The following is a 144,179-nucleotide window of genomic DNA, read 5'->3' on the forward strand; positions in this document are numbered from 1 at the left end:
AAATTGTAGATAAAAGATCTAAAAATCAGCATACCTACTGAATGGGAATGCTATTGCTAATGTAATACTTAAAAGAGCAGACTTGATACTTAGGGCTAAATCTTTCCTTTGTTTATATTACTAACTTTTAATCAGCTCTATTTTGTATAGAAACTTAAGTTCTATGTGACTGAACTGTCACATAATTAAAATACGTACAATTAGAAATTTTTAAAGAAAAATGTAATTTACTAATGATTATAATTAAAACCAAATTCTTAAACAATGAACACTGATATAATATTACTCTCACACAGGTGCCTTTAGGCACAGTAGTATCTATATATCTCTTGGGGTTTTGGAAACCAAAAAGAGATTAAAACCATGACAGACATTCTCCATATACATCCTTCTGCCCACTTCTTCAAGTTATTAGAGTTCCTCAGCTTCAGCCCTCAGTGGTCTTCTCTACTACTTGCCTTGAGTGATTTCCTATACATCCATGGTTTTACATTCCCTCTATTTGCTAAAGAAGACTTTTCTCTTTAATATTTATTTTAAGTTTTAAGGAAGATTACTCAAGTACTTACCAACCCATAGGTCCCATTGTTTCAGCTCTCGTTTTCCCACGTTTTGCCTCTTTAAGCAGTTCTTCGATTGCTTTTCTGGTGGGGAAAAAGGAACAAATGTGAGAGGTAGTCACCCCACTAAATTCTGAAAAACAATTTATTCCATGTATGTGATCTTTGGAAAGGAACAGCTCTGAAACATAAAATTTCAAAATTGGGAGAAATTTTTAAAAATGGTTGATAGTTTTAAAAACATAAAAGTAAAAATACTTTTTATATGAAGGGGGAAAACACTGAAAACTAAAGACAAAATGACAAACTATATCCATATTAAAAATGTTCAAATGCATTATTCTTCTGAAAAATACAAATTAACCCAACAATAATGAACCTGGTTTTGCTCATCTGTTAGGGGTAGAGAAATGGATATTCTTTTCTCTACTAATGGGGACTGAAGGTAATATAACATTTCTGGAGGACAATTTGACAACATGATAAAGAGCCTTAAAAATAATGCATACCTGTTGACCTAAAATTTCCACTTTATCCTATGAAATATTCAAGTAAGTATGCAAAACCATATGTATGAAGATACTCATTAAACAACTTGTTAACAACTGATGAAAAATAATAGAAAACTTAAATGTTTACTAAAAAAAGGCTTAGCTAAATAAATCATGGTATATCCACATAGCAGATTAGGTAGTCAATAATGAAGACAAATGAATAGTTGGCACAGAAAGACATTCATAACATATTTAGTATCTAAAACTGGGTACAAAACAATGTACAGGGGTTGGCAAAAGTAGGTTTACAGCTGTATGTAAAACAGTTTATTCTTGTATTATTATTTGTTAATTATTGTATTATTATAAACTGCAAACCTACTTTTGCCAACCCCTGTATATAAGATAATTTTATTTTAAATTTATTTACATGTGTATATTGCATAGGAAAACATTTGGAGAGACGTTATCAATATGGTAAGGTGATTTTTAAGATGATTTCTATTTTTTTTGTTTGCTTCTCTGAATTTTCTATTTTTTCTAGAGTGAATCCATATTATCTGTGTAATTTTTATAAAGAGATTTAAAAACACCCAAGAACTTATTTATCAACCATATTCTGGGACTTACTATGTCTAAGATACTGTGCAAGGTGCTGTGGGTAGTAAAATAGGAAGAGATAATCATCCCTCACTATTATGTCTGATATATAAATAATGAAGTTAAGGAAAAAAGGGGTGCAAGGGTGTAAACAAATATAGTTATAGTCCAAAGATAGAACTAAAAATCTAATCAGAATGTTTTGAAACTGGATAACTATATATTGATTCTATATAAAAACATTTAATTACAATGTTATAATACTACTATAGATACTATTTACATACTTCTCAAATGATATTAACATTGTTAGTTTATAAAAATGCTTTATTTTATATTGATTTTTATTTTATCAAGGCATGCACATGGCTTAAAAAGACAAATATTATTTAAAGACTTGTACTAAAATATAGCAGTTTTCTGTGTCATCCTCCCTATCCACCAAAAAAATCCCTTTTTCAGCTATTTTTTATCTATTTCTCTTGGTATTTACTTACATATTTCTAATAGTATGTTTTCAAACTATTTCACCACTCTCTTAATCTTCAACAGATATATCTGGCTATTTTTCTGTAACGTACACATTTTTAAAATAAACTCTTGTTAATAGTAAGATCTTAAAAAAATGCCTTTTCAGCTAACTCAGCAGCGTGACACTTTCTAATCCATCTTGGGAGGGCTCACTGACAGGGTCAATGAAGAACTGAAACACTGACCAACTGTGCACCTTCTAACCCCCTGACTCACTTGATCAGGTTGTTTCACAGCTCAGCCTGCTGGTATAATGAGTCGATATATGCCTCTGATTACCACACATGCTTCTCCTTCCACCTCTTTAAAATAATAATACATCCTATTGATGTGATCTGAGGACTTCGTTTCATAAAGTATTTCATGAAAAATTTATCCCATCTAACTACAAAACACAGATCCTTTTTCATCCTTACAGATGTAAGTACAAAATATTATAGGGTAAAAATATTCCAAATACATCCCCTTATTCTCATCAATTAGTGTGGTAGTTTCCAAATAAAAACAGGTAATCAATCATATTTGGATTCACCCATGTGCTCCCTCTCCTCCTGACAACAAAAGCAGTTAAAAAATCATCAGGGGAAAACTTGTTTGGACAGTTCCCCAGTATGAACAAAGTATGCATCTATTACAAATAAACCAGAAGGCATTTTCCCATAAAGCTCTGTTAAAATGTTTGGTTAGCTTTCTAGACCAGCCTACAAAAGCCAATTTGTGTCAAAATACAGCTGAAATGCAGGTCAGCAGGAAATAATACTCAGTCTGGAACCTCATAGGGACCCTGAAGGCATATTCTAGGCACCGCTAAGAGCTATGAAGTTTGACACTGATTCTCCTGTAGTTTTGATTTATTTAAGGAGGGGAGGAATGGGGGACATCTGTAATACTCTCAACAATAAAAATTTAAAAAATCCAAACGGGAAAACAAAACAAAAACCAAAAAAACTATCTCCAGCACTGTTATTAACTTTATCCGCTGTGATTAAGGAAACTTTATGATTTACACCTACAATCAAAGGGAAAGAATGTATGAGAAAAACTGCCTGGGGTGAAACGAAGTCACCTGTGTTGAAAGATGGTAAAAGGTGGGGCTCAGACTGGGTGCAGATGGCATTCAGTCATCTAGTCTTCACATGGGTAAAGCCCACAACAAACGTGGGAAGCAGTACCCCATACCTATGGTTGGGGTGAACCCAAATTACAGATTTATAATTGGTTTGATGAGCTTGTTCAAAGTAATATTGCTAATGATCAGAGGAGGAACAAAACAGAAGGACCCATGTGTTTACGGCTACGAATCTCCTGGTCTTTCTATACTTCCTATCTCTTCCACAAACATTTGCACAGCAAGTCCTGGAGAAGACATTTTCTCTTTATCATTAAAAGAGGCAAAAAATAAAATACATGGGGGGAAAAAAAGGTCTAACAGTTGCCACTGCTTCCACACTCATTCAAGGAGAACTGGGTGACATGCTTGCTGATCCTGGAGGGCAGAAGGAATGAAGAACTGCTCACTGCTTTGTCCTAAGAATGTTGAGCATGCTACTTCCCACCCCAAATTCTCCTGTACAAGCTCCTTCTGCAAGGCTTTATTTCCAAGAAGGAAAACAACAATTCCTAGCAATCATGAAGCCTTTTCTTGAAATAACATCATCACCTTCAAAGTTAAGGAGGAAAAACAGAAAGCCAGCTAGTTTTCCTCACTACTGTAGCCTGGAATGTTTGTTAATGAATTTCTGGGTAAGGAAATAGCAAGTCCAGTTTCTATTGCACATTTTCAGAGGCTAAATACTTAAATTATCAAAGATTATAAAACATCAACATCATGAAACAAGATGGCTTTTAATGAGATAATGATGCAACGTGTAAACTAAAATGAAAATACAGGAAAAGCAAACATACGGGAATATATAAGAACTAAGTACATAGAGAACACGAACAATTAAAACATCAGACAAATTTAATTTTAGGTACAGTAATTTTTATATTTACATCCTTTAAGCAGGTTTCTTTGTAAAACAAACTTATTTTATTAGAATATAAAGTTCAATACAAACAAGAAATTCAAGAAAGCTAGGTCATTAAGCAGACAGTGTTCCACGCACAGGAACAAACTACAATCAATTTTCAATGATCCACCCCAGCTCAGCTTCCTCAGGCCTGCCTATTCATTCCATTAGCCAGCTGGTACATGCTCAAGGAATGTACACTAATCATAATAGCAGCTTAAATAAAACCCAAGTGGGAATGAAAATCCAGTGCAAAATCATCTTAAAATCCAAAGTCTAATAAATCAGTTTTGAGTTATCTGGGTCTGTGTCTCTTTTTATCCGTACAAATCAACTGAGAGTTAATTATATTGGGATATAGGAAGGGTAGCAAGAAATTTAAGGCAACTAAAGTGACATAACAAAAACTGAAAGGCAAATGTAATAATGAACAAAAGAGATTTTTAAAGAAATAAAACTGAAAAAGCTAAATATTAAGTAATTGTTCAAAAAGACAGAGACAGAGACTTAGATGGATCTACATATACTTTCTTGAGAAATGAAGGAAAGTGTTATGGGCTGAATCACCTCCAAAATTTACATATTGAAACCCAAACCCCAATGTGATAGTATTAGGGTCTTTGGGATGTTATTAGGACATGAGGGTGGAGCCCTCATGACTGGGATTGTAACCTTATGAAAGACCCCCAGAGTTCCCTGGCCCTTTCTGCTATGTGAATACACAGTGAGAAGATGGCAGTCCATGAACCAGAAAACTCAGAAATAAATGTTTGTTGTTTAAACTATCCAATCTGTGGTATCTGTTCTAGCAGCTTGGACAGACTAAGATAAAGAGTAAGGAAAATAAAACTGAATGAACATTAGCTGCTTTCCACATTTTGTGACTCCCTTAAGTCTTTAAAAAGTCATATTTGATCAGCTAACTGTGAAGTCTAATATCTGTCACATGATGCATGAGGTTCAAGTAAGGCACTCAATTGTCTAAGACTACTCTGAAGGCCTTGATGTGTTCAAACAAGTATGACTCGGTGACCAGCACACAGACTTAGAAAACCAGGAGAACTGAGTGCAGCACCACTGGCTGCTCCTGACTGGGAGGCACCTGACAGGCCCAGCACATCACCAATGCTGAAGGCAACTGGCTTACACCGTTGCCCACATGCACTACCCATCAAAGCACTGGGCAGAATTTAAGAGAAATTTCACTACAGCAATCTAAATTTCCTCCCACAATGGAGTGCTGCTAAGGCTTAAGAGAGAGAAATTGAACAATTTACTTGATCTTCAGTAAGGATTTGCTGTCAGAACACAAAACATTTTGATGAAAAAATATGGACAGGTGATTTGGATCCCTGCTGGTATCTGCAAACAGCTGCCTATAGGCTCCTGATCAGTCAGTAGTATTAGTGGTTGTGGTCATGAGGATAGGCAGAACCTATAGGACAAAATCTGGGCACTGTATTACTTAGTAATTCAGGTATAGATATAGATGAAGAAATTCAGGCCATCCTTATTTAATTTCAGAAAATATCAAACTGCCTGGGGTCACCTATCTATCAGCTGTAAAGAAATGTAAGAAAATTCAAATTGTAGAAAAGGTTTTTGAAGACAGGTAAAACTCACTAGGGACACTAAGGTTATTTGGATAATGAAAAGAATTATTCATAGGTGAAGACGGAGGTAAAAGGAGTTAGTTCTGTAAATTGTTAAATTTAGCCAACTTTTCTATGAAGCACTTGCTCTGTAAGGTACAACTATAATGCGAGTGAGGCCCTTCCCTGAAGAGGTTTACTGCTGGTGACTATATGTCAAATAAAGACTCAGACATGTGCTTTCGAAACAAATATGGGATTACCTAGGGGAATGTGGGGAGTCCCAATATTCATTTATCACATATTAAATAGGGAGAGTTGTAAGAGAAGTTGCTAAACAACTTATGCCAATAAATCACTGGAGGATGATGCAGGAGCATGAATTTGAGTGGAAGACTAACAAGACGTTTTTATTTCATGCCAACATGGACCAAAGAAAAAGAAGAAAGTGATATTTTTAGCAAGGCTGGAGAAATCAAAGATGTGGCTTGCTTTTTACTATGATGATAATAACCTCACAGAATTTTTATGAGGATAAAAATAAGGTATTTATTTAGATCCAAGTGTTCTGAATTTTATCAGAAGCACGAGAAATATGATAGGTATTCTTCACTTGATTTAACTCCTAGAGGTTAGGGAATTTGTCTTTTTCATCTTAGTTTTCCGTATGCCTGTCACACTGTAGGTACTAAATAAAGATCTGAGGAATGAACAGGTTCTGGGTGTAAGTGGGCCATGTAAAAAATGCAATTATTTAAAAATAAAAATACTGTATCTGTATCCAGAAGAGGAGGTGATGGGAGAGACAGAAGAGGAGAGACAAGGAAGGTGAAGACAGGAGAGAAAAAGTAAGAACATGACACTGGGCAAAGAAATGCGATGAAGGAACCGGTGGCTATAGGTTCCTTGTGCAATCTCCTGCAGTGGCCACATTTGAACAGGAGCAATCCCACATGGCCTCAGAAGCATCACATATTATGTCAGTGTGACACTGCAGACACTGACTAAAGGCAGTGAAACAGAATTCTACTTGTCAGGATTGAGGTCTTTAATCCTCTAGGGCTCCTTGAAAATTGCAGCAAGATTTCATATCTAGAAATACTTTTCTCTTAGTAGGCTACCAATAAGAGATGAATGGCCTTTGTTTAGCTTTGAAATACCATTCTTTTGCTTCATTGTGAAAATGGTTAAAAGCCCACTTCATTCACATATGTTAACATTCTCTAAACTCCATTTCTTCGTGAAGATGCTCAGCGTGCTTTGAAATGAAAGTGCTTTAGTGTTGGAGCCCAAGGATGCTAATACAGACGAGTGGAGATGTAGAAGTGGGGACTATTGGCCTGTCTCTGCAAGGCCTCAGCCAGACACTCTATGCCCTTTGGGATTACCACATTCCAGGGCCTTAGCTTGTCTAGTCCAGAAGCCCAGTTTGGCTAGGAAACCCAGCCTGACTGCAGCCCCACAGTTGCCATGCACGCACAGCAGAACTTTGCTTAGGCTACACTCTGCCACATCCTCATTACTGGACAGGGATCAGATGTTCCCTGCTCTGCAAGCCTTTACGGATTGCCTTGTATGCTCCACATCAATGGATGTAACCACTCCTTTCTTTCAGGCCCACCAAGAGGCAAATAAAGTTCCGCACACCATAGTTCTAAGTATGTAAAAGTTATAAAAAGCGCCCGGCTAGCTCAGTCGGTAGAGCATGAGACTCTTAAAAGTTATAAAATAAGCTAAAAAAATATTATACTCCCCCCTCATACCATGACACATATATAACAAAAATAAAAACGTGTAAAGCTATGATTTTTTTTAAATCAGCAAAGTATAAAGGATGACAGAATTAACTAACTACACACATTGGTTATTCTGTTAATGAGTTGGTAATATTTGGATAAATAGAGAAATAAAGACACACATAATTCAGACCTGACTGGTGATTGCCAGAGGGCAGGGGGGTTGGGGGAATGAGTGAAGTGGTGAAGAGATTGAGAAGTATAGATTGATAGTTACAGAATAGTTCCAGGGATGTGAAGTACAGCATAGGGAATATAGTCAATAACTACGTATGGTGCCAGGGGGGTACGTACTGGAAACATCAGGGGGAATACTTTATTAAGTATATGATTATCTGACCACAATGCTGTACACCTGAAACCAATACAAAATAATACTGAAAGTAAACTGTAATTTAAAAAATTAAAAAATAAATTAAAAATGGTTAAAAAAAAGACATAATTCATATCATATATATTGTATATTCCACAAAATGTATTTTCTTACCTTGATTTCAGCAAAATCACCAATTATATTGTTATAATCAAGGCTTTTACATAAATTATGTTCTATGGACTGTAATAATCTAAAGTATTAAAAAAGAAAATGTAACTATATTCACTGTGGACAAAATGTGAATATATTTGTCAAAATCTAAACTACCTTAAATGTAAAAATTTGAAAATCTAAATTTTATGTTTTAAAATTTCCCTGCAAAATAATATTAATCAGTATCAAACTTCATGTAGGTTGTATAAAAACCTACACATATACACATATATGAGTAATATGATTTCACATTGGAAATCTTAGCCTCCAAATATAACTATTCCTAATATTGTACTAAGTCTGTACTAATACTGTACTCGAGAACCATGAACTAAAAACCTAAGACAAGCAAGAAAATGGAAGCTTAGCACTACTGGGAAATAGTATTTTCTTATTGCATTCATGCCAAGATGGTTTCAACAAGTTAATGTGTCTTTTCTCTTCTAAACACTTCTGAGGCTCAAATCCTTCTTGTACTCTAAAACAGCATCTGCTCCAAAGTCAACAGTGGTACAACCCACAAACCTCCATGTATTCAAGTTTCCTTTCATTCAAGGATACAAGTCAAAACATAAGGGGGGTGTTTCCTGGGTTATAAATTGTACTGAGTGCCGGATCCCCAGCGACAGAGAAATCTGTGTTTGTATATATGGGGGCTGCCTTTCTTGCCTAGGTTAAAGGGAATTTTCCTTTGACTATCGATACAATAAGCACTTAATATGCACCACTAGGGATATAATGAAAAATAATAATGGCAACAGTGCCTATGTGCCATGGATCTTATGCTTAATCCTCACAACTCCTCTATGTAACTATTATTTCATAAAGAGATAAGAAGAAAATAAGGGAAAGCTCAGAAACTTACCAAGGCCACAAAAGCGAGTAAGTGATGGGGCTGTGGTGTGAACCCAGACAGTTGACTCTAGGGCCCAGGATCTTAGTTAACCCTTACACTACAGCTGTATTAAAAGCCATGACCCCAACCATTAAGAAGTCCAGTCTAGTGAGAGGGAGGCAAGTAAAGGGATGTACTTATTTGTATTTATGACAAGAACTGCTGTAGTGAAGATAACATTCTAGTCCCTTCACCTAGATTTTGACATTCTCAAATGTCCAAAGCTACGCTTTTCTAGGTGACCTCTAAGGGCGGGCTATTCTTACACAGAGATGGCTTCTTCAGTTAGTAAGTTAATATGTGGGCTGATTCTTAATGTGCCATGGTAAATTTATATGTTATGGAGAAAAGCATCTCTTTCTAAAAACAAATGTTGTGGAGGTGAAATGGGGATGGCAGAGAATAAACTTAGAAATAGTAAACTCTGAATAGAAAAGACCATGAATTGTACCAATACCAGCAACAGCATATCTGTTTGATAGGTCAATTGGTAAGTTTAAATTATATATATATAATATATGTGTGTATATATATGTGTATATATACATACACACACACACACCCTACTGAAATATTAGTTGGGAGAAATAAACCCAAAGAATATAAAGTAAAAATAATTATTGAGCTCTTTTACTCAGTGAAAACATTTTGTCATGTCCTTAAAAGAACAGATACTTTGAAGAACAAAACTGATGGAAAGAAAACTGAAAAAAAAAAAGGATAGGGGAGTGGGTTTAAAGTCTAGGAAGATGAGTGTGGAAGGAAGCCAATATCAGAGCAGAGAAAAGCTAACATGGTGGCTGTTCAAACTTAATAAAGGACAGGAAAATATGACAGAAATGTAAAATAAAATTCCAACTCTCACCAAACAACCATGTAAAAAGGAAAAAAATAGAACTATACAAAAGAAACATTACACTATAAAGCCTCCAAAGTTTGCCTCTATGGCTTTCTTTAATGAGGGTTGAAATTTGTCCTTTGATAAACACATCACATTCCAGGAAAACCACCTCATCAAAACCATGGTCTGTAAACCATTCTCTTAATTCTAAAAGAGCTTTATTTCATACAAATGATCTGCAGTTCTCTGCAGACTGTCCTAAACAATGCTTCAGAGTTCTTGGGTATCAGTCTCAAGAATGGCCTATTCAGCAGAAAGTGTGGTCAGCCCACTGAACCTATTTCCTTCAGTTGTGTCAAGGTTGCAGTAATCTGCTAAAAGACAAGCTGTCTACCCCTTGCACAATCTAAGTCTAAATCATCAAACGATTATAAAATATACTTAGAACAAAGAGCCAAGAAATGAAAAAGATGAAGATAGAAAGTTCCAGACTATGTAGGACTTCCTGATTCATGCTCCTTAAAAAATGTTTTCATTTTAGCCCTGGCAGGTGTGGCTTAGTTGGCTGAGCATCATCCCGTGCACTGCTGGTTCAAATCCTGGTTGGGACATTCCTGGGTGGGTGCGTACGAGGCAACCACTCGATGTTTCTCTCACAGATATTTCTCTCTCTCAGTCCTTCTCCCTTTCTCTCTCTCTCGAAAATCAGTAAAAACGTATTTTTTTTAAAAAGTGTTTTCATTTAAGCACACACATGGAAACTAGTCTCTTAAAGGTGCTACTTCAAGATAAATAATTGACCTGTCATCAACTGAATTAAGCAATTTTTAACCTATGAAGAAAACATATTGATACTTCTAATTTTTTGAAGTCCAGCAATACACAATGAGATGGGAAGGAAGAGAATGCATTCCATAGCCACCAGTACAGCTTCAATTCAAAGGCAGAGCCTGGCCTCAGGAGGCAAGAGATGATGGAGAGCCAGTGAAATAGAAAGTGCAGCCCACTCTGAGCAGGATGCAGCCCTCCTTCCCTGTGGAATGCCAGCACTGGGCCTCTCTGAACTGCTGTTTCCTGTCTTTCATACTCTAGATATCAGAGAGTACTTTGGCAGGGAGAGTTTCTGGAAAAATAGTACATCTACACACAGTATTTCCTACATCAGTAATTAAGAAAAAGAATCTACTTAAAATCAATAAAAAATAATTTATTGAACCCAATAAGTAAATTCTTGACTCTATAAACATTCCAATGTCAAGTTGTTTTTCAGGTGCTAATTTGGTAACAATGAATTTAAGTAGTACAAGGCAATGTCAATCCTATCTTACAATTTCAAAAATCTTAGATAATAGGAAAACAAGTGTTTTGGAAAAAAAACACATACACGCAAACTCTATTTCTTTAATGTAGTAGGTAATGGAATTAAGCAGTTAAATATAAAAGCAAAACTAACTTTGGGAGTAGTGTCCCTTTGGGGAAAATGTTTACAAAAGTTCAAAGTACTAAACTTAGATGGCTCACTGAACAAGTCAGCCCAAACTACACAACTGTGCAAATAAGGTTTTTCATTTATTTGTAAAGACCCCACAGATGCTTCCGTTATGCGCAGAAGTCAGAGCTCTGGTGCAATTCAAACACATTCTTACAGATACTAAATTCAGCAGCACAGGAGGGACCACTAGAAGGCTGCAGAGTAGGAAAGGAACCAGCACATGGGACTAACCACTACAGGAAAAAAGCCCAAAGAATGGAAAATTCCGTGAATGATTAATCCAACCTTTAAGTGTGTACCACACCATACAAACAATATATCAACTGCCAAAAAATAAAAAGAAACCACAGAGAGAAATACAACTGGTGATCTGGGCATCAGAAACCAGATACAAGACAGTGAAGAAACTCTGAAGTAAACTTTGCTATTCAGACTTTTTTCTTTAGGGAAAGAAAAACATCGACTTGTTCCACCAATTTACACATTCATTGCTTGCTTCTTTTGTATGGGCCCTGACCAGGGATCAAACCTGCCACTTTAGCATATCAGGAAGATGCTCTAACTAACTGAGCTACCTGGCCAGGGCCTACTGTTCAGACTTATAAATTACTTACAAGTGATGATATAACCAAGAAGGGAAATATGAAAGAATGCTCTGATGCAAATGTTTCATGATCATTGTTTCGTCACCCAACTACAAATAAGACACCCAACCTCAGTGTGGCACATGCTATAATTGGCTGTGGCACTTTCACTTTTAAAGGAAGAGCGAGATACGGACCAGGTTTTTGTGCCAGTCAGTCACCCAGATCCTTAAACTTAACTATGGTACAGGTGACTTTTCTTAGTTGCTTTAGGATTTAAAATGGAAAGCTTTGTTCCTGCTGTATCCCTGATTTCAAGTGAAATGGAACAGTTCTAGATCGTTTCAGCTGTGTAGGGATAAGCACACACTAAACCCCGAATTTTATGATATTGGTTACTTAGATATGGAGTACGCTGGCTATTGAGAACAAAATTTTGGGTTGAGGAGGATGGTTGAGGCCATTATGAAATGGGAGAATCAGCATTTATACACTGTAAACATAAAAATAACACTTTGTTCTGCCTGCTGTTTGTAAAAGCTCTTTGGGAAGATCTTTTACAAAGACCAATTTTTTAATGTAAGTTATCTACCTAGTATAAGTGTCCTAAGACATGTATGTAAACTTCTAAAACTAGTTTCTCTAATTAGAAAATACACAAGAATCTTTATCAAACTTAAAAATATAAAACTTGTGAGCACTAAAAACAATAACAAACCTTAAACTCCATCTTCTGTCCCTGTATCACTGCTATGCTTTACATTGCTGCACACTTTAGAACCATCTTGCTTACCACTGACATACAACCCATGCTTGCCACCGCAGCTGGATTGGCTAGAGCACTGCCAATGAAGAATTTAGATTGTGCTAAAAATGGAACAGGTACCCAACTGAGACTTCAGGAGAATTCTGAGAGACAGATCATGCTGATTACCCAAACAGCATAATTGGGCCTGCTCCCAAGGTCTTATACTTACAAAAAGGGCATTGTGTTAATATAAATGTTCAGGACCATACTTTCACAACTGATTTGAAATGGCAAAGCCCTAAATTCACAATTCTGCCTCAGCATTTGCTTGATAGAAACTGGGCCATATACTAAACTTGTATATTAATTACTACAAGACCAAGTATTTGCATGATATAATTATCTCACTGACCCTCAGAAGAACCCTTGAAGTCATTATCCCACTTTTGTTAGGCAACTAAGGCTTAGGAAGGCTGACTTGTTCAAGGTCAACCAGTAAGTGGTACACCTGATTCTAACTTGTCACTCCCTATCCAGAGTCCTTTCAACTAAGACAGGCCCTTATTTTAGTCTATTCATGAAGATATTTTCTACATTTTGAGGATGATCAAGTACAGCTTTGGTACAATATAGATTAAAACGTTAAAATGAATGTATTTAAAAATAATGCCAATAGAGTTCACTAGTATGAAAAATGATAATTTTTATGAACCAAGTATTGGTTCGTAACTCATTGACTCTTTTAATGGTTAAAAAGTACCCCTATTTCCAACACGTTTCAACCTGACCTTAGGTGTAAACAAGGATTACTGGTCAACTGTTTGGTCTCTCAAACTGAACTCTTTGGAGCATACATCTGACAAAGCTTTAGTATCTTCATATGTACCTGAGGGAGGTAACATAGGCACACCTTGGACATTAAAAGCTGAGCCTAAGGAGTTAGGCATTCTTGGGTTTGTATTTACTTTTAAGCTGTATAACCTTAAGTTGGTTACTTCTGCAAACCTCAATTTCCTTTTCTATAAATGGGAAAAACATTGTCTACCTTGAAGCAGGATTGAACTGGATTCTCCCATTTGGCAAGGCGAATCAGTCTTCTTACTTTACAGTCACAGCTACGTGTCTGTTAAGCTGTCTGCTTTTGGTTAAGAATAAGCCCAGTTGGCTTCCTCATGCCCTAGCTTGTTCTGAAGCACAGTGCTCTCAGGGTGGGGACCAACTTACTAGAACAAGAAAATAGAAAGGGAACTCTTAGCTTGCTTGCTACAAGTCTGGGCAGCAGGCAGTGCACACCTGTAGGCTGACACTTCTAAAGACAGATATTTTTGGCAGAACAGTTTCTAATCATAAGGCCCTAGAATCCCCAATTTTTCCCATTCACTTAACGGCAAAATGCAATCTTTGCCATGCAAACAAATAAACAAAAGACAGAAAAAAACCCTCTAGAACCAAGTCTGGAAAGCTTACAGTACAAGGTCTGATGCAGAACATAATCCAACTAATTTACTTTGACAAAGAACATGATTGTACTCTTTATTCAGAGAATGAGATGATAATTGATGCTTATATCCCCAATTTTATATTAGTCACTTTGAATAAAAAACCCTGAAGTATTCCAAGCACCAGGATTTACATTTAAGTATGCAGGACAGAGAAGGCAAGCAAACCAGAGTCTGAAATAACTTTAGGTGAGGAATTTCAATGATGTGTGATCCTTAACTTGCAATCTGAGTTCCAATTAAAATTCATTCTGAGATCCCATATAACTTACCAAACATGGCAGTGAGAAATTAAGTTGTGGAAGGAATGAATGTTCAGGAGGATCCAAGAGAAAATGTGGGAGCAACTAGAGCAATAAAGGTCTTTTGTTATGCTAATATGACTTTAGGAAAGCCCCTCGATAACCTAACTATGGGGACTGGTTGCCAGGGAACCAACAAGGTTATTGGAGGGTTGGAACATTCAGTCCCATCCCCTGACCTATGGGGAGGGGAAAAAGGCTGGGGATTGAATTCAGTCACCATGGTCAATGACTTAATCAATCATGCCTATGTAATGGAGCCTCCTTAAAAACCCCAAAGGATGAGGGTCTGAAAGCTTCCGGGTTGGTGAACATGGGGAAGATTCAGGGGGAGAGGGCATAAAAACTCCACACCTTGTCCCACATGCCTTGCTCCGTGTATCTCTTCATTTGGCTGTTCATCTGTACCCTTTATTATAAACTAATCAATCTAAGTAAATGTTTTTCTGAGTTCTGTGAGCTGCACTAGTAATTGAACCTCAAGAGGGATCGTGGGAACCTCCAATTTATAGCCAGTTTGTCAGAAGCACAGGTAACAACCTGGACTTGAAATTGGCCTCTGAAGGGTTGGGAATGCAGGTGGGGGTGGTATTTGGTCTGTAGGACTAAGCCTATAACCTGTGAGATCTGTGCTATCTTCAGGCAGACAGTGTCAGAATTGCTTGGTGGTGGTAGAAAACATGCACTGGAGGCCTTCACCTTCTATCAGGCCATATAAAGACTAGGATTTCTGACAATTTTCTACCAAAGCAAGGGAAAGTACATTTTCAAAGGCAAAATAAAACCTAAGCAAGCATACATTAGTTCACCTTATTAGATTTTATTTTTTGAAATATTATTGACCTGTGAAGCCCCCAATTCTGAAACCATGCAGTAGGTAGAGCAGGTGCTCACAAAACCAACTGTGGGTACCTTAGGGGGCGGGGGGGAGATATACTCACAGCCAAATTTGGCTTTCCAGATCCAAAGTACTGCCTTCTTAGATGTATATACACAACATGCACAACTCTTCTTAGCTCAGGTGACCTCTCTGGACTCATGGACCACCTAGCACATCTGCTAGGTCTGCTGGGTCCCCACTGTACAGGCTACTCCTTTGGCACTCTATCTTTGCCAGCTCTGGTCATGACCATCTTTAGCCTAAAGAACTCCTAGTCAGTCTCCTCCCTGACAGTCCTAGCCTGTTATTTATATGTTGACAGAATATGGAGCTAACCAAAATTTGTGGTTTTTAACTCCAAAGCTTATAGAATAGTTATTTCAGCCATTCAAATTCAAATTCAGCTCTTAGGCTATTCAATGAAAAAATACGATTCATTTATTGATAAGTATTTTTTGAGCATCTACTATGGGTCAGGCACTGTTCCAGGAGTTGTAGATACTGCAAGATGAAGGTGTTGGGAGAGGGGTTACAATTTTAAACAAGGTGGAAGACTTAGAAAAAAATGACACATGTATTCACAGCTCTTTGGTCCAATCTGACTGTAAACTATGAAGGCAGAAACCAAATGAGATTCATCTTTGTATGCCCAGCACCTGGAACACAGCAGTACTTCAAGCAGCTGCTGAAATAAAATGTATATAATTCTACATTTTCCCAAAGCAATGCTACTCATAATAAATAGAATCAATTTATCAAACAGCTGGTCAGGAAATGAATGTATTATTTGGCATTGACAAAACAGCAAACCTTAGACTCAACTCCTTTGAATTCCACCTCATGATCCCCAAAACAATAACCCTACAACTTTTGCCCCACTGGAATTCTGTGGGGGCCAGATCCCAAGGATAATCAGTATCACCATTTCATATTGCTGCTGCTGTAAAACAAAAATGACCTTTTTTCAACTACAAGTGGGAGACATGCTACCTTTTTAGACTAAAAGGAGCAAGGGTAACAAATGTAGCATGGGATTAAGGTCGTAGGGATGGCGATATCAAAGGCTCTTGGGGATAGAGAGATGACATAAATGAAATAAATTCCAAAGTATAACTACCTTTATCGAGGCTCTATGATGCTTATCACCTCACCTTTCCTTCCCATGAAAGCCGCAGGAGAGGCATGCTTCCTTGCCTCACTCAAGATTTTTTTCTTCTCAAAGCTTGTCAACTGTGGTGGCTGAGTATGCAAGTGTTATCTGATGAGTGCACAAACTAATGTCATTACAAACCATCAGCCCTTCTCTGCAGTCCGTCTTCCCTGCTGTGGCAGTCATATCAACACTGATACTCAGTCATTCATGTATTCACTCATTCACTAAAAAATACTGATATCCTGCTCTGGGCCTGGTGGGGTTTTAAGTGCTAGGGATATACAGGCAAACAAGGACGAAACCCTTGCCCACAGGGAGCCATTTAAATGGAATCAGACAACAAACATATAATACATAATATGTCAGTTAATGGTGAGTACTATAAAGGAATGAAGCCAGGTCAGGGATAGAAAATGGTGGAGGTTTGTATGTAGGCACACATGCTGTTTTGGAGAAGGCAATTGTGGTAGGCAGCCTCCAAGATGGTCCTAAGGATCCTTTCCTCCTGGTATTTGCACCCTTCTAAAATCCACCCCCAGTGTGAGCTGAAACTACTGACTGACTTCTGACTAACAGAATACAGCAGAAGTGATGGGATGTCTTCTGAGACTAGGATATAAAAAGACTGTGGCTTCCATCTTTAGCTCTCTCTCTCTTTCTAGATCACTTGACCTGGGGGAAGCCAAATGTTATGGCATGAGGCAGTTCCATGTGAATGAGCTTGGAAGTAAAATATCCCCCATTCGAGTCTTGAAACGATTGCAGTCCAGATGACACCTTGATTACAGCTTGTGAAAGACCCTGAGTCACAATCATCCAGCTAAGCTCCAACCAGATTCCTCACCCATAGAAACTATGAGAAATGTTTTGGTTTTTTTCAGCCACTAAGTTTTAGGACAATTCGTTATACAATAAATAGCTAATAAAGTGGTCAAGGATGGTCTGAGTAAATGGCCAAGGCTCTGAAATGGAACAAGCTAGATATACATAAAAGAAGTGAGAAGGCCAGTATGGCAGCCAGTTACAGGTGATAATATGGACAGACAGAGACCAGTTGGCGCAAGCCAACCTTGAGGACTACCGTGGATAATGAGGCATAATCAGTACTAAGAAGGCTACTATTTCAAACACCACTAATTGGCTTAAACAATAACCAATATAACAACAATAGCAATAGCTAATATTTGAGCATTTAAATATACAGTATTAAGCATTGTGCTAAGTGCTTTATTTCACTTAGTCTGCACAATTACCCTATAAAGTAGATATTATTATTGTCCTAATTTTACAGATAAGGAAACAGGATTATAAAGGTTAAGTCACTCTTCCGCATTCACGAGTTAGGAATATGGAAGACAGGACCTTTGACTTCAGAGGCCTTACCCTTCACCTCTACACAGTACTGTCTTGAAAGGCCCTTACAAAGAAAGCCTCTTTCACCCTTGAAAAAGAAAACAAACAAAACACAAACTGTTGTTTAAGCTAACTGGTTCAGTCTCTGTCTGATTACATGCTCCTGGCAGTTTGATTTTCTTTTTGAGCCTTCTTTTTTAATCCTCACTCAAGGGTATTTTTTTCCATTGCTTTTCAGAGAGTGGAAGGAAGAGAGAGGGAGACAAACATTGATGTAAGAGACACACATTGAGTGGTTGCCTCCCAAACACACCCTGACTGGGGCCTGGGACAGAGCCTGCAACCGAGGTATGTGCCCTTGACTGGAATCGAACCTGAGACCCTCAGTCTGCAGGCCAATGCTCTAACCACTGAGCAAAACCAACTAGGGCTGGAGCCCTTTTAATAGCATTGGTTGAGGCATTATGTACAATTTTTCTGAGGTTTGACTCAGGCCAGCATGGTAAATTTAGAAGATCAAACAGGCAGCTTCTCCTTTTAACATATATTAAGTGCCTTGCATAACAAATATGGAATTTAGTGAGGATTAGTGTGATTATATCAAATATCAATATATTCCATTTTATGCGATTTTATGTTTAGCTGACCTAGCTTGAGTCCTGGCTTCCTACCAATATTCAGATATTTCGGCACCAAACCAGGTATCCATCTGCTATAGAACTTGCTTTTCCTTCCTGCTTAAACTTTGTCTTGTATCTTGGGAAAGATTATAAATATGTTCCATCAGAATCTTAATTTCTTTGCAAAAGAGAAGAAACATAATCCATTTATCTCTGATTTTTATCTATATCCTATTAACAGGAATGCTATTTTAAACTATCTTTCTTAAAAGCAATGGCCTTGGCATACTGATAATGTGCCATCCTGGGGTTCACAAATTTATATTATAGTGCTGCTTGGGCTAGAGACAAAGAAATAACAGAGGTTACTAAAGTTTTTTGTTTTCAAGTTTTCACCTAGAAGAAAATGAGCAAAACCAGCTTGTTCGACACAATTAATGATATAATAACAACAACAGCTAACATTGACTGAGAGCACGCTATATGGGACAGATTAAATATCCTAAGCACTTCGAATATATTATCTAAACTAATAGTTATAGCATCCCTATATGGTATTATTGTTATCCCAATCTTACTGATGAAGAAACTGAGGCACAAAGAGATCAAACAGCTTGCCCAAGGACAGAAAGCTAAAAAGTCTAGAGCCAAGACCCAAGCAGTATGATTTCAATAGTACAACCTCTTAGCTCCTATGCTATACTGCCTCACAGTTATTTAGCCTGAAAAGATGTGCAGGATCCCAAGCCCACCAACTTCTGCTTCTAAGAAAGATATACTTTTCTCATAAATACAATAAAGAAACAAATAAATAAAAATAAGCCCCATTTAAATAAACTCAACTCCCCTAATACATACATATATTAGCCAATCCAAAACTCCTACAATATCCTAGTGCCCCACACAGTAACTCAATATTCTTTTCTATAACTATTAGGTAAAAACATACACATTAAAAATGTGATATAGCCCGGCCGGCATGACTCTGTGGTTGAGCATCTACCTATGATCCAGGAGATCAAGGTTTAATTCTGGGTCAGGGCACATGCCAGGGTTGTGGGCTCGATTCCCAGGAGGAAGCCAATCAATGACTCTCTCACCATTGATGTTTCTATCTCTCTCTCCCTTCCTCCCTCTGAAATCAATAGACATATTTAAAAATAAATAAAAATGTGATATAAATGTAGGTACTAATAAAACCCACACATACACAATGCTGAAAGTTTATTCCTTTAAAAAGGTTCATACTTTTGCTTTTTCTATGGTAAATAATCTAAGTTCATCTTTTAGAAAACTCTGGGCATATTCTCCTTTGCCTTGGTCTGTTTCTTCTGTTCAAATGTCACCTCTTCAGAAAGCCTTCCTTAACTACTCAGTCTCTCAGTGCCTTCTCACCCCCATCATGCTTTTACTTCCCATTTACATCACTATATTAAATTACATTATATATTTATGCATTTCTATCACTGCCATTATAAAATAAACTGCATGTGGGCAACTTGTTCCTTGCTACATCCTTAAATGTGCCTGAATATAGTATGTGCTCAATAATATTTATGGAGTGAATAAGTGAATGAAATGTTCTCTTTGAGAGCAACTTGGTAAAGGCAGAGAGCTGAAAAGCCTGTGAGCTTACTGCCCTGACTGCCTCCCCCCCCCCCCCCCCCCCCGATTTTCACATCTGTAGCCCTGGATTCACATCCTTGTCCAAGGTGTAAATTCTTCTGACATGGGTGAGGGAAGGGTGGTTGCACCCACCGGCTCCCATTAGCAAGAACAGGTTGGGAATGAGATGGTAAATCCTGCCACTCTGTTTTTGGTGAGATGGTGGTAGGAAAACAAAGGGGTCAAAGACATGGGTATGGGACCATTTTCAACACTTCTGTTACCTTTACCCCTCTACAGAATCTGCCTCCAAGTTATTTTAATTCTTTTATAGCTTTCTGGTATTCATCTTTTAACCTCCATTCCTACAACTCTGCCTCCTTATATTATACCTGGACTGTCACAAATGCCCCCTAACTCACTGCTATCTCCCAATGTTTCCGTCCATTATTCATTCTGTACAGGCATGGTGCGAAAAAACAAAACCTTTATAGCATTCCCTAGCTCAAGAATCTTTAATGGCTCATTTACACTGGGGAAGAGTGAACTATTTATCCCAGAACAGTACTAATTTTACAAGTCTGCCTACTTCCATATTCCACAAGTAACTAGAAGGCTGGCTGAGGGCGTACTCATGAAACAATCATTGCTTCAACAGTGTCTCTCACTGATATCATTGTGTTCAGCTAACACTCACTGAACATTAGGGCACTTCATTGTAAATGCAGTTTGTTTTCTTTTTCATGTGTACAACTGTCTTCTCTCTAAAACCACATAATGGTTTTTAGAACAGATTCATTATATTCTCTTATCTCCACCATTTCTCAGTACTGTGCCACGACTATGTACATATTTGTTGTATAGAGATCCAATAATGTAGGTTTGGAAAAAATTTCATTATGGAAAAAAAATACAAAGGACACATTAACCAAACTGGGATAGTCTATAAAGTTTCAAATAGTAAACAAACAAACAAAAAACAAAACAACAGTAAAAACCTGAGCTCAAAAGGGTTAGATTTGGGGTCTTTGTAGGTATTTGAAAGCAGACTAGTGAACTTGGGTCAACTTCCTAGGAGCCCAATTGGAGGGATATTACAAAGATTGTCTTTGACTCTAAAATTATGCTAATCAAAAATTATGACTTTTGTTTAGTGGCCTGGAGACCAGCTACAATCTTTTAAAAATCCTACCCCAGGGATATTTTTTCCATTGATTTTTAGAGTAGAAGGGAGGGAAGGAGGGGGAGAGAGAGAAACATCAATGTGAGACCTTCTACAAGTGCCCCAACCTGGGTGGGGACCCAGGTAGGGAATGAACCTACAGCCCAGGTACATGCCCTTGACCAGGAATTGAACCTGCAACCCTTCAATCTGCTAACAGCTGTGCCAAACCGGCCAGGGTGTAGCTACAGTCTTAATAACATGTTTAAGGGAAACAAAACAGTAGACCATAGGACTTGATCTTTTTTCGTATTTCCTGAAATACAAGGCACTCTTTGGGTCAGAATGGTACCGAATGGAACTTTTATGTAGATACCTTTTTATCTCTAGAGATTTTGTAGGCACCTGTGTTATACCAATAATTAGAGCATTTAGATGTTACAGCTATATGCAATTTATAGTTTGTAAAGTGCTTTGAAAATGGGAAGTGCTAGGTAAGCACTCAAATTATTATATATTATAAGCCTTTGGTATGTAATCACTTAATAATTATCTCTAACTATCACCCTAGGAATGTCTTTGCCCCATGACTTTGATCTTTCCTCATCCCTGCTGCCACTTTAATTTAGTTCTCTGATGTCCTGCAGTATATTTTCTTTACTGAAAAACCCAAACAAAGTCATTCTTCTGTACAACGAGTGTTAATGTCTAGTTGTCTTAGGCACTAAACTAATGCGGCCCACTGCCCAACAACTTCCCTGTTAAATACAGTCAACACTTTTCCTTCCTCATGTTCAATTCATTCAACATCATTCTCCCTGTGGAGAGCCTTGGCTTCCACAATTCTGCTTTCTACAGGTTTTCCCACTACCTCACTGGCTGCTCCTTTTTTAACCCAACTTGAAACACTAAGCATGCCCTGGGTTTGGGCCCACTTCTTCGACACGAGAGCTTTTATGGATTTACATCACCTTTATGGCAAGAACTCACTAAGTGTATCTCTAGCATCATTAGATCTCTTTCACAGCTTCCAACTCACAAGTCTACTATCTACATGTTCAGAATGGAACTTTTGAGTTTAATCACCTTTTCTACCTCCCAACCTATTTTCCTTTTTAAGCTTCCCATTTCACTAATTTGGCCCCAAATCTAGGTAGAAGTCATCTTTCTGTTTCCTCACCTTCCACATCCAATTCCTGAGGTCTACAAATTCTGTACAAATTTGGTTCAAAAACATCTCTTAAATCCACCCTCTTTTCTCAATCATGAGCTTACTGCCCTTCCAGGCCACACCAAAGTTTCTGCTTCTACTCTGGCCTCTCTACAAATCCATTTCCCCACTTTGTAATCAAAGTATTCAGATGTCATTTCCATTGTACTTAAAACCCAACTACTTACCACCCCAGCTCTTCTTCCCATTGAACCCATAGGATAGGCCCTTGTCCTCCTTGCTTACCATGCTACAAATATATAAATCTTTTCCTAATACATTTAATTCCTCAAACCACCAGTTTTCAGCTTCAGGACCTTTACACATACTATTCCCCCAGAATGCATTTTTCTCTCCTTTTTGCACAGCTAGTTCCTTCTCTTTTGTAATTTCTGGAAGAGCTACCCTGACTTCCATATCTAAAGCAGATTCTCCTCTCATGTTTTCTTATTTTTCCCCTCACAAATATGTAAAAACTTTTCACTCCTTTTATAACGTATGCTCCATGAGAATAAGACCTGTGTCTCATCCACTAACATGTCTAACCTAGGGCCTGGTATATGCTAGGTGATCAATAAATACAGAAATACAGCCTAACCCACGTGGCTCAGCTGTTGAGCATTAGCCTATGATCCAGGAGATTGCGGTTCGATTCCCAGTCAGGGCACATGCCCAGGTTTCAGGCTTGATCCCCAGTTGGGGGCATGCAGGAGCCGATCAATGACTCATCACTGATGTTTCTCTCTCTCCCTCTCTTTTCCTCTCTCTGAAATCAATATATATATATATATAATATACAGAAATACATTTATCTAAAGAAGTTGACTACATGTAGGAAATACAGGTTCTGTGGCAGGCCAGTAGAAGAGGCCTGATATGAATGAGTAAAAGGCTACACACTATAACTAGCTACATGGATTCATCTGGTGTTTACTGGTCCACTACCTATCAGGCATTGTGCTACAAGTTGGTGCAATGGTAGACAACATAAGCACTAACAATCACATAGTAAATCCAAGACCAGGAAACAGAGTATAATGAAAGCACAGATAAGTACACACATCTGTACTTGATGGGGAGTCCTACATCAAATTCTTACCTATACTACAGTATGGCAGAAGTAAGAGTCCTCCGGGAAGAGGAAACAAAGCATGGAGCACTGGGGTGTGGGGTGCTCAGGTTCAAAGGTTGAGGCACTTAGGGTGAATTAAGAGTCAAGTTGGAGTAGGATAGATGTAAGAGACAAGGTTGGAGAGAGAAATAGGACAGCTCTTAGCTGTGATTCACTGATAATCTTGTGGTTTGTTTTTTTTTTAATCCTTTTCTCCGAATTTTCTTTCTCCCTGTCCTTACTTTCTTTCAAATACTGCTTCTTTATGTAACCCTGGGCTACACTTAGATATCTACCTAAGGACTGAAAAGGTTATTGATCATCCCAGTAATCTCCCTCTCTAATAAAGTTAAACTCACTTGACCTACTTAGGTTATTTAGGTCAAATTAAAGCAGTAAAATGGTATCTATCCTATAAATACCACAAAGATGGAGCCTGATACTACCTAAAATTCTCATGTGAAACCAGAATTCTCAGTTCTTTCCAATTATTCCCCACCCTTGCCCAATCTACAGATCACAGCAAAGGACGAATTTTCTCTTGAATTACTAAAATACATGTATCAAGAGGCCAATTCCTCTCCCCTCCCCCCCAAAAAACCAATCAGAATCTATCTGGGGTCATGTTCTACTGCATATCTCCCTCTCACCCAATCACAGCCATGATTGCATGTTTTCTCTCATTTCCTCGATAGAAGTCCTTGTCTAGGCCCCTGCTTTTTTCATAGTTTCCTCACTTTCAATGTTGGCTCAATTCATAAAACAAAAACAAAAAAACCCTAAAATAATCAACCTTGAGGGCCAAGGAACAGAAACCACTCAAATTGGTTTAAAGAGAGAATTTATTAGAAGAATACAAAGGTTCTTGCAGGGATTCCCACAGCTGTAATGGGTTAACAGAATCACACCTTTCTGAAGGACAGATCATGTTGTAATCACAAACTTCTATTTCTGGGTTGTGCAAGATCACGAAGAGAGTATCCTAGAGGGTGTTCCTCCCTGTATGTGCACAAGGGACTAGAATGTGGATTCATTTCTGATTGCATTTTGGTCCTTATATTCCTTTATGCTGGCCTCAAACTTGTCAAGCACATGTTGGCAGACATTCATGAGCTCATTCAGGCCTCTCTGAAATGGCTCAACAGCTGGAAGAGCACCTCGAGTCTGAATACGTAAATTAATTTTACTCTCTGAAGGATGGGTTGTAGTGTAACCACAAAATTCCACTTCTGGGTTCTTCATGATCATGTAACGAAGAGAATTTCCTAGGGTATGGTCCTCCTCGTGCAAAACAAATGTCACACAGTGTCTATCTGTTCCAGCTGCCTGGACCATTTCCAGAGCTGTCTTCCTCTCGCCTTCAGCCATTGAGGTCTTCAATCCAGACATTTTTCTACACACATATTTTTTATAAAAATGAGATCATACTGAATATGGCTTTGTAACTAGCTTTTTTTTTTTTCATTTACTATATCACAATTGCAACACATTAATACTCTAATGCACTCCAATTACATAAAACTATTAGCATTAGCCCCTTATTTTCCTGCCTCCACATAGTCTATCAATAAATACCTAACTTATTGCCTCCAGTTTCTCCCTACTTCATTTGGCCACAGGGGAGTTTCCTTAAAACACAAACTAAATGTTTGCTAAAATATTCTCTTGATAGAATCACAAGAAAGGATAGAATAGGGTAGCCCTGCTAAAGGATGAAAAGCGAGTTGGAAGGCGTAGAGAAACACAAACTATTGTAAAATTAAAGACTACAGATGATCAACGTGCAGGCCCAACTATGGCTTCCACTTGGAGGAGGTAAGAAAACTAGAATGGAAAGTCTAAGAAGAGTCAATAAAGCAAGAGGGAGAAAGAGAACTCAGCAAACAGAGGGACTTGGGCTACAGTTACAGGGGGCCTTAGGCCTGGTGTGTGATATTACACGTTAGCTGATTTGCTCTCGCTGTTCTAATTGGGGATAGGCAGTTTGGGGATTTCTCACAACTTCCTTCCTTGGTATCTAGTGTTCTGGGTCTCTATTCAAACACATCCCTGTCTTCTCTCTTTTCCCAGTCGGAGCCCTCTCCCGCCCAGGCGCCTATTTCTCTCTCTTCCCGTGCCTTCCCAGTCAGGCCGGGACGCGGAGGCTGAGGCCCCGGCCGGCCGCGGGCCCGTCTTCGGCCGCTGGCTCCGGTGTAGGGAGCGGCCCGTTCCTCCCGCCCGCTCCCTCCGCCCGCCCGCCTCCTCGGCCGTTACCTCTCCAGCTCCTGATCCTCTTCCATGGCGGGGGCGGCTTCCGGGATCCTCAGGTGGTGCTGGCGGACGGGATGCTCTGCCCCATATCACAAAACGTGCGAGAGAAGCAGGAAGGAAGGAACAACCGACGGAAGGAGCGGAAGACGGAAGGAGGGAGGTGGAGCCGCAGCGGCGCCACACGGCCTGTCCGCTGGGCGGGGCTTGTAGGCCCCGCCCACATACCCCGCCCCCGGCGCGAGGAGGGCAGTGGCTAGGCCCGAGCGGGCCCGCAGAGCTAGCGGGGACAGGTGGGGTCGGCTTCCCGCCCCACTCCCGAAGCCGAGAGCGTCCTGTAGGCGCTAGAGCTCAGCCCTTGGCACCTTACCCCAGGTGTAGGCGAAGGGGGCGGGGCCTACCTGCCTCCCCTAAATCACCTTACTTCTTAAGGCCCAAATCCGGCTTCTTTTTTACTTGCTGCTAGACCTACGGGGGACAGCGTTAACTCGCATGCAGGACCCCAGCCCTTGGGGGGATTTCATGAGACGACAGGCTTAAACTATAGTTGATAAATACATCTTGATAAGTTTCACAATAGAATAGGTTAAGTTTAAGACGGTATTTGTCTCAACGAAGATCTTTGCACATCTAAGCTGGGTCAAAGGAGAAGCGTTTGTCTCGATCTTTTGGGGGAAGGGTGAGAGTTTGGAAGAAAACTTTTCCTCCCATCCTTTCTCTCCTAGGATCTTTTCTATCCCTGGAGTACGTCCTCCCTGACTTTGGACTTCCTTTTTCCTTTACCCTTTCGGTTTCTTCAACCTCCTCACCTTTGTTCTCAGGTTCCCCCGCCTCCGCCTCGGCAACCTTGCAACGAGACTCCATCTCCGTCCCCTTCTTCCCGCGTATCTCTCCTCTCTCCGTCCCCTCAGGTATTCTTCGCTAATAGTCTTCCCTTCCCCGCTCTCCGGCTCCCCTCGCCCTCCTCCACCGGGCCAACCCCTGCTCCTACCACCCTACCCCAGCTGTCCTTTCGCCCAGCTATCTACATTTCTGCTTCCCTGTGCCACCTGTTCTCCCCCGATTCCCCTAGATATTCACTGCCTCCCCTCGTCGTTCCAAGCCTCTCGCGGCCGTCAGCGGGGAGAGCAGAGATACTTCTAGAGCTCGTCTTAAGCGAGGTAACCCAGAGAACCCTGGCCAGAGCCAGTGGGTGGAGGGTAGGCGGCGGGGGCGGAGCGGGCTCACTCTAACCCGGGTGTGACGGCCCAGGCTTGGCCCGCCCCCTGAGCCCTCGGATAGGCGGATCCACTCTCTGTTCCGCCCCCTCCCGCCCTGTTCTGCCACCGATTGGTCCAGGTGCGTGTCGGGTTGGGCGGCTGGGCCATGGCGCTTGCCCCCGGGAAGGCAGCAGGGGCGGTTGAGAAGTAAAGTCTTGGCCAGAGTTTGCTTCTTGCCAGGAAATCTGCGGCGGCGGCGGCAACTCCCGGCCGAGCCGAGGCCGCCCCGCTCCCGGCTCCCTCAGCGGGCCAAGGAGAGCGGAGCTGACTCTGGGCTGCGGCGCCGGGAGCCGGGAGCCGCTGCGCGCCCCGGGCAGCCGCGCTTTCCCAGTGAGTAACTTTGTCTGGACCGTGTCGCTCCGCGCCCTCCCGCCGGTCCTGGCAGCCGCCTCAGGTGCGGGCGTCGGTGGGGTGTTGGGGCAGCGCTGCGCCCGGGAGGCGGCCGGAGCGGCGCCGCAGCGGTCCTCCGCGGCTCTCCTCGCTGGTCCCGGCTGCGGCAACGTGGAGCAGTGTGGGGCTGGCCGCGCTTGTCCAGGGAGGAAGGGACCAGCTGCCCTGCTCCCAGTGCCCGCCGCCGGGCAGGCGCCTGGGAGAGGCGGGCGGCCCCCGGCTGTTACCATTTGGTGGTTCTGGCCTCGGGGTTGCTGATCTTTGCGTCGTTTGGTTTTTTAGGGAGCAGAGAGGTGGGAATGAGTTCCTGTTTCCTGCGTGTATGTTGTTGTAATTGGAACTAGCTGCCTTACATCGGGTCTTGTCCCCCTGAAAAGGAATGGAAGGAGACCCTAACCTCCATCCCAGCCTGTTGCCTGTAAATCTCACCTTACTCTTTAGGCTGGAGAAGGTAGTAGAGAGATTTAACATCTTCGGCGCGGGGAGGAGGGGATTTCAAAATATGGAGCTTAATTTGGAAGCAGTTGCACACAAAGCACCGTTCAGGAAATACATTGCTCACTTTGCAAAGCTTTATGCCATGTTTTAGGCGAAGGACTTTTGACTTATGTGTAGTGTTTCTTTTGATATTTCAGTTTACATATAATGCTATGAATCAAAGACATCTGTATCTGCCAGGAGCTACTGTCCATTCATGCATGGGCTGGGCTTAACTGTATAGATGTTTCTTTTTAAATCACGGAAACCAGAAACGAAGTTGAGTGAAAAGCAGTGATGAGCTCTGATGTATGGGAACTGCCTCCTGCACTTTGAGAATTTCCCATTCTTGCAGAGTAATACTTATTTGTAAATTGGCTTTCATTCCCAGGACAGATGTTGGTTTTTATTTTTTCTTGCATGTACTGTGACACAGCACTGATGAAGTAGGACCTCAGTAGTTCAATTTTATTTACTTTGATTGATTTGATTCCCATCTCCATGCCCTTTTCAAAAATGGACTTTGATCTAGTATCCTTTTGGCCTGTCAAAGCTTTGTTAAGCAATGAATAACAAAGTTTTGCCTTTTTAGTTTGTCCAAGTCACACATGTGAGTTTTCCCATAGGGCTAAAATGTAGGCCAAATCAGAACTGAAGCAGAATAACACTACTTTTAATTTGTTCCACTTGTGTGTTAACATTCCTAATTCTGTATCTTGTTCCTCTCCTTTCCTCATCAAGTTAAATATTTTTCATTATTAATTCAGCAAATGGTAGAGTGCCTACTGCATGCCAGGCTTGGATGGCAGGAGTCAGCTTTTGCCCTAAGTTGCTATACTCTCATTTGGAAGCTGATCCATACCTCTGTTCCACTGGCTGCCTGAAAGTAATTTGAGCAAAGTGCTGTGGGAACTTAAGAGAGGAAGCATTTCTGTCTGGAGTTTGTTAGGGAAGGCCTCACATAGTCAAAATCCCACTTCAGATTGGTGTGGGATTTTGCCAGGTACATTCTGAGCAGAGGGACTAACATGTAGGGTGTTGCATTATAAGATCTGCATATAGTTACTCTGACTCAAGCACACAGTGTCTGGGTAGTAGTCAGGGGATGGTGTATTACTCATTTCAGAGCACTTAGCACTTTGTCTTGCTCACAGTAGGCACTCAAATATTTATTGAACTGACTTGAACAGAAACATGAAGGATTTTGTCTGCCAAATTAAGAAAATTGGACTTTATTTTATCAGGAGAATGTCATGATGACATTTGCATTCCAGAAAGATATCTGCACCAATCTGGAGAATAGTAGGGTCCAGATAGGAGGTAGGGAGACAAAATAGGAGCTGTTACACTATAGGCCATAAGTGCTCAGGGCTTCTCGATTCACATTATCTAGGCTTGAATCTGGCTCAATCACTCACTCTGTAACCTCTTCCCCCCCCCCCCCCTTAGGTTCTTCATTTCATAGGGTTTGGGAGATGAGACTTGGAAAAACATGTATATTACTCAGAATAATGCTTGACACATGGTAAGGACTTGGCAAATTCCAGTTATTCTGTGTGAAGGCAGTGGAAGTACAAATGATGTGCCACTTAGGAGATATAATTGGTTAGATTAAGTAAGTGACTTGATATGATTAACGAGAGAGGGATGATTCCTCGGTATTTTGACTGGAGGCATTGGAGTGTACAGTACTGATTAAGCTTGCTGTGGAATCAGAACAGGGTTTAAATTCCATAACTTACCCTTAGAATTACCATTCTGACTGAGCTTTGGTTTCCTGACTTTCCAGAAATGATCGTAGTACCTGTCTAGTAGGATTTGAGGATCAAATGAAATTATGCATGTAATGCCCTTGGCAGAGTACCTAGCACATTACAAGTGCTCAATAAATATTAGTTGTTCCTTTAGTGATGACGACATTAATCAGCTAATGGAATGTTAGAAGGTATGAGAAGGAGTAGTTAAAAACAGTTGATGATAGAAATGGGGAAAGGAAGATAAATTAGTTTAGATAAATTAGTACCACTGAGGTACTAATGGATGGTTGAGATGTCTGTGATGAAGTTGTTGGATAGATGTGTCCGACAGAAGCTAGGAAAGAATGGAAAGAAAAAAAAAGTTCACCTAAAGCCTTCGTGGGTGTGGTAAGCTTTATGGAAGATTTGGGGAAAGGGGAGACAGAGAAGAGGTTTATGCTATATCAGTGCCAGGAGTGTTGATGTTGAATATTAGGCATCTTTATCTTTAAAATGCATTTGGCCACCATCACAGGAGAACTCCAGGCTCATATAATTTGGTTGGTTCTGTGCCTTTCTCCCTTTCCCCTCTCTCTCCTTTCTGATTGCTCCCCCCAAAATGCAAATCTTTATTTTATTTTATTATGCAGAGACATTTAACTTTTCCCTGCTTCTGGGGTGAAAGTTCACCCCAGGCCCAACTTTCCATATCAAAATCCAACAAGGTTTTTAGAAGAATCAAAAGTCTCATTTTATAGGTTCCACTCTACTTAGGAAACTGTGTTGTTTGAAAAAAAAAAAGTGTGTATATATGTATGATGTATTTGTGCATCTAGATACAAATATATCTTACATGTTCAACTACACATGTGTATATTAGTGTGATAGGGAGGAACAGACTTGTGTAGGAATTCTGCTTCCTACAGTGTTGAACTGACAATAGTTGTGTCATAACTTTGTCCTCTCTTGGGTATTAGCAACACTCCAGAGTGGAGTCTCTGACATCTTGATAAGAAAAGCTGAATCCCTTCCTCTCTCTGCAATCAGCTTTTTTTTAAAAAATTAAAAAGGCGGGGGTTGGGGGCGGAGAAAAGCTTAAAGAAAGGAGCAAAAGTGTTGTGGGCAGAGAGGGTTAAGCATACTTCACACCTTTCTCTTTCCAGGCTTGAGATTTAGGACTGTTACTTCTGACAATCAGAATCCATCAATGGAAAAATTATGTAGTGGAAAAAGGATTTTTTTTTCCTCAGAATTAGACTGGTTAGGAGAAATGAAAAGTAGAAACTAATGCAGAAAATATGCAGTAGACAAGTAAAAGTATAACTATATACAATTATACTGTAGTTTATGTAGTATACATATGTGCTTATATGTATAAGTATACTGGAAACAGTGGTGTCCTTTTAAAAGCATACCACTTTCATATGTAAAACAAATGGAGTTTTAATATTTGTCTTTATTAAAATCGTAATCTTAGAGTTCTTTTAAATAACAAATTGCCCTAAAGTGTGTAATAGGAGCCACTGTAAAAAAAATGTTTATAATCAAGTTATGAGGACCTGTATCTTATGTAAAACAAGATATACTTGGCTATAATAAAGCTTCCAAAGGCTCTATTCGCCATTACTTTGTTTTTAGATGAAAGTAAAGCAAGTCTAGGAAATATTGATACCCCTTCCACCCACCTCCCCCCAAATTGGGATTAGGCCACCAATCCAAAAAATTAATCCTTTATCAGAATTTTTAATACTGTTCAATTAAACTGCATAAATAATTATTGAACAAATCAATTGGAGCCCTTCACTTATATCTTACTTATTTTATTATTTTATTGTGACCATACCTCTTTTCTTCCACATTATTTTAATGTTTGGACTTTGACTTTCAATGTAATTATATTCATGGAATACCTAAATATTCATTATGTGATCAACTCTGGGCTGTGTGGAACACAAAAGATTGTCTCTGCCCTTGTGGAACTTAGGAAAATCTTAAAGACATTCAGTCAAGGAGTTAAGCATTTGCAGTAGGGTGAGTAATACACTTGACTTTTAGTACCTTAGCTCCTCAACTCCAGTGACCTTCACTTCTCCTGTATTTTAACATTCCCCCAAATTTTCCACAATAGAAATCTTAAATTTATACATCCTGTTCTTTGATCACAGCTTCCTATCCTTCCAGCTCCCTAACACCCACACTTTGTATTATAGCACCCTTCTTGACAGAGTCATCTTGCCAGTCCTTTATTCCAATCCATCTCCTATTCCCCGTTGTATTAACGTTTATTGACCTTTAGGTCTTCCCTGTCCATGTTGGAATCCTTTGTTAAGCACTTTCACTGGTACCTTTGCCTCTCTTGAACTTGTTTTTGTGCTGTGCCTGCCAGGAAAATCCCTGATTAACTCTGCTTCTCCTCCTTCTCTCCCTGAGATTCTTTGGTAGGACCATTAAAAGGCCAGACCCTTGCCCTGGCTGGTGTGGCTCAGTTGGTTTAGTCCCATGCACTGAGAGGTCAACTGGTCAGGGCACATGCCCAGGCTTCAGCCTCTATCCCCAGTAGGGGGCTTACAGGAGACAGCTGATCTATGTTTATCTCTCATATCGATGTTTCTCTCTCTTCCCCACTCCCTTCCTCTCTCTCTAAAATCAATAAAAATGTATATATATATTTTTAAAAAGGCCAGACCCTCAGTGTAGATAGTTGTCTCTCAAACAACCATTCCCTCATTCCCCTCAGTCAACTAGTGCTTGGGCACTGAGCTAAGAATACTGGAGTATCCTCATAGAGCTTACAATCTAGAGGAGATAGACATGTATCAAATATTAGCACACATTATAGTTACAAAATATGGTAAGTGTTTTGAAGAAATAGTATGGGGCTGGGTTGTCCAGTACTAGTCACTAGCACATGTGGCTATTGAAATGTGGCTCATCCCAACTGAGATGTGCTGTAAGTGTAAAATACACACCAGATTTTATAACCCCAAAAGATAAAATACCTCAATAATTTTTATATATGAAGTGGTAATAATCTGGATATATTAGATTAAATATAATATCAAAAATCATTCAGTAGTTTTATTTTTTAAATATGATTTTTTTTTTTAAATATATCTTTATTGACTTCAGAGAGAGGAAAGGAGAGGGAGAGAGAGAGAAACATCAATAATGAGAGAGTCATTGATCAAGCCCGCAACCCGGGCATGTGCCCTGACCGGGAATCGAACCCTGATCTCCTGGATCCTAGGTCGACGCTCAACTGCTGAGCCATGCCTGGCTGAGCAAATATGATTTTTTAAATACTAGAACATTTTAAATTACATGTGGCTCACATTCTATTTCTGTTGACAGTGCTGGCATAGGGTATTATCTGGGGAGCAGGGTGTCACTGAAGCTTCCCTGAGGAAGTTGTCTTTGAACAGATATATCTGGCTGAGTAAGTATTGAACAGGTAAACCCTCCTCAGAGGAAGCAATCAGAGGTGGATGGCACTTTGAGGGAGAGTGAGAAGCTGGTCAGAGAGAGCTGGGAGAGAATGGCCAGAGATGAGGCCAGGGAGGTAGACAGAACCAGATCATATAGGCCTTTTGGGCCCTAATAAGGATTTTGTTCTTCATCACTCAGGGATTATTCCAAACTTCATCATTTACAGACCCCTTTATCCAACCCTACTTATTATATAGTCTGCAGATTTGGTCACTTCACGATGATCTGGTTTGATTTCTCAGATTTCTGTCCCTCCCCTCCTCAACTTATCTATGTCAGTCTCACATCTGTTAAAGTCTAGTTTTTCCATGTGCCCTTGATCTCATCCTTCAAAGTCTCTTTCAGGAGAGGCTTCATTAATTAACTCCCTTCTGTATTTAATTCCTTTCTCCCTGCTGGCTTTTTCACACCAATCTATAAATACCGTCTAATCTATTGACTCTGCGTTCCCCTTGAGTTACTGTTCTGAAGCATAACAAAATATTTTTAAATCTAATATTATATATTATTTAAAGTAGTTTATTCAAAATGTATTAACATGTAGTCAATATAAAATTATTAATAAGATTTGACTTTTTCATATTAAGTATTTGAAATCTGGTTGTATTTTATACAACATATCTCAGTGCAGATGCTAAATTTTCAGTGGTTAAAGTAAAAAGAATCTTATCAAAATGATTTAACAGAAAAATATTTTTCACTGTTTCAGGGTTTTTTTGTTGTGGTAAAAAACGTGTGACACAAATTTAACCATCTTAACTATTTTTAAGTGTGCAGTTCAGTAGTGTTAAGTATATTTCACATTGTTGTGCAGCAGATCACCAGAACTTTTTCATCTTGCAAAACTGAAACTGTACCCATTAAACAACAGCTCTCCATTTTCCCTTCCCCTCAGCCCCTGGTAACCATCATTCTACTTTCTGTTTCTATGGAGTTGATTAATCTAGATATCTTATATAACTGAAATCATACAGTATTTGTCTTTTTATGTCTGGCTTATTTCACTTAGAATCATGGCCTCAAGGTTTATCCATGTTGTAGCATGTGACAGGATTTCTTTCCTTTGTAAGGCTCATTAATATTCCATTGTATTTATACATTGGAATATATATTTTGTTTATCCATTCATTCCTCGATGAACATTTGGCTTGCTTCCACCTCATAGCTATTGTGAAGAGTGCTGCTATGAACATAGCTGTGGAAATCTCTTTGGGAACCTGCTTTAAGTTATTTTCATTATATACTGAGAAGTGGGTTTGCTAGATCATGGTAGTTGTTTTTGTAATTTCTTGAGAAACCTCTATACTGTTGTCCATAATAGCCGCACTATTTTACAGTCTCACTAACAGTGCATACAGGTTCCAATTTCTCTACATTCTTACCAACATTTGTTATTTCCTGTTGTTTTCTTTACAGTAGCCATCTAACAGGTATGAGATATCATATCATTGCAGTTTTGATTTGCATTTGTCTGATGATTAGTGATGCTGAGCATCGTCTCATTATGCTTGTGGGCCATTTGTATATCATCTTTGGAGAATGTCTCAGTTATTGGCCTATTTTGAAATTGGGTTATTTGGTTTTTGTTGTTGATTTATATGAGTTCTTTATATATTCTGGATATGAACCCCTTTTCAAATATATTATTTACAAGTATTTTCTCCCATTCCGTAGGATGTCTTTGCACTTTGTTGATTGTGTCCTTTGATGTGAAGTTTTAAGTTTGATATAGTCCCATTTGTCTATTTTTGCTTTTGTTACCTGTGCTTTTGATGTCATATCTTTGCTAAATCCAATGTTATAAAGCTTTCTCTCTATCTTCTAGGAGTTTTGTAGTTTCAGATCTTACATTTAGGTCTTTAATCAATTTTGGGTCAGTTTTTTAACATGGTGTAAGGTAAGAGTACAAACAAAATATTTTGAACATACTTCTGAGACCTTGCAAGAGGAAAAGATCCAAAATAGATAGAATAGTTTTAATTTGGAGGGATTGAGGATAGTGATTAGGCTAGCACACAGTTATCAAATGGTGCTGAACTGTATATTCTAGTGTGAATTTCTCTGTCCTTTTTGTTTCTTATAGTTGTGAGACACCAATATGGAAGCAATCAATAGTCTAGGGCTAGCCAAAGATAAAAAATAATATGGGAAGAAGCCAGGTATTAGAGTGCATGTGATTGCATCCTCTGCCTCTGCTACTAAATATGTAATGCATGTGATCAATAGTTGCCATGCATCCCTTTTAAGACTATTCTGTCAGGGCCATTTAATAAGATTTCAAAAGTATCCATAGCAATTAGAACTTATATGAAATATTTATTAACCTCATTAATTTCCCTTATTTTAGGCCTTGTGCTTTCATTATAGATGAGATATATTAATTAATGCCTCAGTAGACTATTTTCAGAGTTTGTTAAAAATAGATACAGGTTTTCTGGCCCTCTGACCTATTCTTTTTCCAGGTATATAGAGTACATTTGTCATCACATTTGAATTTTCTAACTTTGATGGTATATAATCAATAACATTGAGATACTTTTCAGGATTTATTCTAGTCTGTATTTTTTTATGGTAGCTATTTACAGAAAGGGCTAAAGGATTTTTTAATGAATCCATTTTGCAAGATACAGAAAGATGATAAAGTATGTATTCTTAAACATCAAGTTGACTCAAACAAGTCAACTTGTTTATTTTATTTTAAATAAAACTACTACTACTGTATATTTTATTAACTTTTCCCCCTTGTGTTATAAAGTTGCTTGGTATGATTATAGTCTTTCTAAATATGACAATGTAACTGAATTTTCTTTATCTATAGTTTGGGTTTGCCAGAGGCAGTAAGTCAAACTTGGTGCTGGAAGAAAGTAAAATGGACCATTAAAAGTAGTTCTTCAAATATTTATTTACGATACAGTATTCTTTATGTCTTCGTAAAGAATTACTCCTTTGTAGTTACTTGAACCTTTTGAACAGAAAATTATTCTGTTAATAAAAAACAAAGAATTATTCTCTATGTATACTATGATTTATGGAAGGATAGCTTTCTGGAAGATAAAGCTTAATGTTCTTAAAAATAATAATTTAATTTAAAAATAATTAAATCTCTATTTTAAAGAATATTTTTCTATTTGATAATTCCTAGGAAGCAAGTAACACATCTGTTTGCTTCATTGCATACATTATCAAGCACATGAGGGCATAAGGGTACATGTGGCTTTTTTAATAACATGGTATTTTTTTTAATTATGGAAGTAATACATGCTAAATATAGAAAATTTAGGAAATCCTAAACTATGCAAAGAAAGTAAAAATTACAAATAATCCCACCAGTTGTAATTCTTTTAAAATAATTCACTTATTCAACAAATATTTGACTATCTAGTCTGTTTTAGATATTTGGGATATGATAGGGACTTAGAAGTTCTTGTTCTCATAAACTGAGATGTCAGATTCCAGTTTCTTTACAATTACTATATTTCAATACAAATATGATATTTGAATGATAGAACTTAAGCATAGAGAGTCTTGTGGTAAGGCAAAAGTTTATTATTATTATTATTGTAAATTTTAGGTAAAGAATATTCTCAAGTGAAAAATTTCAGCATTTTTGTGATTGTGCAGGTCATGAGATAGCTAAGTACAGGATTATGTATGTTTTCTCCACTGGATATTTATTGATTGACTGTAATGTGCCAGTCACTGTTTATATGCTAAGAATATAGCAATGAACTAGATGAAAGGGATCCCTGTTCTTAGGGAGTTTGCATGCTGGGGGGCAGGAGGAGAAATAAATAATAAACAAGTAAGCAAATTAATGAAAAGTCTAATGACCAGTGCCTGGAAGAAAATAAGATATGATCAGATCTCAAGTCTGTTATGGTGATTAAATCTACAGCTGGTCACGAGAGTTCCTTTCAGCTATTAATTTGTCTTCTTCACTAGGAAAATTTTTAACTAATACTGCCCAAAAGAAACACCCAGTATCATCTTTGTTTCTTGCCCTTTGTACTTTCTCCTGGAGATTTCTTACTCAATGAAATGGCTAAGTAGCAAAAGTAGGCAGGAATTAAAAGGAACAAGGCATATGGAAAACCATCTTGGCTTTTCATGAAGCTGGGAGTTTGTTTAGTGTGTACCAGCTTGAGTTTGTACCTGTCAGTATCCCCAAAGTACTTACTATTTGTATGTTCTGAATTAAGAAAAATAAAACTCTACCAGATATTAGGAGAGGGAACAAGGGGAAATAATTTTATCAGTGTGTGTGGAATTTGCAGGGGTTTTTAATGGGATTTTTTTTTTTTTTTAAGTTTCTCACATCTCTTAAAAAAATACCATCTATATCACCTTATAAAGAACTCCTGATTTGTAGCTTAGCTTATTCAACAGTCTTTACAATTGATGTGTAAGACTTGTGCCCTGCTTTCTTTAGTACATAAGAATTTGGAGTGTGACCCATGACTCATCAGTTGATGTTGTGGTACATTTTTAGAAACAAAGAATGTGAGAGCAGATTTCCTTTATGCAGCAGTAGTGGAAGCAAGTATAAGAAAACACAAATTTGTCTGTTTCTGTCCTGATGATATTATAGCTGTATGTTAAATTGATTCTTGGAAATATGTTACAACACTGTACATTCCAATGTGTTTGAATAGAATAGGTATAAACTACATGTATTTCTTGCAAAAAGATCCTTATTGTGTAGCATTTCTCCCATTTTTATGGTATGAGGTCACTTTGCAGATAAATATAATATTTAGGCTCCAGTGAAGGGAAAGCAGCTTAGAAGGCACCAGAGACATACAGAGAGAAACTGAATTGTGTGGCTTCAGAGCAAGGGCTGCCATTGTCCCTGTTTTAAGCCTTCCCCAAGAAAGCCTGTAGGGGTAGGTGGGCGCCAAATCTGAATCTTCATTAACCTGCTGAACACTAGTCACCCACACTGGTGACTCCCTGGGACACCATTCCACCCAACTTGACACTGCAATTGGCTCTTTCAGAGGCTGTGCCTCATGGGCAGCCTTGGCCTGGACTGTAAGCTTTCTTAAAAGCTCTCCACCATCTGCAGCTCCTGTGGAGGTGGCAACTTGCTTAGGTGTGCCCTGTGCCTTTTGCTGATTGTCCCCAGGCATGCCGCAGGTGACAGCCAGCCTCTGGTTGCGGTTTGGCCTCTCCAGCGCACCTCCGCCCCCTGCTGTGAACAGTGGATCACTTTGTAGTTCTTACCACCCAGGCCGAGCACAGGCAGCAGATGACCTCAGCCTGCACTGGAGTCCCTCCCAAGAGGCCCCAGAACCAACACACCTGGTAGCCAGTCTCACCACAAAAGAGCACCACCTGATTAGTTCCATGAATGGCACACCCAAAGGATGGTCTTGGTGGGCACCAGAGCCACCTTGGGCTGAATCCTGCTCTGTGGGGTCACCTCATACTGTGGTTGTGGCCAGTCCTCACAGCCAGTTAGCCTGAGGGTCATCCCCACCTACTGATGAGCAAACAGTTATCAAGGCTCAAATACAATAGGAGGGCATACACAGTCCACACAAGAGTTACTCCTGGAGCACCGGGCTCAGGTGACCAAAGAGACTGTTCCACTGGGTCCCACAGGACACCTACAACATAAGGCCACCCTGCCACCAGGAGACATAGGAGATCTACCTAATACATAGAAACAAATACAGAGAGGTAGCCAAAATGACAAGATAGAGAAACATGTCCCAAATAAGAGGAGAAAACTCCAGAAAAAGAGCTAAACAAAATGGAGGCAAACAATCTACCAGATACAGAGTTCAAAATACTGGTTATAAGGATGCTCAAGAAGCGTAGAGAAAGAACTTCAACAAAGAAAAAGTAAGCACAAAAAAGGACATAGAAACCATAAAAAAGAACCATTCAGAAATAAAGAATACACCAGAAGGAATCAAAGTAGAACAGATGAAGCAGAGGATGGAATCAGTGATTTGGAAGACAAGGTAGTGGGAAACACCCAATCAGAACAGCAAAAAAATAAAAATAATTTTTAAAAATGAATAGTTTAAGGGGCCTCTGAGACAACATCAAGCATATCAACATTTGCATATAGGAGTAGCCAAAGGAAAAGAGAAAGCGCAAGGATTTGAAAATCTATTTGATGAAATAATTACTGAAAACTTCCGTAACCTAGTAAAGGAAATAGACACACATCCCAGGAAATGCAGGTTCCCAAACAAGATGAACCCAAAGAGACCCACACCAAGACACAGCATAATTAAAATGCTAAAGGTTAAAGACAAAGAATCTTTTTTTTTTAAATCGTTAACCAAGGATATGTTTTTATTGATTTGAGAAAGAAAGGAAGGGGCAGGAGAAAGAGAGAGAAACATTGATATGAGAGGTGATATGAGAGAGAAACATTGAAGTGAGAGAGAAACATCAATTGGTTGCCTCCTGAATGCACCCCGACCAGGAATTGAACCCTCAACCTAGGTATGTGCCCTGACCAGGATTCAAACCAACATCCTTTTGGTGTATTTGATGATGCTCCAACCAACTGAGCCACCTGCCCAGGGACAAGGAGAAAATCATAAAAGCAGCAAGAGATACCTGGCCAGTGTGGCTCGGTTGAGCACTGTCCCATGCACCAAGGTCGCTGATTGGATTCCTGGTCAAGGCACATACCCAGGTTTTGGGCTCGATTCTCAGTAGGGGTTGTGCAGAAGGCAGCTGATTGATGTTTCTCTCTCTCTCTCTTTCTTTCTCCCTCTCCCTTCCTCTCTCTCTAAAATCAGTAAAAACATTAAAAAAAAAAAAAAGCAGCAAGAGAAAAGCAGTTAGTTACCTACAAGGGAACACCCATAATATGACTGTCAGTTGATTTCTCAACAGGAACTTTGCAGACTATAAGGAATAGACATGAAATATTCAAAGTGATGAAAAGCAAGAGCCTACAACTATGATTACTGTACCCAGCAAGGATTTAAAATTGAAGGAGAGATAAAGAGCTTCCTAGGCAAGAAAAAGGAATTCATCACTACCAAAACAGTATTATAAAAAATGTTAAAGGGAATTCTTTCTTTTAGAAGAAGAAAATATATAAATATGAATAAGAAAGTGACAACCATATACCTATCAATAATCACTTTAAATGTGAATCAATTAAATGTTCCAATCAAAAGACATAGGATGATTGACTGGATAAGAAAACAAGGCCCATACATATGCTGTCTACAAGAGACCCATTTCAGATCAAAAGACACACAGACTGAAAGTAAAGGAATGGGAAAAGATATTTCATGCAATAGAAAAAAAAGCTGGGATAGCAATACTTATATCATACAAAATATAAACTTTATATTTACGTAGTCTTTAAAACAGAGGCTGTAACAAGAGACGTAGAGGGATACTACATTATAATAAAGGAATGAATCCCTTATAAACATTTACATACCCAGCCTAGGAGTACCTAAATTCATAAAGCAAATATTTACGGACTTAAAGGGATATATTGACAGTAATACAGTAATTGTAGGGGACTTTAACATCCTATTGACATCAATGGATAGATCATCCAGACAGATAATCAAGGAAACAGCAGCCTTAAATGATACATTAGACCAGATGTATTTAATTAATATTTTTAGAACATTTCACCCCAAAGCAGCAGAATATATATTCTTTTCAAGTGCACATGGAACATTTTCTAGAATAGACCACAAAACAAGTATCCATAAATTTAAGAAGATTGAAATCATATCAAGCATCTCTTCCAAGCACAGTGGTATGAAACTAGAAATCAGTTACAAGAAGAAAACTGAAAAACACACAAATACTTGGGAGGCTAAATAACATGCTACTAAACAATATATGGGTTAACAGTGAGATCAAGATAGAAATCAATGAGATCAAGGAAGATATAAAAAGAGACAAATAAAAATGAAATACAACCCAAAATCTGTGGGACATACAAAAGCAATTCTAAGAGCGAAATTCATAGCATTACAAGCCTACCTCAAGAAACAAGAAAAATCTCATATAAACGATCTAACATTACACCTAAAGGAACTAGGAAAACAACAACAAACAAAGGCCAAAGTGAGTAGAAGACAGGAAATAGTAAACATCAGAGTGGGAATAAATGAAATAGAGTAAAAAAAACATACAAAAGATCAGTGAAACTAAGAGCTGGTTCTTGGAAAGATAAAATTAATAAGCCTTTAACCAGACTCATCAAGAAAAAAAGAGAAGACACAAATAAAGTCAGAAACTAAAGAGGAGAAGTGAACACTGACAACACAGAAATACAAAGGATTATAAAACAAATACTATGAACAATTATATGCCAACAACTTGGACAATCTGGAAGAAATGGATAAATTCTTGGAAACATACACTCTTCCAAGACTGAATCAAGAAGAAACAGCCCGGCTGGCGTGGCTCAGCAGTTGAGCATCAACCTATGATCCAGGAGATCGAGGTTTGATTCCCAGTCAGGGCACATGCCCAGGTTGCAGGCTCGATCCCCTGTGAGGGGTGTGCAGGAGGCAGCCAGTCAATGACTCTCATCACTGACATTTCTGCCTCTCTCCCTCTGCCTTCCTCTCTCTGAAATCAGTAAAGACATATTAAAAAAGAAGAAACAAACTCTACTTCATTAGCAACTATTACTAATAATTGCGAATGAAGTAGAAAACTCACAGGAAACAAAAGTTCTGGACCAGATGGCTCACAGGTGAATTTTACCAAACATTCAAAGAAGAATTAATACCTGTCCTCAGACTATTTCAGAAAATTCAAGAGGAGGGAAGGCTCCTAAGGTCAGTTGTTTGTTTGTTTTTTAGGTGTATAAACTATTAACATACAATGCCTACAGATTTATTTCTTCTTGGACACACCCACAGTGCAACCCCAGTGGTCCATGGTCTTGGTGTGCTGGCCTTAAACAGGAAGACCACAGAAGTGGGTATAGCCCTATGTGGACCTGAATTTTCTTCAGCTGCTCCAGGTCTTCATGAACCTAGTTGTCCAGACTATTCCTGTCCTTCGTATCCTTCTGTCTGTTCAAGAATTAGTCTGGAATCTGGTACAGGTGTGGATTCTGCATAATGGTTATCACACTTTCCACCTCATCCTCTGTGAGCTTTCTTGCCCTCTTGGTGAGGTTGATGTCTGCTTTCCTCAACAGCACATGAGCATATCGTTGCCTCACACTCTTAATTGCAGTGATGGCAAAGGCTATTTTCCTCTGGCTATCAATATTAACATTGAGTACTCACAAAATGTGCTGGAACTTTTCAGGAATCACTAGAGACATGGCAGAAGCAGCATGTTAGGCCTCCTGTGGAGGAGTACCCTGATTCGAAAACCCAACAAAGACAATACAAAAAAAGAAAATTATAGGCCAGAATCTCTGAACACAGATGCAGATATCCTCAACAAAATATTAGCAAACCCAACGTATAGCAATACATTTAAAATATCATACACCATGATCTAGGGAAATTTATTCCTGGGATGCAAAGTTGGTTTAATATCCACAAATTAATTAAGTTGATACACCACATAAACATAATGGATGAAAATCACACGATCATATCAGTAGATGCAGAAAAAGCATTTGACAGTATCCATTTATGATAAAAACTCTCGGCCAAATGTAATAGAGGGAAGATACCTCAATATAATAAAGGCCATTTATGACAAACCCACATCCTTAAGATCAGAAACAAGACAAGGATATCTACTTTCCCACTTTTATTCAACATAATATTGGAAGTCCTAGCCACAGCCATCAGACAAGTAAAAGATATAAGGGCATCCTAATTGGAAAGGGAGAAGTAAAACTGTCATCATTTGCTGATGACATGATACTGTATTGAGAGAACTCTAAAGGTTCCTCTAAAAAACTACTAGAACTGGTAAATGAATTCCTTACAGTTTCAGAATGCAAAACTAACATGTAGAAATTGGTCACATTTTTATACACCAATAACAAACTATCAGAAAGAGAAATTAAGAAAATAATCCCATATACAATTGCATCCAAAAAAAATACCCAGGAATAAATTTAACCAAGGAGATAAAAGACCTGTACTCAGAAAATTATAAGATATTGAAGAAAGAAATTGAAGAAGATACAAATAAATAGAATCATATACCCTGTTCATGGATAGGAAGAATTACAATTGTTTAAATGTTTATACTGTCCAAAGTAATCAGATTCAGTGCAATCCCTATGAAATACCAATGCATTTTACACAGAACTAAAACAAATAATTCTAAAATTTATGCGGAACCACCAAAGCCTCTAAATAGCTAAAGCAATCTTTAGAAAGAACAAAGTTAGAAGTATCATGCTACATGATATCAAACTATACTATAAGGCTGTAGTACTTAAAATAGTATGAAAACAGATAAATAGATCAATGGAACAGAATAGAGAGCCCAGAAATAAACCCATACCTGAATGGTCAATTAATCCATGACAAAGGAGGCCAGAACATACAGGGATGGGCAAAAGTAGGTAAGAACTCCCACAGTGTGTGTTTGAGTATAGCAAGTAGGCTACAAGAATGTGTCAATAATCAAGGCAGGCAATTTGAGCACTTATGAGATTGTACCTAAGTACACCGTGCCATTGTGCCATTGTTTTGAGTTAATAGAGCTATTGTAATAATTATAACTGCATGTCTTTTTCCATATAAACAACTATAAACCTACTTTAAAAAAAAAAGTGTTTTTATTGATTTCAGAGAGAGAAAGGGAGAGGGTGAGAGAGAGATAGAAACATCAATGAGGAGAGAGTCATTGATCGGCTGCCTCCTGCACGCCCCCCACTAGGAATCGAGCCTACAACCTGGGCATGTGTTCTGACCGGGAATCGAACCTTGGTCTTCTGGATCGTAGGTTGATGCTCAACATCTGAGCTATGCCGGCCAGTCTGTAAACCTACTTTTACCAACCCTGTACAATGGGGTAAAGAAGTCTATTCAATAAATGGTGTTGGGAAAATTGGACAGACACATGCAAAGAAATGAAACTAGACCACCTTCTTACACCACATACAAGAACAAACTCAAAGTGGAACAAAGAATTAAATGTAAGACTTGAAACCATAAAACTCTTAGAAGCATACACAGGCAGTAAACCCTCTGACATTACTCTTAGTAATATTTTTATTCATATATCTCCTTGGACAAGAGAAACAAAAGAAAAAAATAAACAAATGGGACTATATCAAACTAAAATGCTTTTGCACAGCAAAGGAAACCATCAACAAAGCAAAAAGACAACCAATTAATTGGGAGAAAATATTCACCAATGATACATTTGGTAAGGGATTAATAATTCAAATTTGTAAAGAACCTCATACAAGTCAACAAGAAAAAAACATGCCTGAGGACCTGAATAGATATTTCTTCAAAGAGAACATACAAATAGGCAATGGACATATGAAAAGATGCTCAATATCACTAATCATCAGAGAAATGTAAATTAAAACCACAATGAGATATCACCTCACACCTGTCAAAATGGCTATCATTAGTAAATCAACAAACAAGTGTTAGCAGGAATGTAGAAAAATGGGAGTCCTCGTGTATTGTTGGTGGGATTGCAAATTCGTGTAGCCACTATGGAAAACATTTTGGAGGTGTCTCAGAAAATTAAAAATAGAACTGCTTGGGTATTTATTTGAAGAAATCTAGACACTAATTAGAAAAAATATATGCATCTCTATGTTCACTGCAGCATTATTTACAATAGCAAGGTATATGGAAGCAACCTAAGTTCTCATCAGTAAATGACTGGATAAAGAAGTGGTACATATATGCAATGGAATGTTACTTGGCCATAAAAATGTATGAAATCTTACCATCTGCAATAGCATGGATGGACCTAGAAGGTATTGTGCTAAGTAAAATTTAAGTCAGACAGACAAAGACAAATACCATATGATTTTACTTTTATTTGGAATCTAAACAACAATGTAAATGAACAAACAGAACAGAAACAGACCAATAGATATAGAGAACAAACTGTTGGTTGCAAGATGGGAGGAAAGAGGGGGCTGGGTGAAAAATGTGAAGGGAGGAAGAAGTACAATTAGTAGTTACAAAATGGTCACAGGAATTTAGAGCCTAGGGAATATAGGCAATAATATTGGAATAACTATGTATGGTGCCGGCTGGGTACTAGATTTATCAGGGGAATCACTTTGTAAATTATGTAAATGTCTGACCATTTTCTGTACACCTGCGGCTAATATAAAATAATATTGAAGGTCAACTGTAATTGAAAAAGTAAAAATTTAAAAAATGTTTTTAAAAAGTGATTGCTTCTTTGTTACAGAAATGACACCAAAAAATGTATATGTACCTTGACTTTTTAATGGACTGGCAGCAAGGACTTCGATTTTATTTTATTTAAACCTTTTTATAATGATATTTATTTAGTGAGATGTTTACCTGCATGGTTCTCTGTATTTATTTTTATGATGTTTTTCTGACAAGGTAGTATCTCTCGCCCCATTAAAATTTTATAAAAATGGCAATTTAGGAGCAAGCATAAGAAAATGGGTTGCTGTGAAAAAAACTAACATCTTCTTAACTGAAGTATTTTTCATTTTGACCCTATGAGCCTTAGATTTTCCTTTCTTAAAATTTTTTATCTGTGAAATATAGGATTTTCACTTTTTATATTATGAAAATAGTTAGATTGTAGAACACTTGATAATAGCTATTCATTGAAAGCCTGGAAGGACAGACAAGCAGGAGTAATAAAAAATAAAAAATAAAGTGTAATTGCTTCTACCACACAAACCATAGCTCACATCCATAGTTCCTATCCCATTCATAACTGTCAGACAACATCCTAATCTATAGTGAAATTGATAAAGAGTGAAATTGATGATGTGTTTGTTTGGGGGTTTTTTGTTTAAAATATGTATCTTTATTGATTTCAGAGAGAGGAAGAGAGAGAGGGAGAGAGAGAGAGAAACATCAACGATGAGAGAGTCATTGATGGGCTTCCTCCTGCACGCACCTGACTGGGGATCCAGCCCACAACCCGAGCATGTGCTCTGACTGGGAATCGAACCACGATTTTCTGGATCCTAGGTCAATGCTCAACCACTGAGCCAAGCCACCTGGGCGATGATGTGTTTCATATTTTCAGAGGACTTCCTGTAATCCTTCACCCTCTTATTTCTTATTTTATTTTATGTTTTGTTAATCCTCACCTGAGGATTTTTTTTCCCTATTGATTTTTAGAGAGAGTAGAAGGAAGAGAGGGAGAAGGGAGAGAGAGATTGATTGGTTACCTCCTGCATGATCCCCCATAGAGGCCAGAGATGGAACCTGGATCCCAGATGCGTGCCCTTGACTGGGAATCAAACCAGTGAACCTTTGTTGCGAAGGCCAATGCTCTAACCATTGAGTCAGGCTCGACAAGGCCTCTTGTTTGTTATTTTTTATACCCTGTCTCCTTGAAGGTGCCTCAGCTTACAGATCAAAGCTTTCATTTAAAGTTTGGGAGCTACGTCTCCTTTGTTTTCAGCACTATGGCATGAACAGCTTCTGTAGTCTTATTGATTAAACTGCCTACATCACAAAATAAAGGGCAGAAAGAGTGACCAATGTTGAGAAAAACAATTCATTTTGCAGAACACATTCAGTTTAGCGTGGGTCTAGAGAGCATGATTTTAGTGTTTGCCACTGACTGCCCAGTGTGTGGTTCCACTGGCCATGTTTACTCTCCATGAGGGGGCATCACAGTGCACAGCATGTGGAAAATCGGTGCTAACTATGGTTTTTTTAAAGATGTAAATACGTATTTTTTTTTTTTAGTAAATCAAAAAAACATAAGAAAAACAAATTGTGCTTTGGAGAATGGTACTTATAAGATGTGCATTAAAATCTCTATGAGGCATCTACTTTTTGGCGGTAGGGGGGTACATTAGTTGCAGTCATCTTCTTTCACTGAATTAAAGTTTATCACTGTATAGTGTAGTGACATTAGGCTAATAAACAAGAAGCATTTCTTAAGAATTTGTGTCCCAATCCTCGCATTTGTGTACAAAGACAACTTAAAATAGCTATTTAGGCACTGGCTGCCTCTTGGTATATATAAACAGGTAAGGGACAGTGCACAAGAAGAGAGATCTGGCTGGTTTTGAAGCTTTTCTCCTGTTCAAGCACTGCTGGTGTCTTCTGGAAGCCTCTATGGTTAATATTTTTTCTTTGTCATCAGCAGATAGATGGCAGTTTACTAATTTGGAAAATCACCTGCTTAATTCTGTAATTCATTGATGACATTAGGCATACCCTATTGGAAATGGGCATAATATATTCAAGCAGTGATTTACTCTTTTTTCTAGGATAGTTGTGCTGCTTTTACAAGCTAATTCAGATGTTGTAATTGTACCGAGGTGTATTAATGCTCTATATTTTATGTAACTCAGTTATTGTGCTTTAATAACCTTCTTATAAACAGTTGTTAACTTATAAGTAATTAAAATGTTAAGTGATTACGTATAACATAATGGCTGAAATTTAAAAGACTGACAACATTAAATGTTGGCAAGGGTATAGAGCGACCAGAACTCATATATTCTTAGTGGGAACATAAAATGGTACAACCACTTTGGGAAAGGTCTGGCAGACTTTTACAAAATTAATTAAGCATATACCTAACCCGTGGTGCAAACTTTCCACTCTTAGGTATTTACTTAAGAGAAATGATAACATATGTTTATTGAAAGGCTTGTAGAACAATGTTTCTATAAGCTTTTATTCATAATCTCCAAAAGCTGAAAACAGCCAAGTTGTCCATCAATAAGAAGCACGATACAATGAGATGATGCTGAGCAATGGAAAGAAACAGACTGCTTGTATATATTACATGTAGATGAATCTTAAAACATGTTAATTAAAAGAAGCCCTACACAAAAGAGTACATACTCTTTGTTTTCATTTATATGATATTCTAGAATAGGCAAAACTAATCTATGATGGAAAAAAATTGAAATAGTGGTTAGAGGGGATGTGAGGGAACTTTCTGGAGTGATGATTATGTTCTCTATCTTAATAGAGATATATAGGTGTATGCATTTGTCAAAAACTCAATATACATGTAAGATTTATGCATTTTTTGTATTTGAATTTTACCTCAAAAGAAAAATGTAAACAAATATTGAACTTCAGTTAATGCTATGTATGCTGTAATATTTAAAGGGAAGTGTACTGACTTGTGCAATATATGAATATACATACTTTGAAATGCCTGAAAAGACAAAATGGAGGGAAGAATGGGTAGATATGTGATAAAGTAAGTATATAAAATGTTAATGATAGACTTGTAAGATACAAGCATTCACTGTAAAATGCTAAGCTTTGAAAAAGTAAAATTATTGGAAAAATATTAATTTATAATAGAACTGTTTATGCAAGGTTCATTGTCTTATAAACTCTTTTGTTTTTGCTGCAATGATTTTTTTCCTGATTTCATATGTGTACTTGTAGCTGTCTGATAATTTTTGAGAATTTATCTTTACTGTTAATTATACTAAATGTTAGCCTTATTTGAGGAGTCAGATTACAGAAAAATTTCATTCTAGCTCATTAGTACAATTGTCTTTCTTTGGGGCTATCATTACAGTTTTACTTTTTTTTTTTTTTTTTTTTTTAAGAATAGGACTGAATAGCAGTGCCTTCAGAAAAATTGTTAAAAGTCATGTGGTTTTTCTGGGATTGTATTGCATGTTGCTTATAATAATGTCTTTTTTTTCTTTATTGATGGGGAAGAGGAAGGGAATGGTAGAATTTTACCAATTTCAGGTACCACCTAGCATGGACTTTGAAAATAGATGGGCCAGGGTTGTAAAACAATTAGTGTCATAATGTCTGGCTGCCACATACAGCCTGAGCATGAGCCCAATCCAGAAGAAGCAGAGTTGGGTAAAAGAATCTTGAGTCCAGTCATACCCATCTTTTTCACTTAAGCCAGTTTTAGTCAGGCTTCCTATCATTTGCAGGAAGGATACTCCACAAAGGTGCTCACCTGTATGTATCTATCAGTAGCATTGCTTAACAGCTTCTTTATTTCCTGAGTGATTCTATGGACTGGCTGGTATGTCTCTGTATCACACATACTTTGCTTGTATAATTGTTGTTGTATCTGCTGATTAGATTGTAAGTTCTTTGAGGGGAGAGACTGTCTTACTGATGTTAAATATACTTTTTCTCCCCATATAGATACAGGAATAAATACCCATATCTGTGCTGTTCAGTAGCCACTGGTCTTTTGTGGTTTTGGGGAATTTGACATGTGGCTCGTCCCAACTGAGATGTTTTGTAAGTATAAAATACACACTGATTTAAGACTTAAATCAGAATATGAGATACCCTATTAATAATTTTAAAATGTTGATTGCATGATAGTATGATCACATGATTATATGATAATAATTTTGGATATATTTGATTAAATAAAATATTATTAAAATTAATATTACCTGTTTATTTTTTCTTTTCTTAATGTGGTTTCTAGATCCTGCACATTATATTTCCATTGGACAGTGCTGATCTAGACCCTTGATTCCTCCTTTTTTTCTCCCCTGTCAACCAGACCCCTCCTGTCTCAACCTAGGTCTTGTGAACTCAAGGCTTGGAGATAGAGACCCAGCCTAAATTCTTTCTCTCCCAGATATGCTGAGTACTTTATTAGTAATTTAAAATTAAGGATTTACTTAAAACTATTATCGATCATCCCCTACATGCTAGGTAGTATGCTTAGTGCTAAGGCTATAATGTTGAACAGAGCACAGGCCCAGCACTCACAGAAATTCCAATCTAGTGGGGAAGACAGATATTAAGTGATCATGTAAGTAAATAATTATTGTGATAAGTACTAAGAAGGAAACACATAGGTGTTATAAGACCATATAACATGGGATCTGTCCTAGTCTTGGGTGCTCTTATGGAAGGTTTTTGTTTTGTTTTGTTTTTTGAAGAAATCAGAATTTGAAAGATGAGAAAAAGTTACCTAGGAGAAGATAGTGGGAAAGAATATTCCAGGCAGATGGAATATTTGCAAAGGTATTGAGTCAGAAGAGAGCATGGCCCTTTCAAGGAACCAATAGAAATCTGTGGAGTGGGAAAGTGAAATCATGAGGACTGTGGTTAGAAAAAAAAGTTGGAGAGTTAAGTCTGAACAAAATTGTGCAGAGTAAAATTGGTAGGACTTTGTAAGGGATTAGATATGGAAGGTGAGCCAGCGGGCAGTATCAACGATTACTTGAGTTTCTAGTTTATGTGCCTATATGGGGAGTGCTAATGATCCCATTCACTACAGGAGGACCACGTTTTAGTGGAAATGATATTGGGTTTGATTTTGGAAGTGTTACGGTATCTTTGAAACAATCACTATGTATTGTTTTATTGTGCTATGAAGGAGGACCCCCTCACCCCAAATAGTTTTACATTTGTGGCTCTATATATATATTTTTAAAATACATCTTCATTGATTTCAGAAAGAGGAAGGGAGAGAGAGAGAAATATCAATGATGAGAGAGTCATTGATCGGCTGCCTCCTGCACGCCCCTCACTGGGGATCGAGCCTGCAACCTGGGCATGTGCCCTGACCAGGAATCGAACTGCGATCTCCTGGATCATAGTTGGATGCTGAACCGCTGAGCCATGCCGGCCGGGCTTATGGCTCTGTATTATCTCAATCTTGTAAGTATAATTTAGGAATCTCTTTGGCCTTAATCTGCATGATAATCATTCTGATCCTGTTTCTTTGGCAAAAGATTTAGGTTGGCAAGTTTAAGATCAAGATGAATTGTATTATATGTTACTCTTGCTGTATTTAAAAATCCACATTGAATGTTTATTGTTACAAAAATACAGTTCAGAACCTGAAATGGATAAGCATTGATGTTTACTGGTCCTTGTCCCTTTTCTCACTCTATGCTATCTCCCTAGATGACCCCATACCTACTTCTCATATCCTCGATTGCCTTCTTATACTAATAGCTCCCAGACATATATTCCTAGTCCAGCCCTGTCCTCTCATCACCAGACTTGGATACCCCTTTTTAGATAAATGTCTCTGACAGGCACATCATATTCAATATGTCCAAACTCCAGTTCTTGATTCCTCTTGCACCAATCCCTAGTGAAGGGCACTATTGATTATTTTATAAGCGAAGAGCCTGGGGAGTCTTTCTTTCTCACCCTCACTTTCCCACAATATCTAATTCATCTATTTAGCCTTTGAAATCTCTCTCAAATCCCTCCCTGCACACTGCCACTGTCCTAGTTCAAGTTATCTTTTTCTCTTGGACTACTCTAATGGCTTTTTCACTGAACTTCCCCCATTCATTCAAATTTCTCTTAATTCTTGTTTTATAATATATCCAGAATAAGTTTTGAAATATAGAGCTTATCTTGTCATTCTCATTAAAATCCTCTAACAGCTTTTTAAAATTTATAGAATAAAGACCCAAATCCTTAACATTGTCCGTGGCGCTTTGTAAATTAATCTTTTTTCCCCCCTTTTTTAAAAATTGAATTTATTGGGGTGACATTGGTTTCCAAAAACATACAGGTTTCAAGTGTACAACTCAATAAAACATCAACTGCACACTGCATCGTGTGCCCACTGCCCTAAGCAAAGTCTCTTTCTGTCCCCATTTGCCCACCTCCACCTACTCCCACCCCTCTTTCTCTCTGGCTATAACCACACTGTTGTCGGTGTCTTTGTGTTTTGTATATATATGTTCTTTTGCTTAATCCCTTCAACTTCTTTCATCCAGCCCCCAAACTTCCTTCCCCTCTAACAGCTGTCAGTCTGTTCCATGTATCTCTACCTCTGATTCTATTTTGTTCATCACTTTATTTTGTTCATTAGATTCCACATATGAGTGAGATCATATGGTATTTGTCTCTCTCTGACTGGCTTATTTCACTTAGCATAATAATTTCCAAGTCTATCCATGCTGTCACGAAAGGTAAGATTGCTTTTTTTTTCTTTTTCTTAAAAAAATATATCTTTATTGATTTCAGAGAGAGGAAGGGAGAGGGAGAGAGAGAGAGAGAGAAACATCAATGAGGATGGAGCCCGCTGAGGATGGAGCCTGCTGAGGATGGAGCCCGCAACCCCTGGCTTGTGCCCTGACCAGGAATCAAACCCAGATCTCCTGGATCATAGGCCAGTGCTCAACTGCTGAGCTATGCCCAGCCTGGATACCTTTTTTTTCTTTAATAGCCGAGTAGTATTCTATGGTGTAAATGTGCCACAGCTTTTTTTATCCACTCATCTACTAATGGGCACTTGGGCTGTTTCCAGATCTTGGCTATTGTATATAATGCTGCAATGAACATAGGTGTGCATATATTCTTTTGCATTAGTGTTTTGGATTTCTTCGGATATATTCCCAGAAGTGGGATCACAGTTTCATTTTTAATTTTTTGAGGAAACTCCATACTGTTTTCCACAGTGGCTGCACCAGTCTGCATTCCCATCAACAGTGCACAAGGATTCCCTTTTCTCCATATCTTCTCCAGCACTTGCTTGTTGATCTGTTGATGATAGCCATTCTGACAGGCATGAGGTGATATCTCATTGTGGTTTCAATTTTCATCTCTTTGATCATTAGTGATGTTGAACATTTTTTCATATGACTATTGACCTATATGTCCTCTTGGAGAAGTGTCTATTTAGTTCCTTTGCCCATTTTTTAATTGGGTTGTTTATCTTCTTGGCGTTGAGTAGTATAAGTTCTTTATATATTTTGGAAATTAACCCCTTATCAGATGTATCATTAGCAAATATGTTCTCCCATTCAGTGGGTTCCCTTTTCATTTTGTTGATGGTTTCTTTTGCTGTGCAGAAGCTTTTTTTGCTGGATGTAGTCCCATTTGTTTATTTTTTCCTTTGTTTCCCTTGCCGAAGGAGATATATCTGCAAAAATATTACTACGAGAAATGCCTGAAATTTTAACTGCGTATGTTTTCTTCTAGGATTTTTATGGTTTCAAGACTTACATTTAAGTCTTTAATCCATTTTGAGTTTACTCTTGTGCATGGTGTAAGTTGATGGCCTAGTTTCATTTTTTTGCATGGATCTGTCTAATTTTCCCAACACCATTTATTGAAGAGACTGTCGTTACCCCATTGTATTTTCTTGCCTCCTTTGTCAAATATTAATTGACAATTAATTCTGTTCCATTGATCTGTATGTCTGTTCCTGTGCCAAAACCGTGCTGTTTTGATTACTGTGGCCGTGTAGTATAGTTTGATATCAGGTAGTGTGATACCTCCAACTTTGTTTTTCTTTCTCAACATTGCTGAGGCTATTCAGGGTCTTTTGTGGTTCCATATAAATTTTTGGAATATTTGTTCTAGATCTGTGAAATATGCCATTGGTATTATAATAGGAATTGCAATGAATCTATTTATTGCTTTGGGTAGTATGGACATTTTAATGATGTTAAATTTTTTTATCTGTGAACACTGTATATGTGTCCACTTTTTTGTACCTTTCTCTTCAGTATCTTATAATTTTTCATGTACAAGTCTTTTACCTCCTTGGTTAAATTTATTTCTTGGTACCTTATTATTTTTTTGTTACGATAGAAAATAGGACTGTGAATTAATCTTATCCCTGTAGACTTCCCAGCTTTTCCTTGTTCTCTGATGAGCTTTCATTGTTTCCTTGACCTTCCTCAAATCTCAGCTAAAACATCACATTCTCAGGAAGGTTTACTTTAACCCTTCTTGTTATGCTTTTCTAATAATGTACTATGTAGTACTACTGTTTTATGTATATTTGTGTCATTGGCTAATATCTCTGCATAGACTAAGCTCTTTGAGGGCAGGGGCTGTCTGTTCACCTCTCCAGAGTAACCCTGCTCCTAGCACAGTGCCTGGCATATAGTATGTGATCAACAAAAATGTTTTGAATGAATTGTGAATTTTCTGGTGTTTAATTTATATAGCTGTTATGTGCCATGTTAATTGACTGGGGAAAAGATAATGTTTTTTTGTTTTTAAAAAAATACATTATGGCCCGGCCGGGCGTGGCTCAGCGGTTGAGTGTCGACCTAGGATCCAGGCGATCGGGTTTCGATTCTCGGTCAGGGCACATGCCCGGGTTGTGGACTTGATCCCCAGTCGGAGGCATGCAGGAGGCGGCCAATCAGTGACTCTCTCATCATTGATGTTTCTCTCTCTCTCTCCCTCTCCCTTCCTCTCTCTGAAATCAATAAAGATATATTTTTAAAAAACATGTGTGTGTGTGTATATATATATGTTATGTTTTACTGTTAGGTTTTCTTCATTTAGACTATTTCCATGGAAATGGTAACCAAGAGATTGTCAGAGTTATTGTAGTACTCCCTGGGTGATATTTGTTGCCACTGTTAACAAAGACCCAGAAATGTAAATATTTAGATACATGTTTCTTGAGTTTGAGATCCTAAGTGTGAAAATTTAATTTGAGGAAACGTTAAATATTCACTTGTTTCCAGTACTCAAATCTTCCTTTCCATTGAAATAGTTTCACGGAGAGCAAAAGAGTTACTGAAGCATGGGTGCTGGTCTCTTTCTACCTTTGTTGTTTGTTTTCATCTGTATTGCTTGTCACTTATTTATTTTCTTTCCTAATGAGTGCTTTCTTAATAAATGTTACTAATTGACCTTCACATTGCTGGAACATAATTATGTTGTCTATAACATAAGTGAACTTCTCTTACTAGTAATCACAAGTTCAGATTGCACTGAGGATGCTAGAAGAGAATAGAGGCAGTTATATCCAAAATGATTTATATAACCCAGAGTTATTGGCAAGAAAAAACAGGCGGGATTTCAGGTGTCAAGACATTAATTTACAGGGTAGTAGTAGCTGACCTTGGATGGTGGAGTTGTTGTGATGAAGAAACATATAAAGGCTTCTTTGTACCTTAAAAACCTAGGAAGAAAGCCTTAAGCACAGTTAAACATTTCTTTATATGTATACACATTTAGATATGAAGTTTACATTCAGAGCTTTATAAAAATGTGATGCCCCATGGCAAACATAGCGAATGTTTCCATGAGGTTTTTAGAGAGCGTGATGGACAGCTCAAAAATTGCAGTGCTGTGTTATGTTCATTAAAATTGATTTTGATATCCGAATGGAGAAGCAGAAAGTTATTTGAATTTTGTGGCTATAAAAAGGAATGTCGATTTCAAAGGCTTCATTTTATCACAGTAAAAATAAAAATGAAAATACAAATTTTGGGAAATTGCTGTGAGACTAAGAAACGAGGTCCGTCTAGCATTTTGGCCTGTATATAAATAGCAGTATGTGTTTTCATATGGAAATTAGCCTCCCTAATTCTAAAAAGAGAAGATAAATAATTTCCTTGTGTCTATCCATTTATTTATGTGAACATATATGTGTGTGTATACATGCATGTTGTATGTGTATAAACCTGTATATGTATATATATGTATATGGGTATGTACATATTTTGACTCCTGTGTAACCTCTACATATTTACTTTATGTACATAAGTACAACATGTATTTTTAAAAGTATAGCTCTAGAATCAGACTGCCTGATTTGAATCATGGTTCTGTTAATTACTAGCTTTGGGGTCTTGGTCAAGTTACTTAATGTTCTTTTAGTTTCCTCATCTGAAAAATGGAGATGGTGATAATTTCAAACTCAGGATTATCATGAGTAAATCTGTTAATTCTCCATCTTAGTTAATATTTTTCCTGACATATAATAAGATTACTCAATAAATAAATATTAGCTAATATAATTATCTCCTCTAATCCATTCCCTTTAGATGTCAACATTTTCCTTGTTATAAATCCCTGTTCAGTTGTGACTAGTGTTTATCTCTTTTTGACATCAATCCTATCCCTTTTTGTCTAACAAAAATCCTAATATTCTGTCCTTGCCCCATGTGCTTGTTCTTTTCACTTGCTCTCGTTTTTAGTTGCCTACCTCTCAGTCTTTTTCTGACTACACTGTGTATTTATGTTATTGGGCATTGTCTTTTTATTTTAAATAGTGGTGAGACTCCCCTCCTCCATCGCCCCTCCAGCCCACTTTGCTGGAATGTTTTAGCTAGAAGAAGCTTCACGGGCTGTCTAGCCCAATTAGCCCAGTGCCCTAGTTGTTCAAAGTGGAAGGTTAGGGCCTGAGACTACAACTCCTCCTAATGATGGACATTTTTTTGTAAATCTTGAAAGGCATTTTATTTCTTGACAGAGCACAATATTAAATGGACTATTAAATTTTGGCATTTGGGAGATATCAGGAAATTCTTATGTTTATAATGGAGAAACTAATCTTGAATTATAGGGAATATAGGTGCATTTTTGTGTCATCAGTTGTTTTTATTATAGGTGCATTTTTGATGGGAAATATGAGGAAAGCTCACTTAAATAGTTCTTTTTTCTTTGCTATGCTCATGTCTGTTTCGGTATGCTAACCTTTGCTCTTACCATTTGCTTCTTTTTTAAAAATTTCTATATCCTAAAATGGTTCTCAAATCTATCCCTCCTTTGACTATTCCTAGTCATTACTTTAGCTGAAGTTCTCATTGCCATTCCTCTTGACCATTGCAGTGACTTCCTGCTTTGCCCTCCTTCATTATTGCCATACCTTACCTATGCTAAACCTCCTGTCAGAGTGATCTCCCCCGACGCACAGACACACGCACATCATTTCTTGACTCAGAACTCTTTAGTGGCTTAGCCAGTCTGCTAGCCTCCTGTCTGTGCCACAGTCCATCCCTCAGACCCTCTCTCTGTTTGTCCACCCCATGCATGCACTCATATGCGGTGCTTCAGTTCTCCTCAGAACACTCTTTTCACCCATTTTGAGCTCTTCATTGGGATGAGGAGGGTCAAAATAGTATCCTTCAGTCTTAGGGACTTCTTCACGAGTAGAATTCCACAGGCTGGTGAGTCCCTTTCATGTAATACAACTGAGTGGACTTTTTTCCACTTAGGTGTCTGGCCTAATTCTGTACCTCCGCAGTTGTTTATCCTGTGGAGGCATGGAAGGATAGATAGGTCCTGGTCAAATTCACATGCTTGCTGCTTTGGGGTGGTGTTCTCCGAGTGTGTGACTTCTGGACAAATCATTTATGGAGATAGGGAGTTTCCTGTAATAGGAATTTCTGTTTTCTTTGATTCCCTTCCTCTAGAATCTTCTTGGTCTAATCAATCCCCTTTTAACATTTCATGGGCTATGTTACAGAAATCTTTCACTTTTGAGAAAGTTTAATATAGATACTTTTGATTTGGCATATGAAAGAAATGTTAACGCCAAGAGATCACGACGATCTTTATTCTCCACCCACATCATGCTGCCACCATTGAACTGCAGGAGCCCTGCCAGCATGTGCGAACAAGTGATTGCGAACCACAGCCATGAGGGCGTACGGCCTGTAATGATAAATGGCGGTGTAAGGTGCGGACTGAGTAATTATGTTTGGGTTGATCAGGAGGCTGTTCATAGCAGAGGGTTTGCTTGAGCTGACCATTAAATGGATGGGAGTTCGTCAGATCAATAAGGTAGGAAAGGACATTCCAGGCGGAAGGAATAGCATACTGAGGTCAGGAAGCTATAAGTAGTTTGGTGGAGCCAAAGCATGGAATGTGTAGAACTGTGACAATAAATGAAACTAAAGGAGCCAGTTTTGAAGGTTTAAGTGCCAGGTTGAGGAATTTGGTTTTCATTTTGTAGAATCAATTGGAAGCTACAGAAAAGTGTGTATCAGTGGGTTTTAGATGCTAGTGCTGTGAAGGACAGAGAGGAGAGGAACAAGAATGGAAACCTTTGCGTGACTGCCAAACGAGCAAGTCCAACAGGCCTAATCTGAGCATAGTGGTGGGGATGGAGGAGGAGGCATAGGAAACATACTCTGGAGGAGGATCAATAGGGATTTAGTGACTGCGTGTGGGGAACGAGGCAGAAGGTGAGAAAAACAGAAACAAGATTCTCTGGTTCTAGTGATAGGACACTGGAGTAGTATAGAAGTGCCGTTGGAAGTGCAGTAATAGGGCCATTGAGAGGGAAATGATGACATAGCTTTTGAACATAGTGTGAGTCAGATATACTGAAACTAGGACAATTATTTAAGTACTGGGAGAATAAAGTTAAATCTATTCTCATACTGCATGCCAATCAGAATAGAGTGATAATCATTTTTTTAAAAACTACACAAATGAAGAAAATAGAGGCAAATCTTAATCTTTTTTTTATGGAGGAGGGGATACAAGTAGAGGAAGAATTTTTAAATGGGAACATGGATGTATGGGAACATGAAAATTGACGACTTCTTTATGCTAGTAGGCAAACAGGAGGCTTGGGAATAGTATTATAGTAGTATGATAAAGGGCTGTTATCTTAATATATTAAGTTCATATCAATTAAGAAAAACTATAATTCAATAGAAAAAAAAAATGGGACCAAGGATATAGAAGCACTTTATAAGAGAAATAAGGATAATAATTATTTATTTAATTTAGCTATAATCAACAATTCAAATTAAAGAAAAATGAGATGTTCCTTTTGTATTTTCAACTGTCAGACTTATAAATATTGAAAAGAATAAAATTAACCAGGATTAGAACAATTTGGGGAAAGTTAGCATACTTAGACATTACTAGTATGAGTCAAAATTGTGTTCACCATTTGGAGGGCAGTTTAGTATAGTAGTAAATCAAAAGCCTTCCTTTCACTTTGGCCCAACAATTTAACTTTTTCAGAATTTTCCTAAAGGAAATAATTGACAGTTATCATAAGAGTGGTAATATGAGAACGAGAAGAGAGTGGTATAATGTAAGCCAAGAAATGAGAGTTTAAAGGAGAGACGCCAGTGATACTGCAGAGGTAAAATAGCATTTGGAACTGAGAAGTGACTATTGGACTTGACAGTTAGACACTTATGACCACAATAGAACCAGTCTCAGTGGCTGATGGAGATTTCTAACCCTTAGAAATTGAGACTGCAAGCATTGTTTTCTGTTTCAAAAATATTGGAGGTGAAATGGAAGTGGAAGAAATGGTAATAACTGTAGAAGGCTATTTTGTTTTCATTTTTAAAACTGTTGAGACATGAACTTTTTTATGTGTAGGGAAAAATTAGGGAGAGGTTGAAGAAAGATGAAATAAATGACAAAAGTTGCCAAAGGGCTTGGATATTGAGCCCTGATGGAGGAAAAATTAACCTTTAGACAGGAGAGGGAGAGATCTGGTGGAAGAAGAAAGGAATTAAGGATGTGTATATATAGAAATAATAAACTTGTACAGATGGAGGTGAAAAGTGTTTTGTTAAATGGGTGAGGAGGGCTATCATTGCTGATAGTCTCAGTTCCCCTCAGAATACAAATTTCCTCCTTTCTATGTAGCATAATTTCACAAGAATTGTCTTTGCTTTAATTCCTCTCTTCCAGTTCTTTTTTTTTTTTTTTTAATCTTCACTTGAGGATATTTTTTTCCATTGCTTTTCAGAGAGAGTGAAAGGGAGGGAGGGAGGGAAGGAGGAAGAGAGAGAGAGAGAGAGAGAGAAACATTGAAGGGAGAGAGACACATCAATTGGTTGCCTCCTGCACACACCCCGTCCAGGGCCGAGAATTGAGCCTGCAACAGAGGTAGGTGCCCTTGGCCAGAATCAAACCCGAGACCTTTCAGTTTGCGGGCCTATGCTCTAACCACTGAGCCAAACCGTCTAGGGCTCCAGTTCTCTTTTGAACTCTTTCCAGAAAGATTTTGTTCTCACCATTCAACCAAAACTATGTATTAAGGTCACTGGTGAATTCCATGTTGCTAAATCCATGGTTTAATTCTTAGTCCTAATCTTATTTTCCTTGCCTGCAGGATTTGACACAGTTAATCATCCCCTCCTGCTTAAAACACTTTATTTGGTTTCTCCACAACATACTCTTCTAAATTTCTCCCTACCACAATGACCACACCTCCTCAGTTTGGCTCTTCCCTATCCCTCAGACATGGTAATGTTGAAATGTCCCAAGGCTCAGTCTTCAGACCCCTTCTCTTTTCTACTTATACTCATACACTCTCCTTTGGTGATCTAAATGGCTTTCCATACTATCTATACGCTGATGCTTCCTAAATTTGTATCAGCCAGTCCTCTCCCTTGACCTGCACTTGCATATTTAATGCCTATTCGGTGTCTCTGCATGGAGTCTAATAGACATTTCAAATTTAACATGTTCAAACTTGAGTATGATCATTCAACCTACTCTCTTACAGACTTTTGCATCTCGATTATGTTAATTTTATCTTTCCAGTTGAGACCGAAAACCTTGGAGTCATAACTGACTTCTTCCCCCACCATCAACCGATGCACACCTTTTATTTGTCAGCAAATCATAGTGGTCTGCCTTCAAAATATATCCAGAATTGAGTCACTTGTTACTGTCACAGCTATGTTCACCCTGGTTCAATCTACCACCATCACCTCTTGCTCAAAATATTTCAGTAGGCTCCTAATTGCTTCTACTTTTGTCCCCTTCAGATTAATCTTAACATAGCAGCCAGAATAATCCTATTAAGATTCTTACTCGGAGTAAAAGCCTAAGTTCTATGAAGCCCAACAAGATTTAGTTAGCCTCAGTTACCATTCTGATCTGTCCTTTCCACTATGTTTATTTCATCAACACTAGCCTCTTACTACTGATTGAATACACCAGTCATATTTTTACCTCAGGGCCTTTATACTTATTTCATTTGTCTGTAACGAACATTTTTACATCAGATACCTGTGCGGCTTTCTAGTTACTTCCTTTTGGTTTTAACTCAAGTGCCACCTTCACAGTCAGTTTTTCTCTAATCACCCTATTTAAAAAGCTATCCTTCTGCCAGTACTCTGTCTTCCCTTTCTTGCTTTCTCTTCCTTTGTAGCACATCTCACCATCTAAACTACTACCTATTTCATTTTGTTTTCTTGTATATTATCTATCGTCTGGAGGCTCCGACCCACACGAGGGCAGGGATTTTTATCTTTGTTCAGTGCTGAACTCCTAGCTCTAGAACAGTGTCTGGCACATAGGAGATTCTCAACAGTCTGCATGGATGGATGGATGGATGGATGGATGGATGGATGGATGGATGGATGGATGGATGGATGGACGGACAGGAGGGAGGATTAGAGGATGAATAGGAGATCAGGTTTGAAGGTTAGGAAGAATAATAGTTTGATTTTGAATATATTTTGTTTGTAAAAGTTTCCTAGTGGAGATGTCAAAAAGGCAGGTTGTAACTACGTAACATATAAAACCTGGGATTTTGTTTGAATCAATCAGTTTCTGCAATATGGGAAACTAATAAAATTTGGAGTGTATTGTTAACCATCCTAATGATTTAGTAGTACAGCCTCTTTATATTTCTGACTTTCGGTACAGAATTTTATTTCCAATTATGTAACACTAGGCATTTATATTTTGAAGGGCTATTTTATTTGTGTTACCTGAATCTGGGTGATGAGTTACAGTATAGTGAGGATTTTCTTTTAATTTTTACCCAGTATTAGAACTATATGTAACTCAAACAGCTCATTTTAATAAATTAGAAGGACCTCTGGCAACACATGAGAATCATTCTGGATAAATACCAAGGCTTCCAAGGCTGTGGTTCCTTCCCATGATGCTAATATCTGTTTAGACTAATCTTGAGAAAGCAGAGTTATGGCCCACTCATTGATGATCTTTTTGAAGCCTGGCCCAAAGTCATTCTTGATCTGGTAATTTTTATGTATACTAAGCTACAACTGGAACAAACTGAGCATCTTAATACATGTTGTTTTAATTATTGATATCACTGATTAGCTTGGAAAGCTGCAGCATTTAAATTTCCTATATCTTGCCCAAAGTTAAGATAATGAAGTCTGTGAAATCTTAATTATTAGCAATACCACCACCATAAAGCCATCCTGACTGTAGGTTCTACCCTATTTATTTTATTGCATAGGTTTGATCACAGAATAGCAATGTCCTGCTGATATCTTTGCATTTATTGAGGGAAATAAGATTGGAAAGTTTGTTCTTTTTCTGTAGCTTTAGGGTTTTTATGGAAAAATATAAGATCGACTCTGAAGAAAAATCTGCCATCGAAAACCATCTATTTATACTACTAACAATTACTGTGCTTTCCTCAAAGAAAGAAAAAGCAAACCAGCTAACTGTATTAGTCCTTTAGAATGAGGTGTCAGCATCTTCTAAATAGCATCTTATCTGGGAACCAGGAAAGTTATTTTTGTCACAGCTTTGTAATATCTTACGTCATACTACCGTAATAAAAATTCAGAAATGTTCAGTTTTATATCTAGCACTATTCTCTTCTACATACACTTGTCTGCGAAAATAGAAAATTTCAGGTCAGGATATTTAGAGTATCCAGTACTTTGGAGATCAAACAAACAAAAACAAAAAAGATGCTCCCAAAAATCCCTCCTGATAAGCTTTGGATTTAGATCATTTTTATAGTAATCACAATACTGGATAATAGTAAAGGAAAAATGTTCTGGTTTTGGCGGGGAAGAATCACAGAATTTGGGATCTGTAAGTAACTTTAGAGTTGATCTAATTTGCTCCACTAATATATGGGTTAAGACAGTGGAAGACTAGAGAGGTGAAGTGCTGGGCTGCGTGGCCGGGCTGTTAGTCTCAGAGCTGAGAATCTCACCCAGGCCTCCCGAGAGCAGTCTAGAGGGAGGAGCTTGGGCCCTCCCACTTGTCTGTCCGTATCTCCATCATCCTTTACAAGCATGAATCTAGTCATGAGTTTATATTATGAGGCTTTGTGGCTTGTAAAAGGTTTCTCTGGCAGTGTAACATTTTTAGCTTCACAGTAATCCATTTCTCGTTTGCACAGGAGTAAGTTGAGGTTTATAGGCCACATTATGATGTAAGGTTGTTAGTGAGTGGCAGAGGCAGATTTTGAACCTAGGTTTCTAGCTACTCAGTGCTTTTTGATTCCCTTTACTCCCTGGGATAATTAAGAGTTAGTAGAGGAATTGTGACCCACAATTGCAGAAATTGGAGATTGAAAATAAGAATTTATCAATCACTGTAAAACAGGTGTTTTCTAAACTTACTGTGCAAGAGGTTAAACAGCCCAGCCGCGCGTGGCTCAGCGGTCGAGCATCGACCTAGGATCTAGGAGATCAAAGTTCGATTCCCGGTCAGGGCACATGCCTGACTGGGCTCAGTCCCCAGTGCCAGGCATGCAGGAGGCAGCCGATCAACGACGACTCTCATCATTGATGTTTCTCTCTCTCTCCCTCTCCCTTCCTTTCTCTGAAATCAATAAAGATATATTTTTTTAAAAAAGTTAAACATTCAAAAGACTTCATCCTTTAGACATGATAGATTCTTTAATGAATTAAAACAGAACCCTTGTCTTTGAATGTAATATAAAGAAGTATTTAAATTATATCCAGCAGATAAATATCACATGCAATAAAACCAAACCAATGAAAATTATAGTTCCCCTCACCACTCATGTTGCATCTTTCACGTATTGTGCAACACATATGAATATGTAACATTCTCTAAGATCTTAAAATTACCCCAACTAAGGTAGCTGGTGAGGAATGCTGCCGAGAGGAGCCCTCATGCTGTAGGAATGTCTTTCCTGAAATAAGGTTGTTTCAACAGAGGTCTTTTCTTGGCAGAAGTACGGCTGAATAGTTAGCCAAATAGAAATGTTTAGCATTCCATACGGTATATTTCCTTTTTGAAATAGTTTTATATCAGCTCTGTTTTTAAATTACTCCTAATTAACAATGTAATATAACTTTAAAAAATGTAACGCCAGTATAATTATCTCAGCCTGCAGGAATTGGGCAGTTTAGTCTTTGCCTTTATCTTTCTGTGTTAAAAAAAGTTTTTCATCATAGTTTTGTGGTTCAAAGTTAGAAAAACTAAAGGTAGAAGGACATTTGAAATTTGTAAATTCTCTACTAGCCACAATTTAACCTCCTTTTTAATATAATATTTAAGAAATTATTAAAGTTATCAAAAAGAATACCTAACAGATGTTGGGACTAACAGGTAACTATGAAACAGCAGTATTTTATTGTATATAAAAATATAGAGTTATAAGTATTGTAGAGCTAGATTTAAACTGTATGTGTCTGTGGGGGGGGGGGGTCAATTACTATTTAAGCACAGCTGATAGTTTATAGGCAGATAGCTAAGGCACCAGAATATATATAACATACTAGCACGTAGTAGCCAGTGGGTAAACATGTGGTGAATGAAAGAATGGGTTCTGTAGCCACCTAGTTACCCAGCTAGTATAGAACTTGGAGCCTTAGTCTCAGTTTCTAGCCTTTTTTGCTTAACTTACCAGTTTCCTAGGTTATTTTCCCCCCTAGGTTATTAAGTAGGGTATATCTAACTACAAGTAGCATCTTAAGAATTTTAAAATGGCTTTCAAATATTTTCACTTGCTAAAATGGGGCAGGAGATAAATAGCTAAGTGTGCTCAAGTATAATTTTATGTAGAGAATTATAAATTATAAATATGGAATTACTGGAAACTGATATTTGATAGTTTTCCTAGTGATATGTAATAGGAAAAAGTTTTGATTAATTTAAGAACAGAATTTCTATAAGGCTCTCTATTATAAGGTAAATATTTCTCTACAACTAAATATCCAGACATGCTTCTTCCAGTAGGAAAAGACTCTGAGGGGAGAACTTTATTCCAGGAAAGACAAACTCCTCTAGTGTGGTCTCATCTCAACCGTTGCCTTTTTCAGTTTTGTCTCTTTTAAAGTAGTGGTGGTGATTTCGTTATTTCTTTGTGCTCTGTACCAGTTGCTCTCGAAGGGTGACTCAGGACCCCCATTCTCCTTCATTGGGTCCACAAGGTCCAAACTGTTTTCCTAAGGTGTTGTCTGCCCTTTTTACTCTCATTCTCTCATGAGTAGAGTTTTTTAGAAGATACCTGACATGTGATCTCAAAACTAATTGAAAAGGAAAACAGATTTGAGAGCTCAGATTTGCAAATGTAAAACAATGCCTCTCTTCTCACTATATTTTTTATTTTGAAAAATAGTTATTTTTCATAAAAATGTGAACATGGGTTTATTGTTTATTAACAAATGAATATTTAAACATTTCACTAATTAAATAAATTGCTTTGTCATTTCAAAGATGTAATGGACTAATTCAGCATGCAACCTTTTATTTTTTTTAAATTTATCTTTATTGTTGAAAGTATTACAGATGTCCCTTTTTTTCCCCTCCATTGATCCCATGTCCACCCCATCTCCAGGCCTTCCCCATACTATTGTCTGTGTCCATGGGTTATTCATTTATGCATATAAGTTCTTTGATTAATCTCTCCCCACCCCCTTCCCCACCCCCACCCTCCCTCGGAGATCCCTCAGTCTGTTCCATGCTTCTATGTCTCTGGATCTATTTTGTTCGTCAGTTTATTTTGTTCATTGTATTTCCCATATGAGTGGGATCGTGTGATACTTGTCTTTCTCTGACTGGCTTATTTCCCTTAGCGTATGCAACCTTTTAGAACTGGCTTTTTCACTCAGCATAATTCTCTGGAGAGTCATTCATGCAGGTTTTTATGTGTATCCATAGTTTGTTCCTTTTTATTGCTGAGTAGTATTCCACAGTATGGATGTATCATAGTTTTTAAAAACATTTCACCTGTTGAAGGACATCTGAGTTGTTTTGAGTTTTGTCATTACAAATATAGCTGTACAGGTTTTAGACCATAAATTTTCATTTCTCTGGGATAAATACTCAGGAATTTGGTTGCTGAATTGTGTTGTAGTTGCATGTTAGTTTTTTTAAGAAACTGCCAAGCTTGTCCAGAGTAGATAAAGGAATCCTTAGATGTAAAGTTTGACAGCCACTGCTTTATGCAAAGGCAGCTATCAAAGCTGATATGAACATAATGTGATACAATTTTCTTGTGCTGATTTCATCAAATATTTTTTTCTCAGACTTTTGAAGATTAAAGGGAGTCATATGTTATTCTTTGTAATCATAGGCAGGGTCCAATATGTTGACTGCTTTGCAGTGCCACAAATAAATGTGCTTCGTTTTCTCTTGTATATTTATACAGGGTGGCTTATATATTTATACAGGGTGGGACAAAAGTAGGTTTACAGTCATTTGTATGGAAAATGAACCTGAGAACAATTTTTTTTAGTGCATAATATGTGCCAAGAACTGGGAATAGAATAGATAAGATAGACACTGTTATCTTTACCCTAAAAGAGATGAAAAGATAGTAAGGAAGCATGCAAATGTTGTAGTTGCTGAAATGCAGGTATGTGTAAAGACCAGCAGGAGACTAAGATAAGAGAGGTGGACCCAAGAGTAGGAAGGAGGCAGATAGTGTTAGACAGAAGAGGTAGAAATTGTACTAAGACTTAAGGAGTGAGTAGGAATTTATCAGGAAGAGCACAAGAGGAGAGGGTATTCTTAGACTCTTGGCATTGAGAAATCAAAGGATGTTTCCCATCTAACCATACTTTGGTAGCAATAATTTGCTAATCTTTTTTCCTGAGCCAGATCTCCTAAGTTAGGGCCAGTGAGGACTCTTTCAATCTGAATCAAACATGACATCAAGAGAAATAATCGAATAATATATAGTTTTGGAGTGGGCAAATTAATTGTGAAAACCATAATTCTTTCTGAGAGCCTTTATGATGTACTCAGGTATTCTTACACCATACTCCAGGAAGAGCAAGCATGTTAATCATAACTGGAGTTAGGTAGTAAATCATGTCTTATAACTCCCTTTCCATTGCACTGGCTTTATTTCAAGATATTATTTAAAATGTATTGTAATGTTCCCAGCCAATTTATTAGTTTCCATGTCTTTACTATTCCTGGGATATTAGCTAAACAGATAATGTAGTTTGTAAAGATACATATTGTGCTACATTTTATATTTTGGAAACTGTTTAAGACTATTATTTACTTGTATTTTAATATTTCTAATTGTGTGCATAGAATATCTGAAATCAAAATTAAATAAACATGGGCATATCCTTCTATTTACACAGATGTATTTCTGGTCACTTAAACTTACCAAGAGTGAGCAAGCATATTGTCACCCACTTGGTCATTCAACATTTATTGAACTTCTCCCCTGTGGCATGTCCAGCTCTTAAAGAGGGACTCAAGTGGAGGACTACACAGTGTGAGAAATAGTGTAAGGTGTTATGACTTGCACACAAAGTGGAAATAAAGTCATCTGCCTGGATGGGGAATAGGATGTGGGACTGAGGATTGGAAAACCAGGGACAGGCTACTTTTGTCCTTAACAAAACTCACACTCCAAGGCTTTCATGGAATACCTTACCTCATTCCTATAATTACATAATTTACTATTCTGCTATTTTGAAGCAAGAAAGGACTGGATTTATCTTCCTTTTCTCTTACCAAGTAATTATAAGTTGTATTGCTTGGGGCAAATCAAAATCTGTCTAAACTTTTGTTTCTTTATAGTAACAGTAATAATAGCTAACACTTATATAGCACCTATTATATGTCAGGCACGGTACGCACACACACACATTTATTATTACTCCTATTTCACAGATGAGAAGGAAACAAATTAAGTAAGGTCACAAAGCTAGTAAGTGACAGAGGGAGGATTTGAATCCTTGCAGACTGACTGAGCCACTAGGATATGCTCTTAACTATTTATGCTATATGGTCTTGCAAGTCCTCAATCCATATTTATATGCACATGTTAGTGATCTACCCATGATAATTTTTCATTTAATGTTTGTTTTGGAGTAACAGGCATTTCAGGGCTGGAGATCATGCAGTTGTCATTTGGTATTTTAAATGGGAACATGTTCTTTTTCCTCTTGGAAAGATTTTGTGATAAAATGAAAATAATCAAAGAACTAAGTTATTTAGAGATTTAGAAAACAGCTAAAACATAATAGTCTTAAGAGAAATACTTTCTTAGTTATTATGTGGAGGCTAGAATTGCAGTATATTTTCTTGAGGAAAAGAAAAATTAGAATAACCACTGTCACAAACAAAGAAGAGCAAAGGATATATGACTTTTCTTGCTAATTGAGTAGAAAGCAAGCGTCTGTAAACTTCTGTGTTAAATACCTGGGTTGAAGCAGCAGTCTGCCTGAGATAAATGATATTTCTGTCCTTAATCTCACATACCTTGCACTGATGTTTGAAAAGTTAACAATACTCAGACAGTAAGGAAGAATCCCCATGAGTTACAAAATACAAGGAGTGTCTGCTCTCTTAATGTTGGCACTGGTAGGAGTCTAGATCACAGGCTGCTCTTATTGTCATTATATTAAGTAGTTTTTTAAAACACACAATTTATCTGACGTCAGCAATCCCATCTGAATCCTGTCCCATCCCATCATAATTCACGGTAGTTCTTGCTAAATCTGTTAAAATATTAATGTTGTTTTTCTAGTAAATATGCCAAGTAAATAAAATAGAAAATACATGTGATTGGAGGAGAATTTTAATATTGAAACAAGTGCTAGTGGCATGACCATGGTGTCCTATTTTTCTGTCCTTGGTTCAGGGACACTGAATCAGAATTACTCTGCCCCAAGTACATTTTCTTTGCCTTGGAGGTCGTAGGTCGTGATCTGCTCCATGTTCCCTGGATATACTTGCACTCTCATTCGCCTGTGACTTAGCATTGAGGTGCCTTTGTCCATTTTTCTCTCGGGTTAATCCTTCCTGTCACAACTCAGCAGTCCATATTTTTTCCCCTTTTGAAAGTATTTCCGGCCACAAAGCCAAACTGAGTTAGGTGCCAGTTCTCCTCCCCTTTCTCTGTATCCCCATAGCATCCTGTACATAACTTTCTCAGAGTACTTATTACATTGCATTTTAATAATGGGTTTGCTTAACTATCCTGTCCCTACTTCCCTACCCTTGTTCAGTGTTTGGCACATACTAGACACTGTAAATATTTACAGAAGAGTGAACAGAGACAGCTGCTGCCTTTAGAGTTTACTTTTTAACCCCCAGTGCTGCAGCAGCAGGAATCTGGAAACCCATATCTGAGGGGAGCATTCCTCGCTAGGCCTGCACTAAACTAGGGTAGGCTGTTTTAAGAGTCTTGTGTTGGAAAGGATACGTGTGTGTGCGCGCACACACTCTGCTGCTGCTCTGAGCAAGCCGAACAAATGGAAGCGTGGAATAATATGAGATGGAATTGAGATTTATAACATGTCTGTTTAATTGAATTACAGAAGGTTTTTTTCTTTTAAAGCAGTTAAATAGTGTCATATTTTATGAAGTTTGCACAGACGTTTATATATGCTATGCAGATTTATTTTTGTATAATTTGTGTTACATATAGAGAGAATATTCAAATCATACATATTTTGAAATTCATTTCTCCCCAAACATAGTGTAGAGCAAAGATCATTTTTTAAACATATACTGAATTATCCTGGAAACTACATTTTCAAAGATGCAATCTTTGGTTTAGCCTTATAAATGCATAAAATCAGTCAGAAGCAAAGAACCATGACCGGGATTGCCAGTGCAAATGTATTATATAGTATACCTCAAATTACATTATCAGCATACTGTGTATATTAATTGGCTTTAAAGCAATCATTGAACAGTAAAGTATTTGAAGATTTCAGTTAGTAAAACAAATTGATTGTTTCTTATGTCACATCATATATTATATGACATCTTTGCTTTTTTTTTAATCCTCACCTGAGGATATTTTTTCCGTTGCTTTTCAGAGAGAGAGAAACATTGATGTGAGAGAGACACATCGATTGGTTGCCTCCCGCACATGCCCCCACCAGGGCCGGATCGAGCCTGCAGCTGAGGTACGTGCCCTTGGTCAGAATCGAACCTGGGACCCTGTAGTCTGTGGGCCAACGCTCTGACCACTGAGCCAAACCAACTAGGGCTGGCATCTTTGCTTTTAATCATAATTTCTTTTCCACTGAGAACTTGGCAGTGTAACTTATTCTTAGCCAACTAGCAAATTAATTTCATTTTTATGTTTTATGACTAATTTGTTACCTGTTCTAAATTTTGTGATTTCTTTTTTAATTTTTAAATTCTTTTACTATTTTTGAAATTTTATTTTATAATATTTTTTAATTACAGTTGACATTCTACTTTGCCATCTTTTCTATAAGTCCAACATGACCTAAATAGTTTACTAAAAAAGAAGTTAACTGGTAATATTATATTAATACTTTTAGCTTCTCTTGATGGATATTAATTTTTTTTTTTTGGTTTGGTTTGTTTATCTAGAAACCCTTGGTTTTAGTCAAATACATCACGTCTATTAAAGGAAACCATACCTGAAGTGGAAGTGGAAATCTAATGTATGAAGATATAAAAACTGCTTTAGTTGATTCAAAATGGGAACGACAAGTGATGAGATGGTATCTGTGGAACACACCTCCTCCTCCTCCTTCAATCCTCTGTGTTTTGAATGTGGTCAGCAGCACTGGACAAGAGAAAATCACTTGTATAATTACCAGAATGAAGTGGATGACGACCTGGTCTGCCATATTTGCCTTCAGCCCCTATTGCAGCCACTAGATACCCCCTGTGGACACACATTCTGCTGCAAGTGCCTCAGAAATTTCTTACAAGAGAAAGATTTCTGTCCATTGGACCGCAAAAGACTTCACTTTAAGTTGTGTAAGAAGTCTAGTATTCTAGTTCATAAACTTCTGGACAAATTATTAGTATTCTGTCCATTTTCTTCAGTGTGCCAAGATGTAATGCAGCGCTGTGATCTGGAGGCACATCTTAAAAACAGGTAAGTAAAAAATATGAAAGAAAGAGAACTGACTCTAAGTTTTATAGAAAGGTTGTTGAAACAAAAACTTGACTAAAAAATACCAAGGCATCAATAAGTAAATGGACAAATAGAATACAAGAGACACAATAAATAAACAAGTTGTGTGGAACAGTATGTAACATTAGTACTTATCAAAAACATGAATATAAAAACTACAGTGAGGAGGTACCATTTTATACCTATTAATATTTTTGCTGGTGAAATATGAGACTCTTAAAAAGCTTACAATTTAACAGTATAGTAAAAAAGTATGTACAGCCCGGGCGGGCGTGGCTCAGCGGTTGAGCGTCTACCTGGGATCCAGGCAATCGAGGTTCGATTCCCGGTCAGGGCACATGCCCAGGTTGCGGGCTCGATCAATGACTCTCTCATCATTGATGTTTCTATCTCTCCCTGTCCCTCTCCTTTCCTCTCTCTGAAATCAATAAAGATATATTAAAAAAAAAAAAAAAAAGTGTGTACAATATAGAAAAAATCTTTAAAGAAGTCTTTTTCTATGCTGAGACCTTTCCTAGGCCATCGAATGGTGGTGTGTGTTTGTTTTTTGTTATCCTCACTCGAGGATATTTGTCCATTGATTTTTAGAGAGAGTAGAAGGGAGGAAGGGATGGGGGCGGCAGAGAGAAAAAAAGATACATGGATGTGAGAGAGACACATTGATTGGTTGCCTCCTGCACATGCTCTGACTGGGGCCAGGGATGAACCTGCAACCCAGGTACGTGTCCTTGACTGGGAATCGAACTCGAGACCCTTCAGAGCACAGACCAACACTCTATCCACTAAGCCATACCAGCCAGGGCTCATCGAATGGTTTTGAAGCCTTTACGGGTCAGGGTAGGCTGAGGCAAGATTGCTTTTTTAAATTCACGTTTTAGCTTGGAGGAAAGTTTGAGTCTGGCACATTTTTACCAGCATTATTTTCTCATATATAATGTAAAAAGAAGATATACGTATTTGCAAATCATGTATCTGATAAGAGTCTAGTATTCAGAATATATACAGAATTCTTAAATTAATAAAAAGCCAAGTCATTCAATTTTTAGGTGGTTGTTGTTTTTTTTGTTAATCCTCAGATGAGGATATTTTTTCAATTGATTTTTAGAGAGTATAAAGGTGGGGGAGGGGGGAGAGAGAGAGCAAAAAGCATCGATGTGAGAAAGACACATTGATTGGTTGCCTCCTGCATGTACCCTGACCTGGGCTGAGACTTGAATCTGCAACCCAGTTACATGCCCTTGACTGGGAATTGAACCCATGACCCTTAGGTGCTTGGGCCAACACTCTAACCACTGAGCAACACCAGCCAGGGCTCAAGTCATTCACTTTTAAGTGGGCAAAGGATTTGAATAGGTATTTCTCCAAAGATGATATTTGAATGTCCAAGAAGCACATGAACAGATGCGCAAAATTATTAGTCCATTTTTATAATGCATTGTTGTGTTTTTGTCAGTTGTAAGCATTCTATGTATATTCTTGTTATAGACCCTTATTACATACATGATTTGCAAATATTTTCTCTCATTCTGTCTATTGTCTTTTCACTCTCCTATGCCCTTTTAAGGACAAACAAGTTTAATTTTTATGAAGTTCAACGTATTTTTTTCTTTGTTTGCTTTTGTTTTTGGTGGCACATCTAAGAAACCATTGCCTACTCCAAAGTCACGAAGATTTACACCTGTGTTTTTTTCTATGACTTTTATAGTTTTAGCTCTTACATTTTGGTCTTTGATACATTTTTAATTAATTGTGACTGGAGAACATGCTATGTATGACTCAGTTCTTTCCATTTTATTATGGCCTAGCACATGGTCTGCCCTGGAAAATGATTCATGTATGCTACAGAAGAATGTGGATTCCACTCTTGATGGGTGGAGTATTCTATAGATGTCTATTACATCTATTGATTTATAATGTTATTAAAGTCTATTCTTGTTTTTATACCTACTTGTTGTATCCATTATTAAAAGCAGGGTATTGAAGTCTTAGACTACTGTTGTTGAATTGTTTATTTTTCCCTTTAATTCTGTAATTTTGCTTCATCTACTTTGAGGGTATGTTGTGGTTATGTTTTTAGTTGTCATAACTTCTTGATAAATTGAACCTTTCATCATTGTAAAATGTTCTTGTCGCTAGAAATAACTTTTGTCTTAAAGTCTATTGTGTCTGAAATTAGTATGCCCACCTACTCTTTTTAACAAAAAGAAAAAAGATTAGTTGCATGGTGTATCTTTGTTTTTCCTTTTAATTTTCACCTATTTGTGTCTTTGAGTCTGAAATGTGTCTCTCGTAGACAGCATATTGTTGGTCATGTTTTCTTTTTAATCTGTTCTGCCAATCACTGACTTTTGATGGGAGTGTTTGTTTATATTTGATGTAATTACTGATAAGGTAAGATTTATGTCTGCCACTTTGCTCTTTGTTTCTATATCTCATTTCTATGTTTCTCTATTCTTCCATTTTTCCCCTCTTTTGTGTTAAATAGATATTTTCTAGTATGCCATTTCAATTCCTTTGTCATTTCTGTTCATATATATACATTTTTTAAAATTGATTCCAGAGAGAAGGAGAGAGAGAGAAAGAGAAACAACAATGTGCAAGGGAAACATCAGTTGGTTGCCTCCCACACCTGCCCTCACTGGGAGTTAAACCCGCCACCTTTTGGTGTACGGGACAATGCTCCAACTGAGCCATAGCAGCCAGGGCCATATATATTTTTTTGAATTGTTTTCTTAGTGGTTGTGCTGGGGATTACAATTAACTTCGTAATTTATGACAATCTAATTCAGATTAATACCAATTTAATTTTACTGGTATACAAAAGCTCATATATAGCTCCATTCCTTCCCCCCCTCTTTTGTGCTGTTACACAAATTACATTTGTATGCATTACATACCTATCAAAACAGAATTATAATTATTACGTTGTGTGGTTGTCTTTTAAACCAAATAGGACAAAAAAAGGGAGCTATAAACAAACAAACAAAAAAAACACTTTTATGCTGTTTTTTATATTTATGTAGTGACCTTTATCAGTGCTCTTTATTTCTTCATATGGATTGAGCTACTGTCTAAAGCCTTTTCGTATCAGCCTGAAAGACTTTAGTATTTCTTGTACAGCAGATCTGATAGCAGCAATCTCTTTGTTTTTTGTTTATCTGGGAATGTCTTCAGTTCTGTTTTTTGAAAGATAGTTTTGCTGGATATAGACTTTATGGTTGAGAGTCTTGTGGGTTCTCCCCACCACCCCCCCCCCAGCAGTTTGAAGATGTCATCCACGGCCTTCTGCTTCTATGGTTTCTGAAGAGAAATCAGCTGTCAATCTTATTAAGGATCACTTCTATGTAATGAAATACTTCTCTCGTGCTTTCAGAATTCTCGTATTTGGGAAGATTTGTGTCATTTTGTGTTCAAATATTCTTTCTGCCCCTTTCTCTCTGACTCCTTGTGGGACTCCCATTATACATATGTAATATTTTTTATAGTGTCCCACAGGTTCTTGAAGCTCTATCCATTTTTTTTTATTCTTTTCTTTCTGTTCCTCAGACTGATAATCTCAATTGACCTAACTTCAAGTTCACCAATTCTTTCTTCTGCCTGTTCAAATCTACTGTGAGTTCTTCATTTTATTTATTGTGTTTTTTGAATACAGAATTTCTATTTGGTTTTTTATTGTAACTTATATTTCTTTATTGATATTTTTATTTGGTAAAACGTTTTCATGTTTTCCTTTAGTTGTTTTAGACAGGGTTTCTTTGTTCTTTGAACGCTTTTATAATATTTGATTTAAGTCATTGTCTGGTGGTAAGGCCAATGTCTGGGCTTCCTTGGGGACAGTTTCTCTTGACTGCCAATTTTCTGTGTATGGGCCATACTTAATTGTTTCTTTGCATGGTTTTTAACTTTTTATTGACCACTGGACATTTTAAATAATGTAGTGTAGAAACTCTGGAAATCAGATTCTTCTTCCTTTTCAGGATTTGTTTTTGCTATTTGTTTGTTTGGTTGTTCAATGAATTTCTAAACATTCTGCAAAATCTTTGCTCAGCTTACTGGTCAGCTAATGGTTGGACAGAGAATTCCTTAAATGCCTGTAACCAATAAATTTCATAGTCTTCCTGAGGGACTCTGTGTTTATGGTGGAGCACACCTTCAACACTCAGGCAATAGACATTTCCTCCTTAGCCTTCATATCCAGTTTTCACAGAATGTCATTATTAGCCAGAAGTGAGAGCTTAGTGTCTTCTCAGTTTCCTATGCATGCACACAGCCTGGACATATCAGAACCCCTATGGACATTTCTTTCCCTAGCTTTTATATATATATATATATATATATATAAACTTTTTGATTAGCTTTTTGTTTGCCCACCTCAGGCAGCCACAACCTTAAACAACTGCTTCTGATTTTACTTTTCCTACCAAATGCTCCTAGTGTAAAGGTTGATTGTATTGAGTGAGCTCCAAGTCAGGCTAAAGACATCCTTGCAAGTGGGGTCTTCCAGGGAACCAACAGGTCAATTAATGACAATTTTCTAGAAATGGGGCTTTGAAAGTATGCCCGTCTACCCTTCCAAGAGCAGCCAAACTCTTTTTTCAATTGTGATTGTGGGCGATTGCCTTTCCAGGTTTCTGTGGAGCTGGGGAGATGGGGATGGGAACAGGGGAAGTTTAAATGCCATAGAGCTCACTGTTTTTACTGAGATTCAGCCATTTTTCTTGAATAAATGCAATCTGGAATTGCTACAGAACTTTGGCTAATTTCAAGAGCTCAGATGTAGTTGGGTCTGACAATTTTTGCCAGTGTTCGCATTGCTTTTTGAAGGAGAGGCTTTTCAGATACCCTTAATCTACCATTTCCACTGGTCACTTGAATTGATTTTTGCATATTTTAATCTATAACTTTTAATCATTTTGCTTGTTTCTAAGATGCTCATATTCTTTTAGTTTCATTAAGTACTTGTCATGTCATTGTGCTGACATTTACTATGCATCATGTTTTATTTTACTTCTAACCATGCATCATTTTATTTTACTTCTGCTGCCCCACCACTGACACTAATACTAATCTGCTGCTAATAGGAGAGTGTATTCTGTTACACTCACTGTATGCTTCCTAATGTGAATCATTGTTATATCAGGGATGATGCCACTATATCATAAGTTTTATGTAATTTTTTCTCCATAAGGAGAGCCAGACTAATGGGAATGGAAGTATAACCTTCAGCAGGAAAGGGAAAGTCCCTCAGTTTGGCTCTGCTTGCTGCAAGAGCCTTTTGGTTTTATTTAAGAAAATTAAAAAACATGGCTGCAATAGAGCTCCCTCCCTAGGAAGGTACAGCCTAGCCTGTGGCAGTTCACACTGCCTCCGTTGCCCTTTTTAAGTGCAACCCATTATCTCAGAGCTCCACTTCCATCTGCATTGTATGAGCACATGTCTACCTTGATCTAATTAAATGTAGCATGCATTTCTTTTCTATTGTTTTTATTCATTTGTAATATCCTCTACACCAGCCTCCTGCTACACTGTTACCTACTTGAATAATCCGAGTTATGTCCCCCAATGCCAATTGCTGTTTCTGCTATTATTGTTAAGTACTGCATTTAAGAAGATGCATGGGTTTTGTTGTTATTTGTGATTTTGGTTTGTTTTTTAATGATCATTAAGGCCCTTTCTTATTCTTACATTCTGTAATTGTGTTTCTGGGTACAAGTTTCTGGAACAAATTCAATTTATTTTTCCCTAAGGCCTAGAAAAAGAACTCCATAAGAATGAATTTAGTATGACACAGTGGAAAGAGGAAACGTCTTTGAAATCAGATTTGAGTGTGTTTGGACTTTGGCTCTGCAAATTAACAACTATGTGATGTTGCCTTAGTTGAGTTTCAAGTTTCCCATTTGTAAAATGGGGATAATAGAGTGAGTGTGAGAATTTAATAAAATATTGTATATAACGGGTTTTACACATTGACTGGCACAAATTAGACATGCAACAAGTGTTGGGGTTTTCCCTTTTTCTTTCAGGTTCAGGTGTTTGCAAATTTTAGGAATAAGGACTCTGAGCCGGCTGTCTGGTCATGAGCTTTTCTCTGCCTACACCTGCTCATCCCTATAGTCTTTTTTAAAAAAAAGGCTTTATTGAAATATAGTTCACCTACCATAAAATTCACATATTGGTTTTTAGTATTTTCACAGAAGTATTCAGCCATCATCACAACCTAATTTCAGAACATTTTCAACGCCCCCAAAAGAAACCTCATCCCCATTAGCAGCCATTCCCATTCCCAAGCACATGAGTTTTGAATGATCTTTCCCAGTCCTCTTACTCACTTAAGCCCTGTAATTCTTAGTGTGCAGTTTTTGTAGATGCTTGTATTGCAGTAGCAGAAATGCTGTATTATAGTTTGGGTTTTTGCCCTCATCACCAAAAGTGTTCCTTCTATGGTCACTATGACTTTTTCATTGCTTAATCAAATGAATGCTTTTTGGTCTTTATCTTCTTTGTCCTTTGAGTGATATTTGCGTTATTGACCACTTTTTCTTTGGTGACACTCTTGTCTCCCTTGATAACTTTGAAGTTTTTCTCTCATTGTCTCCTCTTGTCTAGTTGTTCTACCACAGTCTACTCATCTGGTCCATCTTGTTTAAATATGGGTATTCCCAATGGTTCTCTCTGTAACCTTCTTCCAGTGCTGACTAAGATCATTCTTTCATATTTTCACATGATATTTTAAAGTATCATTTTTTAGTTCCTATTAGCAATTTGCTATCCCATTGGGAATTTAAGTATACTTGTTTCTTTACCTCTCTGACAACTTTATGTTTTCTTTTTAAAATTTATTTTTGCCATGTTTAACAACTATAAGATAGACTTTGTAATTATTTAGTTTGTAGGATGTTTTTGTTTTTAGCTAGGCTAATTCCCAGTGTTCACATTCTGTTTGTATTTCCCTCTCCTAGTCCATGTTTTCCATTAAAGACTAGCTATTTCCCATGTATATATTTGTGTATGATACACATTTTGAGAATTAAATCTTTACCTATTTAGTCACAAATATTTTTTATAATCCAGTTTTTGTCTCAGATTTTTTAGTGAATAAAATATTTTAAAAATGCATTTCTAATTAAATCTACTTACAAAAATAATTTTTTCAGTGATATAATTTTCAAAATTGTGTGTCAGGTCCTTGTAGGAATATTCCCTGGAGTGCTGCACAGTGATGCAGTAAGGAAAATCTGTTGTCTCTTTCTTAACAAGGGGAGGAGAAAATAAGCAGTGAGAGAAAGCTGACTAAAGAAACTTCCTAATGATCCTCTTCAAGAACTTGAAATCTAGGACTTAAATCTTCAATTTATGAAGGAAAATTTATTGCTATTATACTTAAGGGATAGCTTTCCATTTTAATTGAATTTAATCCTATATTTAATTTTTATTGAAATGTTACATTTTTTAAAAATATTGTCATTGAATGAAGATCTATGAACCTAGACATAAAACTGTTGCCTTTCTGTACTTCTTACCCCAACATGGAAGTACGTGGTGTCTGAGTTGTGTTGGGCTCTAGGAATGTGTGCCTAGCTCTCCTTCACTAATCCCCTTTCACACTGGGCATTAGTCATGTTGTCCAGTCAAGGGGTCATATGGAAAAAACATTTCTAATATGTGTGTGAAACATTATTGAAATGTTTAAACAAGCACCTATATGCCCTTTTGTCTGCTTAAATAAATAAAAATAAGCAAGTTAATAGTTCCTATTTCTTGGTGCTTACGTAAGTTTCCCAAGTACTTGGAATATGTGTGTGTGTGTACATATACGTATATATTAAATATTTTTATTATAGATTATATATTTCATATATATAAGTAATATATATATATATTAAATGTTTTGGTTTTTTTATTTTAGAGAGAGAGGAAGGGAGAGAGAGATAGAAACATCGACTGCCTTCTGCACACCCCGTACTGGGGATCTCGCCCACAACCCAGGCATGTGCCCTGACTGGGAATTGAACTGGTGACCTCCTGGTGCATGGGTGATGCTCAACCAACTGAGCCTCACTGGAATATATTTTAAACTTACATAGAATGTCTGTAATTCCACTATTGCAGTTCTAATTTTACAAACTAGGAGATATGTTTTCTTTATTTCCTTCCATGTCTATTATAAAGTTATTTGGGCCTTTGCTATGCTTTCCTACAAGTAGTAAAGCTTCAAATATATTGATATTCATTAATGAGTGAATGTGTAACATTGGCCGTGAGAATGTAGAGGCGTATTGGCACTGAAGGTCTAAGACCTTAAGGGCTTGATGAGGAAGAAGAATGCTGATTTCCACTTCTGTGGCTAAGCCGTTTAACCTGTAGAAAAGGGTTGTACTCAGGATTTCAGAATAATTCCTGCAATATAGACACAAGTTTCTGGTACTAGTGTATACCTGAATACATTTTTTATTGACGTATTCTTTGAGATATATACCAAACCATTATTTATGCCGATGCCTTGTTTTAAATTTGCTGCATGGGGTGGTAAGAACTTAATTCGAGTGAAATTATGTACTGTTGTGGGTACCTCTAGGTGCTTTGTGCATAGAAGCCACTGCCATTCTTTTGTTGTGGTACAAGCCATTAATCACTTTTTCCCCCTTTCAAATAATCTGGAAATCACCTGATGTTCTTTCTAGATGCCCTGGAGCTTCTCATCGGAGAGTTGTCCTAGAGAGAAGGAAAACCAGTAAAACTCAGACAGAGATTGAGAATGAAAATGGAACCACTATACTAGATCCCCCAGGTGCCCCATCACCCGAAACGGACTGCTCAGCGACAGGCGCAGTGCCCGCTGAGCAGAACTTGGCCTCAGCCTCTCTTCCTGCCTGGACTGAGGAGCCTGGCCTGGACAACCCTGCCTTCGAGGAGAGCGCCACTGCCGATAGTATGTGCTAGTCACCTCTTCCTTTTTCTGTTTTTTTATGTTTTCAAATCAGACATTTGCTTCTTTCCTGCTACTCCTTCCGGTTTTCCCAACATGCATTTTTCTTCTTTATTTTATTTTTTTAAAATATATCTTTATTGATTTCAGAGAGAGGAAGGGAGAGGGAGAGAGAGAGAGTAACATCAATGATGAGAGAGTCATTGATCAGCTGCCTCCTGCACGCCCCTGACTGGGGATCGAGCCCGCAACCCAGGCATGTACCTTGATCAGGAATCGGGCCATGATTTGGATCCTAGGTTGATGCTCAACTGCTGAGCCACACCTAGCCGGGCTGCATTTTTCCTCTTTAAAAAAATAATTTTATTGAGATATAATTCACATACCACAAAAATCACCCTTTTAAGTCTGTAAGTCAAACAGCTGGCATTTTAGAAACAGAGCATGAGCCTTACCCCGGGGGAAGGTGCTCCTCCCACCCCTCTTCTGTTTTAGTTTGTGAATTCACTAGTCATTAACATGCTGCTGCTTGTTTGCTCCTGTGTTCAGAAGTTTGTTGCTTCTTGACTAAAAAATCAATAACATCAAGAATGACAAAAACAATACCTCAGATTAAGTACTTACTCTGTGTCAGGCTCTGTGCCAAGCACTTTACATAAATTAACTGATGAATAATGCTTGTAACAATTTTAGGAGATTTTTTTTTAATGGTGAAAAAACTGAGCCTTGAGAGATTAATCAGGCTCACACTGCCAAGAAATGGCTGGATGTTTATCTGTCTCTGAGGCCACACTTGTGACTACTGCAATCCTCTGCTCTCAGCCACTAATCTGACTGTATAACCCACCAGGAGTGAACAGAAAGCCTCTAGTCCTAGATCTTGGGAATACTTCGTAGTTGGCCCTAGGCATTTACTTTTAAATATGATTTTCTCTTACAGATTCCAAATTTTACTAAACATTTCAAATTTTCCCTGCCAGAGCTGTAACTTTTCCCATTTCCTAAGGCTCCAGACCCACCTCTTCTTAGAGCTGATATGATGACTCTCAACATCTGTGGTGATTACATACCACAGAGTTAATTAGTCTTTTCCTTAAACTGCCTTGCATGTTTACACTTGTTTAATAATTCAGACTTTCTCTTATCAGTTAGGACAAGATGACCTTTTAATATTTCTTTATCACATCATTGTGTCTTCCCTAGTGATCTGATATATAGTAGCTATTTGTTGGTTATATACTGATCGCCTTTGGAAGAGGAAATGTTTAGATAATCTTAACATATCGATATTTTTAATCATCTATTAACATAAGATGATTTATTTACCCGAAGAACATCAAAATATAAAATACTCATTTTCTTTCCATCTGTTTTCCTCTCTCATTTTTAACTCAGCAGCCACACAACAGCCACCTAGTTTACCAGAAGGCGAAATCACCACGATTGAAATTCACCGATCTAATCCTTATATTCAGTTAGGAATTAGCATTGTGGGTGGCAACGAAACACCACTGATTAACATCGTTATCCAGGAAGTCTATCGGGATGGGATAATTGCCAGGGACGGAAGACTCCTTGCTGGAGACCAGATTCTTCAGGTATCAGTTTTATTTCTGTTGATTTGCACTCCATTGTTCTTATTCATAAATTTAAAACTGGGAAAATTGTGGCAGTGTGGAACCTGAATTATATAAAGGTAAGTTTTGCTGTTTTTATATGTAAAACATTAGAATTTAGTAATTTCTCCTGTTTCCCCATATACATAGAGTGTATTTTTTTCTTCCTACCTTTATTTCAATCCCACACTTGTAACACATTTTACACCTGAGGAAACACAAACAAGTTCTATAATTGCCGAGGTTATCCAGCTAGTACACAGCAGAACCAAGGATGCTAATTCAAGACTGTCAAAACCCTGTGATCCTAACTACTATTCTCTACCTAGTGCTAATAATTGTAAGTTAACTTTAGGAACTCTGTACTTTGTCTTTAGAGTGGATTTCTTTGTAAATAATGATTGTATATCATTTTCACAATGTTAGTTTCCTTGGGAAATGTTATTTGGGGGGAAAAGATGTTCACACTTTGGTCAGAATTCTTTTTTTTTTTTTTTTTTTTTTTAGGTCAACAACTATGATATTAGCAATGTGTCCCACAACTATGCCAGAGCTGTCCTTTCGCAGCCCTGCAGTACCCTGCAGCTCACTGTGCTTCGAGAGAGACGCTTTGGTAACCGAGCGCATAGTCTTTCTGATGGGAACTGTCTCCGAGAAGAGATTTTCCATGTGGTTCTTCATAAACGAGACTCTGGTGAACAGCTTGGCATCAAACTTGTACGAAGGACAGATGAGCCAGGAGTTTTCATTCTTGACCTGTTGGAAGGGGGGCTTGCTGCACAGGATGGGAGGCTCAGCAGCAATGATCGCGTGCTTGCCATCAATGGGCATGACCTCAAGCATGGGACTCCTGAGCTTGCCGCCCAGATCATTCAGGTACACTTGAGACATGCATTCCAGATGCTTGGCCTTTGTTACCATATTTGTTTTCATTGGCCAATAACATAAAAGTCTAGGGCACATTTCATATTTCATTGGAAAAATCAAGCATAGCTATTTAAATTCTTCAAAATCCATAGAGGTATAACTTCATTATAGATAGAATATTTTTCTAAGCACTGTGTTCCATGAACTTTAGGCTGGCTATTTATAGAGTGAAGTCTCTAAAGATTCACATGCATTTCTTGTTTGCTCCCTTGGCTCCATCTAGTACCAGACATAACAGATGGTGTTGTGCACATTTAACACATGAGAAAGGTAAGGCTCCAAGGAGCCGTGATTACCAAGGTTGTGACTTAACCTCATCTTTTAACTTTCCTTTTCCACTTCAGGATCCATAAAAATAGAGGGAAAGTTGTTTTTTATTAAGAATAACTCTTATGTCTATAATGCTTTTTTTTCCTTTAAGGAATTTAAAGCATTTCAAACACATCATCACATTTCTCCTCACAGTATCCCTGTGGAGAAAGTAAGGATAGTTATTATCATAGGAAAACCATGTTTTCAGTAAGAGCAGTAAACCAGATAAATTAGAAAATTTCCCAGAGAAGATTTCAGGTTCTGTAGCATGCCGTGGCATTAACCCCAATATGGGTATCTCCTACAGAGATCAGGGTAAAACAAAAATGCCATTTTTTTTTTTTAAAGTAAGCACAACAAAACACTCTAAAGGGAACCAATCATTAGTATAGTTGAGCATCAGGAATTAAGGTAGGTTGATAGTCACTAAAAACGTGTGCACAGAATCAAATAACAATAAATATCTAAGACTATGAGAAAACCCAAGTCTCAGTCCTCTATAACTTACTCCTTTTTTTTTAACTTTTTGGTTCAGTGTAGCCTTATGGAAACACACACATAGCCATATTGCATTGAGGGGAGACTCAGTTATTGGTCTCAGTTCATAGACTTGAGATTTAAAGAAATTGGGTACCTCAACATTTCTTGAAATCAGAGGCAGCATTTGGACTTTTACCTGTGGATACCAGCCAGCAGCTGCACCAGTAAGGATTAGTTCATCATGTAAGGGCCAGGGTTGGTGGGAGGAGAAGGGGGAGAAAAAAGAAAAAAGTTAATCCAGTCATGGGATTTGTTAAAGAAACAGGAGAGCTGAGTGGATGATCAGTAAGATGCAAAGAAATAGATTAACTAGGTATATTTCAGGCAATGTTAAAATACTCTAATTCCTAAGTAGATGGTCCTCACTAAATTTCTAACCAAAATGTGAAAAATGTACATACACAGGTAGAAAATGCATTAAAATTTTTCACAATAATGTATTGTGTTTTTGGATTTTTATAATCCAGATAGTTATGATATGTTTCATCATATTTTCCCCAAAGTATAGAAAACTGAAGTTGGTCAATTTAAGTTACTTTGGTTACTTTGTGGGAGGAAAAAGTCATATTTTTTTGGGGGGGGTCTATAAAAATATGTACTCAGTGTCTCAGAAAGAGAATCATAAAGACAAAATAAAGAAAGAAGTTAAAATCACACTCAATCTAAATGCCTCAAGATGTCAACGTTAATGTTTTGGAGAACATCATTACAAACACTTTTTACATGTTTGTCCACAGATAGATAGATAGATACATATTTACACAAATACTTAACATATGCACACATCTTGTAAATTCTGAGTTTGCAACTTTTTTTTACATCAACAGTATGTTGTGGATTTCTTAACATGATAATAAGTATAGACACTCACATCATGATTTTTAATAGCTCTGTAGTAGGCATGTTGTGTTCTATAACTTTTGTTTTGTTTTAAAATTTAAGACATTTTGCTAAATTTCCTTCTGGAAAGATCAGACCGTACTAATTTACATACCCGGCAACAAGGCATGCTACTTATTTATGAATCTTGGGTATTGTGATTTGAGCATCCTGCATTTTAAAAAATCTTGACTTTAACACAACTCTTTTGCTGTGTTTGAAACCCTGGAATATTAAATGTGCAGTCTGTTTAAAGTTAGCCTAAATGCAAATGTTGGTTCATCATTTAAAACCTAAATGCTCACTTCCATCACATGCAAAGAATTTTGTCTTTTAAGCAATTTAGGAAGGTCACTGATTTGTTTCTGTTTAAGGTTTGCGTAAACTGGGGTTGTCCATAAAGTTGAAATACTGTGTGAAGTATTTGGTAGTTATCAGATGTTAAGCAGGATGAAGATGATCCTGTACATTGAAGTCACAGAGGGAGTGTCTCACCACTTCACACTGTGATCTAATAATCTGAAGTGTCAGAATTATAAATACCAGGATTCTAAACATTCTACTTTGTTATTTATCCTTTAGGTCAAGTCCCCAGACTCTGTTTTGGAAGTTTGGCTATATATTAACTGTTCTTTCAGTTATTTTAAAGAACTTTTCTGAAGCTATTTTAGTGTAATAAAATGCTTGAATAAGAAGATGATTTTCACTGGTGCCTTAAAGTTGGTTATCACTTATTTTCCAATTTAAGAACTAAAAATAGAGTAATTTCTTAACATTATTGACTATAGTTATGAAGGAGTTTCCCTCTTTCTACCACAATTCCTTGAAAGTAGGGTATCCTATTTTCCCATAGGAATAATAATAAAATTGGGAATTGTGGTCCTGACCAAGAGTCAGCATCAAATAAATTAGGCCTGTACATTAAAAGCAAAGATAAAATAACTTATTAAGTTACAAAGTATTTTTAAAATATACTAGATGTGAATCTATGTTTAAAATAATAGATCTATAGATAATAGACCTCTAAATTTAAAATAATCATAAACCTCTAAAGTAATTTGCCATAATAACACGTAAGGACATGTGTGTGTCAAACACATGCGGGGTGTGTGTGTGTATTTGAAGACTTGTTGCACAGGATCTCTGTAATCATTCTTTTCAGGACTGTTTAAGCTGATGTCCTATTTTGACTCAAACCTGTTGCAAGCAGAAACAAAGCTGTGCATAGTTCCATTGATTATTACTTCCAGAGTAGCCACCATCAAATTTATTTCAAGTCACAATGGAATTTAATTAAGTTTTGAACGAGTTCTTACTTTCTATCCTTTTTCCTTTGCTGTCTCCCTCTCAGTGCCAAGGCCATTACTGAAAGGGCAAAGAAATTTGTTTTTTTTAATTGTAAAATGTTTATTTTTAATTTGATAAATTCTGCCAAATTGTCTTTGGAAAATGTCTTACCAATTTACACACCCATTAACAAAATATAAAGGGATTTATCTTTCTGTCCTCTTAAAAGCATTTTTTAAAAGATACCCTTCAAGAAATCAAGGGGAGATGAGAACACAGGCAGTTTTCCTGCTTTGCCATGGTTATTTTGGAGGTGGGGTTGGGGAGGGCATATCCAAGAGCTATGTGTATGTGATTCACCTGCAGAAGTTTTAAAATATTAACTCATGAAATGAGCCCCCTTCCTCCCCACCACCAGGTGCTGACAGTCACGACCCAGGCAAGGCTCTGCTATAATGATAAGTGCGTTGGAAATTATGCTGCCTGTAATTTTTACAGTGGGAAGTATCATTAATGACTGGCGGTAATGTGTGTGTTTTCTCAGGCTAGTGGAGAAAGGGTGAATTTAACAATTGGTAGACCAGGGAAACCCCAGCCTGGTAACACTATCCGAGAAGCAGGAACTCAGAGCAGCAGCCAGCAGCAAGCGCAGCCGCTGTATTACAGCAGACCCAGCTCACATAAGGTGAGGTGTTTTGTTTGTGCGTTTTAATTTATCCACCCTCAAAGGATCACTGTTACAAGCCGGTAAAATTTAAATGAAGGCTGTTATTCTGTTGGAGAAGGTGAACATGGGTGTTGAGGATGTGAAATGTGCATGTTTTGCTGCCTTGGAGAGGGACTCTGTTGTCTCAGTTCCTCAGACAGCGGGCACGGTTTCTTAGTGAAGAAGGTCTCTCTGCCAGGTGACTAATGGGAAGTGTTTGATCTTCCAGAAAAAAGTTTCTGTTTGTTTAGCCCTGCTTGAAAGTCTCATTTGATTCTTTGCTTGAATCAACTTCTGGTTGGCCAGGATATTTTCAACAATGACATTCACCCAACTATGTGAAAATATAAGCTAAATGTGAGCTTTCAAAGTCACTTTCCTTAAGTAAAATTAAATTGCTTTACCAAACAAAAACTTATTCATTGGTCTGCTTCAAAACCATAGAAGTTTCCTATGCACTAAAATGGCTTCTTATGTAAGTACAGTATTTGAGAAAGTAATTACCTTTGGAATGTCACTGGTACATAAGAAAGCATTGCTTGAAGACATGAGTATTTTTGTCCCATCAGGTTTATCTGGTTTTCTGAGCTTAAGTCCAGACTTGTCACTGGTCTTTGGTTTAGTTAATACTTATATAAAATTATAACCACATACTTTGTTCTCATTTCTGAACAAAAAACCAAAATAGATGAGGGAAACCTATAATTTTGCCTTTATAATGATGGCTGTGTAAAAGGGTTTAGTGTTTTGAACAGGAATTTTTAATAGGAATTGTTTCAGATAGCTTGTCCTTGTTTAAAGAATTGTAGCGTAAGCCAAAAGTTGATTATTGAATCTTTTATGTCATTGAATCCTATAATAATTTGAGATGTGGGTATCTGACAACATTATAAATTTAAGACATAAGACAATTTTTAAAACTGTATTTAATTATTTGCACGTTCATCTAGATAACTCTGCTTACTTCATTTCGTTTGTTTAGGGCACATATATTTTTCTCTTTTAACTCTGCTAATTCTCTTTAATTTTATGGGACAATGTTTTACATAGCAGAGCACTGTAAATAAATTCAGCAGAATTTATTCTTATTCTAGGTACTCTGCAAACCTTGTTAGTTGGAACAACCACATGAAATGTACTTTTAAGTGTTAATTTAGCTGTTTACTCTTGCATTTGTTATATCAAATCTGATTTAGAATAATAAAGGTCTCTAGGGAAAGCCAGTACACAAATTCACCAAAACAACCTGTTCAGGTGGTTATGATTGTTAAAAATTAAAATATATATATTAGTCTACTGCTAAGCTTCTAAGTAGCTGCTTAGATAAACATTCATATGGTGTTAAACCCTGAGAAGTTTCCTTGAAGCTTACCCAGTATAATCACTGAAGTTAGGTTTGTTTCCTGAGGAAAAAAATGCATACATCTCAGCCAGCAGAAGAATAAAATCCCTGCCCTTCAAGGATGAAATACCTGAGAGCTGAGACGCTGAAGAAAATATACTCAAGGTTGAGTTTGCATGACTTGTCTTCATAACAAAATGGTTTTGCTCCATTTTGAAGGATACTAACATAGATTTCATACCTTTAGATAGGAGACTGCCTTAAGACATTTACAAGTTTTCGACTAGGTCATAACATTTGCTAGAAATGCTTTGCTGTTATTATAGATAGTTCCCTTGATAAAATTTCAGGCGTACAGGGATTCCAGGACCAGGGAAGGGCACATGGCTTGGAATTCCAGGACCTGGTTAACAGATATGTCCATGTCAACTCTTTGAATTTATGCCACTAAAGGAAATGTTATAATTCTGTAAATATAATTCACATATTTCCATTGTTGATATTGTTAGTAACATTAATATAATTATCTTGTACTACTCTGTCTACTTTTCTTTTGAAGAATTAGGGGAGAAAGATGGAAGAAAATGTAATTGGCTCACATTCAGACTCTTAAAAACTCAAATGCATTATTTACGTTTATAGAATTGATCATATCTTGGCTTTTAAGGTAACTGTACGATTGATGTGCATATTTAACTTTAACCTCGCATGTCAACAGTCCCGAATTGTTTCAGTTCCATAAGCCACATGAAAATACGGTAGTCCAAAGTTTGACATTGATTCCATAGTGATCAGTGTAGTGTTTGTACATATGATGAGCTGTGTATTACTTTCAGTTCTATAGTAAGTGATTAGAAAAATGACTTACAGTTGCTGCATAAGCTTTTACATTAGTTTAAGTTGTATATTATTCATTCCAACAAATATATTCAATAAATTTTTCCTCTCATGATTTAGGATCTTACCCAGTGTGTTACATGCCAAGAAAAGCACATTACTGTAAAGAAGGAACCCCACGAATCCCTTGGAATGACCGTGGCTGGGGGCAGAGGAAGTAAGAGTGGTGAACTGCCCATCTTTGTGACCAGTGTGCCACCTCATGGCTGCCTCGCGCGCGATGGCAGAATCAAGAGAGGTAAGATAGGCTCTTCAACAATTTCACCACATCTTCTCCCTGAATTCAACTTTGTACGTAAGAAATATGTTCAGAGTTGTCTTTTAAACTTTTTGCATTCTGAAATGTCCCTTGCATATGTAAGCATAAAGCCTCTTTATAAGGTTAGAAAAATGCCTACTGTAAAGGGAAATTGCATTTTCTAACAGTTATTGAGACTGTTGGACTATTTTATGTTGAAAAAGGCTCTCTAAGAAGTTTTTGTTTCCCACATTATGGCAAGGTAGATTCTCTGAAGGACCATCTCCAAAATACAAATGTTGCTTAAACTAAAGTGGGAGGGGCTCACAGAAGAGGTGGAGCAGAACACAAAGTTTAAAAGATAGTGGGTTTAGGGATTAGCACATTTAGAAGTTCACGTTCTGCATCAACACTGTATAATTTGTATACGTGGGGGTGGAAATGGTAAAACAGCATTCTTCATACACTTGGTTTGTTCATATAGAAAAGTGAGTCTTAAAAGCTATTTTTCCAAGAGTGAAGTTAGATTCCTACCTCAAACCACATACCAGAATTAACTTATTATGGATCCAATACCTAAGTATAAGATCTACAACGTTCAGAGGAAAACCAGTGTAAATATTCATGACCTTGGATTAGGCAAGGGTTTTCTTAGATCCGACACCAAAAACACAAGCAACAACGATGAAATGGATAAACTGGACTTCATCAAAATTACAGATTTGATGAAGGACACACACCACCAAGAAAGTAAGAAGATAACCCACAGAATAGGAGAAAATATTTGTAAATCATATATCTGATGAAAGACTTATACCTAGAGTACATAAAGAACTCTTACTACTCAATAAGTAAAAAGATAAATGACCCAATTGAAAAATGGGCAAAGGATATGAATAGACATTCTTCCAAAGGAGATATACAGATGGCCAATAATCCCAGGAAAAGATGTTCAGTGTCCTTGGTTATTAGAGAAACGCGAATCAAAACCACTTCACACTCACTAGGATGAATATAATAATAAAGACAGGCAATAACAAACATTGGCAAGGATGTAGAGAAATTGGAACCTTCATACATTGCCAGCAGGAATGTAAAATGGTACAACTGTTTTGGAAAACAGTTTAGCAGTTCCTCAAAAAAGCTAAACATAGTGTTACCATATGATCTAACAATTCTGTTCCTGAAGAAATGGAAACATGTGGCCACACAAAAACTTGTACATGAAGCTTCATAGCAGTATTTTTCATAATAACCAGAAAGTGTAAACAACCCAAATATCTGTCAGCTAATGAATGGATTAACATAATGTGGTATATCCATACAATGGAAAATTATTTGGCTCTAAAAAGGAATGAAATATTGACACAAGCTACAATATAGGTGAACCTTGAAAACATTATGACTATGGAAAGAAGACAGTCACAAAAGACCAAGTGTGGTACCATTTACATGATATGCCCAGATGGGCAGATCTATAGTAATAGAAAGTATATTAATGATTACTTAGGGCTGGAGGAAGAAAAATGACTGCTAATGGGTACATGTTTTTTGGGGATTGATCTTAAAATGATGGGTGATGATTGTATAACTTTGTGACTATACTGAAAATCATAAAATTGTAACTTTGAATGAATGAATTGAATGTTACGTGAATATCTTAATAAGGCTGCTACTTTTAAAGTTACTTGTCCAATTATAGAATTGGGGGTAATTTTATTTCCTTATTATTTATAATGTTTTCTGAATTTTCTACAATGAAAATGGTTTGCTTTAACAATCTGAATAATAAATGATGATTTGGAAGAGGAGGTTTTTCTGTAGGCTTTCATGGTACAAAATGTCTATGCTTCCTACAGAAGTAAACCTTTCCTTCTAACCTTTTATTTAATCCTCATTGCCCTTTTTATTATATTACGTGACAGAGGAACAAATACTTTTTTCTCCCTCAAGGAAGAGGAGATGTCCAAATCACATTTCATTTCTTTGTGTACGCCCAAGAATATCCTCTCTGCATATTCTGGTATGTTTGCACTGAGTGAACTATGTAGGGCTGTCTTTATGTATAAAACTGTGTAAACACAAAATAGAATATAAGAATTCATTTCCAAGTGCAATGTGTCAAATAATTTTTGAAATGGAAAGAACAGTAGAAATCATTGAAGCTCGAAGAAGAGAACTGAATGTGCCAGGGCCCGTACCCAGCTAAACCTATGACATGCCAGGACCAAGGATTTCAACTTCCAGTGGAATCATGGTGTTTCAAGCCACACTTTTACATATATAATATATGAACTTATTTTAAATTTTTGAATTGTTTTGGGTTGTTTTTCATAAATTGAGTTTTTTCTCAGTATTATAAAAGTTATAAAAAAGTAAAAATGATCTTTTACCTTACCTCACCTGAGTCATTAAAACTAACTTTTGTCTATTAGTTTACCAGTAAAAAAATTTACAGAGAAATAATCACTTGGTAGCTCGGCTCATTTTTTTTTTTGGTCTCGTTATTTGAACAGGTGATGTATTGTTGAATATCAATGGCATTGATTTGACCAATTTAAGTCACAGTGAGGCTGTTGCTATGCTAAAAGCCAGTGCTGCATCCCCCGCTGTTGCCCTTAAAGCCCTTGAGGTCCAGGTTGTTGAGGAGGCTGCCCAGGCCACGGATGAGCAGCCAAGCGCTTTCAGTGACAACGAGTATGATGCCAGTTGGTCCCCATCGTGGATCATGTGGCTTGGGCTTCCCAGGTACTAACAGTTTCTTTGTTGTTTTATGAAATAATCATAATTATAACCTTTATTAGTGTGTAACCCTGTAAATTCACTCACTGATGGAAAAAAGGCTTTGGTTAGATAAAAGTAGCAGCATCAAATCAAGTTACAGAAGAAATGGTAATTTTTCTAGGTTATTATATTTAAACGGTAAATTTAATAATAAGAACTAAGCTAAAAAGATATATCTGTTTATAAAAATGAATAAAGCCATCTGTCCATTTCTGTTAAGGTTCATAAGTGGACAAGCCATGCAAGGGGGCATTCAGGCCCTTGCTCAGGAAAGCTGTCATTGTCACTGTTCATCCTGATACATGCTTAGCCTTCATGTGCATGGGGTCAAAGTACAGGGCCTTGTCCTATCCCAGAAGGCTTTCTAAAAGCCCTTTGTTCTTAATGCTTTTAACTCTCCTAAAATGGCTGGGTATAAAAGTCGGTTTTTATTGGACATAAGTCTTAAGCCAAAGGATTGGTGTTCAAGAATAGGTTCTCCTATCGTATATCCATTCATGACTGACCAGCCAAGGCATTCTGAATTTGGTCAGCGTCTGGTCATACAAACACTTGGAACCTCCAGGTGATTGTTGCATAATTTGATATTGAGGTAGGAAGAATGTGTTATTATCTTTGTTTCCAAATCAGCTTAGATTCTTAACATATAAGAGAATCCTAAAACTGAACTATGATGAAACATTTTGATTCTTAACAAAGTTACTCATTGAAAATAAAAATAAATGATAAGAATGTGCCAATTTCTGGGCTATCTAGCTTCATTTGGTATAAATTTGTAATAACTAGAATTTCAGTAGTGCTCTATGGTTTATAAAGTACTTTTGCAGAAAGAACAACAAAGAAGCAAGGATATTATTGGATTATCAGGTTATTTATTTATACTCTAATTTGCTGACTGGTCTTGGTTAAAAAAACAACAATAAAGAGACCTAAAATTGTAGTAGAATTCATGTCTCAGGAACCTGTAGGGACCTTGTATATGGACCTTGTGGAGAGAGATTTTTTTATGACAAAGATGATTTAGCTACTTCCTATCTGTTTATTCTGTGCATCAAAATTGAAATAGGAAATTTTTGTTACTATTTTCCAGATTGAGTTCCCTATTTTGTCTATTAGAGTCTCTCGTAAAATGAAAGCACTTTAAGTGAAGGGGGAAAAAACTAATTTTAACTCCTTATGGAGATTAAAAAGAGGGATAGTGATGTTACATTTTGGGGGAATCTGCTCTACTGTTCATTTTCTTTCATCTGAGTGCTGAAGTCAGCAGTATTAGACCCATCATACCACTTTTTGTTGTTGTTTTGTTTTTGTTAATCCTCACTTGAGGATATTTTTTCCATTGGTTTTTTAGAGAGAGTGGAAGGGAGGGTGTGAGGGGAAGAGAAAGGAGACACAGAGAGAGAGGGAGAAACATCAATTGGTTACCTCCCAAACTCTCCCCTACCTGGGCTGGGGATCGAACCTGCAACCCAAGTACATGCGCTTGACCAGGAATTGAACCTGTGACCCTTTGGTCCACGGACCAATGCTCTAACCATTGAGCCACACCAGCCAGGGCATTCCACCTTTTAGAAGATGCAAATTTTAAAGGTACAATTTTGAAGATACCAATGGATATCAGAATGGAGGACCTGTTGGAAGTTCAGTGAGTACCCTAGCCGATTTTGCTCAATGGTTGGAGCGTCGGCCCACAGACTGAAGGGTCCTGGTTCAATTCCCCCCGAGGACACATACCTCGGTTGCAGGCTCCATCCCCGGCCCTGGTCAGGGTGGGTGCAGGAGGCAACCAATCAATGTGTCTCTCTCATGTCGATGTTTCTCTCCCTTTCTCCCCCTCTCCTTGTCCCAATCTCAATGGAAAAAAGATCGAGTGAGGATTTAAAAAAAGAAAGAAAGTGCAATGAGCAAATATTAGGCTCAGAACCATTTTATACAAATTTCTGAGGTGTAACTTATACCCAAGTTTATTTAAACTGGGGTGTGTGTGTGTGTGTGTCTTACTCACTTAGGAAAAGAAGACTGAAAAAAGTGAAAAGAAATCCAAACCTGTCTAGGACTACATCTGTGCTCGAAATGGGTGGTCAAAATAATACATTCAGAAGAAAATAAAGTAGCCCTTTTTCTTCTCCCAGTGGTGGAAAGCACAACATAGTGTGCAGTTATGACAAAGATGAACAGGCTGTAATCATCTCCATTGTTTCCTGATATTTGTGTTTGTTTATAGTTCCCTTCACAGCTGCCATGATATAGTTTTACGAAGAAGCTACTTGGGAAGTTGGGGCTTTAGTATTGTTGGTGGATATGAAGAGAACCACACCAATCAGCCTTTCTTCATTAAAACCATTGTCTTGGGAACTCCTGCTTATTATGATGGAAGATTAAAGTGAGTTTTGTTATTTATTGATGTGATCCATATTTGTTGTGATGGACACAATCTAGACCAGAAGTCAGCTCCAAATGTAGCTTGTAAATAAAGTTTTATAGGAACATGGCCACTCTCACTTGTTTACATGTTGTCTGTCACTGCTTCTGAGCTACTGAAGCAGAGCTGAGTCATTGTGACACAGACCAAAGCCTAAAATATTTATTTACCATCTGGCCCTTTATAGAAAAATATTGCCAACCCTGATCTAGACGAAACATTACCTTTACCGTTTTGCCATTCATAGTTCTATTTTGCTAATCTGATGACAGGACTGAACCAGAGTCATTGCACTGCACATACTGTGATGTGACTAGCTTGGAGCAGTTCTGCCACGCAGCCCACTCAGGTCCAGTCCTGTCATTAGATGCCTCTGCTTTATTTTTCTCCACAGCACTTATGTCTACCTATCAATATATTTATGCAAGCTCCATGCAAGGAGAAGGCAGTTTTGTTACATTTGTTGTTAACATCCCTGGCAGCCAGAGCAGTGCCTTGCGTATGTAGTAAAGTCTCAGTAATTTTTTTTAAAATTGATTTCAGAGAGAGGAAGGGAGAGGGAGAGAGAGATAGGAACATCTATGAGAGAGTCATTGATTGGCTGCCTCCTGCACGCCCCCTGCTTGGGATCAAGCCTGCAACCCGGGCATGTACTCTAACCAGGAATTGAACCGTGATCTCTCCTGGATCAGAGGCTGAGCCACGCCAGCTAGGCAGTCTCAGTAAATATTTGATGAACAAGTGTGTGATATTTGACTGTCCCAGGCACAGTGCCAGGTGCTTGTGATTGATTGTATTGATTTTATTATTGATTGATTGATTGTATTATTGAATCCTGTTAACCCTAAGAGAGGGTGACCGAGGGGTATTCTTCATTGGCCATGGAAAACCAACATAGGCTTAAAAAATCACCCCAGATGTTTCTCACAGTAGGTAATACACCCTAATCATTGACTGTTAATGGTTAAGTGAAACTGATTTTCATGCTAAACAAATCTCAAGGTTTCTCTCTCTCCCTTCCTCTCTCAAACCAATAAAATATATAGTTTTTAAAAAGATAATGGTTTTAATACCATGAAAATCATGACAGTCTGTTTCTGTTTCTGTCTGTCTTTGTCCAGATGTGGAGATATGATCGTGGCGGTGAACGGTCTGTCAACTGTGGGCATGAGCCATTCTGCATTAGTTCCCATGCTGAAGGAGCAGAGGAACAAAGTCACTCTGACGGTTATTTGCTGGCCTGGCAGCCTGGTGTAGATTTTGAAATTGGTTTTGAGTCAAACATCTTTCTTTTTTAGGTTTTGGAAAGAAAACCCTTTTGCTTTATTGTATTTCTGGTTGTTAGGAACTACTGACACAGCTGGTATATGCAGGGCCCCAAACCACTAAGATTGTCCTTTTGCTGTTATTTACATGGTTTTCCTCAAGTTAGCCACTTTTTTTTCCTCTTGGAAACAGTCTTCCACTAACCCTGTGAGTTCGTATTTTCAGAACGAGACCTATAATAATGAATGAAGTCTCCCCAAACTGTGACCCAGCCAGCTAGGTTCAAGGACTTGTGGTGGCTCTGTGTTTTCATTGACTGAATCCGATGATGAGTTACGCATGCCCAAGGCTGGTATCAGTGACGACAGGAGCAATAGCACTTGCTATCGCTGTTGCTACCAACCAACGCCATGGATGGCTGGATTTTAAATTTGGATAGTAACCGTTCCCATTTCCCATAGGTGCCAACATTTCAAAACTTCATAATGTTTATAAGGTGATCTTTCTGGCTTATTTTTTCTTTAATCTCTCAGTGATCATAGATGATGAAGATACAAGTTTGACACCACAAAAGAGACTTATTAAAAAAAACAAAAAACAACAACAAAAACACACCTTTATTAGAATAGTAGAGAGTAAAAGATAACATTATCCAGTGACACAGGAATATGAGAGGTAATTATAGTTTAGTGCTGGAGATGGTAAAAGCTGCATCTTTTTGAACAGTCCAAAAGTGTTAAAGATTCATTTCCAAAGGAATGTTTTACACGGGAAATTTTTGAAGCAGTTTTTGCTAAAAATTATTTTCTAGAGTTTATATTATCCTTCTGTCAGCACACTTGGCTGGAAATATTTTTGTGATTTATGCAATTAGATGACAAAGATAAAACCATTCAATACACACATACCCATCACAGCAAAGTAGGAGAAGCTAGACCTTTTTTATTTTATTCTGGTAAAATTCTTGAGTGTTTTAGAAACCCTTATTTTTTCCCCATTATTCCTTTACTTAGGAACTTAATTATTTTTTTAAAAAGTGAAAAGTTCTGTCTTAGTTTTTTTATCTGAAATAGTAGGTTTTAGATGTGAATATCTTTCAATCAGTTTTTGGTCACTAGACTATTTCATATTTTTTGAGATTTCTTGAAAGCTCTGACCGGCCTGTTATGTTTGTCCTTTACTCAATAAGGTTGTCGTTTGGAAGAGCACATCAAGGAGTGAAAAGAGAAAATATCCTTACCTTATTAATATTATGCATACTTGAAAAAAGTTCACTAGAAACCTAGCTCAGATTATGAGCTAATTTACAAGTGACCTCTGTAATAGATGGTATTGATGATCAGAGAATGTATTTCAAAATACTACAGTGTATTATGAAGCATGACCACTTTGTTTTCAAACTTAGCAATTGCATTGCTGGGATTCATTGTATTCTAGCATGTCACTGATTATTCCAGTTAGTTTTATAATGATTTTTTAAAATATATCTCTTTTGAATAAATAAGAAATGGAATAATTGTTACTAACTTGTTCAACCCTGTAGCCACACTGTAGGCACAGATAACCAAGATACAGTGGAATGCCCCATGCAGTATATTACTGTTACAACATGATTGGCTTTGGAAGCAGTTTGATATTGAAATGCTTTGATATTCTAATTGACATCGAACAAGTTTTATTCCTGCTCCCCAAGAAGAATTTTGTAACCCACTTTGCTATTTTTTTAAACATTTTGTAAGAAAAAGTCATTTCTTGGGGAGTGGCCATCCATCAACAAATATCTTGCTACTTTGTTATATATAAAATAGTTTCATTGAACCCAGTGGTATAATGAGTATTCTGAAAGAAGAAATGTTTTTCAATATTATTTTTATCATGGAAATGTTGAAATCAGCTTAAGCTAATTTGGTTTTATTACAAAAGACTATAGCTTTTGGTCAGAATGGTATTTGGTGATGGAAACTTGTTCACAATTTGCTGTTACTGTTGAAATATTTGAATTTTGTCATTTGAAGCTTAAATAGTTAAATATTTTGATTTGTTCTGTGCCTTCAGTTTAAATTATTTCGGGATTTTTCAGATATGTTTAAATAATTCTTGATGGAAATAAAAATCATCATTTCCGTAATAGTGACATTGTATCTTTTCTGGAACAGCAGATGCTAACTCTGTGTGATCCTTATTTTCGTTTGAGCACCACTGTCGTCATTACAGTATCCCAAGCTTGAACCTCAGGATCACCAATCCATCTTCCAGTTCTCATTCCTGTGGGTAGAATACATACGATCCCTACTGACTCTTGGAAGTCTTGCCTGTGCACTACCTCTAGATGTGTGGCTACTGAGTACCTGAAATGCAACCAGTGCCACATGTTGAAATGATAATACCTTGGATGTATTGGATTATATAAAATATATTATTAATATTAATCACTCATTTATTTTTGCATTTAAAAAAAAATGTGGTTACCAGAAAATTTTGAATTACATGCGTAGCTCACCTTGTATTTCTATTGGATGGCATCTGTGGTCTCCTCGCCTTTTCATTGTCACAGCACTTACCAGGCCAGGCTGTCCTGATGTGCTTTCTATTCTGGAGCTTTGATCATTCCCTGTATTTAAAAAATTTTTTTAATTAAAAGAGAAAGTTGTTCTCTGGGTTTCTAGCAAATTAAGTTTAAGCCAAGGCCACTGTGCCTGACCCCTAACCTGGTTTTTCAGACAGCTCTGCAGTCCCGTTGACCCCTCGATACTCCAGCAGGCTCCTCCACCCTCAGTGCCACCCTCATTCACGCTCCTGCAGAGGTCCCTCTACTGCTTCCGTGCAGTGCTCTCCTTTCTGCATCTCGCAGGGCCCTGTATTTGGAGGCGTAGCTTGAACACAGCCCCGTCTTGCTTCCTCTTACCTCTACTTCCACTTTCAAGAGAATTATCCTCCTTGTGATGAAACCTCAGCCAGCCTTCATATTTGTATGTATTATGGCTCTGACCACTTTCTACCTAATGTCTGTCACAGTTTTAAGGACCGCCTTTGATAGCCACCTTGTAATTTTGAATACCGTTGATGCCCTAAGTCTAGCTCCCACAGTCCGTAGTCTGAATATTCTATTGCTTTAAGGTATGCTGTTTCAGTCCCCCAAACTAAAATGGTCTTCCTCCCTCCCTCCCTCCCTCCTCCCCCCTTCCCTCCCTTCCTCCCTTCCCCCTCCCCTCCCCTCCCCTCCCTCCCTCCCTTCCTTCCTTCCTTCCTTCTTCTCCTCACCCAAGGATATGCTTATTGACTTTAGAGACAGAGGAATGGAGGGAGAGAAACATCAGCTGGTTGCCTCCTGCATGCACCTGCACCGGGGATCTAACCCACAACCTTTTTTGGTGCACAGGACAATGCTCCAACCAACTGAGCCACCCAGCCGTCTTTCAATCTGAACTCTTATCAGAATAACTTTTCTAAACACTAACTTCGATCATCGTTCTCATCATATCCTTGCCCTGTTTAAAATTTGTCAGTGGTCCGCTGTGCGGGAGGAGGTCAGAGGGCGTGGCGTGGCTTAAGTCTCCTCTTGTGCCCCTGCCTCTTCTTTAATTGCCTCCCACCCTTCCTTGCCTCAGATCTAAACCACCGCTCACATCCTCACGTCCCTGCTCTCCTGTATCCAGAGGGCCTGACGTGGCTCATGTGGCATCGCCTCTTTTGGGAAATCTTTACCAACCTCTTGGGGCAAGCATTTTTTCTCTCTTAAAAGGTTTTATTAATTTATATTATTATAGTCGTGGATGTGCACTATGGGGAAGAAAAAAACTTGTCCGGTAGGTGCTTGATGGCCACTCTCTGTAGCAGTTTTTATAAGACTAAATATCAGAGATTCTGTACCTCCCGAGGAGCCCAGGGTATTTCAGAGGAAGAATCTAGGCCTGGTATCTATCTTCTGTTCCAGGATCCCATCTAGGACACCACGTTACATCTAATTGTCATGTGTCCCCAGGCTCCCCTTGACTGTGCCATTTTGTCATCCTTCTCTTGTTTGTGAGGATCTGGACCGTGTCACTGGTCAGGGATGTTGTCCGAGGCCCTCTACTGGAATTTGTCTGTTTTTTCTCATGATTAGACGAGTTACTGGTTTAGGGAAGGAAGATCAGAGTAAAGTGCCATTTCCCTTACATCGTAGCGAGTGTATGTACTGTCGACGTGATTTATGACTTGGTTTGATGTTGACCTTGGTCACCTCTCCGAAGTTGTGTTTGTCATTTCTCCACAGTAAAGTTACTCTTCCCTCTGCCCTCCACCCCCGCCCCCAGAAGTCACTATGTACAGCCCAATTCAAGGACTCAAGGAGGGGGAGTTCTGCTCTCCCTTTATTTATTTTTGAGCTGTCAGGGAAATGCGGGGCCTCTGGTGCTGTGAAGGGAAGGCCTTGTCTGTGGGTGGAAGCAAGGAAGCAGGATGTTTGGCTAAGAATATCAGGAGCATGCCCTAGCCGGTTTGGCTCAGTGGTTAGAGCGTTGGCCCACAGACTGAAGGGTCCCAGGTTCGATTCCAGCCAAGGTCACATACCTCAGTTGCAGGCTGGGTCCCCGGCTCTAGTGGGGATGTGTGCAGGAGGCAGCCAATCGATGTATCTCATATCAATGTTTCTCTTTCTTCCCTTCTACTCTCTCTGAAAAACAATGGAAAAAATGTCCTCAGATGAGCATTTAAAAAAAAGAATATCAGGAGCATATTTCTTTCCTAAAAATCCTCCCTCAACTCTGCTATTTCGTAGTAAAATTCTGAGGAGAATTGTCTTCATTTTGTGCTTTTTCACTCTTTAAATTTATAACAGTTTTTCCAACACACAAAGTTGTGAAAATGACAATGAACACTTGTGTATCCCCTGCCCAGCTAAGTGAAACAGCTGCTGCTGTTGAAGGTCCTTCCCCATTTGGATCCGCTTTCCTTCTGGTGTACCCATGTGTCTCTTCATAGTTATATGACATTTCGCCTTCAAATATGGTTTTGTTGTGCATGCTTTTATAGAAGTGATGCCGTGCTTGTGTGGTGTTCGGCAGCTAACTGCTTTTACTTCAGCGGGATCCGTTCATGTTTGTTGTATGTAGTTCAAGTTCATTTTCATGGCTACATATCCAATGACAATTTTATACCTGTTCTTTAGTTGATGAACAATTATTTCCTTTTTTTTTTTCCATCACCTTGTGCACCCAGGTGAGTTTCTCTAGGGCAGTTGTTATTCAACACTATCTCCACAGAAGAATCAATCAGAATGAAGGGGGTGAAATGGTATCTCAATGTAGTTTCAATTCACATTTTCCTAGTGAAATCTAGTATTTTCTCACATGTTTACCAGCCATTCCAGTACCCCCTTTGGTGAATAACTTGTTTGACCATTTCTAATACGCTGTTTGCATATTTCTTATTTATAGAAATTTTTTAATTCAGGATATTAATACTGAATGGATTATCTGCGGTGCAGATATCTTCCCCTGATTTGTGACTTCTCTTTTCAACTTTGTAACAATGTGATAAACTGCAGTTTATCATTATAATGTAGATAAATGTACATATAACCGGTTCTCTTTTTATATGCTTTTGGAATTTCTTCTGCTAGTTTCTTCTTTTGTCCATTTACATTATTATTTTTTTCCTTCTTACATTGTGCTTTCAACTTACTTTGCTTTCTATGCTTTATGTTCTCTTCCACGGAATTACAAGTCTGTTTCTGCTCATTTAGTGGTTACCCTTCCATTTTTCTTTGTATTTAACACAAAGTCTTAAGTTGGTCAGTAGCTTTGCCCTCCCTGTGCACCATACAGGGGAACTTCGACGCGTCACCCTGCAGTCTAACATGTTAGCTAGTACTGTATTATACTTCCTCCTTGTTTTTTTCTCCAACTAGTTATTATCATTTTTTAATAATCAAGATTTGTTTGGATTTTGTTTCTGAACTATGTAAAATACAGAAAAACTGACATAAGCACAGCTCGTGATAGTTCTTAACATTGCAGTAATATCCAGCAAAGAACGTGTAGTAAACAGAAGGCCAGAGGGAATTAAAGGCAGCACGTTGACCTGGACGATGAAGTTGGAGTCCAGGTATAAGTGAAGATTTCATAAAAGCTTGGGCTGTAGCAACACCATCACCATGATGTTGCCAGTTTCCAAGCTGTTTGGGTCACTAAAGCGATTTCTCGTTTAGGGGGCTGAGGGGTGGAGAGAAAAGGCAGTCCAGCAAAGATTCCTGCTACCAACTTTTCTAGAGCAAATGAAGCTCATGTTATAAATCCAGGAACATGTTCTTTTGTTGTTGGATTTTTTTGTTTGTTTATGCTTTAATTTATCTTTATTGTTGAAAGTATTACAAATGTCCCCTTTTCCCCCCATTGATCCCCTCCACTGCATCCCCCCACCTTCCAGGCCTTCACCCCACTATTGTCTGTGTCCATGGGTTATGCACATATGCATATAAGTTCTTAGGTTAATCTCTCCCCACACACCCACACACCCTTGAGTTCCCCCTGAGTTTCAACAGTCTCTTCCATGTTTCTGTGTCTCTGGATCTATGTTGTTTATCGATTTATTTTGTTCATTAGATTCCACGTATGAGTAACATTATGTGATACTTGTCTTTCTCAGATGGCTTATTTCACTTAGCATAATACTCTCCAGGCCCCACCATGCTGTCTCAGAGGGTAAGAGATCCTTCGTTTTTACAGCTGCATAGTATTCCATGGTGTAAGTGTCTGAGAAGATGCTTGATATGATTTCAGTCTTCTTGAAATTGTAAAGACTTGTTTTGTGTCCTAACATGTGGTCTGTCTTTGAGAATGTCCCACGTGCACTTGAGAATGTATGTTCTGCAGCTTTGAGGTGAAATGTTCTGTAAATGTCAATTAAATCCAGCTGACATAGCGTGTCATTTAGAGTCACTGTTTCCTTGTTGATTTTTTGCCTGGAAGATCTATCCAGTAAAGCCAATGGGGTGTTAAAGTCTCCTACTGTGACTGTGTTGCTATTGATCTCTCCCTTAAAGTCCTCCAGAAGTTTTTTTGTTTGTTTTTCAACCTGTGTGAGTCTTTTGTTCTGAGGTAGGTTCCTTGTAGACAACATATATTTGGATCATGTTTTCTTATCCATTCAGCTACCCTCCGTCTTTTGATTAGAGCACTTAATCCATTTATATTTAAGATTATTATTGATAGGTACTGATCTTTGCCATTTTATTTCTTTATGCCTATGTTCCTCATTCTCTATTTCTACTTCTTATTACAGCAATCTAACATTTCTTGTAATGCTGGTTTGGTGGTGATAAACTCCTTTTCTCTGGGAAGCTCTTTATTTCACCATCTATTTTGAATGATAGCCTTGATGGATAGAGTAGTCTTGGTTTCAGATCCTTGCTTTCATTACCTTGAATACTTTGTGCCATTCCCTTCTAGCCTGTAGAGTTTCTGATGAGAAATCAGCTGACAGCCTTATGGGAGCTCCTTTGTAGGTAACAGATTGCTTTTCTCTTGCTGCCCTTAAGATGCTCTCTTTGTCTTGAGTTTTTCACATTTTAATTATGATGTTTCTGGGTGTGGGCCTCTTTGGGTTCTTCTTGCTTGGGATTCTTTGTGCCTCCTGAACTTGTGTGACTTTCTCCTTGACCAGGTTAGGGAAGTTTTCTGCCATTATTTCTTCAAACAAGTTCTCCAACCCTTACTTTCTACATCTTCAGGCATTCCTGTGATGCAAATATTGTTACATTTCATGTCGTCCCACAGCTCCCTTAAACTGTCCTCCTGTTTCTAATTGTTTTTTGTTTTTGGTTCTCTGAGTGATTTTTTTCTACCTTGTCTTCTATTTGCTAATCTGATCCTCAGCTTCCCCTAATCTGCTGTTTATTCCTTCCCTTTTTTTTTTTTTTGTTTCCCCATTTTGGCTGCCTGTTTGGATTTGTTTCTATATATTAGATAGCTCTACTAGGACTTCTAGTCTTTTGGATGGTCTCTGGTGCAGGCCAGTGTCAGAAGCTGTTTGTGACTGGCCTTGAGTACCCTGTTTGAAGCTTTCAGCACTCCACAGGTTGTGGTTCCCTCTGCTGGGGATGGATGCCTTTGGAAAGAACCAAGATGCACACCAAGGTCTGCTTTTCCAAGCAAGCTCTGGGTCCAGGAGCAAATCAGGCAAAGACTCAAAGTACTTAGAGGCTGTTATTTAGTCTCTTAATGAGCCTCAGGCTGTAGAAACTCCACAGGGTGGGGCAAGAGGTTTTCCAACAGTGTGGGGCAATTACTCTCCTAACCGCCCCCCCCCCCCGCTCCCACCCCCACCTCCACCCCCCCTAAAAGCTGCTTGGATGATAAATTTCTGCCTGAAAAAGATGTCCTCTGCTGTATGGGGGAATGACTCAGCACAGGGGTCCAGAGGAGTGCCCTCTGAGCTCTATGCCCAGAGCCAGCAGCCCTGGATTCATCTCACACAGCTCCAGTGCACTCTGCCCTCCCTCTACTGGAGCCCAAGGTGAGTGGCTGAACACGAAACTTTGTGTGTTGGCCCTTTAAGAAGGTGCCTACATTTCCAGCCATTTCTTCCTGGCAGACAGAAACCCTGCTGCTTTTCACAGCCAGATATTATGTGGGCACCTTTCTCAGTTCTGGTGCTCTTGGCTGGGAAGCTCAGCTTGGGGTTCAGACCCCATAGTTCTCAGTGGGAACCCCCCACAGCTGAGCTATCCACCTGGACCTTCAGCTGCTGCCTGTGAGAGCCCAGCCAGCCCTCTCATGCCTCTGCACTTCCTACCAGTCTCTGCAGTCTCCACTTCACATCCATGGTTATGAGGGTGCTCTCCAATTAGTCTTCTGTTGATTATCCAGGATGGTTTTTCTGTATTTTAGTTATGATCCCAGTTTGGTCCTGGGAGGGTGTCAGTGTAGCTTCCACTCAATCCACCACCATCCTGGGATCTTCAGAGACATGTTTTGTAGGACAAGTTGGACGGCAGATTTAGAGGATTTGTTTTCTCATGATGATGCTGCATGGTTCCTGCAGACTGTCAGACAGCAGGGTCTCTTGCTCCCTCTTCACTACTGTGCTCTTCTTGCTGAAAGACCATGGAATCTGCAAATTCCATTTTTGTAACTTCCAAACTTGATTTCCACTCTTTGTGTATTAAAGTGGGCTGTTGCTTTTTGGAGGCTATAGTCAGATAAATGGATGGTTAAAATTACATTTTAAGTTAACAAACCTTAATTTCAGCTTCAAAGGGTTGTCACCCAGTTCGTCATGCCTGAAGTTCCCATGTTACAGTATATCAAAGCCCCATTAATTCAGACTCATCTCACCGGGAATTTGAGTGCTTAGGCAGAGCAGAATTAATTTGGCACTTTATGTAAAGAATTCACAAATGGATATTGAAGCTACACGCTGAAGTGTGCTGTCTTCAGATTCCCCTAAACACTTGAAGGATACCCTTGCACGTTCAACTGATTGATATGTTTTTTCTTTCCCACGTAGTCATTTAAGCAAGAATTTATTCAGCACCAACTGTGCGCACAGTGCATTGATGGGCTCTATATCACTTCTTTTTTTTAAATCATTTTTTTATTTTTCAATTACAATTGCCATACAATATTATGTTAGTTTCAGGTGTATACCCCAGTGATTAGACATTATATAATTTACTAAGTGATCATCCCAATAAATCTTGCACCCATCTGACAATATCCATAGTCATTAGAATAATATTGTCTATATTTCCTATGCTGTACTTTACATCCCCATGACTGTTCTGTAACAACCAACTTGTACTTCTTAATCCTTTCACCTTTTTCACCTATCCCTCTACCCCCCTCCCATCTGGCAATCATCATAATGTTTCTGGGTCACTTCTTTAAAACACTGAACTTTATTTATCCTTCATAATTCAAACTTTATTCCATTTGTCCACGTTTGACAATAAACCGTATAGGTTACACCGGCCTGGTAAGCTGTTGCCCAGTCACTGGCTAGGAATTCACTGAGCTTTCCCTCTTCATTTTCTCTTCTCTGCTACTGAAGGGCTTCAACTCCTCAGGTTCCTTATCAAAAAGCTCTTTTGCCATTTTACAGTGCAAATCAATTCCATTTAACTAAGCTACCAATTAATTTCTATGGCAACACAAAAGCTCTTTAGAAGTAAAGTTGTACATGTAAGCACAGTGCCTACTGGCAGTAAAGTGCCTAAGGCGGAAGACGCTGAAATGTAATCACACACAGGAGTGGGAGACGGGCCTTGGAGGCTGGCGGCACCTGGCACCGGGCAGAGCACATGCCTCCCACAGGAGAAGCCGCTCAGCCCCAGGGCTGCATGCCAGACTGAAGATTTACATCTGAGCTGTTCACTCACCGGCAAGCAACACTTTGAAGTTGGGCTCTTTCGCAAACTCTCACTACTCGCCTTGTTTCCTCAATAGTTTACAGTTTCAGGTAAACCCAACCACAATCCTTCCTTGGATTGCCTGCAGCCTTGACCTCAAGAGAGGTCAAGTTAGAAAGATCTATTGCTTAGGATCTGATGGATGAGAAACAGCAAGTGGCCGGTGTCAAGGCTCTGACGGCGGGAGGAAATATCCTTGGGTTAGGATTAAAAACATACATAATTTTTCTTTACTTTGCCTAGATTTTATTAAGAAGTTTTCTTTCACCAACAACTCTAGAACCAATCTAAGTGTCTTAGGTCCTGGGATGTGTTGAGCACATACCCATGACTGTGAACCTGTCCCACCAACTGACCTCCCTCTGTGCCTCGGGCCTTCACGGTGAGATCCCGGCTCCTCGCCTGGCTCTTGACCCTGTGGGCTAGACTCCTGCCCGGGGTCCCAGCCTGTGCTGAGGTAGGTGGACCTATGGAGACTGGTGGGTGCTCACAGCAGCAAAGCTTACCCTGTGGGTATTAGTAAATGTTTAAGGAAAATGAGTTATTGTCTCCTCTCATTCATAAGTCATCCCAAAGGACATGATGTCCTTGTGTCATCCAAGTCCCCATGCCCTGTATAGTCTTTCCAGCATTGGCCTGAAGTCATAGAACCTTAGAACTGGAAGGTCCTTATCCATGTTCCTGGCATAAGAATCTTTTCTGTAACATGATCAGGAAGCTCCTGCTCGAATGCGTCCATGGCAGGGGCCTCCTACTTCACCTCAGACTTTTCTACTATTAGAAAAATCTCACTGTGAGTGACTGCTTTTCCAGAAAGAGCTTGTCCCTGTCCCTCTTTCCAACTGGAGCATGGAAACTAAACGGAAAAATATCTCTTCATTGTTTTAATAGTTAAATGAGTATTAGGCAAGCACAATACACAAACACTGATTAATCTTTTCCTTTTACCCCACAAATATTTAGCATCTACCATGTGCCAGATACTGTTCTAGGTGCTCCGAATCCATCAGTAACCAAGAACAAGTTGTTGGCTCTCTCTGACCTGACAATCTAAAGAGGGAAATAACAAACAATAAAATAAGTCATAAAATTTTAGGTGGTGATAAATGCTATGGAGAAAAAATGAAGACAGGTGGATGGAGAAAGTGTGATGGAAATGAATGTGAGACAGGTGGTCGGGGAAGGCCTCTAAGGAGGCATGACAGGGTCACTATTGTGAGTTAGGCTGTGCATGGTTGTTTAATGGCTATCGAGGCTTCTGTCCCACTCAGAGGCACTCACTCTAGGACAGCTGTGTCCATGCGATGGGCTCTGGGCTCATGGCACTGTAACTGCAAAGCCAGCTCAAACTGGCCCTATCCTGTTTTTTACAAGATACTGATTTGTTTTTCAGAGACAACAGAACAAAACTGCAAGTTATGCAGCCAAAGCATGTGCAGAGGAGAAAACATTGCAAATTACACCTGGAACCAGTTCTTCCCCCACAGACCCCGAGGACTGGGGCACGGCCACAGCCTGAGTGGCAGAACCTTTTCAGAAGCGAAGGGTCTGCTGCTCGGGAACATGTGCTGGGAAACCCTGGATGGAGGAGACAGATCTGAGCCTGTCTTTTTGCTGGTTGATTTCTCAAGAAAGCGTTTTCCTTTTCTCCAAAGCCTGTGTCACAGTATTGGCTTCTATGCACGTCGGGCAGTGAGCCCTTGTCGGCAGCATCACACGAGCTGGACCCCACTCCTTTTTTCCTTCTGCTCTGTAGCAAAAGCACTGATAGCTGCTGGTACACACACGACACTGTGATAGATGGAGGTCAGCTGTGTGGCACAGTGGATAGAAATGGGCAGGCCTAGATCTGCTCCTGCTCATTACTAGCTTTAAAGACCTGGACTACACTTACTCATCCCTGGGATTGTAAAGAATTATGCTACACGTGAGTTATCTACCTTTGTAAGCTTCCTCTGAACTCTGAACTTTTGTTTGCTCCCTGTATTCTGAATGTTCTAAACCCCACACACTAATCAGCAGGTTCTCCCACTCACCTTAGTCACAGGGGAATGTCTGGGGAAGTAAGTCACCTTCCCCAGACATGGCCCTGAACTCTGTGCCTGCTGGACTTCTGCTCATGCTGTTCCACCCCTCACTCCCCCCCCCCCCCCCGCCCCCGCAGGAATGTCTAATCCCAGCCTTCCAAGCCCAGTTCCAATGCCATCTGCAGCCAGGCTTCCCAGCACTGTTCCTCCAAGTTCTTCCCTCCCGTACCACAGCCCTTCCTCTGAGTGTGCATTCTGTCCCAACATGAATGTACCCTCAATGGCCGTGAGCTCCTCCAAGGTCTGGGTATGTAGCCCCCACATACCTAACAGTGTCTGGCACGTGGTATCTGTGCAGTGTTCGCTGATTTAAATTCAACAGTCAGAAGTTTCAGAGAAACTGAGGATGGAAATTGAGAAATGGTCTCTAGATTACATCCTTGGTGACTTTTAAGAGAATAGATTGCACAGCAAGGTCAAGCTGGGAAGAGCTGTGGCGAAGGGTTAAGGAGTGGAGGCCAAGGTGTTCTCAGGCTGCTGTTGCAAGAAGTTGGGCAGAACGTGCCAGTGTTTGCTGATGAAATAACATGTACCTGGGATCTGCTTTCAAACACTCCAGCAAACCAAGAAGGAAAAAAATGGGATAAGGGAATAGAAGGAATAAGGGAATGTTTGAAATTTTCTATCATAGAAATAGCACAATAGCAATAAACCAACAAAAATGTTTGTAAGTGAGAAAAATGACCGTCATTAGCCAGACCCCTGTAGTTTGGAATTGGTACAATGATTCTACTATAAACACAGCAAAGTGATTTATTTTTGCTGACCTATTTAACTTTATTTTAAGGCAGGTTTGCTAGTGTTTATCTTCTCTACATGTTCAAGAGGTACAAGTGACAAATATCTGTCATAATGACCCTGCATATGTCCAGCATTTAATACAGTAAACAGTTCACTTTCACACTTTTCATTCATTACAAATTTTTTGTTTGATTCTCATAATAACTTTATGATGTACATTTGGCATAGACAGTCCCATTTGAAGGTAGTCCCAAATGAAGAAAACAGGTTAAGTGACTTATTTGCACATAACTGGCAAATGAAAAAAACCACCAGAAACCAGAACCCCCACCTACCCCTTCCCTCGCTGCTGCCCATAGTGAGACTTTACCTCACTGCACTTCACCGGTATCCTGGTCACACTGCACATCCCGAAAACAAAAGAAAGAAATGACTTCTACTTCCTCTCACATCTGCCTTCCCCATGACGAGTGCAGTTAACGTGCCTTCAACAAATGTGAAAATGAGTAGGAAACCCTGCCATTTGGGACATTTATAATGCAAGTAGACAAGTCAGATGAAGATTAATAATATTATTGTACTCTGCCAGACCTTTGGAGTTCAAGTTCTACTGAGTAGGAATTTTACAATGTTGCAAACTGAGCTAAACCTATCTTCTGATTGACTCTCATCCTTGACTTTGAAAAAGATTGGCATTCTTGGTTCATAGTGTCAAACCAGCTAATTTCAGCCCATCCTTTCTATTGGAGCTGTTTACCCTCCAATTTTTCATTTTAATTTCTAAACAGGGGAACTTCATGGGAGGTCTTCTCAGTTCCTGCTCTTGACTCTGACATTGCGTATCTTTGCAGAAATTCTCAAGGGCACCTTGGGATTCAGAGACTGCATACATTGAAAACTTGACATTGAATTCAATAAAAGATTTGGGAAACTCCAGAAATGCCACATCTCAACCTGAAAAAATAATTTTTATGTGGTTTCTGTGGTTAACGGAAATTACAACTACTAACAGCTACTGAAAGTTTAATAAATACTAAGCACTGTTCACATGCATCTATCCATTCGCCCCTCATAAGCTCCCAAGGTAAATACTGCAATTATCCCAAACATACAGGCAGAGAAAACTGAGGCACATGGAGATTAGCTCCTGGGGCTTGGAATCCACTGTGCTACATTCTGTCCCACTTTCACAAGAGGGCCAGACAAGATCCCACACCAGCTAAGGGCTCCATCCCTTTGACTTTGCATGTGAGCACTGACTGGGATCAGAAATCTACATTCTAACCTGCTTTTGCCTTTGTCTTCCTGTCTGACATTTGCCTCCCTATGGTCACAATTACCTTGTCACCTTCTGACAGGGCTAGGCAGCACTGGGGAAGGTGGAAGCAGTGCCCCAGTGGGCCAGCCCCTGAGGCTGAATCAGCCCATTCCTAGCCGGTTCCTGCTACCTGCACAGAATTTATGATCTGCCCCCGCTCTAATTTGCTCTCTGCTGCTTCATGATAAGAACAATAGTCAATGCAGAGTTGTTTTCACATGATTTTATAGACGGGGTTTCCTTTAATGAAGAAGTTAATATGAGAAAGGGCTTCTTAGAAGTATCAGGTGTCCTTGACAAAATGCCCATTCTCCCAAAGCACAGCCAGGGGCCCCGCCCTTCCCAGGTCAGGTTACATTGGCCTGGGGCTGCGGGGCTCCTTCCCCCCCCCCCCCCCCACGGGCTTTCTGAGGCAGGGGTGGGGTTATCTGACCAGAAGCAGTAGACCTCCTGCTGAGCCCTCTCCAGTAAACACCACAAGGTCCGGGTCAGGGTCCTGCTGCACCCACAGGCTTTGCACAGGGCAGGTTTTGGATGAATGAGGGAGTGGCTGACACAGGTCAGTCTAAATAAAACCCCCAGGTTGTGCAAGAGCCCTCAGCCCGGGCTCCCTGCCTGCTCTCCTCCCCGCCCGCCTCGCCCACTGTGATCTCCCCACCGCTGTTCCGTGCCTGTGCCTCGGTTCCTCCGCTCTCCTCCTTGCCTTCTTTTGCTCTGCCTTTTCCTTTCACAGGCCAGATACACTGCTTTTAACCACACTTCTTTGTATCTTTTCTCTCTTTCCCACAGCTCTTTGCTGTTGCATTCTGACTGGCTTTTCAAGGTGTTTGTGGCTGAATTTCAAGTGTCCAATTGTTCAGCACCCCAGGGTCATGGTTCCAGAAGGCCGAGCCTTCATTTCCATTTTTTCTCTTCAATTTGTTCTCATATATGATCCCTTGGCCTCAGCCACGCCAGCCAAGTACTTTCTGCTCCTCTTACAGCCCCCACACCCCTAGCCAGCTCTCAGGCTCCTCAGAGGCCCCTCCCCACAGGGCATCTCATGACCTGAACTTCGCTGTGTGCCTCTCCAGGGTTCCACTTTCTTTTCTTTTTTTATCATACTGCACCTTCTCACGTGTGGAAGCCTCACCTTGGCAAAAGTACTCTAAGTGCCTTCAAGACAGGCACCAGGGCTTTACTGTTTCTTTCGGGCCCCAAAGTGCTGCCACAGAGAAGGTACCAAATCAAGGCCCACCCTTTGCAGGCAATGTGCCAGGTGAACATGGCTTGTGGTCCAGGTCCGAGTTACAGCCTAGGGCCTCCCTACCCTACCCAACAGCCCCTTCAGCTCTCTGTCTTGTGCTGAATCGAGGGGATGGTAACAATTGTTACCATCCCACGTTGTCCTGTGTCCCACTAGGCTTCATGGCTTTTCCCAGCCCATCTGTTTCCAGAACAGCCTTCATTCTACAGGGTCCAGAGTTCCCCTCCTGCTGAGGGCCTTGCTCACTTACTCCAGGCAGCACCCAAGATTCTACACAAAGAAGGAACAAAGGAGAGTCATGGGGACAGGGGGGTGTCTGCATAGCACTTCTCAAGTGCTATCTGCACTGGGGGTCAGGCAGGAGTGCCCGAAGGGGTGCACAGAAATGATACAAACTATGTTGTTCATCCAAGCAGGTTTCTTCAGACTTTTAGGATTGTGTGCCTCCTTGGTAAAGAATTATGAGCACTCACTCCCTCCAGCTCTAAAATACATAAATATTAATTATCAATTATATATGACTCTACTAATACACAAGCTCATTATAAAACAAAATATGAAAATGAGAAAGATGAAATAAATATTTCAGTGGTTTTAGTTTATTGAAAGTGTAAAAAAATCTTTATTAATAACATTTAGTTAAAGCAATTTGACCAGCATCATTCTTATTTTTATTTGTTAAATAATAGTTTATTGATTTTTAGAGAGAGAGGAAGGAAGAAAGAGAAGCATCGATGTGAGAGCACAATATTGGTCAGCTGCCTCCTGCACGACCCCACCGGGGATTGAGTCCTCAATCCAGGCATGTGCCCTGACTGGGAATGGAGCCAGCAACCTCCTGGTGCACAGGACGATGCCCAAGCAACTGAGCCACACCGGCCAAGGCACATCATTCTTTTTTTAAACCTGAATTTTGCATTTTGTGATACAGAATCTGAAAGGACTGGTTGTAGAATTTGGTTTACCTTGGTCCTTGGCTGTCACAGACAAATAAGATACATTTTGGAGACTGGTCGATCCCCATGGAAGAAGTGCATTTTGGGCTAGGCTTACACGCTCACATCTGCTAGCAAATTTTCATCTTTTCTGATGTCAGTTCATTTTTGCATGCTAATCAAAAGGTCTCACAATTTTGCATTTTGGACAAATGGTGTTGAAATACTATAAGGAGATTTGGTAGATTTTCATATAATTAGAAAATTCTGTTTCAATTTTGGGTGCATATATAAGCATTTTCCAAATCTTCCGTTTTCAAAATGCTCTCCCAATAGCATACATTTCCTCTGGGGGATGGAAATTATATTCTCACTTATTGTTAAAGGATTTTTTTTCTTGAAATGATGAGCTTGCTGTCAGCTCTGATTAGACCTTCACTATTCTTTCTTGTGATGTGGATGATGAAGGGTTCGGTCTTTCTAGGAGGAGCAGGGGTCTCAGTTCAGCCATTCTCTCTGTGTTCACTTGTGCCTTCATTACTAATATTGTCAATCTGCCATTTCTTTGCTTTAATCTTTTTTAAAACTCTTGCCTATTTTCAAGGTTTAACTTAGTTAATGCTAAATAATAAAACCCTTAAACCCATTTAATGGGATGCATACAAAATACACAAGTCACAATATGTTGAAAACAAATGGAGATATAAGATTCCCTCTGATACCCCTTTTTGAGGACCACCTCTTTTTAATGGCTTATCTTACCTACCACATAATGTGTGCCTTTGACATTCAGAGTGAGGATGCCAGCATTGATCTATATTTTAACTATTTTTAAAGTTTAATTTTTTTAGTTTTTTGGGGAAAAATAGAATTCTAATATTTTCGTCCCACCATCCAAAGACACTGAGGAGGATGCCCCACACCCCCAGGGACCACGTGGGAGGAGGGAGCACAGGTGGGGTGTATGTTTGCTTCATTTTCTCCTCAGCCCCACGGTGGTAAAACTGTCCCCTCTGACCCATCTAACTGCGGTGACAGCAAAGGCCTAGGGGGGCCAGGTAACCTGCACACGTTGCTCGCCAGCTCTCAGACCGCTGCTGGTTCCTCGTGGCCGCGGAATGGAGTCCGGATTCCTTTGCCTGACTTGTGTGTACGGGGGACCCATCACCTGGCCCCAGTCTGCCTTTGGGGCTTCACCCCACCCGCCAGCTCCGCCTGGGGCTTGCCCCTGTTCCTGGTGCATTTGCTCCAGGTGCCCCCTCTGTGTCCCTCCTCCACCGCGAACCTCTTACCTGGCAAAGCCAGCGCACTGCTCACGGCCTCCCTGCAGCCTGCCCCCTACTGAATGAGCGACCCCCTCAGCTCTGCCCCGCAGGCCGGGGGGTCGGTGCCGAACCGGGGCGAGGCCGGCGGGCCTGCGGCGGGGGCCTCACTGCGCCCGCCTTCCCCGCGCCGAGGCTGGCGGCCCGCGCGGCCGCGAAAGGGCCCGCGGCGCCAAGGAAGCGGGCGCGCTCCCTCCCGCACGTGGTTCCGCGCCACCCGCGGGGCTCCCGCCCGAGTCGCGGGGCTGACGGGCACCTGGGCCGGCCGGCGCCTCACCGAGGCTGCTCGGGGCCCGCCGCCCCCCGCCCCCGTCCCGCCCGTGCTCCTTCGAGGCGCTGTCCTCATGGAATCGCGACCGCGAACGCCAGCCCTGACCCAGCGCTTGAGGCTCAGGAGGAGCACGGGAGACGGCGGCGATGGAGGGGCTGGTTCGTGTTTTTTTCTGGGCCACTGAGGCGGCGGGGGCTGCAGAAGCCGGGAGCCGCCGCCGCCCGAGAGAGCTCGCGGCGGGACGTGGGAACTGGGCGCGTTCTCGCGCCCCCTGGTGGCCGGAGGGCGTGCACCCGCCCGGGCTCCCAGCCTTAGCCGCAGGCCCTGCGCCGAAGCCGTGCGAATGAGGCTCGGGGGCGTCAGGCCCTCGGAGGCTACAAAACTTCTACATGTACGAGGGGAGTGGGTATGTGCCCTCCCGCGTATGAAGAGCTCACATCGTTGGCATAAAATAGAAAAGCAAGGTTTGCAAACATTGCCCACCTTCCCGTGGGCATTTCTCCTTTCCGAGTAACTAAGGCAGCAATTTGTCTGGTTCACTACATGCGAGTTTAGCATCTGTGGTATAGAGCTCTTTGAATGTCAATGTTATTGAGGTTTTCATAATTATGTACCTTCAAAAGATGTTCAATGTAATTCCGATCATACTTCTCTAAAAATGCCTCAGATTAAAAGCTTTTGCAGGCTCTTTAGACCATGGGCCTGCAATTATAGAAAATGAACTGCATTTTAGCTTTCCATTGAAATTAATAACAACGGTTCCCCAGTTGACTCTGTGAATAGTTAATGGAACAAACAAGATACTTCAGTACAATATGGGTGGGAAAGCCATTTGAGGGAGATTCTGGGTTTCAAATGGGAAAATAATTCGTACAATGCAAACCTTCCTCCTGCGCACTCTATGCAGTAGGTGCTTCTTCAGAATAAAAACTGAGCTATTTAACAAATGACTAACCAAACCTCAGTCTGCGTGTTACTCTGACGAAAACTGAACTCAGCAAATTACCCAGCACCTGGTATTCGGCCCTTCAAGAGAACTTAGAGGACATATAGATGGGCCTCCTTATTGACAATGAAGAAACTCAAGTTCAGAGAGGTGGAGCATCTTCTATAGACACTAGCTGGGAAGGGACAGAGATAAAAGCAGAATCTGGTTTACTGACCCAGAGCAAAGAGAACCCTGCAAGGTGAGTATCATCATTTCCATTTTATAGAGGTAGAAATTAAGTAAAGTCTCTTGAACAGTGTACCTCCTTGGCCCCTCTTGGTTAGAGACATCTGGAGTGGAACTTACCTGCTCACCAGTTGGCACCTCTCACCCCTGCTCCCAAGTCCCTGGGAGGGGACTTTAGGAAGCTTTGGGTCAGGATGTTCCATTTTCATTCCTTCCCCACCAAATCCAAATCACCTGCTTTTGGGGGATTTCATCTTTATAGGGTGTAGGCATCAGGGAGAAATTTCAAAATTAAGTTAGGCAAGTGCTGGTGGTTAAAAGAAACCTAAGAGGGATAAAGATGAAAAGAGTTCAGGTAATGTTAAGACGGCAGCATAAGAGGAGAAAACTCTCCCAGCCTCCTCTCATTTAAAAGCTCAATTGTGTCAGGTTCCTTCCTGGTGACATTTGCGGCGACATCATTTCACATGCACCCACCCCTTATTTCACTTACTCATGTACACTAGAGAGAGGGTGAGTGACATAGGAACATGACACCAAGACCACAGTAGAAGATTCTGGAGAAGCTACTGAAGGCTGTTATGGACTTCCCAAGGTTGTTTTTGTTTTTTGTTTTGTTTTGTTTTTTTTAATCCTTACCTAAGGATATTTTTTCCATTGCTTTGTGAAGAGAGTGGAAGGGAAAGAGAGAGAAGCATCGATGTGAGAGCGACACATCGATTGGTTGCCTCCCTCACGTGCCCCAGGGCCGGGATCGAGCCTGCAACTGAGGTACGTGCCCTTGACTGGAATCGAACCCGAAACCCTTTAATCCACTGGCTGACGCTCCAACCACTGAGCAAAACTGGTGAGGGTGACTCCCCAAAGTTTGACTAGCAGGCAATTGGCTCAGTGCAGACACTTTAGTAAGAATAACAGTCCTTACAGATGGCCAACAGGTACCTGAAAAGCTGCCCAGCATCACTAGTGATCAGAGCGATGCAAATCCAAACGACAATGAGCTGTCACCTCGCACCTGTCAGAGTGGCTGCCAGCAAAGAGACAGGAAATATCAAGTGCTGGCGAAGATGCGGAGAAAGGGCAACCTTTGTGCACTGTTGGTGGGAATGTAAATTGTTACAGCCACTAAGGAAAACAGTGTGGAGGTTCCATGAAAACACTAACTTGAAAAGATATATGTGCCCCATGTTCACTGCAGCATTATTTACAATAGCTAAAATATAGAAAGAGCCTAAGTGTCCATCGATGGATGAATGGATAAAGAAGATGTATACACACAGTCACACACACAAAATGGAATACTGAGTACTATTCAGCCATAAAAAAGAATGAAATCTTGCCCTGGCTGGGTGGCTCAGTTGGTTGGAGTGTCATCCTGTACACCGAAAGGTTGTTAGTTCAATTCCTGATCAGGGCACATACCCAGGTTGCAGGTTCAGTCCCCGGTCCAGGCGAGTACTGGAGGCAACTGATAGATGTTTCTCTCTCACATCAATGTGGTTTTTTTCTCTCTCTCTTCCCTGTCCTGTCTCTAAAATCAATTTAAAAATATATCCTCAGGTAGGGATTAAAGAGGAAAAAATAAAATAAAATCCTGCCATTTGCAATAACATGGATGCACCTTCAGGGTTTTATGCTAATTACACCAGGTGAAATAAGTCAGAGAAAGAAAAATACCATATGATCTCACTTATATGTGGAATCTAAAATTTTGAGAAAGCCCATAGGTACAGAGAACAGATTGGTGGTTGCCAGAGGCGGAGTGGGGGGCAGGCAAAATGGGTGAAGGGGGTCAAAAAGGTACAAATTTTCAGTTATAAAATAAATAAGTCCTAGGGTTGTAATGTACAGCAAGGTAGCTATAGTTAATAATAATAACTATTGTATATTTCAAAGTTGCTAAAAAAGTAGATCTTGCCTTCATTACAAGAAAAAAATAGTGTAAGTATGTATGAGGATGGATGTTAACTGGACTTATGGTGGTCATTTCCCAATATATACAAATATCAAATCATTACATTGTATAACCTGAAACTAATATGATGTTAATTATACCACCACCAACAACGAAAAGAAACTCCTGGCCTGCCTGAACTGGGGAGAAAATGACCTGAAAGCACAATCTCCATGGTGAAAATGACACTTTTTAAAAAGATTTCTGAGATAAGAATGGTTGTTATTATATTCAGAGCTATTAAGATATGGTTAAAAATGATATTAACTAACTTTCAATGCTTCAAAGGTAACTGAGAAGGGACTAATGTCACAAGTTAGAGTTCTGTCCTTTGGGTTCTCCTAAGTGACTTTTTACCTCAAAATGGCACAAAGCTAGGCAGGAGAGCTAAAAGGTTAGATGACCAAATATCAGGATTAAAAAAGATCTTAATAAGCTGAAACTAAAATGATGGGCTTTTCAAAGGTCAAGTGTCTCATTTAGGTTCAAATAATTAATTGCGTAAGTACAAGATGGGGGGAAAGTCAGAAATTCTTGACAGCCCCAAACTCAGTATGAATTAACATGTAACCTGGCTGCTGGTACAGTTCCCAATTATATTAACAGTTGGAGCTTAGTGTCTACAGGAAGGGAGGGAGTGGCCCCATTGTCCTTTGTTCTCAGCATGTCACGTCCAGTCCTTATGGGCATTCCCAGAGGTGGACAAGAGGCTGTGCATTGTGTCCAGAAGGGAGCTCTGGAGTCCTTGTCATGTGCAGATGATTGAGGAAGTGCGGATGTTTCCCCTGGAATGACCGGTACACACCTGCTGTCCTCATTCGTTTGCTCGGCGTCCTGGGGAAGAGCACCCACATCTCCACAGAGGGCAGAGCTGGCGCTGAGCAGGGAGGTGTAGGGGCGGATCCGGGCTCAGAGCGAGGAGGCGCTTCTTGACAATCCCAGGCATGTCGGCACGCAGCCAGGTCTCTAAAAGTTTTCGTTTAGAGATCCTTGGGGGGCAAAGCTATGCCCCTCCCATCTCTCCCCCCCCCCCATCTCACCCATCTAACACACACACACACACCCCCGGGGCCCAAGAGCACCAGTGACTGGAGCACTCACCATTCCTGGAATAGGTTTGGTGGGAGGCTGAATAGCACTTCACATAACCAACCCATCCACCGTGCCCTCTCCATAAAGTGACTAAGACCAGCAGTCTTTTCTACATTCTGAGCATAAATTCCAGCTGAAAAGACATGTGGATGCTTCCATTGTCTCTTGAAGACTTTAAAAGATTCCATTTTCCTCTAGAAACACTAGAGTGAAAAAAACCCCAAAAAACCCACACACACATACACAAAAAAAACCCCTCTCATCATAAATTTTGGAAACATGGGTGTACTGCCCATTCCTTGTTTTTTTCACACCTACCTTTAATTTTTTTTAACTCTATAACATTTAATAGATAAAAAATAATTCATATGATAAGGCATAACAACAAAACAAACACCATGAACCCACCCCTGACCTGAAAAAAAGGATGTCACCAAAGTCACTAAAAGCAGTTGAGTGTCCCTCCTTGAATCCATCCCCCTGCCTCATCCTCAACCATGGGGCAACCGCTATCCTAAATTTTCTGTTTATCAACTCCTTGTTTTTTCAGTTATAGTTTTATAATATAAAGTTGAATTTTGTTTGATTTTGAACTTCATAAAATATTATGCTATATGTTGGCTTTTCTGAGACTTTTCTGACTCAACATTGTTCCTAAGATTCCTCCTTACTCTTGCACATTACTGACAGTCACCCATTTTCACTGCTGTATAATATTCCACTGTGTGATCACACCATGATTTCCTTATCCATTTTCCTATTGATGGACATTTCGGTCATTTCCAATGTTTGTTTTTTATGAGCAGTGTTGCTTCAGATATTTATCTAGATGCCTCTTGGTGCCCAGGTGCAAGAGCAACAGCAACTTTTAGGGCATATACTAGAAAAGGAATTGCTCGGCCTCCAAATTGTCTCCTGAGTGGCTATCCCATTTTACATTCTGACCAGCAGTTCATAAGAGGGTTGATGTTGCATTAATTTATAGTTATCTGCTTATCAAGGTGAGATTGTCATTTTGCTTTAAGTACATTTGCCATTAACTTCTCCTCTTCTGAAAAATATCTGTTCATGACTTTGGCTCATTTTTTTGGATACCATGACTTTTTCTTATTGATATTTTGTAGTTTTTTTAAATCAATACTTTATTGATTACATATATTATAAAAATTGATTCCCAGATTGTAAATAAATTTTTTACTTTGGAATAATTTTAGATTTACTGGAGAGCTGCAAAGGCAGTACAGAAAATTTCCTCTACTACTCACCCAACTTCTCCTTATGTTCACATTGCCAACATGCTTTTACCAAAACAAAGAAACCAACATTGGTATATGACTATTAACTAAACCCTAAACTTTATTTAAATGTCACCGGCTTTTCCAGCAATGTCATTTTGCTGTTTTAAGAGCCAATCCAGGATACCACTGTGCATTGTCTTTTAATTCCCTTTATGTTGTCTTTGATGAGTGGGGCTCTCAATTTTAATGTAGTTGCATTTACCAACCTTTTCATTCATAACTAGTACTGTGTGGAACTTGTTTAAGAAATTCTTTCTTATTGAAGTTATACCAAGCATATTCTCCGACCACAGTGCTTTGAAATTAGAAATCAACTGCAAAAAGGAAGCCCCCCCCCCACACACAAATATATGGAGATTAAATAACATGTTATTAAAAAATGACTGGGTCAAAGAAAAAATAAAAGGTGAGATCGAAAGATATATAGAGACAAGTGAGAATGACAGTATGACATATCAAAACTTTTGGGATGAAGTGAAAGCAGTAATAAGAGGGAAGTTTATATCATTACAGGCCTGTCCCAGGAAAGAAGAAAAATCCCAAGTAAACAACCTCACATTACATCTCAAAGAACTAAAAAAAAAAAAAAAAAAAAAAAAAAAAAAAGCAGCCTAAAATCAGCAGAAGAAAGGAAATAATAAAAATTTGGGCAGAATGAAATGAAATAGAGAAAAAAAGACTTTACAAAAAATCAATACAACAAAGAGCTCATTCTCTGAAAAGATTAATAACATTGACAAACCCCTGGCTAGACTCACTGAGGAAAAAAGTGAAAGTACTCAAATAAACAAAATCAGAAATGAAAGAGAAGTTACCACAGACATCACAGAAATATCCAGGTTCATATAAAAATACTATGAAAGACTATCTGCCACCAAATTCAATAACCTAGAAGAAATAGATAAGTTCCTAAAAATATATAACCTTCCTAGACTGAATCATGAAGAATTGGAAAATCTAAATAGACTGATCAGCAGTGAGGAAGTTGAAACCATCAAAAACCTCCCAAAGAGTAAAAGACCAGGACCAGATGGCTTCACTAGTGAATTCTACCAAACATTCAAAGATTTGATACCTGTTCTCAAACTTTTCCAAAACATCAAAGAAGAAGCAATACTTCCCAGCACATTTTATGAGACCAACACAACCCTGATACCAACACCTGACAAGGATAACAAACAAAAAAAAGAAAACTATAGACCAATATCTCTGATGCATACAGATGAAAAAACACTAAACAAAATACTAGCAAATCGAATCCAGCAGTACATCAAAAAATAATACATCACAATCAAGTGGGGTTCATTCCAGGGGCACAAAGATGGTTCAACATGGGCAAATCGATCAGTGTGATACACCACATTAACAAAACAAAGGATAAAAGTCATATGATCACACCAATAAATGTGGGAAAAATGTCTGATCAGACACAACATCCATTTATTATGAAAACACTCAGTAAAATGCGTATGAAAATACCTCAACATAACAGAGGCCGTATATGACAAACCCTCAGCTAATATTATACCCAGTGGTGAACACTGAAAGCTTTTCCTCTAAGATTAGGACCAAGACAAGAATGTCCACTCTCACCACTCTTATTCAACATAGTTCTAGAAGTCCTAGCCAGAGTAATAAGGCAAGAGAAAGAAATAAAAAGCAACCAAATAGGGAAGAAAGAAGTAAAGCTGTCGCTTTTTGCAGATGACATGATTCTTTATATAGAAAGCCCCAAAGACTCCACCAAAATACTATTAGAAACAATAAATACAGTAAAGTGGCAGGATACAAAATCAATGTACAAAAATCCACTGCTTTCCTATGTACTAACAATGAAATTTCAGGAAAAAAATGAAAAAAACAATTCTTTTTGCAATTGCGACAAAAAGAATAAAATACCTAAGAATAAACTCAACAAAGGATGTGAAGGACCTAGATACTGAAAACTACAAGGCATCATTAAAAGAGGCTGAAAAAAAACCCCACAACAAAATGGAAAAATATTCCATGTTCATGGATTGGAAGAATCAACTTAGTTAAAATGTTCGTATTACCCAAAGCAATATGTAGATTTCATGCAATCCTCATCAAACTCCCAATAACATTAAAAAAAAAAAAGAAAAGAATAAAAAATCATCAGATTTGTATGAAACCACAAAAAACCCTGAATAGTGAAGACAGACCTGGAAAAGAAAAAAGAACGAAGCTGGAGGTATCACACTCCCTGACTTCAAATTATACTACACAGCAACAATAATAAAAAAAACCACATTGTAGCCCTGGCCAGGGTGGCTCAGTTGGTTGAGCATCCATCCCATGCACCAAAAGGTCACTGGTTTGATTCCCAGTCAGAACACATGCTCAGACTGAAGGCTCAATCCCCAGAAGTGAACGAGCAGGAGACAGCAGATCAATGTTTTTCTCTCACACATCAGTATTTCTCTCTCTCTCCCTCTCCCTTCCTCTCTCTCTAAAATCAATAAAAATGAATAAATAAATAAATAAATAAATAAATAAATAAATAAATAAATAAATAAAAAAGAAGTAAATTAAAACAGCATTGTATTGGCCGAAAAACAGACACACAGACCAATGGAACAGAATTGAGAGCCCAGAAATAAACCCACATGTATATGGGCAAATAATTTTTGTTAAAGGAGTCAAAAACATACAATGGAAAAAAGAAAGCCTCTTCAGTAAATGGTACTGCCAAAATTGGAAAGCCAAGTGCAAAAGAATAAAACTAGACTATTATTTGTGCCCATGTACAAAAATTAACTCAAATGGATCAAAGACCTAAATATAAGACCTGAAACCTAAATAAATTACATGGAAGAAAGCAGGTACTAAACTTGTGGACCTCGGTCTTAGAGAGGTTTTATGAATTTGACCCCAAAGGCAAGTGAAGTAAAGGCAAAAATAAATAAATGGGACTATATCAAACTAAAAATCTTCTGCACAGCAAAAGAAACTGCCAACAGAACAAAAGGGCAGCCAACTGAATGGGAGAAGATATTTGCAAACAACAGCTCCAGCAAAGGGTTAATATTCAAAATATATAAAAAACTCAAACAAATCAGCACCAAACAAACAATCCATTTAAAAAATGGGCAGAGAACCTGGTCAGACACTTCTCCCAAGAAGACATAAAAATGGCCAACAGATGTACAAAAAGATGTTCGACCTCACTAGCTATTAGGAAAGTGCAAATCAAAACTACAATGAGATCCCACCTCCCGCCTGTTAGAGTGGCTGTTATCAACAAGACAGGTAATAACAAGTGCTGGAGAGGTTGTGGAGAAATGGGAACCCTCACTCCTGCTGGTGGGAATGGAGACTGGTACAGCCACTATGGAAAACAGTATGGAGGCTCCTTAGAAAATTAGGAATAGAGCTGCCATGTGACCCAGCAACCCCTCTTCTGGGTATCTATCCCAAAAATTTGAAAACATTTATTCAAAAAAATATATGCACCCCTATGTTCATTGCAGCATTATTCACTGTGGCCAAGACGTAGACAACCAAAGTGTCGTTCACTAGGCGATTGGATAGCAAACGTGGTACATATATACTATGGAATACTACTCAGCCATAAGAAAAGATGAAATACTGATGTGACAACATGGATGGATCTTGAGGATATCATGCCAAGTGAGATAAGCTGACAGAAAAAGTTAAGAACTGTGTGATTTCACTCATATGCGGGATATAAAACTGAAAGCAACAAATGAACAAACAAGAAAAATAAACAAACAAAAACTCATAGACACAGACAAGAGTATGGTGGTTACCAGAGGGAAAGGGTTTGGGGGTAGTAAAGGGTAAAAGGGTTCAAATAAATGGTAACGTAAGAAGATTTAACTTTGGGTGGTGGGCACACAATGCAATATACAAATGATATATCATAGAATTGTCTACTTGAAACCTCTATAATTTTTTTTTTTTTTTAGAGAGAGGAAGAGGAGAGAGAGAAACATCAATGTGCAAGGAAAACATTGATCGGTTACCTCCTGAACATGCCCTGACTAGGTATTGAACCCACGGCCTGGTTTTGTGCCCTGACTGGTAATCGAACCCGTGAACTTTTGGTGTATGGGATGATGCTCTAACCAACTGAGCCACATCAGCCAAGGCAAAATCTATATAATCTTATTAACCAATGTCACCGCAATAAATTTAACTTTAAAAAAAAAGAAAATTTTCCTTATGCCTATGTCATTATGATACTCTCCTATATTTAGATTTTACCTTTCACATTTAAGTCTTTCTTCCATCAAAATTGGGCTTTATGCATGGTGTTAAACATGGATCCAATTTTATTTTCTTTCCAATGGTAACAGCTGTATAATAAGGTTTTGTTGTTGTTGTTGTTGTTGAGTCTCATCCGAGGATATTCTTTTCCACTGCTTTTTAGAGTAAGTGAAAGGAGGAAGGGAGGGAGGGAAAGAGAGAGAGAGAGAAATATCTATGTGAGAGAGACACATCGATTGGTTGCCCCTGGAATATTCCCTGACCAGGGCCAGGGATCAAACCTGCAACCCAGGTATGTGCCCTTGACCTGGAATCGAACCCTCTACCCTTTGGTGGGCAGGCCGATGCTCTAACCACTGAGCCACACTGGCCAGGGCAAGACTTTATATTTGATATGAAAGTCCCTCTGCTTTTTACTTCTTCAGGTATTCTTTGTCTGTTCTTGGTTCTTTACTCTTACATAAATATTAGATTCAGTTTGCTAAGTTCCTTGAAAAAGCCCGTTGGCATTTTGATTGGAATTGCATTGAGATCACTCAGAAAGAACTGACGTATTTACCATATCAACATTTTCTATCCCTGAACTTCATTTTTTTACATTTTCGTGGGGCCTTTTCAGTATGTTTTCCCTTTTGTGGCCGCAGCTGAAACAGTAGCAGCCAAAATGAAATTGAATCCCTTTGTGACTTCTGACAGGAGCAAGAACCATAAAAGGCTCTTTAGTGCCCCTTGCCAAAATCACGAGATGATCAAGTCTTCTGTTTCCAAAGAACTCAGACAGAAGTATGAGTTTCTATCCATGCCCGCACAAATGGGTGATGGAGTTCAGGGTGGTCGAGGACACTACAAAGGTCAGCACACTGGCAATGTCATCCAGGTTTATAGGAAGAATGATGCCATTTACCCTGAGTGAGCAGCAGGAGGCTATGGCACAAGTGTCCAAGCAGCATTCACCCCAGCAAGTCGGTTATCACTAAATTAATACTAGACAAAGACTGCAAAGGATCCTTGAGCCCAAAGCCAACTCTTGTCAAGAGAAAATAAAGAGGGAAAACAGAGGGAAAAAAACAATTGAGAAAATGCAGAAATAAAGTAATCTTATATACACCTTTAATGAAAAACTGCTAAAATGAAAAAATAAAATGTTTCAATGCCTTTTAATTTTTCTCTAAAAACTGTTTTTGTTAGATTTATTCCTACATATTTTATGCTTTTGGTGATATTATAAACAATGTATTTTTACATTTTCTAAATTTATCACTGTTGCATAGAAATTCAATTGCTTTTTAATTCTTTAAATTGAGAAAATTTACAGATCATAAAATCACCCTCTTAAAGTGTTCAATTCAGTATATTCACAAAGTTCTGAATCCACTACCACTATCTAATTCCAGAGTACTTTCATCACCCCTCCAAAAAACCGATAGCCATTGGTAGTCAATCTCTAATCCTCCCTCCCCTGGCAACAACTAATTTACTTTCTATCTCTATAGATTTGTCAATTCAGGACATGTCATATAGATAGGATTATACACTATGTAGCCTCTTATGACTGGCTTCTTGGACTTAGCATTATATTTTTAAGTTTCACCTATGTTGTAGCATGTATCAGTACATCATTCCTTTTTATGGCTGAATAATATTCCATTGTATGACTATCTCATTTTGTTTACTCATCAGTTGATGCACCTTTGGGTTGTTTCTACTTTTTAGCTATTATGAACCTTCATGTACTAATTTCTGTATGGATATATGTTTTCAATGCTCCTGGGTATACACCTAAGAGTGCAATTTCTGAGTCATGTGTAACTCCCTGTGTACCTTTTTTTTTAAAATATATCTTTATTGATTTCAGAGAGAGGAAAGGAGAGGGAGAGATAGAAACATCAATGATGAGAGAAGTATTGATCGGCTGCCTCAAGCCTGCCCTGACCAGGAATCGAATCCCGATTGCCTGGATCCTAGGTCAATGCTCAACCACTGAGCCACGCCCGGCCGGGCTCCCTGTGTAACTTTTTGAGGGAACTGTCAAAGTGTTTTCCAAAACAGTCACACCATTTTACCCTCCCACTAGCAACATATGAGGGTTCCATTTTCTTTTCTTTTCTTTTTGTTTTTGTTTTGTTTTAAATTTATCTTTATTTTTGAAAGTATTACAGATATCCCTGTTTTTTTCCCCATTGATCCCCTCCACCTCACATCTGCACCCCGCAGGCTTTCACCGCACTATTGTCTGTGCCCATGGGTTATGCATACATGCATGTAAGTTCTTTGATTAATCTCTTCCCACCCACCCCCCGACCCCAGCCTTCTCACTGAGATTCATCAGTCTGTTCCATGCTTCTATGTCTCTGGATCTACTTGGTTCCCCAGTCTATTTTGTTTATTAGATTCCACATATGAGTGAGACCATGTAAAACTGAATCAGGAAGAATCAGAAAACCTGAATAAGCCAATAACAACTGATGAAATCGAAGCAGTAATAAAAAAACCTCCCAGCAAACAAAAGCACTGGTCCCGACAGCTTCATAGGGGAGCTTTCTAATTCTTTAAGTTGTAGAGTTAGACAGTTTACTAAAAATTTTTCTTGGTTTTTGAGGTAGGCCTGTAGTACTATAAACTTTCCTCTTAGGACTGCTTTTGCTGTGTCCCATAGATTTGGGGTTGTTGTGTGTTCATTTTCATTTGTTTCCAGGAAGTTTTTGATTTCTTTCTTGATCTCATTGGTAACCCATTCATTGTTTAATAACTTGTTATTTAGCCTCCATGTGTTTGAGTGTTTTTTAGTGTTTTTACTGTAGTTGATTTCTAATTTCATGCCATTGTGATCTGAGATGCTTGATATGATTTCAATCTTCTTGAACGTGTAGAGACTTGTTTTGTGTGTTAACATGTGGTCTATCTTTGAGAATGACCCATGTGTACTTGAGAGGAATGTATATTCTGCAGCTTTGGGGTGAAATGTTCTGTAAATATCAATTAAATCCATCTAATCTAGTGTGCCATTTAGAGTCACTGTTTCTGTGTTGACTTTTTGTCTGGAAGATATACCCAGTGAAGTTAGTGAGGTGTTCAAGTCCACGACTATGACTGTATTGCTATTGATCTCTCCCTTAAAGTCCTTAAGGTTATTATCGATAAGTCCTTATTTATTGCCATTTTAATTCTTCATGACTATGTTTCTCTCTCTATTTCGTTGTATTATTACAGCAGTCCCTTTAACATTTCTTGCAATGTTTCTATTTCTACTTCTAATTACAGCAGCCCCTTTAACATTTCCTGTAATGCCGGTTTGGTGGTGATAAACTACTTTAGCCTTTTTCTGTCTGGGAAGCTCTTTATTTCACCATCTATTTTGAATGATAGCCTTGCTGGATAGAGTAGTCTTGGTTTCAGACCCTTGCTTTGCATTACCTTGAATACTTCATGCCATTCCTTTCTGGCCTGTAAAGTTTCTGATGAGAAGTCAGTTGACAGCTTCATGGGAGCTCCTTTGTAGGTAACAGATAGCTTTTCTCTTGCTGCCTTTAAGATTGTTTGTTTTGAATTTTAGGCATTTTAATTATGATGTGTCTGGGTGTGGGCCTCTTTGGGTCCTTCTTGCTTGGGAATCTCTGTGCCTCTTGAACTTGTGTGGCTTTTTCCTTCACCAGGTTACGGAAGTTTTCTGCCATTATTTCTTCAAACATGTTCTCTAACCCTTGCTTACTTTCGACCTCATCTGGCACTCCTATGATGCAAATATTGTGACATTTCAGGTTGTTCCACAGCTCTCTTAGACTGCCCTCCCATTTTTAAATTGTTTTTTCTTTTTGGATCTCTGATTGAGTGATTTTTTTCCTACCTTGTCTTCTAATTTGCTGATCTGATCCTCAGTTTCCTCTAATGTGCTGCTTATTCCTTCCAATGTATTCTTTATTTCTGCTATGTCATTCCTCATTTCTGACTGGTCATTTTTCAGTTTCCATATCTTCTTTCATGCCCTTGAGCATCCATACAATCAGTATTCTGAACTCTATATCTGATAAATTGCTTATCTCCATTTCACTTAGCTCTTTTTCTGGAGACTTCTCTTGTTCTTTCATTTGGGGCTTGTTTTTTTGGCTGCCTACTTGGGTTTGTTTCTATGTATTAGGTAGGCCTGCTAGGCCTCTCAGGCTTTTTGAAAGGTCTCTGGTGCAGATCTATGTCAGACACTGTTTGTGACTGGCTTTGAGTACCCTGTTTGGACCTATCAACAACCCACTGCCTGAGGTAGCCTCTGTTGGGGCTGGGTGCATTTGGACAGGACCAAGATGCACACCAAAGCCTGCTTTTCCAAGGCCAGGGTCCAGAAGCAGATCAGGCAGAGACTCAAAGCACTCTGAGATCTGCCTCTGCCTGCAGGCTAATTAATCTGAATCTCTTAATGAGCCTCAGGCTGTAGAAACTCCATGGGGTAGGGTGAGAGGTTTTCCAGCAGAGTGGGGCAATTGCTTCTCCCTCAGGCAAAAGCTGCTGGAAGGTAAATGTCTGCCTGCGAAAAATGTCCTCTGCAGTATAGGGGAATGACTCAGCACAGTGCCCTCTGAGCTCTATCTCCAGAGCCCACCACCCTAGATTCTCCTCACACAGCTCCAGTCCACTCTGCCCTCCCTCTTCTGGAGCCCAAGGTGAGTGGCTGCACACAAAACTTTGTGCATTAGCTCTTTAAGAGGGTTCCTGCATTTCTAGCCATTTCTCCTTGGTAGACAGAAACTCTGCTGCTTTTCACTGCCAGATGTTATGTGGGCACCTTTCTCAGTTCTGGTGCTCTTGGCTAGGAAGCCAACCCTGGGGGTTAGGCCCCAGAGTCCTCAGTGGGAACCCCTCACAGCTGAGATATCCCTCGGGACATTCAGCTGCTGCCTCTGGGAGCCCAACCAGCCCTCTTGCGCCTCCACACTTCCTACCAGTCTCTATGCAGTCTCAGTTTTTCCTCCTTGGTTATGAGGGTGCTCTCCAGCTCATCTTCAGTTGTAGTTGATTATTCACGATGGTTTTTCTATATTTCAGTTGTAATTCCAGTTTGGTCCTGGGAGAGTGTCAGTGTAGCTTCCACTCAGTCCACTGCCATCTTTAATCCTTTTGAGGGTTCCATTTTCCCACATCCCTGCCAACATTTGTTGTTGTCTGTCTTATTATAGCTGTCTTAGTGGGTGTGATATGGATCTCATTGAAGTTTTGACTTGCATTACTTTAATGACTAATGATGTCAGGCATCTTTTCTTGGGTTTATTGGCCATTTGTAGGTCTTTCAGAGCAATGTGTATTTGAACCCTTTGGATTTTATTTTTCTTGTCAAGTGGTAAGAGTTCTTTATATTATCTGGATATAAGTTCCTTATAAATGTATGATGTGCAAATATTTGTCCCCTTTTCTATGGGTGCCTTTTTACTTTCTTAAAAATGAAGCACAAAGGTTTTTAACTGTGATAAAGTTCAATTCATCTATTTTTCTTTCCTTTTGCCACTTGTGCTTTTAAATGGTGATCAGTCAGATGCATTTTCCTTAAAATCAGGTACAAGACATGGGTGTTTGTTTGATTTAAGAGCCCCATCTCTCACTGGGCCAATTATAGTACTTATCTCCCTTGACCACAGTGATGGCGTCAGGAAAGGACATCTGACCCAAGCCAGGCCTATCAGTCTTCTTAGATGGAATCTGTCAAATTGAAAATGGGAGCGAATAACCCATTCTCTCTTCTTTAATTGGAAATCTGTAAGAATTCACTAAGAAATAATAACATCCCAGGTACCCTTCAAAGTGAAGAAGCCTATTTTCAGGAACAGCAAAATATACCATTGCTCACCCCCCCCCCGGCCCGCCCCTCCCTAACCTCAGTTTTCTTGCTGAAAATATTGGAATAATTCTGACCTCATGGGTTGCTATGAATATTAAGTAAAATAATGGTTACAGCCCAACTGGTGTGGCTCAGCGGTTGAGCATCGGCCCAAGAGGTCACCGATTCTATTCTCAGTCAAGGCACTTGCCTAGGTTTCGAGCTCAATCCCCAGTAGGGGGCATGCAGGAAGCAGGCAATTGATGTTTCTCTCTCGAGGTTTCTCTCTCTCTCTCCCTTCTTCCTCTCCCTTTCCCTCTCTCTAAAAAAAAAATCAATAAAAATATATTTAAATAATGATTACAGAATTTTTATCACAAAATCTCTCTAAATACCACCTGCTGATTTTGTGGTTACTGTTATAAACAAGATTATACTACATTTGCAGCTTTGTGCCCTCCTTTCACTCACACCCATCCCCACCGCACTGCAGATCGTAGAAGAACTGACTTTCCCTCCAACTTACTAACTTAAGAAAGGAGAAAATATGATTCCCTTTATTACATATCAGGAGATATAAAATGTGCATAATTAAACATTTTTTTCGTGGCTTTGAACACTACATTTTTTGATACATAGCATCATGGATTTGCATGTGGAGACTGTCCATACACACCCAGCCAGAACCTTCCCTGTTGTACCAGGACCTCCTTCTGTGAGAGCCAAACAAAACCTGCTACCTGAGGGCCCCTGTACCGGGCAGACCTGAGTTTGAGCCCTGCCATGTCATTAGTTACAGCCATCGAGTTAGAGCAAATACCAGAGCCTTCTAAAGTCTCACTCCCTATGAAATAGGCCAACATGACCTAATTCAAATATGTTTCATGAATAAAAGCTACGCGGACTTGTTTGAACTTCCAGTAAATAGTGAGGGACATAACCAGAACATGAATATGTAGAGTTCACAGGACACTCGGAGGCACTGTCTCTCACTTAATCCTCAGAACCCTGTGAGCTGGCTCTTATCTCCTCCATGAAGGCGGAGAAAACCCGGGCTTAAAGAGATGCAGTGACTCATCCAAGGTCACCCAGCTAATAAGAGGCCAAGACCAAGGCCAGGTGATTTTGCCTTTCCCTCTACACGTTGTCATATCTTTAATAAATTTTTTTTTTCCTTTTAGCAATCGTTTTCAGAATAAAGCTAGATGATGTTGAATTAAAACAGACATTTACATGTTTATGCAGGTTTACTGCCCACAAATGTCCCTGGACTCTGCAGGCAGCCCAGGCACACTGAGGGTGCCTTTCACAGTGCCTAGAAACAGTCCTCTCTTCCCTCATGATGTGCTCCCAGGATACAGAAGCTCCTTGAGGCAGGATCTTGTGTCTCATCTTGGTATTGCTATCATTTAGCATAGCCTGGCCCATTGAAGCTGCTCAAAAAATGCTTATTGAGTCCAGAATGCATTCTGGGTATTTTTAAAATGACCCAGAGACTTGTTTTCGTCTCATAATGGATCTGTAGGAGTTTGCACCTCTTCTCCTAATCCTGTCTTGTCCAAGGCCGTCAGGTTGTTCTGTGTAATATTGGCAAAAGCAGTGGGGCCACCTTTGTATGCAATTTGTCTTCTCTCATTTCTCATTGAATTTAGTAAAAGTCACAGTTTCTTTGTTCATTAATCAGATATGGTTGAGCAGCCCCTGGTTGCCAGACACTGTGCTGAGTGATGGAGATGTGGCCCCCAAAGGGTGGCTGAGCACGGTTGTGTAGGCTGAATACTGCACAAGCCCAGGGTGCACCATTCACAATACAGCCTTTTCCCAAGGCATCTCTGAGTGCTCCAAGCTTGGGGCCAGAGGAGCAGATCAGACTGCCCCCATTCCAGGGAAATGCTCAGTTTCATCAAATCTGGTGCCTGGAAGACTTGCTTACATGCAGGTAGAGGGTAGAGCTCAAGTCCCTCTAGCATTGTGGCTCCTAAGTCACCCAACATTGGCCTTGAGTACCAGGACACCCCTGGGGAGATTCTTTCACCTTAGTTCCCCAATAAGCACTAACTTCCAGCACCAGCCAAATTTTCCCCAATGGATCTCTAACCATTGAAATGGAGGTTTCTAATGGAAGTTCCTGCACCCTTTACTTAGAGCCGTGCTGGTGGGCACTACTCTAATTATTCAATTGCCTAATTCCATTTATCTTTCATGATCCATTATGCGCCTCTGACAGGCTGCATCTTCCTAGCAGATACATAACCTAGTCTAATGGACTCTCGGTGAAACCAATCACATTGACTAAGGGATTTAGCTGGTACCTAATTCCCCTAAACTATTATTTTATAAATGAACAAGGCAGGTAGCCACATTTTCTGCTTTAGGATAAATATTTTATGAATTGCCCCTCTGATGCATCACATTATTAGTACATTATCTTTCATCCCTCCCCAGGGTTTGAAGGGCCCGGGCATACACTCGAGAGTACATTTGGGTGATCTTATTGAACAGGCTGCTTTTAAAATCTGTTTGTATCAGTGGAAAAAAGAAATCATTTTGTCTCATGAACAGAAAAAGTCATTTAAATGATTATTTGCTATTTCAGTGTGAAAGTCATCATTTGGAGACTTTTGGTTTGACAGAAATGTCCAGGGTCTCGTTAAAAAAATCTAGTGCCTCCTCCTTCCTCTGCAGCCCAGTGGGACCCAGGATGGGTTCTGTAGTTATGGAAAGGAGTTTTGCCCTCATCTTGAGAACAAAGCATCATTAGAAAGTCAATCTTTTTTGTTAAGTTTACTTTTTCAAAAGACACAGTTTATAATATAAAAGCCTATTTCTCACCAATTATGTTTATGTTTTCACTGCACCCCAGAGGGGCACTTTAACCTGTGGTGACAGTGGTCATGGGCTGGCTTGTGGCTCTCAGGCTCAGAATTTGGGTCTGTAAGCACTGACCTTTCAGCCTCCATTCTGCCCAAGTTGATTAAAAAAAAAAGGCTTTGAGTCCCAGGGTCCTGTCCCTTGTCCAGGATAATAGCTGCACACATTTTTTCATGTTTGTTAGCCAAAACACGCACGTTATTAAAATGATAAAAAGCTCTAATCAGCCTGCTTATTACTTGGTGGCCTTCACATCATGACATGAAAAAAGAGATGTACTTAGAAAATGCTGAGAGAGGGGAGCACCTGATGCTGTGGTCTTCCCCAGCCTTTCCAGACACAGGTTTGGAGCTGAGAGTGACAAACTCAGTTCTAGGAGTTTTTCTGGTAATAGTCTTCACGCTTGTTCCAGATATTATGTCAACATATCTGCGCACACAAATGAAACCACTCACCACATTTTTCAGGGATTAATTAGAATGGGATGGATGGGGAATGATGCCCCCTTGCCTTCGATGAAATGCCACGTGATGCTGAAGCGGGATCCACATGGAAGGGGCCTGAGTGTAGCTGAAGCCTCATGCCTTCTTTGACTCTCCGCTGAGTATGTTTTACCTTTGCCATAAAATGAAAAACATTTAAATTTCTTTAAAATTACCTCTGGCTTAATTATACCCAGGCCCTGATACCAGGAAGCCCCCCGTTTCTCCTGTTTTTCTGTCCTCACCAGCGACCAGGCTCATCATTTCACAAGGAGCTGTTTCTGTGGGAGGCTCGCTATGTGCAGAATGTTAATAGCCGGCTGAATATGAACAGGCTCTGTGGCTCCACTTGAAATATAGAAAAATGGTCCAGACATTAAAAAAGATAAAAGGGAAAAGGGCAGTAATGAATTTAGAGGAAAATGAACATTAATGGCACTAGCATTACTCATGCTCCACATAACAAATTATTGGAAATCTGTCAAGCACACCAAATTATCTACTCATCGGCTGCGGCAGGGCCCTCTGCAGCCATCCAAAACCAGCAAAAGCAAGACAATTTAAGCTAATTTTACTATTTATAACAATAGAACAGGCCATTAAGATAAATTAATGTCATTATCAAGTTTCTATGAAAATGACAAATACCACTATTTCGAGCAGCTTAGAGGCTGTTGACGATAATGAAATCCGCTGCGCAGGTACTAAAGAGAGACACTCCAAGTAATTATTTTCTAGTAGCCTGTTTGTTTCCTGACCATTCATTTGCTTTCACCACAATTAGTTTTGTACACAATATGGTGGTAACTAAACAGTCAACACTGCACAGCATTAGGACTAATTGAGCCATTAGGACACAGTTTCCAGCCTTTTCCTCCCTAAAGAGAGCTGAGAGTAAACAGACCAGAGGCGACAATGAGAGTACCATGCTGGCAGGGATGGTCTTCACTTAAAGGAGCTTCAAACAAGATAATGCCACCAAAGGTGAACAGCTTCTGCAGAGAACACCCTCATACCTGCTGGACTATCACCAACTGGACGGCGCTGGAGTGTGCCCCAGTCCCCGCCCCGGGGGGGCCATGCTGGGGAAACCTTCTTCAGCACCATTGGGCTTGGAGAGGCGCCATCCAGAGGTGTTCAGACTACCTTGTGGGTCTGAACCTGGGAATTTGTCCACCACTTGGGTCCATGACTTCTGAGTTGTTCAAAGCCACCCATGGAGAGCCCCATCTCCCTAACAGGGCTTGCCATTGATTGCTTCTGGGTCATTGCTTTAGGACCAAATTAGTCAGAGACTGTCCATAGCAGAGGTCTACTCTCCCTAATCAGGCATCAATGAAAGAATTGTCCCTGACCATGCAGTGAGTGACTTCTTAAGAAGAAATAGTCACACCTTATGCTCTCTCGAGCTCCTCATTACATGAGGTAGGTTGAAAATGTTGCATCAGGCAGCAGCCTGGTCAGGAGCTGTGTATGCGGAGTTAACAACAAGGTGGAGGTGATTCATGACGCCTCTTGGGGTAGCACGCAGGGCTCCCAAGGCCACATTGCCTTCCAAAGCAGGGCATGTGAGCAGACCGCCGGTAGCCCAGGCCCATCAGCTTCCCCCTGTAAGTGCTGGTTTCAGTTCTGCCTCAGGAAACCCCGGGATTCTCTGTAGGTAGCAGACACCAGCACAACTGTCATCTCTCCAAAGGACTCGGAGCCTGTAAGGAGTTCAGGCAACAACAGAGCTACTAAGAAGAGGCAAAAAAGAGGACCCAAAGGGGAACAGGTGCAGTATGCATAGCAATTCTGGAAGCACCTCAGTTTTCACATCACGCATGGCCTTCTATTTGCACCAGCTTCATAACATGGTATCTGCAAGGTGCACAGACTATGAAATCAGCCAGAAGGGACCTTGGGGGCGAAATCTTCCCATGGCCAGCTGAGAAGCAGGGTCCAAATGGCAGAGGCGAGAGCCTATCACTGGTGTCTTGGGTCCCTCACATGTGTCCTTTGCGCAGGACCATTTTGCCCCCCTGCACCAGTGCAGGGACCCACACGGTGTGCGCGCACATGTGAAGTTCCCACTCATCTCTTTGTGAGCATCCCCTGCTCTGCTACATCTGCCAGCTGCAAACCACAGTCATTGGTATACCAGTTAGGTGTTGTGACTGCAAAATGGGGGCTCCTCTAAAAAAAAGGCATGCTTCCTGCTTCATGGGGCCACGGAGACCCTGAAAGAAGGCAAGTAGACTTCAGCGACCCCCTCAAATCTATGCCACAGTCACCACAGTTCCCCTCCCTCTCCCATCCCTCCTGTTCCTGCATCTCCCCTCTCAGATGGCCTGCTGCTTCCTCCTCTGCAGCCAAAGCCGTAATGGACTCTGGGTGGCAGAGAAGGATAATCTCCTTTCTGTCTTCCACAGTACCTAGAGCAGTTAGCATTTGCCTGAGCCTCAGCTTCCCCACCCATAAAATGGGGCTCGTGGGGACCCCATCTGATGACTATTAAGGTAAAGTAGTTGACGTTCCATACCAGTCCCAGAGCCTTGCTCCCCTTCCTGCCCTGCACCCAGCCCTTCTTTGACCCCGCCTGGTTATTTCAGGGCCTCTGGGCTTCCTGAGTTGATGGCTGGCTGCACCAACCTCACTCTGCACAAATCACACTGGCTTTTACAGGTCTTTATGGGAAGGAAATAGGCTAATGCACTGTTTTCCCATGTATGTCAGGAGCCCAATCTCTCTCTAATGGGCTCAGATTGCACTTTTAAAACTAAACTATGAACCTAAACTCTCCTACAGACGTGCACAGGACAGGTGTCCTCACTTCTTCTGCTTCCAGTGAGAAGACAGAGAAAAACATATGGTCTCATCGTCCTCGGAACAGCAGGGCTCAGAAACAGGAGTGAATGTGACCTGGATTGAGCGTGTGCTGCCTGAAGGTGAGTGAGGGGAAAAAGTTAGGAAAGCTTTCTGATTTCTGAGCATATAACAGCTTCCAACACAGGAGTGTCTTTCGATGCCCCATGCACTCCCCATCTCTCTGTCTCAGGAAATGCAACAGGGCCTTAGCTGCAGGCCTGGGGGCAGGGGCCACAGCCAGTGCCTGCGGACCTCCCTGCCAGGGACTAGCCTTACTTTTTGAACTCTGCTACCATGTTCCTGTGTCAGACACCCAGGCCTTCTCTGCTGCTTAAATTATTGTTATTGTTAATCTAATAAACTGAATTGCCCTCAACAAACTGAATTTCTGGCCAAGAACTCGTGGCCAGCCAACAGTTTTCATGGGGGCTGTACCCCTTACACTCACTGCAGGCCCACAGCAGCCTTGCAAGGAGGACTGATACCCAGTTCCACAGCTGAGGAGAAAGGCCCAGGCAAGCTCATTGTACTTGCCCAAAGTCACACAACTGGTGAGTTACAGACAGGACAGCAATCTCAGCATTCTGACTCCATAAGATCTCTCTGCTAACCATAGCCTGCGCCCTTGCTGGGTTCCTGGTCCTGGCCTCAGCTAGACCCACCTGTCCCAATGGCACCCAACACATCACTCCTCCACCCCCATAACAAAGCTCTGGGTGTGTTGACTAGATAAGGCAAAGGGGACCTAGTTACTTGGTTGATCTGCTGTGGCGATTATCATTTTACTTGCTCTCCGCTGCTACCCTGAGCGCTCTATGCAAACAGGACCTGCGTCCACTCTCCTCACTATCTCAGCCCCAGCACTAGTACCTGGTGAGAAAAAGGTGGTGAATTAAAGATCTGCTAAGTAAATGAATGAATCACTTAAGAGATGAAAATCACCAGTTGGGCACACCCAGTGGAGGGTGTACAGGGTCTATGAAATTCCTCTGGTATTTTTAACTGCCCTGGGAGCAGTTCAGGAAGTGGTTTCCACCTCAATGCCATGTGGGCAAAAGGGCTTTTCAGAGCAGGCCATGAAGCGCACGAAATAGCCCCTCCGCAGAGGCCGATTGTCAATGGTCCTTGCTGGCTTGTAGCAGAGAAGATAGGCTCCCCTGGCTTCAGTTGGGGCCTCTGACCGGGGTCCAGAGAGGTTGTGCTTCTGGCCCTTGACACATTCTTTCTTCTAACTCTTAGCAGGAATTTTCCAAGCACTTTTTTTTTTTATCATCCAATTCCCAGTAACTAATATTATGGGAGGGAATCAAGCCTGCATTTCTCTTCTTAGCTCGCTTATAAAATGAGACACGGCTCACTGCTCCTGCCTTCCCAGGATCCATGAATTAGGAGGGCGGCTCCAGCAGACACATAAGTTACATCTGGTGGAGCTGCTGTGTGTGCTGACGTGGCCATGCTGGCTTCACTTTGCTAAATCTGTTGCACTTGTCTAAATTTAACAGTCTACTTACTCCCAAGACTAGAATCCAGCCAAGCCCACAGTGATGATGGCCCTGCTCCAGAGCGTGCACACTGGGGGGCTGGCAAGAAACAAGCAACAGGCAAATTGTGACTTCCCTGTGGCTCATGGAGAACGCTCTCTGTAGGTGGGGACCTGTGTCTGGTTTATCCAGCTGCTTTGAGCAGCTCCCCCAACCCCTTCTCATCTATGAAGACTTGATAGCCCAAATTCCATCCTGGATCTTAGTAAAACCCTGTGATTCTGGGACCATACAGGTTCTGTGACTGCACCGGACTTTTGTGCTAGATTCAGAATCTATCAGATTGTAACATCTAATTAACTTAGTTTGCTACTCATTATGTATTGAAGGGAAAAAATATTCCACTTCACGTACATAAAAGTGTCCCTTGAATGTGGCACTTTACCTCCCCTTCAGGTTTGTCAGACAAAGACAAGCCAGTTGGGCCTGTTCTGATGCACTTGCAGGCCCTCTGTGATCTCCTGAACAGCGAGCAGGTGTGTGGGGTGCCCGAAGGTGACTGGGGGTCTTTAGGGAGCATGGGAAACGCCCAGTGAAGGAGGAGCCTGCTCCAGGCACAAATAGGTGGCCTTGCCCTTCACCTCCTTTTCCAAAGCACTAGCAGCAAGCAGGAGCATGTTCCCATTTTGATTCTTAAAATACCAGATCACAGGCTAAGGCATTTCCATTTAACTGAATTTTGCAATTAGTTTGAGTCTAGCTAATAGAGAATTTGTTAAACTGAGATTTTAGTGTCAAGATAAGGGTTATTATGGATTTTGACTTAATGTAATTTTTCAGGTTCATTGATCCAGATCAGTTTGATTGCACTGTAGCTGTATTGTTGTGTCTTCCTAATAGATGCAGGCAAGAAAGTGCCTAATCCATTGGAGAGAGCAGCTCCGAAGGCCTGGAAATCCCAGTTCAAATCAGAGCCCAGGGACCCCTGTGACTAGGAAGACAAACCTGACCCACAGGGTTGATTAAAAGAAGACAGGAAATTCACTTCTCTTAGCTCCCTGCCATCACTGGTGTTTTTAAATGTCTATAGCCAACTGCTAGCAAATTACAGGTATTTCTTAAACAAACCACGACTGTGGAGTGTCCTATTTCCTGGAAGGAACCTTCTCTAAAACAGTGCCAGTGATCTCACTTGGACCACATTTTGGCCCTTCAGGGTTTTCAGAGAGAGAAGATAAAGACCCCTGCTGGCCTTGGGAATAGAAACTGCAAGAGAAAGCTCACAGAGGGGGGAGCCCAGTCCCCCACCCCCAGGAGGGAGAGAGGTTCTTACCATTTAGGACACTGTAGGGGGTGGGGATGGGTTCTCGGATGTGAGATGAATAATACATTGGAAAGCAAACATAAGCATTATTTCTCTTCTAATCAGGATCATGGAGCATTTTACAAATTAACCACTTTTCTCAGACACTTACAATATTGAGTGGCTCTAGGTGGAGCCATCAGGGCGGACTCGGCCATCTGCATTTAGAAAATTGCTTATACATTTATTAAAGTGAAATTCACCCATTAATTATTGCTGTTCTCCCTGAAGACTCTCATTAGCACATTGAGCTAATTATTGAAACCACAGGCCCAAGGGTTGGGTTGGGTTTTTTTCTCGTACAGCAAAAGTTGCTCCTGCTTTACCTTTATAGGATTTAAAACGAGAAAATGGCAGATTCAGAATAACCGTTGGATGCAAGAACTGAATAAAGTTTCAGGCCACTTTTCATGCTGGCTGCCTTTTCCTCCTCGGTGGGAGGCCTATGCAGCTGCATTTCAGCAAGAAATACTTGGCGTATAAGAGAGGCCCAAGCAGCCAGCCAGCAACTCTAGCCTTCAAATGGCTCAGCTGCTGGGCTGGGCTGAGTTCGGAAATAAATTTACAGTAATACACAGGCTAGGGTCTGCTCGGCGTTCCTTCTAATGCAGTTATTTCCTCTTCTCTTCCTCACCACCCATGTGGCTCCTACATGTCTTTTTCATCCAGCAGAAAGCAAAGGGGTTACAAATGATACAAAAGAGTTAGACACATTTCTTTTTAAAAAAATTTTTTTATTTCTCAATTACAGTTGACATATAATATTATATTAGTTTCAGGTGTACAACATAGTGATTAGACATTTATATGATTTACAAAGTGATCCCCTCCCCAACAAATCTAATACCCATCTGATACCACACATAGTTATTACAATATTATTGACTATATCCCTATGCTGTACTTTATATCCCCATTTTTATAATTGGCAATTTGGGCTTCCTAACCCTTTTTGCCTTTCTCATTCATCCCCCCAACCCTCTTCCATCTGGAAACCATCAGTTTGTTCTCTGTATCTATAAGTTTGTTTTTATTTTGTTTGTTCATTTATTTTGTTTTTTAGATTCCACATATAAGTGAAATCATATGGTATTTATCTTTCTCTGTCTGATTTATTCCACTTAGCATAATACCTTCTAGGTCTATTCAAATTGTCACAAATGGCAAGATTTCATTCTTTTGATGTCTGGGTACTATCCCATTGTATGTATGTACCACATCTTCTTTATTCAATTGTCTATTGATGGACACCTAGGTTACTTCCATATCTTGGCTATTGTAAATAATGCTGCAATAAACATAGGGATGCATATGTTTTTAAATTAGTATTTTGGATTTCTTTGGGTAAATACTCAGAAGTGAAATTATTGGGTCAATGGCAGCTCCGTTTTTAATTTTTTAAGGAAGCTCCACACTGTCTTTTATAGTGGTTGCACCAGTCTGCATTTCCACCAGCAGTGCAGAGGGTTTCCTTTTCTCCACATCCTTGCCAACACTTGTTGTTTGTTGATTTACTAATGATAGCCATTCTGACAAGTGTGAGGTGATATCTCATTGTGGTTTTAATTTGCATTCTCTGATGATTAGTAATGTTGATATCTTTTCATATGCCTATTGGCCATCTGTATGTCCTCTTTGGAGAAATTAGATATATTTATAAAGCTTTCAATTTAAAGCATCTTAAACTGTCCAGGGAGCACGATGTCAGGGGACTGAGGCTGGGGCCCTAATGTTGACTTTAGGGGAGGAATGGTGATAGAGGTCCTGCCAAGGACACTGGAGTGCAGTCCTTTTGCACTCTGTTAATCTCAGTGGTGTTTTACAGAACTCTCTTGCCTTCTTTACATTAAAAATAACTTAAAATAGGTTCTCAGTTATAGTTACAAATACTTTAAAATATATGTTAAGTGAAAAAAGCAGCATAGAAAATTGTATTCATCCGATAGAGACTTTTCCAAAAAGGACATACAGATGGCCAAGAGACATATGAAAAAATGCTCAAAGTCACTAATCATCAGAGAGATACAAATTAAAACCACAGTGAGGTTTCATTTCACACCTGTCGGAATGGCTGCCATCAACCAATCAACAAACAACAAGTGCTGGCGAGGGTGTGGAGAAAGGGGGACCCTGGTGCACTGCTGGTGGGAATGCAGACTGGTGCAGCCACTATGGAAACAGTATGGAGTTTCCTCAAAAAATTAAAAATGGAACTGCCATTTGACTCAGTAATCCCACTTCTAGGAATATAGCCTTAGAAACCTGAAACACCAATGAGAAAGAAGTTATTCACCCCCATGTTCATAGCAGTGCAATGTACAATAGCTAAGATCTGGAAACAGCCCGTGGATAAAAAAGCTGTGGTACATTTACACCATGGAATACTATGCAGCTGTAAAAAAGAAGGATCTCTTATCCTTTGGGACAGCATGGAGGGAACTTCAGAGTATTATGCTAAGCGAAATAAGCCAGACAGAGAAAGACAAGTATCACATGATCTCACTCATATGTGGAATATAATAAACAAAATAAACTGATGAACAAAAGAGATCCAGAGACATAGAAACATGGATCTGACTGAGGGATCTCAGAGGGAAGGTGGGGGTGGGGGAGTGGGTGGGGAGAGATTAGTCAAAGAACTTATATGTTTATAAGCATATGTTTATAATCAAAGAACTTATATGTTTATAGGGACACAGACATTGGTATGGGGAAGGCCTGGGGGTGGGGTGGATGACGGATGGAGGAGGTCAATGGAGGGGAAAAGGGAACATCTGTAATACTTTCAGCAATAAAGATAAATTTTTTTAAAAAAGAACCAAATTATGAGCCAAAAAGGATAAAAGAAAAAAAGAAAAAAATAAAGAAAGAAAATTGTATTCATCCGATACTACAATTACACAAAAGCTTGTCTGCATTGAGCCAAGGACAGGAGGGAAAACAGGAAAAAGTCAAAGGTGCTGATTTGTTCAAGTGGCAGTAGATGGCTTGTCTCTTTTATACTTTTAATATTTTGGAATTTACATTTCCAAGTGAATTATTTACTTAGTCTGTTGACCATGCCCCTGGGCCCAGATCCTTGGGTGGATGCTGGGTGGCGTCAGCTGAAGGTGTCTACCGCCTGATCCCCAAAACCTGCAATAGTTACCTCACACAGCAAAAACGACTTTGCAGATACGACTAAGGTGAAGATCTTGAGATGGGAAGGTTACCCTGAATTATCCAAGTGGACCCTAAATATAATCATAAGTATCCTATGAGGGAGACAAGAAGGTCACAATCAGCAAGAGGTGGAATGGTGGGGAAAGGGGCCTCCAGAAGCTGGAAAGGCAAGGAAACAGATTCTCCCCTACAGCTTCCAGAAGGAATTTAGCTCAGCACCTTGATTTTTGCCCAAGGAAACTGATTTCTGGATTCTGACCTCTAGAATTATAACAGAAAAAAATTTTTATTGTCTTAAACCACTCAGTTTGTGTTAAGTTGTTACAGCATCTATAGGCCATGAATCCACTGGGTGTCCCTTCACGAGTGGACAGTGACAGAGCCATGCATAGGCCATTGGCATGCATGGAAGACACTCGCAGAGCTTGGCTTTCTGGCCTCTTACAGGCTGGGGGATGGGATTTTTGGCCTCACAGTAATAGCTGCAGTGTAGCGATAACTAAGCTTGGGGACAAAAAGAACTTTATTACCTCAACAGCGCTGAGGGCTTTGATCCTGCGGCACTCAATATTAGGAGTCATAAGTGAGTTAGTACACTTTATAATCTCCAAGCAGAACCACACAGGGAAGAACCATACTGCAAATCTCTGTTTTCCCTCCATAAAAGAAAATATCGATGTCATTCTCACTTACAAAATCTGTGAGAGTAAAATGAGACGATGTACATCAAGCCTCTAGTACATAGCAAGCACATGGTGAACATTCAGTAAGCAAAGGGTCCTGCCTCCATCTGTTGGAGAGCTCCCTTGACTTGGGACAAGCCTCCGTGGCTCCTGCGTGAGGCCGGGCACAGCCAGCAACAGCTGGGCTTCTGCTGGGCCTAGGAGCACCTGCAGACCCCGCCTGCAAGCCACACTCGGCGTCTCGCTGGCAGACATCAGGGTGTCCATTTGACACTCAACATGAGCTACTTAGATTGCAACCTAAGTAAAAACAAATACTGCTTCTAGACAAGGCCTTCAAGCCCTTTTCTGGAGAGAAATTCTGAAACCACCCTCAGTGATGAGAAGTACAGGGGACCAAGGAAGCACTTTTTTCAGGGAGGCAATGTTCCCTGCTGTGATTAGAAGCAGGCTTCTAACCTTTGTAGCTGATCTGGAAACTTTGCCACGCAGGAGAAATTCTCAAGAAATCCAAAAAGTTTTGTAGCTTTGTATGGTGATGGATGGTAATTATGCTTGTTGTGGTGATCATTTAGCAGTGTATACAAATATCGAGTGGTTATTTTGTACACCTGAATACAATGTTACATGTGGATTATACCTCAATAAAAAAGTTCAGTTAACAATTAAATCTCTGGAGCAGAATTCATTTATAAATTGGGTTCTGCCTACAATACACGTTCTGTTTGAAACGTTTACAGCCTACTACGACAGTAATTTACTGGCTAGACTCTTCTGTTAATGTATTCATTCGCAAACACTGAGCGAGGGTCCATTCTCAACGGGGGCTTTCTGTTACCTCAGGAGGGACCCTGGGACCTCAACAGCACTGAGGGCTTTGACCCTGTGTCACTGGGTCTTAGGGATCTCAGGGTGGCCACTGGCCCTGGGCACGTGGTTCTGCAGCAAATAGCATTGGCCGTGCCCCTATCTGCTACACAGTATCATCTTCTCTGGGTAACAGGCATGAAAACGTTTGGGGAGCCCTGCTCTGAAGGCTGTAAATGCTAAAAATGCTCCACCGTCACCTGCCTTGGCAGCTGGGGGCAGCCCCGTGACAGCTCTGGCCGAGGAGCCAGAGCCCTCGCTCCTGCTTCCTGAAGCGTGCGGCGGGCGGGGGCGGGCAGGCTGTGGCCTGCGGGCAAATTCCACCTGCTGCCCCTTCTTGTAAATCAGCTTTTATTGGAACACAGCTATGCCCGTTCAGTTACATGTCTGTATCTTACATGTCTGTATCTGCTTTTGTGAGAAGATGGCGGAGTGAAGCAGCTGCAACAAAGACCTCTGGGCCGCATGCCACCCTCTGGCCCCAAGTTAGAAAAAGTTTGCTGACCCTGATGTAGAAGATGCAGAAGGCGCCTTATGACATTGAGGACAAAGCCACACATTAAGGGCAACAGAGAGGGTGAGTCGTTAATAAAAGCACCGTCCCCCCCTTCGTCTGCCCACCTCATAACTACCTGGAACTTGGCAAATGTTTCTCATGTTTAAGACCCTGTAATCAGGTTTCCCCCAACACTGAATTCTCCAGAAAAATCTCTGTATTGATTAGGGTTATTAGCTGCAAACCACATGTTTAAGCAGAAACGACATTTATTAAAGGGGGGGGGGGTGGAGCTGGAGGTCTGGGCAGGGCTGGAGCTCCAAGCTCTGGCCCTAGGGACCAGGAGCAGCCCCGACCACAGCGCAGGCGCTATTTTAACAGCACCGCCACCTCCGCTTCCTCCTGATGACCTTCAGAACCAGGCACCAGAACCTTCCCCACTGCCGGCTCCGAGGAACCCGGGGCCTCTGCCGCACTTCGGGGATTAGTCAGCTCAGGCTGCCGGGCAACACAGACTGGGGCCTCAATCAGCAGAGTTCATTCCTCACATTTCGGGGCACCTAAGATCATGGTGTCAGCAGGGCTGGTTTCTCTTGGCCTCTCCCCTTGGCCTGCAGATAGCTTCCTTCTCCCTGTGTCCTCACGTGGCCTCTTCTCTGTGCTCAGACATCCCTGGTGTCTCTTCCTTTTCTTATAAGGACAACCGTCCTATTGGATTAAGATCCCACTTTATGACCTCATTTAACCTTAATTGCCTCCCTAAAGTCCCTATTTCCAAACTAATCACATTTCGGGTTAGGGCTTCAACCGGTGAATTTGAGGGGACATAACACCTTGCTCACTACCAAGTCCACACCCTCACAGGGACTCATCTGACTGGCATGGATGAGGAGTGTGCCTGGAGCCTAGCTTCAG

The 144,179-nt window shown here is 39.5% G+C and overlaps 3 protein-coding genes and 2 pseudogenes across 7 annotated transcripts in view; 2 read left to right on the forward strand and 3 right to left on the reverse strand.

Moving 5' to 3' along the window:
- LOC148093762 (protein POLR1D-like) overlaps window positions 1–640 on the reverse strand; it is a 15,590-nt gene extending 14,950 nt beyond the window's left edge. Inside the window, exon 1 of the mRNA XM_087814435.1 lies at window positions 570–640. Within this exon, the coding sequence (XP_087670561.1) occupies window positions 570–586 (17 nt within the window). The 5' untranslated portion in view covers window positions 587–640. The remainder of the gene's footprint in view (window positions 1–569) is intronic.
- Window positions 641–24,393: 23,753 nt separating this feature from the next.
- LOC107546461 (RNA polymerase I and III subunit D) lies at window positions 24,394–26,539 on the reverse strand. The gene is made up of 2 exons (XM_016224879.2): window positions 25,823–26,539; window positions 24,394–24,962 (listed from the first exon to the last, which is right to left on the reverse strand). The coding sequence occupies exons 1-2, from the start codon at window positions 25,846–25,848 to the stop codon at window positions 24,587–24,589; spliced, it is 402 nt and encodes a 133-aa protein (XP_016080365.1). The 5' UTR covers window positions 25,849–26,539; the 3' UTR covers window positions 24,394–24,586.
- A 772-nt stretch (window positions 26,540–27,311) lies between these two features.
- Window positions 27,312–97,263, forward strand: LNX2 (ligand of numb-protein X 2). 5 transcript variants are annotated; one of them, XM_087814437.1, is made up of 12 exons: window positions 27,312–27,405; window positions 49,388–49,486; window positions 50,665–50,869; window positions 70,436–70,952; window positions 79,673–79,920; window positions 81,313–81,515; window positions 82,041–82,409; window positions 86,023–86,163; window positions 88,484–88,661; window positions 91,178–91,409; window positions 93,670–93,828; window positions 94,989–97,263. In XM_087814437.1, the coding sequence occupies exons 4-12, from the start codon at window positions 70,546–70,548 to the stop codon at window positions 95,122–95,124; spliced, it is 2,073 nt and encodes a 690-aa protein (XP_087670563.1). In that variant the 5' UTR covers window positions 27,312–27,405; window positions 49,388–49,486; window positions 50,665–50,869; window positions 70,436–70,545; the 3' UTR covers window positions 95,125–97,263. The 5 variants fall into 5 exon arrangements, with proteins under 5 accessions (XP_087670563.1, XP_087670562.1, XP_087670566.1 ...); XM_087814436.1 differs by lacking the exon at window positions 50,665–50,869; XM_087814440.1 differs by lacking the exon at window positions 50,665–50,869 and having other exon boundaries at window positions 81,316–81,515.
- On the reverse strand, window positions 42,012–42,450 carry LOC148093763 (small ribosomal subunit protein uS13 pseudogene; annotated as a pseudogene).
- A 26,613-nt stretch (window positions 97,264–123,876) lies between the features above and the next one.
- LOC148093764 (large ribosomal subunit protein uL24 pseudogene) lies at window positions 123,877–124,303 on the forward strand (annotated as a pseudogene).
- Window positions 124,304–144,179: the final 19,876 nt, after the last annotated feature.

This window comes from Miniopterus natalensis, chromosome 2 (genome assembly GCF_054644295.1).
Source record: "Miniopterus natalensis isolate mMinNat1 chromosome 2, mMinNat1.hap1, whole genome shotgun sequence".
Taxonomy (NCBI): domain Eukaryota; kingdom Metazoa; phylum Chordata; class Mammalia; order Chiroptera; family Miniopteridae; genus Miniopterus; species Miniopterus natalensis.

Bases quoted from the DNA above. Each gene is read 5' to 3' on its own strand.
- LOC107546461 (XM_016224879.2), bottom strand. From the start codon at position 25,848: ATGGAAGAGGATCAGGAGCTGGAGAG. The intron at 24,963-25,822 runs GTAACGGCCGAG...ATATGTGTGTAG, and splicing joins GAGGATCAGGAGCTGGAGAG to AAAAATGTCTGGATTGAAGA.
- LNX2 (XM_087814437.1), top strand. From the start codon at position 70,546: ATGGGAACGACAAGTGATGAGATGGTATCTGTGGAACACACCTCCTCC. The intron at 81,516-82,040 runs GTATCAGTTTTA...TTTTTTTTTTAG, and splicing joins CTGGAGACCAGATTCTTCAG to GTCAACAACTATGATATTAG. The intron at 88,662-91,177 runs GTAAGATAGGCT...TTATTTGAACAG, and splicing joins CGATGGCAGAATCAAGAGAG to GTGATGTATTGTTGAATATC.